The sequence below is a fragment of the Gossypium hirsutum genome, chromosome D12 (genome assembly GCF_007990345.1).
Source record: "Gossypium hirsutum isolate 1008001.06 chromosome D12, Gossypium_hirsutum_v2.1, whole genome shotgun sequence".
Classification (NCBI taxonomy): Eukaryota; Viridiplantae; Streptophyta; class Magnoliopsida; order Malvales; family Malvaceae; genus Gossypium; species Gossypium hirsutum.
In genome coordinates, this window is record NC_053448.1 from 57,563,650 (window position 1) to 57,707,828 (window position 144,179).

Below are 144,179 nucleotides of genomic sequence, written 5' to 3' on the forward strand. Positions count from 1 at the left end.
TGACTCAACTGAAAAAAGAAGAGTCTTGCTGCATGGAACACATCGATGTAAACCCGACGAAGAACGCTCAATCTAGAAGAAATCTTGAGCAAGAAGGAGCAAATCAAGCTTGCAATTAAAGGGGAAGCACTATGGGAAGGAGATAACAAGTGGAGTTTCGCTAGTGCTACTAAGTGCAGCGCCATTGAAGATGAGAGAAAAAAAATTAAGTAAAGTTGTTTTATATTGTGTGGAATGTGGATTCGGCTGCCAATGAAATATTGACAGAATGTAGGATCAGAGCCAGTGATACGAAAGGCGAGAGAATCAATTCGCTGAACCCCACACTAACCAAAGACCAAAGCTTTGTTAGCATACTTTGTTACCATCGATTATGTCTAATTATTTCAAGGATTTTCGTTAATTCGGAGAGTTATTGAAACAATAAAGAAAAATTTCAACATGTAACCAAGCTTTCTTGAGATTTATGTTAAAACGTTTGATCCATAATCGATGCTAATATTAGTAAAATTCGAAAATTAATTGCAGCAATTAGGACATTTTCTATCTTCTGCTGTTTCTTCGTTGTTCGTTGTTCATTGTTCATTGTTCAATGCTACATACGTATATGCAGTTACTGGTGAAAATGATAAGAGCGCGATGTTAAAACTCGAAGGGAAGCAAAATCATAATAAATCATTAATCTATATCTGTGGGTTCAGGTTTGAATGAAAAGTGGGGCATTCTAGGAAATTTCCTGGAAGCTTCGGATGCACTATAGTGTTTCAAATATCTTTTGTGTTAATAATAATATTAACGGACAAGGATCGACATTGCTTAGGCTTGCACTTTATCATTGCCAAGACTGTCGACAAAGGACAATGAAAACGAGACCAGCCTAATGAAACTCTAGCCCCAACTTGACTACATAGGAAACATATAATCTATGGTTTTTTTTTTTCAAAATTTTAGTTTATCATCGGTTTGATTCCGTCTAATCTCATTTAAATAGACTCTAACAATACTTTAGATTAATAAACGTCAATTTATCACTATATTTTAAAAGAAGAGAACTTGAGACCCATGCTTAACCCCCATCTCCTTATAAAATATCCCCTATCACTCGGGTAAAAAGAGATTATAACTTTACTAAAACTTTGTCTACCTATTGAAATCTCTAAATATAATGATTCTCTACAACTTTCACTACGTGAATCGCCTAGTTACTAAGTGTTAGAAGGATGAAACACTTCTCACAATCCAACGCGAAACAAGTTTGAGAAATGAGACCGGAGCAATATGATGGAGGTTTATTACCCCGTTATCTGCAACCTTTCTCTCTTTTGGCCCCCAGTTAGCCATCGAGAAAAACGAGTATTGTTGTGGTCTTCAAGAAAAAGACTCCCAATCAACTATACAATAATACCGAAAGTTGCAAGCACAAAACAAGTTTTTTTTGAGCTCATTGGAGCTATGTTTCACAACTTTCAAGACAACAGCTCACCTCACAAAAGCATTGAGTGGTGTTTGGATAACACCAATGAATTGAATTGGAGTTCAATAGTCCAATAGGGTAAAAGCCCCTCCAGTGGAAATATTTTTCCTCTTTGATTTTTTATTCTACTTTATTACAAATTTAAAATAAAACTACATATGTAATGGAAAGTTATAAAAAAATGGGTTTTGTACAAATTAAACTTATTATATAAATATAAATATAAATATAAATATAAATATAAATATATTATTATATAATGCTTGTAAATTTATAAATACTTGCAAATTATTTTAATTATCAATTTTAAAAAATATAATTGTAATTTATATTTTATTATTGAATATATATATGAATTTTAATTATTTATTATATTATAATAACATTTTAAACTAATGTCTATAATAATCATTTTTATTCTCATCACTTGGGTATAGTCACATTTGAGTCCAAACACAAATCCTATCACTTGTTTTAATTTTACCATTATAACATTCAATTTTTTCGTTATCATTGTTTTTAATTTCACCACTCATCGAAAGGAAACCCTAGAACAACAAAGAACAACCCAAAGAAAAAGAAGAGGGTACGTATTAGAACCAAAGACAGTCCCCTAAGGTAGCAACGCGACATCGACCTAAGAGAGAAGACTTAAATTGTTGCTTTGCTCAGTGGAGAAAAATCAACCGGCGATGGGTATCACAACTATTACCATCCAAAAAAACCTAAAAGGAGTACTGCCACTCAACCCTTCTAAACGCCCCGTAAAGAGAAATTCTTAGTGAGAATAGAAAATGTTGGGTGCTTTGTCATTCATGTGATTTGATCCCAATAAAAGGAAATCCAAGATAGAATATTTGTTTAAAGAATGATTAGTGATATAGATCATATAACTAATGATTACCTTAGTTTAAAGAATGCCATCAAAAAAGTTGTAAGGAAAAGACAATCGAAAAAAATTGTAAAATAGATGTCATACTCCTTGTTAGAAAGAGGCAGACAAAGGAAGAGGGACTTGGCAAAAGACATCCTTAAAAATGTCAAACGCATCAATCTTTATTGAAATTAGGTCTATACAAGACCTCTGCTCTTGGCTTGGAGTTTTGTCCATTCAAGGCTTTGTAGTCATACGAAACTTATTTTGCCATCCTTCAATCGTCGGTGATGACTTTATGGTTGGTTGTGTAATATCTCTAACCCGTATCCATCGTCGGAACAAGGTTACGGAGTATCATAGGACAACGGAATAGTAAATCATTCAAATCATACATTAATACAAACATAATCAAATTGCTTGGACCTTAAGAAACTCAAATACTAACCAAAATATAAAATCAAGATGACATTAATCGGGTCAAAAACACATTAAAACCAACCTAATATGTGCCTAACCAATGCACCCTCATTGGTACTACAATTATATACAATTTAATCTCAAAATACACATTAATTCAATTCATCAACTCATTCAAGCAATACCAAATCAAAATACCTAACAAAGTTACCACAACCACAACAAATCAAATATATCACCTTAAATAAATCAATATAAAAATAAATAATATGTCTTTCAAATTCATTAAATAAATCACCTTATCGAGATTTTTCCATTCGAAGAATAACTTACGAATAATAGTACATCGTCAACAAAAGCTCATAAGAGCTGGTCCTCCCGAATACGCCAACAGAAGCTCGAAAGCTGAACAGAAGCTTGTAAGAGCTTAACAAAAGCTCATAAGAGCTGACCACCCAATCACGCCAAACAAAAAGTAGAACACAAGAGTTTGCAACAAATGCTGAACCCCGGTTTGCTTGGGTAAAATGCCGATATCTCCCTCCAATACTATCTTCACTCCAAACCTCCGTCATACACCAAATCACGAATGTACTCAAATCCCACGTTCAATTCAAACTGAATATCCAATTCAATATTATAATTCAAATAATAATTAATTTCCAACAATAGAATATATGCACAATACCAATCATTAGTTTATACAAATGTTAAATTTTAACCATACATGTAATACCCCCTATCCGTTTTCGTCGTCGAAATAGGATACGAGGCATTACCAGATTTTACTGAATTAATTTTTTTTCTGTTATTACGAGTTTAATTACTATTCATTTATCTAATCATGTCATGACGTCCCTTGGATAGGCCTCCGAAGCCCAAAATATACATCGGGACTAAACTGATATTAAATCGAAGCCATAAGAAATTTTTTGCAAAATCTCAAAGTTATACTTACTCTAGCCATACCAACAGCTAAGTTACAAACATTCATTTCTATGTAATATTGGTATTTAGTCTATACATGCCATTCTTTCAAAATAAGTCATTTTCAAATACCAAAAGATATGGGTTGATAGTGTGATAAAGCTCCGACTAATCTCCAACCTTCGAGCTCCCGAGCACTACAAAATAGGGAAAAAGAGAACAGGGTAAGCACATTGTGCTTAGTAAGTTCATGCAACAAGAATTATACTTACCATATTATACACCTATCATTTAATAACACAAGCACACATCCAATTCACATAAACATATACCTATCACATACAAACTCAACTTTTGCATTAGTTAAGTAAACATCATATAAATTCATTACAAAGACAAATGATTGATGAGCTCATCAATTCCATATTTTCCATTCCCTTGTTATTTTTCCATATTTATCCTGTTAAATTTCTCGGAATTTCGATGGATTTTTAGAGGTACACTTTAGTGTACAAATCCGGGTCCGTCAATTCATATTCATGTGCGCACATTTCCATTTCAGAGAGCACACTCCCGCGAACCTCATCCTTACAGTGGGATTACCAGTCCAGGCTAAATCCCCTGTAATATAAACTCATAGAGTATTGTCGGGATTGCCAGTCCAGGCTAAATCCCCTGCAACGACAATTACTCTAATGAGTTTGGATCTGAATTACCAGTCCAGGCTAAATTCAGACCCTAATTTGGATTACCAGTCCGGGCTAAATCAATTTTCCACATATTTTTCGGGAGGGTTATATCAGGATAGGATCACCCGTCCAGGCTAGATCCTTTTTACCGTCAATTCCTTTTCAGAGATCCATCGAATTTTCCTTTCATTCAACTGAGATTTATTTTCTCTTTTCATCAAGAATATCAATACTTCATCAATTATCATACAATAAACATCTAAATCATATTCAAATCAAGAAAAATATATTTCAAGCATTTAAGAATATAATTCAAGTTACACGAAATTACTTCGATACTTGTTCGTAAACAAAAATCTACTAATCCCGAACTTTTTCTTTTCCTCGATCTAGCTTCATATTTAAATTTTCCGGATCTAAATAAATAAATTTAATCATTAATCTAATACTTTTCATGTTCATATGTAACAGTCTCTATAATTCCATTATTATTTATATTGCATTCAAAGCTGTCTAACTAAGTCATAGTCACTAAATTATTTATATCTTGAGCTACGGAACTCCAAATTAAGATCTGCTAATTTTCCCCGAAACTAAACTCACATATATTCTTACCATAAAATTTTCAGAATTTTTTGTTTATCCAATAAGTACAGTTTATTCTTTAAAGTTTCCCCTGTTTCACTGTTTGATAGTTCCGACCCCTCTTCACTAAAAATTAATTATCTCATTGTACAGGATTTGGATGATGTTTCTGTTTGTTTCTTCTGAAAATAGACTCATTAAGGATTCTAACCATATAAATTATAACTCATAATAATTTTTGTACAAATTTTAATGATTTTACAAAGTAAGAACAGGGGAACCCGAATTCATTCTGACCTTGTCTCACAAAATCTATTATATCTCATGATTTACAATTCCATTGATTAAACCGTTTCTTTTATAAGAAACTAGACTCAATAAGCTTTAATTTCATATTTTATTCATCCTCTAATTCGATCTCTACAATTTTTGGTGATTTTTCAAAGTTAGACTACTGCTGCTGTCCAAAACTGTTTTAGTGCATAATGTTAATTACCATTCTTTCCCTAAGCTTTCAATAAATGATAATTTCATCCCTACTCAATTAACCTCTCAATTGAGCTGATTTTTCTCAACCAACACTTTATTCTATCACTTTAATCTACTTTATAACCTTTGGAAATCAGAATTTTAGCACTAGACTTTAATTCCAAATTTTTTCACAATTAAGTCCTACAAATCAATTTCTATTGAAATTATCTAATAAAATCATCTCATAAACAAATTAAAGCTTCAATTTCATCCTATTTCATCATAAAATTCCAGCACATATTCATAGAAACTTTCAAATTCATTCATAAAATAAAAAACTAATGAATTTAGTAATAGGACCTAGTTGTAAAAGTCTTAGAAACACAAAAATTACAAGAAAAAGGCAATGATTAACTCACTTGGTGAAAAAATTATGAAAAACCAGCTTGAAGAAAACCTTAGGATGTTTTTTGGCTGATGAAAATGCAGAAAAATAAAGAGAATTCTAGATATTCCACTTTAGTCTTAACTTTTAAAGTAAAATTTGCAATATTCCAATTTTACCCTTAATTTTTTAATTCTCCTGATTTTTCTCAGCGTATGCCGCCCAAAATATCTCCTTTTGGGGTTATTTTCAATTTATATCCCTCTTCATTTAACAATTGAGCTATTTAACCCTTCTAGTAACTTTTACACTTTTTTCAATTAGTCCTTTTCACTTAATTGACTACCCAAACGTTAAAATTTTCTAACGAAATTTTAATACCATATTATTGACACTTCATAAATATTTATAAAAATATTTTTGACTCAATTTTACGAGATCGAGGTCTCGATACCTTATTTTTACCCAATTTCTTCAATACTTTCTTTTTCTAACTAACCACTAAATCGGTAAAATTTTTCTATCGATATTTTCATACTATTTTCCTATCATACGAATATTCATGAAAAAATATTAAAATAAATTTCTCTTTAAATCGGATTTGTGGTTACGAAACCACTATTCCGATAACCTTGAATTTGGGCCATTACAATACGAACTTACCTGGACTGAATTATAGTAATTGCAGAAGTTTAGGGACTATTCCACTATTTTTCCTTTTCCACGAGTATTTACAAGATCTTAATCTAAAATATAAAATTACTCATTTATTAGCATATATTTCGTCTCCAATCTATTTTACAATTAATACCCTTTTATTTTTTGAATTTACGCAATTACTTCAAACTTTTACAATTTTTGCAAATTAATCCCTTAATTAGTTAATCTATCAAATTAACTAGTTTTCTCAAATCATTAATCTATCCAAATATTCTAGCCCCTCATACAGCTCCTAATAAACCTAAAATTCACTATCAAACCCAAATATTTTGACATTTTCACAATTTAATCCTAAAACCAATATTTAACAAAAATCACTTTACAAAATCATCACACAACACAATCAAAGCTCCAAATCCATGTTATTCATAAAAAAAACATCTAATATTTATCAATGGCAACTTCCAAAATTTTTAACAGAATCAGAAACGAAGGTACGAGTTAGCTAGACCTAGTTGCAACGATCTCAAAAATATAAAAATAACAAGAAACGGGTAAAAATTGAACTCACATGGAAGCTCCTATGCTTAACCAATTCTCCAATCTATTTCTATGGTGTTTCGGCAGTGACAAAAGAAGAAAATGAAGAAGAAAACCTATTTCTTCTTACTTAATTTTGTTTTAATTTCAACTAAATTACAAGTTTGCCATTATAATTTAATTATTTTGTCCTTATCCATCAATTTGTCGTCCCACTATATTATTTAGGGCTTAATTATCACTTAAGTCCTTCCTCAATTAATAATTACACCATTTCATCACTTAATTGCTATAATTAGCAAGTTTTGCATCTTTTTCAATTTAGTCATTTTTAATTAATTAACTATTGAAACGTTAAAATTTTTCAACGAAACTTTACACCCCATATTTACGGCTTGGTTTATAGAAACAAGGTCCCGATACCTCACTTTCTAAAACCACTTGACCTTAGGGTCTTATCACTTGGACCTAATAAATCGTTATAAAACATAAAGTACTATCAAAAACCTTTTTAAAACTATATTTGACTTATAAATATTAAATAATAATATTTACGGACTTACTCGTCGGATTTGGTGGCCTTGAAACCAATATTTTTGACACCACTGAAAAATCTGGTTGTTATAGGTTGTCCGCCCTACTCTCTCTCTCTCCTTTCCATTTCCCCTTTTAGCCTCTCCTTCTCAATCATCTTTCTGTTCCATTTCATTTTCTTTTCTTGTTTCCTCTACCTTCTCTATCACACCCTCCCACCAAACCCTTTCCCCACCACTAGCGCAATTAACCTCGGAGTTGGTCCTTGGAGGCTCCCTTCCTTTTACCTCTCTTTCTTTTTTCCTTTTTATTTTATTTTTTGAAAAATTAATCTCGTGATTTCTCCCTAGCCCCTAAGGCTTTTGGCCACCTGAATGGAGGAGGAGAGAATCCCAGCCACCTCATGGTCTTTCCATGGTTTTCTTTTGGAGATTTGCTCCTCTACTTTGGTCAAGATTCTCCTCAGCTTGTGTTTCCTTCCGCTTCAACAAGGTCACTACGTTTGGTGGAGTGTCGTCGCTAGTAAGCCTTGATGGCTTGTGCATGGTGATGTCAGTTTGGTTGCACTAAACTTTTGCTGTTCGGTTAATGATGTCGCTCCGAAAGCTTTGAATCTCCCTATGTCAGTGACTTTCGGTGATGTCCATGGTGGCGGCAGTGATCATTCTCCAAGTCGTTGTTCCGGTTTTGACTCCCCCTTGGTGGTGGGTCCGTTAGTTGAGAGTACGACTTCCCCGCTTGATTGGGCTTTTCTAGCCACGCCTCCTCCCTCCCTTTCTATTGGGCTGCTTTGGGATAGGGTTGGGCTTGGTCCCCTTGTCTTTAATGTATTATCTTTCTAGGCTTTGGCCCTTTTGTTCTTACATTGTGGTTAATTTGAATTTTTATTTTATTTTTAAAAGGTTTTGTGTTTTTTAAATTGGATCGGTAGTCAAATCGGTCAGGACATTGTTTCGTCAATCCAATCGATTTAATTAAAAATTATTAAAAAAATTCGATTAAATTGGTTCAACCGTTCAACTCTCAAGTCAATCGACTCGTAACCCCTCTTCGAATTGGCATCCCGAATGATCAGGTTTGATCCAAACAACATTAGTTTTTAGACGTTTTGCTGCTTTGAGAGGAAACAAAGATACCGAAGTATTGATCCTATACGCAAGGAAAAAATGAATAAAAAAGAAAAAAAAACAAGCCCAAAGAGTCAGAATTCAGATGTGTAAAACGTGGAGTTACTTGCTTTTAGACTGTTATAAGATTCCTTGTCAATCAGATTAATGCACACACATATATATATTATTACAACAAAGTATCACATTCCTTTCCTCGAATTTACTTGTTTCAATAACAATTTTTCATATTCTCTGCTCACTCTTTCTTTTCACTTTTGACTTTTTATATATTTCTGTTTGTTTCCTTTTCGTTTGTTTCTCCTTGTGGTTTTATTCTCTTCATATCTTGGCTGCCACTTTTGGCATTAATTTTAGTTAGATTCTCAACAGATTTTGCATAACAAGGAATTTCCAACTTTTTCTTTCTAAATTCCTTACACGTTTCACATTGGCTAATGATTGTTCAGACTTGAACTTCAGGACAAGAGCATGTTCAACATTGATCATTGTTCAATCATATGTTGTAATCGCAGCAGGTCAGAACATTGATTGTTTAATTTTCTTTAACACCATTGGGATCTCTTTAAAAGTGTTTTTTTTTTGTTTTTCTGAGTTGAAACATAAAATTTCAATTAGAGCGCATATGCATAAATCAAATGAGAAATATAGGGAAATAACTATAGACAAAGGTGGTGGAGGAGACAGTGACTCTCCCCATAGAGATGCACCTCAGTTTCCGAAGGTGATGAATAGGCCTATCCATCCGCCCATTGAAACCCATTTCCTCCTCCCTCCTCCTCCACGCAAAGAAGCGGAGAAGCCATCTTCATCGGGACTTAAGTCCGTGCTTTTGTATCCGCTCAAGGTTCGAGATTCATTGAAGAAACTCGGAAAGAGCAAAAGCATGGAAAGGATCCTTGAAGGGACTCATGATCCAAAAGATGAACAAATTGTTCAGTCGTTCCGTGAATTACTTTTCCTTGAGGATCAGTTTCCAGCAAAACACAATGACTATCATACACTTCTACGGTAAAGTGAACGCAATGTTATTATTAAATGTAACAAATATATATATACATATATACGTGTGTATATATTGATCAGTGATGGAGCTCTCCTTGTGCATTTAGGTTTCTAAGAATGAGAGATTTTGATCTGCAAAAAGCAAAAGAAATGTTTCTGAATTATCTTCAATGGCGCAAGGACTATGGAGTTGATGCAATCCAAAAGGCAAGTATAATTCAAACTATATCTTATCCTTTTATACATGAAATTTAAACATAACATTGGTAAGCTAAGGACCTCCTGCATTGTTTGCTCAGATTTCTTGTTGTCTTGTAATGTAAATCTTTGTCATCCAGGAATTTAAGTTTACCGAGCTCGCAGAGGTGAAGAAATGCTACCCTCATGGATTTCATGGTGTCGATCGAAGTGGTAGACCGGTATACATAGAAAGGGTTGGGATGGTAGACCTGAATGCATTACTTCAAGCAACCAGCATAGACAGATTTGTAAAGTATCATGTATCAGAACAAGAGAAAACACTAAATTTGAGATACCCTGCATGCTCAATTGCAGCCAAGAGGCATATAGCATCCACCACAAGTATCTTAGATGTGAAGGGAGTTGTAAGCATCTCTTCCCTTCTTAATTCCTCCACAATTTTGTTCATCATTCAAGGGAGGGACATGAAAATGTTGCTTCTCTAGCTGAAAGAGTTTTCCTTGTCTATAATCTTGTATTGAAGTTGCATCATAGTATGATGCGCATGAATCGAGATCGATGTTTTCCTTTTTTTACTCGCAATCATGACAATATATATATCACCATGTTGGAGAATTCTAGAAAATTTGATCACTTCCTACTAGTAAGCTCTAAATTTATGTGAATGTTATCTTTGGCAAGGGGATGTCTAATTTCTCAAAGCCTGCAAGATATCTTTTCATGGAAATTCAGAAAATTGACAGCAACTACTACCCAGAGGTAAGTTCAATTCCATTTTGTTTTTCACTAAGATTGATAAACTAGGGAGTAGAAGATAGTGGGAATGGTCAATTGTGAAGCCAGGTTACAAGCAATGATATGTTGACTGATTAGCCAAAGTGTCCGATCGGGATGCATGCTGCTTGTGACGGATTGTTAGAACATTATTTGAGGCAACTAGTAGGAGAATCTTTGTTTCATTAGTTTTTATTACAGTAGAAAATTTGTTCAGTATGCAAACATAACTGGTTCTTCCAATCGGACACAAATTTTGGTAAATGACATTTGTTCTTGCAGACTCTAAACCGGCTCTTCATTATCAATGCTGGTTCTGGGTTCCGGATGCTTTGGAAGGTTCTCAAGGCGTTTATGGATGCTCGAACCTTGGCCAAAATTCATGTACAGATTGAAGCATTCAATTTCCTTTATTGCATACGGTGGCATTGAAGTCTATATATATTTATATATCCTTCTCAAACAAGGGAAATGTTTAATTGGGGAAGTGATTATGATGTTTCAGGTGCTGGGATCTAATTACCTTAGCAATCTCACTGAAGTCATTGATCCAAGGTATGGTATAGATATTCATGTATTAAAGTTGGCAGTTGACGTCTATATTTATGCATTTAAGCCGCTAAATATTGCTATCATTCAATTCAACAGTAACTTGCCGGCGTTTCTTGGTGGAAGCTGTACATGTGCTGACTATGGGGGTTGCTTGTTAAGTGATAAAGGACCCTGGAAGAACCCAGAAATTACAGAGATGCTTCAGGTGGACTCCTGCTTAGTAGAAAGGCATTCTCTCTAATTATTAATGTTCCATTTGTAGGAATAAATGTGAACATGGTTTCACAGATTCACTACAAATATTATCCCCCCTTTTTTTTTATCACAGGCAATTTCTGTAACAGAAGATACCAATAATGAAGGAAATGGTGACCTAGCTTCAGGAGATGCTTTGATGCATGATATGGTGAGCATCTCTATGTGTGTGTGTGCGCGTGTGTGTATGTATGTGTATATAGATTGAAGTTGAAGGCTAAATTGGAGTGAAAACAGGAAAATGGTAAAAGCAAAGAAGACATGGGAAAGGAGGAAAGGGGAATGAGTGATAAGTTTGCACCACAAAAAGTAATGGCACTGGAAGCTTCACTTGCAGACACCAATAAAGTAAGTAGTACAGTTTCACCTCTTGTCTCTGACAAAACAAAAAAGATTCAATGGAAATATTTTTTATCATCTTTATGGGACAGAAAATTGATGCACTGGAAGTGGCACTTGAGGATACCAAGATGGTGAGTATAAAAAAACACCTTCCTTGTGCCTGCCACTTTAAATCAGATCATTTTATTAGGAATTTTTTTGACAGGTGTTGAGAGGGCTTGCACAGCATATTAAAGATCTGAATCTTTGAACTTGCTGACAAGTATGATCAAGCTGAAAATATTTAACGATATTTTACTTTGTTTTCACTGGAAATTCCCATGAATTATGATGCCATACGTGTTTGTTCTCTTCTTCTCAGGATTGTTGGATACCAGCAAGCTTGTTACACTGTTAAGCAGAGTTCAAATGGCAAGTCAAAGGCATTTCGTATGCGCTTTGGGAGTGATTGTTGAGGAAAGCCAGTCAGAGTCCCAAACTTGATGGTGCAGATTTCAAACAATATTTCAGTGTATTTTCTAGAACGCCATTGAAGTAGGCCAACGTAGAAATCTGGGATACATTAGGGAACCCAGGAATAATTGCCACCCAAACAGATTAACTAAATATCTAATAGAACTCTCTAACTGTAGTAAATCTAATAGAACTCTCTAACTGTAGTAAAAAATACAACATACCCAAGAAAATACCTTCTTTCTTTCTTTTATTTAAAACTTGCAATTATTAAACTTAATAAACCAGAATATATTCTTGGAACAATTTGTAAAAATAAATCTGAATCAAATGATTTTAACTCAGATTTTTGAACATCTTTCTTTCCTATTCAACCAAGACCGCATGTTTTAACATGCTCAATCTACAGTATTTTCACCCATCCATTATTAAATAGGTAAATTACAATGTTACTAAAATAAATTTCAAAAAGTTATAAGATGATTATTAAACTTGTAATAGTAATTTTGCCCAGGCCCAATGACAAACAAATAAAACCTAAACAAAATAAATAAAATCAAAGCCCAATTCAGACCAGCCCACTATTTAATCAGACCAGTCCAACAAAAACCCTAGTAGCCCACAGCCCAATACAACATAAACATTCAGCAGAAAAAAGAAAAAAAACCCTAGCCTCCCTAACTCTTCAGCCGCCAGCCTCCACGCATGCCCACTGTCACCACCGCTCGCCTATCACCGGCCACCCATGCGTCTGACACCCTCTGACACCACCTGCAAAGAGAAATCAATTGCAAGACGATAAAAAAATAGAGATTAACAGTTCTTCTTCCGTTTTTACGAATATTAAGAAATAAAAAGCAAAACTTAAGGTGAAACTTTGTTCTCTGTTGACGTGTTTATTTAAATTTGTTTTGCATTTTTTTTCTTTTCATATATTCGAAAATAATAATAAAAAGAAAAAAAACTCACCTGGGCTACGGTCTCTTCGCCGGAGTCCCGTTCTCTGTCACCGGAGACGAGTTTAAACAAGGGACGAGGAAGGCTTCTTTTTTTCTTACCTGTTTTGCTGGGCTCGGGCTGAGAAGCCCTTTTGTTCCGCATGACTCCGGCCACCGTCCTCGGTGGCGTTGCGATGGGGATGACGGCGGGGTTCCAATAGCAGAGAAGGGGAAGCCCGTTTTATTTTTTATTCTTTTGTATTCTTTGCAAAAAAATGAAACAGCAGAAAAAAAAGAGTAAAATTTTAGCTTTTATGGTGATTGTAAAACGGCGCCGTTTGAAGAAAGGGATCTGCTCATTCTTGCTCTAATGGGTAATTTTCACATTTGGTCCCTTCACCTTGCGCTGAAGTGCAATCTAACCTTTTTATTTTATTATATTATTATTTTTTTAATTTGGGCTGCGAATTCCGCGTCTGCTTCAATCGGGTCCTTTGACCATGTGTGCCCCTTTGCACTGAAACGCAGCGCACAAGGGGCTTGGCATATTTCTTCCTTCGCTCCCTGATATTTTTAGCACGTTGCAAATCGGTTACTCGTTCCATCTTTTAATTTTTAATTATCCCCTTTAATTTATTTCTGGTTTATATGTATGTTTTTTCCTTTTAAACTGCTTTTGTTTTTATTTTATAGTATTTAAGAGTTCCTCTTATATTATTATTGTAAACTGTTTTAAATTCATCATTATTTATTTCAAGTTTTTTTATATATACGTTATTTATTTTAAATATATACATATATATGCACATTATCTACTTTTGTTTTAAAAAAACATTTCTCTTCCTTTTTTTATGTACTTATTTTAAGCTTTTATATGATATAAATTTTTTAGCTATTTATCTTAAGTACATATATTAGAATGTATTATATACACTAATTATTCTAAAATTATTTTGTACCTTTTCAACCATGCTATTTGTTTTTATGTTTTATTTATAATCCATTTTAAAAGTTTTCTTATTTCACGCTTCTACATGTACATACATATTACTCATTTTAAATATTTTTCATACGTAGTATTTTAAAATTGTTTGGTGTATATATATTTTTTTTAAATATTTCTTTTTTCACATTATTTGTTCAAAATATATTTATTATCTTTTAAAAACTATCCTGCACTTTATTTGTTCTAATTTGTCTTATGCTATTCATGTTGAAATTGTTATATATGTTACTTAATTTATTCGCCTTTAATTATTAATACTAGTATTCAAATAATGTATGTTGAATGGGTATTGTCATTGTGGATGCCATAATTAGTTTACTCGCATTTTCATATTATTGTTATACATTTACGTAATTTTATCCATGTATCATTATTCCATGATTATTATTATATTGTCATTTCACGTCATTGTATTGTAAATTAAACCCCAACATAGTTATCCAATTTAGATTGCTTTATCATTTTTTTAAATAAGATAAAGGCTTACTTCAAATATCTTACTCATTATTATCAAAAGGAAATTTTTAAAAATAAGACAATGTTTTGCGTTTAGAAAATCGAGAAAATATGCCCAACGTGCTGAGTTTCGATTTCTCGTTCGACCAAATGGCCAAATATCCTTTTAGACTCTCAAAATAATAAAGGCAATATTCCGTATTTGGAAATTCAAGAAGTCGTGCCCTAACTTACTACGTTTCATTTTTTTTCTCGCATTGAACCTAAATAACCGAACATCCTTTTAAAATTAAAATAAATGAGGTTTACAGAAAAAAATAAAAGGCAAGCTTACTCTTGAAAATACGAGGTGTCGTGTCCTAACTCACTGGATGTGACATCTTGTTACTTTGAGATAAGGAAGCATTTTCTATTTTTTATTTATTCGAGTAATTTTTAAATAACACAATAAAGAGGGATCGTATTTTTAAATTCTTTTCGAGTTTTTGATCTTCGACATTGAGACATTAATTAATCAACTAGGTACCAATTTTTGGGCATATCGAGGGTGCTAATCCTTCCTCGTACGTAACTGACTCCTGAACCCATTTTTTTTTTAATTTCGTGGACCAAAATTGTTGTTTTAATAAAATCAAACCGTTTATTAAAAATAACATTTTTTTAAGGTGATCCGATCACACATTATCAAAAAAGATTGGTGGCGACTCCCGTTATTTTTATTTTCATTTTCAAAGTCCAAGTCGACCCCGTTTTAACAAAAAAATGGTGTCAACAAAACTGTTCGAAAGTTTTTATTTAAGTCATTGAGCTGTTAAAATTGCTCTTGTATAGCATTTTCTATTTATATCATCTACACTGATCGAAACCTCTCGCTCTTGTTCTTCTCTTCTACAATTCAGTTTTTTTAATTAACAGCTTTAAACATTACGTATCCGTAAATCAAAATCTAAACAACTTTTTTCTTAGATATTCAACACCGATCATCAAATCAACTTGGATCTAATGTATGTTCTACTTCAACTATACCGATCATCGAATTATTGTTTAAAACTTGCTAGCTGAACTTTTTCTTTTTAAAATAACTTAAATCTAATGATTTAAATAAACCATTTGAATAGTCAATAACTTCAATAAAAATTTTCAAATAGTTTAATAATTATTTTATAATTTTTTAAAATATTAAAATAAAATTTTATTAATAATTTAATCACTTTCGTGCTTACTAAATTCGATCAGTTATGACTTTTCTTGGAGTGTATGCTTAACTTGAATCTCTCTCTCTCTCTATATATATTAAAATAATTAGGATAATAAATGAAGATGTGACAGGAAAAAAGTACAATTGTAAAGGAGTTTCTCAATTATCATGCGAAGTTTTTTTTTTATTATATATTCTTGAAGTTAATTTTATTGTTGATATTATTTTAACAATTCAAATATATATATTTTTTGAGAGTAATATATTTTACTATTACACACAATTATTTATTAATATTATTTACCGTAATTATAAAAAAATTGTACATTTCTATCTTGAATATATAATTTCACTATAATTATTGTGAATTTATTTAGAAAGTAAAAGTAATTAAATAATTTTTTTTAAATTCTTAAATTTTAAATTCTAAATTTTAACCTCAATATTAACTTTTTAAATGTTAATATAAATTTTATTTAAACTCTTTTTAAATATGTAGACTTATCATAGCTTTTTCTCTATAAAGTGATGGACTTGTCCTAATTTGATTAAATTATATTATAAATTCAAGAGAAAATTACATATATATTATTTCACATATTTACAAGGATCACACCCTTAAATTTATTTCAAGTGACCACACTGTTTCAACTTAACCTAAGATTTGTGAGAAAAGGTTTAATACATAATTTCAATTTTAAATTTGATATTTTTTAATATGATATTTATGTTAATTTTTAGTTTAATATTATACTTGTTTTTAACAAAATTTATAAATTTTAGTATTTAAAAATAGCATGGTTAAGCTTTTTTATGCTTAATTTAGGTTTTAAAATTAATATGATGAAAATTCATAATTAACTGATAAAATTAAAAATTAAATTTTTTCAAATCGACTTTATAACTCACATTAAATTACATTTATTGAATTGCATTTGAAAAATTAAATATAAAATTAAATTCAAAACCCTAAATCCTAACAAAATAATGAAAAATTCAAACCGAATAATAAATTTTTTTGAAGAAAACTATCTGGATTTTATTAGACAGAAATAACTAAAAAAAACATATAAGTGATAGCCCACAAAACAAACACGAGTAAAAAAAAACGAATCCCATGAAAAAAACACACAAAAAAAACGAAACGCCCCAAGACAATATTAACAAACCTAATTATATGAATAATTAACTTTCATCAAATCAACTTCAAAACTCAAATTAAATACTAAAAATTAACAGAATTACCTTTAAATACCAAAATATATAACTTTTATCAAATATAAATACCATATTAGAAGAAATATCAAACTCCAATACTAAATAATATAATATATTAGGCCAAATAAAGAAGATTCAAAATTTGAAGCCTTACAGAATGCGGAAGATTAGTTATTGTGCTCGCTCCAATAAATACTTTATTATAAAAAAAATTAAAACATAATATTTTAAAGATTATAAAAAGAATCATTAAGAAAAATATCTCTTAATATTTATTTTTTTCAAAATAATAATAATTAAGAAAAAATCAAAAACTAAGGATAGAGATTTAGAGAAAGATATGGGATTCTTTTTCTTTCCTTTTCAGTTCATTTGTTCTTCGACGCACGTTCACTATTTAAAAGAAGCGAAACACATAAATTCTCAGATCAGAAGAAAAAATATTATCTTTCCTTTGAGAAAGATATCCTTTATCAGATCCTTACCAACGCAATTGCATGATCTCATTGCTTTGAAATGAGCACAGGCGAACTTCTTAGCAGCGAGCCTTCTGAGCTCAAGTTTCCTTGTAAGTTCTGTTTTTCTTTCTCGTGTATCTACGGTTTTTGCTTTTATGGAGTTTTGTTGTGATTTATTTCTTCTTTTTGTTGTGTGTGTGTGTGTGTTTGTTTTTTTGGTGAATAGTTGAGCTAAAGAAGCAGATCTCGTTTTCGCTTCAATTGTCGAATAAAACTGATAATTATGTAGCTTTCAAGGTACGCACCTTTATCAGCTTCGAATTAATCGCCTTTCAATGTAGGCAGGCACATGTACTTTTGTAACTTTTGATCTTTGATTTATCATAAGCTTCTTACGTTGAAAAATGCAACGCGAAGGAATTAATCAATATTTTTTCCACCTGAAATTTTTGGCTTTTATTGTTTAAATCTCAAAATGATGTTGTACATTTCCGTTTTGAGTTAATTGATTTTGTTTTCAGGTGAAAACAACAAATCCGAAGAAGTACTGCGTCCGTCCCAACACGGGGGTCGTCTTGCCTCGATCCACATGCGATGTTATAGGTGTTGTAAATCAATTGTATTTTACTTGATACTTTGCGGTTTCTAAAACAATGATTGATTTTGATTTAGTTACAATGCAAGCGCAAAAGGAGGCTCCTCCTGATATGCAATGCCGGGACAAATTCCTCCTTCAAAGTGTAAAAGTGAATGACGGTTTAACGGCAAACGATATAACTGCAGAAATGGTAGTTAACTATTTATATTCATTGTATTATTTACTACTTCGAGATTTGCAAGTATGTGCAGTTTATGATCTATGGGGAATCTTTCATATTATAGTTCAACAAAGAAGCTGGAAATGTGGTTGAAGAGTGCAAGTTGAAAGTGGTTTATATTTCTCCACCTTCAACAGCACAAGAAGGGTCTGAAGAAGGACCTTCACCGGGAGTCTCTTTTTCAGATGGCAAGCATGCAAATGCTGCTGAGTTTGCTTCAGTAAGATCTCGTTGCATGTGTTTTTGTTATTAGTTCTCTTTTTGTCTTCTTTCTTTTGGTAATTTTGCTGAATGCAGGGTGCCAGAGCATTTACGGAAGGGCTTGAAGCTCAAGAAATATCTTCTGAGGTAAAATTTGAATTCTCTATCATGATTTTGCTGTGTGCTTCTGCATGTGCACGATTGATTTTAATTCATCTTAATAATTGTAATTTATTTTGGTAATCTGGAGAGAGTAAGTTCCTTATTTTCAAGGTCATTTCTAATTGAATGATGATTAAGAGGGTGGTTTAGAGTCGAATTATAGTTAGAGAAGTTCATTTCTAATTGTTCAGACCAAAATGTGTTGAGATACTAGACATCTTTGTGAGCTTCTGAGCCCAAAGCAATGTTCAGCAGATTGTAGTAGCACCATGCACCAAGGAGGCACCATCTACACTTTCTACTGAATGCCCCTAGCCAGCTTTTGCAGCATCGGGGCCGGAGTTCTTTTTCTAATTGGCATACATTGCATGTGATGTTGATACAGCAGAATAACATGATACTTTCTATACTTCCAGGAGAAAGCTCTTATGACAAAGCTGACTGAGGAGAAAAATAAGGCAATTCAACAAAGTAACAAGCTTCGCCATGAACTGGTGAGGGAAAATAGACTGACCTTAACCACGTAGATTACACTCAATGTGTAGAGTAGTATTATCCGTTCTATCCCTTCCCATTTGCTTCTCAACTGATGCTTGCATGCATACAGCAAAAAGCTCTTTGCGTTTTGCTTATAAAGTCACTCTGGTATTCTTCTGTGCTTCCCCTGCCCTCTTCTTTTGTCGTAATGACCAAGTTAGTAAAATGTATTCTGTGCTTAGGAGCCTTTAATCAAAACTCCCTTGTTTATTATATTCTTTCGATCTGAGCCATATGTAAACTTCTTACACATAAAAATTTCAAATGTTTTAGGATCTGTTCAAGCGCGAAGGCAGCAAAAGCGGTGGTGGTGTGTCATTCATGTTTGTCATGTTGATCGGCTTGCTCGGCATAATTATGGGATATATCATGAAGAAGTGGTAAGCGACCCTGGTCCTTCTGAATATTTTCCCTCAACTTACCTTCCTCTGGACAAGCATGATGAAGGAAAAGGAAGAGGAATTAGTAGTCGTTGGACTGCTTCACCTTCAATTGGTTGTTACTTGTTAGCTTTGAGCAAATTAGCAGAACTTTTTATGGTTGGTTCCTATTTATAGATACTGAAGTTAGTTTATGAATATTGCATCTAAGAGTAACTTTTATTTGTAGATAAATTTATATTTTCATAAAGAAAAGGTTTTGATTATTGCATTTGTACTTAAAAGCACACTGGGTTGGCCTTCCTCTCAAGTATGTTTTAAGGTTACGCCGGTGGTCAAGAAGTATAATCTTCAGCGGGGGATTTAGCAATTTCCTAGGATTACGGCTGTAGATTCGACTGAGATTGTCATGATAGTGTTCATATGATTTGTCCTAAGAAAATGGGAGTACTTTGCTAGTTGGTGAGTCATGATAGGGATCCTTTTAGATATGAAAATCACTATATCAAAGCTGAGCCCACTAATGGTGCCCTTGTTATTTTTTTTTATTAAAAAAATTCATTGTTTTCAGGTTTATTCATATGCTACATGCTTGATTGAATGAATGTTTACCGCTGGTTAACAAGGAGAATTTGGTTCATTTTTTCCCCTTGATCCACCTCGTTTACGTGTTTTTATCGTAACTAGTAAGTAGCCACCATCCATCTTGACCAAAAAAAGGACACCTGTTGTGTGTCGAGTTGCTTAAGCCAGCTGGTTCCATGCTTAGCCACAAGCTGTTTGGGAAGAACAATTATTATTATTATTATTATTATTATTATTATTACTGGAGCTTTAAAACAAAACTAAGCAAATGTTTTGTTTTTAAATTTTCACTAAAGTTAAAAAAAAAAAGAAAAAAAGAAGAAGGCAGATGCCAATCGTATAAACCTGGATGGATGTCAAACATAAACATCGACGGGATTGTTTTTATAGGATGGTAGACCTTAATGACGTGTCTTCACCAAACAATTGCTCAATCTTCAATTCTGCAATCTCAAGCAACCACGGGATAGCTTTTATCGTATGTTATAGATGTTATACAGTTTTCATCAAAGATAATGATGAATATTTGAAGTATGATTAAAAATGGAATAAGTTTCCAAGGAATTACAGAAGTTATTCGTACAAACAATGCACAGTTTCCAATCAAATTACAATAACATTAAAGAATTCCTTCTTTTTTCTTCTTCTTATTTTATTTTTTCCTTGGTAATGCTTTAGCTCAATCAGCTAATGCTATCTGTTTACAGAAACAAATTAGGCCCAAACACTTGAAGACTCCAAGTAGATGCCAATACTTTCTCTTTTCGGTCTTGGAAAATTCATTTTTCAGTTTCCATCGAAACCCAAAATCTGCCTTTACAACCACTTGTTTATTGCTTACATCCACTATGTACTCTCTCAGCCCTGCAAGTTGAACAACAATTTCCTTTATTCTGAACGTTCCTATCTGTTCCAAACCAATTTATCCACAATTTTTGAGTTGATGAAATCTTCTCAAGAACTCACATTAGCTTTTGAATTTAGAAATGGAGTTTAGCTTTGAAGATTTTTAGACTGGACAATTTAAAGAGATTAGTTTGCTATGATATGAGGTTTACCCATCAAAGTTCCTACCAGTCATTTTAGAAGTAACTTTAGAGACTTTCTCTCTGCATTGAGCGCATCCCATGTTTGCACTCATCACTATAACCTGAAACTGGAGTTTAAGCAATGTGATTTCTAAATTAGTGAATTAAACTCTAAAACAGCAATATTTGCATGTGTGCAATTCACACTGCTGCTGAGTTTGCAGAAGCTTGAAGTTACCCTTTTTTTTCATGTTCATGATGGAACTGTTAGAGGGTCTTTGATAATAAAAAATTCAATATAGAAACATCATATAATCGTGAAGGAAGAACCAAAAGAAGTTAAAGAAATCTGCAGATACTGACCACTCAAGAAAACCAAAAAGTTATATAACACCAAAGGTGTTCCTAAAAGTAGAGAAAAAAGCCAATGATGCAGAACCAATAAGCTAAACCTTGGACAATGATGATCAATGGAAACAAACTTTTATGTAAAGAAAAGAACCCAGAAAACATACCGAAGGGAGCGCCAGATCCTCGAAATGCAAGAGAGTTTTTGTATTCGATGCCATATGCAATAATTAATTCAAGTCTCTGTTCTGCTTCTTCAAACGGATGATGAACTCTCTCTCTTTCTCTAAATCTGGTTTTTTGCAAAATTTATGAAATCTATTAAGCCTCAAACAATCAACTCCTTCACAAGAAGAAACCGTTGTTTCCAATATTATAAAAAGAAAAAAAAAACGAAAGAAGTGAAGCTGCTATTAAGAAAATGAGTTCAACTTCAGTTCCGTCAGCATTATGATTACAGATAATATTTCCTAGAAGTTAACCACCTAACATTCTACTAAATTTCTTGGCAGGACCATACCTTGATAAGATTTGGCATGTTATGTCCACCAAAACCATCCATTGTTTATGACCTTCATGTTCTGTACATATATACAATCATGGTTGATGTTGATTGATTTGTTTTTCTGTCACAGATTAAGAGTTAAACTCAAAACCATATTATATAAAGTTGTTGACATAATCCAACAGTGAAAAAGCTATAATGGGTAATGGACCAAATGATATTTTATTATGTTGGACGGTACAGAACAAGATTACGGTGGGGGAATTCAAAAAGTTTCCTTGACGACTTTGTCTTTAGCTTTGCACCATAAAAACAGGGGAGATGGGGACCAAGGCCTATCTCTCAATTTAAATATATTTAGACTTGAATCTTTATTACAGGACCTAGTCTTGTTGAGAAAGCTTGTTCAACTAACTTCGGGTTATAATTTTACAAAATACATCTTTAAAAATATGTTGGAATTTGCACATGCTTCATCTAAACAAAGTCAAAAAAAAAGAAAGAAATATATTATATCATCCAATCAGGAGCTCAGATTTCATGCATCTTGATGGATGGCATCATGCATGCACAAAGTTCATACGTAATTTCTTGAATTCAAAAACAAAACCTCAATAAGAATATAGCTTTCAAAGCTATTCTCATTGGTTTGCGCAGGTAAGGATGGAATCAAAGATTAAACTATTGATTGAAGTAACAAGTCTAACAAATGATACCATCCACAGTATACAGACATGGAAGTAAATATCAAACAACTAGAGTTGGGAGGATGGAAATCGCCCAACAATTTGCAACTACCCAATCAAGCTAGATTATTTCGACATCCAATTAAAAAAATTGATGAAGAAAAGTTAACTTTCATTCATAAGCATCAAACGTAGCTCTTACAAAATATATTGTGAAATTAAATATGGAGTAAATTTATATGCTGCTCTAACAAATATCAAAAGGCCAGTTAGACCCCAATTTCAAATGACTGCAATTTGAACATTTAGAAAGATGAAACTGCTGAGCTTTAACTTCTGCAAGCTCATTCACCTCCTGGAAAACCTTGTGTCCTTCACAGTCCTATTTGTTTTGTTCTTCTCGATTAACAATGCTCTTTCCCTCTCCTTCTCCCGCCTCTCCCTCTTCAAGCGTTCTTCCCGCAACTCTTCTATAGTCTTCTTCCCAGTTTTCCTTCCCTCATCCTTCCGCACTCTATCTGACCCATCATTGCTACTCCCCTCTTCAACATCCGCATTCCGCCTCTCCAGGTACCATGGCAACTTTACTCCCTTTCCAGCAATCCCATAACCCAATCGATATTTCTCGTCCTCAGGTGCCACAACCTTGGGTGCTGCCTCCTCTTTCTTCAATTTCTTCCTCTTGAACCCATCTTTCTCGGCAGTCTCTTCCTTCCCTGAACTTTTGATGGGATCGAAAATCTTAATCCCTTCAAAGAGATTAATGTGACCAGATTTGGGTTCCGGTTCAACAGCTTCTTCAGGCTCAGTAGCAGCAGCAGCAGGCTCTGAACTTCCAGGTTTATTTAATGGAGCCAAGCCACGAGCAGCCCGAAGCAGCTCAAGACGGAACTCGGCATCCCTTTTCCTTACTTGTTCACGTTTTAGCTGCTCTTCTTTGGCAGCAGCTTCTTCATCTTTCCGGACTTTCTCTCTGTTCTCGTAGTTATAAACATTCCAACGTTTTTGGGGTAAAATATTTAACCCTCCATGACCTCCCATAGCTACTCAATTCTAAAATTCAATGGAAAATCATCAGCATGTATTGTAGTAGGGTATTAGAAAATTGGAATTTGGGGTAAACACAAAACTATTGTCGAATGTAGACCTAATTCGGAAACTGAACATAGGATTAAAATTACTAAACAAGAAAACAAAAGGAAAATTAATGAGAACTGCAATTTCAGTTCGAATGCAATTGGGATTATGAAGCAAACTGAATTCCAATACCAAGAGAAATCAAACTGTAGATAAGGGATTCAATTAACTTATTGGGGCTACAGTTATTACCAAAATTGAATGCCTAGATCCAAGAATAAGATAAAAAGAGTGTGCTTACCTTTTCTGCAACTTAACCCTAATTGAAACAGAGGCTTCCTTGCTTTGCGATTTCAATCGATACAGAGGAACCCAATTCACAGCAAAATAAAAAGAACATTAAGAAAGGTAGAACAAAACAAAACAGAATTTATTGTAGAGGAGTAAATTGGGCAACTGCTGTGAATCGCCTCCTCTGTTAATGAGGCCTGGGCTGCCTTCACCAATGTTGGGGTTGGGTTGGGTTAGATAGATTAAGTCTAAATTGATATGATATGATTATGTTTTATTCATAATAAATAGGTTTTTTTTATAAAATTACTCAATATTTTTTATTATTTACAAAAATGACCTATCTTTTCAATTAAGTACATAAATGACATGAAATAAACCGCGAAAATGAGTAATGTCAATATATTTGACATCACCACCTTACCACGTCAGCCAATGATTGGCTTTGATTGTTTAAAAATTATATTTTTTGGTGATGCCAATGTATTTGACGTCACCAATATAAATACTCCTCCCATACTTGTATAACTTGTATTTCGTGGGGGAGAATAAATTTTGGTGTGGTGCCAGTTTATATGGTGTCGACACTTTTTTTTTTTGGCGTTAGGTTTTTTTTAAGTATTTTATTTTAATTTTTAAAAAAAAAAATTATTTGATGGTGTCATAGAAAATTACCTGACCATGGTTTTTTTTTTTGCTGCCACTTTTTTAAGTGTTTTAGGGGTTTTTAAGTCTAATAACTTCATATTGATAAAATGAAATGACATATATCTCTCAAAACAATTTTCGATAATTCCCAATATTAAATTGAGTTATGAAGTAACTTTTATTTGTTGCCAGGATAAGCATTAATTTAAAATTTATGATACTCTTAACACACAAAAATAATAAATTAATCCAAATTTATTCTCTATTTGAAAAGAAGCTTGAAGAGCAATGTAAAGAAAAATCCAAATACAAAGACTAAAAGGAAAAACCTAACAACACAATTCTATTTTTCTGGCGGGTTGGATTATTGAGTAAAGCTTGATGAACACAATCCAAACGGCGTGATTTGCCGCGTTTTGACGAATAAAAAAAGGCGGGCAAACCAAATAATTTGTCTTTTCAGAAAGAAGATTAAAGCATAAATTAGTTAGATAAATTAATCAGCCGACATGAGATCATCAGCCATTTATATAATAATGCCCTAATGCACAAATTACGAAAATGTCTCTAAACTTCAAACGTTTTATCAAATTAAAAAAAAAAAAAAGAATACATTTAACGTTAAAATGAAATGTTAGTAATTGATTTAGGTAACTAGAATATCATTAAAGTAGGTAATTACTTTATTACATCCAAATCAATTTAAGTTCCATTTTAATATAAATGAGAAATGATATTACAAATATTTTATTCTTATATTTTGTTTGAAATAAAAAAAAAATTATGGATGGATGGGTTGATTCAATTGAATAATAAGTATGATTATCATAGTTATAATTTTTAAATGAAAGTCATAATAATGGTTATAAATAAAATAATTCTGAATGCATATTATTTAATTTAGATTAATACCAAATTCATTGGATCAATAGATTGTTTATACTTGACCATGTCCATGATTCATGATCATAGACTGGTTTTGCCGAAAACCCAATTGTACCCTTAACACCGTTAACTAAGTTATGACTAATCAGTGTACCAAAATAGTGACAGACTCCTTGTCGGGACTCGAGAAAATCAAATGGCAGAGGGTTAACTAAGAATCTGCATCCAGGAGAAATATAGACAAACAAAGGAGAAGATGGGCAAGCTTGGGTGCGGCATCGATGGGGTCCTGAATGAAGCCAAATTCAGTGAACCACTGCCATGGATTGGTGTCTACATAGCGGCAGCATCTCTTGCCTGTGCGCTTGCTATGGCCGCAGATGTTATCCATGGCTTCCGCTATTCGAAACTATGGTTCCCTTGCAAATTATTCACCATCAATGCCACCTCCTTGACTATAATAGCCGTCGCTGTCAAACTATCAGTGGATCTGAACACCCCCATGCCTCGTGGCCAAGATCAGCTTGCAAAACTAAGCAGCGCCGCCTTGATCTGTACGGTAATGGGTAACTCTATGCCTTCTTTAGGAACCATGGAGAATAAAGAAATATTGAGCAACGTTGTAGCTTTGGGGATACTTGTTATTACTGTTGTCGTCAATATCTGTATTCAACTTGGTACCGGTGTAATCTATGTGTTCGTTTTGGAACATGCTATCATAATGTTTCTCATGCTTGTTTTATTACTTGTTTTCAGCTTTTCAGCTTTGACTGTTCCAACTATTAAGCGTTATTTAGAACTTAAATACAAAAAGAAGTATGAAATGGCTCAAAAAGAATGCTCAATGGCAAAAGAAAGTGGCCAGCCATTAGTAGATAAACTTAGAGAAGCTCTAATGAAATATTGGATGATGGCTCATACCTGTAGTCCCCAATTTGTTATGGGAAGATCAGTTACATGTACTGCCTCAGGTGCCTTATGTCTGTTGAGTGCTGCAACATTAGCTGAAGCCATGGTTCGATTTTATGTGATGCGTGGGTCATTTGAGTTCTGCAAAGGGGATTCTGATTATAAATGGTCAATCAATTTAGTGCTACTTACACAGGCTGTTGCTGTTGGAATGGGTACAATTGCCCCTGCAATGAGATGGTTTCTTGCTATCAATTTCAGGTGTCCAACAAGAGGCAGGAAGAAGGGTTGCGGCAGCAACTACAAGCTAGAAGAGTACTGGATAAAGGCATTAGTGGAGATGAAAGAGTGCCCGTTGAGCTACATACCAATACATCATCCGCAATGCAGGAGAATTCTCCATGATGCAAAGATCAAACTTCTCAACTTATGTATTGGAATTCAGGCAGGAATTGTGTTCATGAGCAAAGTGATTCGTTTCATCTCGGTTTACTTTATGGGTACGATTTTGTTATGCTATGACCATGGTAGAGATTGGCTGATGAAATTCACACCTAACAACAGCATTAGAAATGACTCAGGTCCAGAGTCACCCCCAAACTACAAGCAGGATCTCAGCCGTTTTGTTTTGCATCTTGAAGGTGAAGATGCACTGGTTGACCTAATGATGAAGGAAAACCGAGATGCCACCGATTACTGGTGGCGGAAAGCAAAGAAGCGACAGCCAAAACATCTCATGGAACTTTTGGAACTATCAAGACCTTCTGAGGGATTCAAAGGACTTACAGAGTTTGACAGTTTCAAAGTACCCCCTCTAGATACTGAAGAAGCTCCAAATTGTTGGTCTCTTTCTTTGGTGACACTGACAAGCATTGCGTTTGCAGTTCCAAACATCGATGGCTACTCAGTCAAACATCTTATAACTGGAGTAAATGAAGGCTTGGTGTATGTCAGAAGCATAGAGCACATGCACGGGAAGCTGGTAAACAACGGGAAGGCTGCAGATATTGTCTGGCTATCTGTTGAGCTGTATCATAGGTGGCTAAATGTGGACCTTCGTAAACTGTCCCTCCAAGGAAAAAGCACAAAGGAAATACTAGAAGTACTTTCTGATTCGGCAAAGAACATATTCATGGAATTTAAGAAGAACAATGCGAATCTGTGTCTAATGGATAGCCCTTCAAAGTGGCCTATCAAGGTATTGGCTGCTAATTCCATGTACAGGATAAGCCAATCCCTTTTGCTAGACTACAAAGACAAAAATTACGAGACGAGTGAAAGACTATTCGAAGCGATAAGGGTCATGGTTTCTGATATATTGGCCGCTTGTCTCACCAACTTACAATGTTTCATTTCAATCAAGTGTTCGACCAGCGCCATAGAAGAGAGGGAAGAGAGTGTGAGACATGCAGCTCATGTTATGGGGAAAACTGAAAAGGTTCTGAAACTCCTCCATCAAAAATCACTTCCCGGCTTAACTCCGGATCAAATGGCAGTCATGGACGAGTGGCGATCATTGTATAAGCTGAACAGCTCTTTGTGTGACACACCACATTCTGAGTTATCTTCCCCCACTCCCCGTGAAGTGTACCTAATTATTGACTAAATGTTGGGAAACCAGACCCAGGAGTTAGATTATGTCTAATTTTGTGATGCAGAATAGTCCATGTCTTTGTCAAAGGCTAGTCTCAATTTACATTATAGGTTCGTGACCAAGAACAGGAAACTCCATCCTTTGGTTTTCATGGAAACTCAAGTTTTCCTTCATTTGATCCTTTTAGAACAGGAATCCGATCGTTGTTGGTCCAACACTTCCTGGTTACCTCGTTTACAGGCTCTGCTGTTGCATTCAATAGAATAGTATGTGATTCAGCATTTAGATTAAATTTAAAATGTGATACGGAATAGTCCTGAATTTACCACGTAAGATTGAATACAAATATTTTTGTTTTTGAAGCAGAGCATTTTGGTATTTTTGTTTTTTTTACAATAAGAGGATTGGCAGTCCCATGGAACGCTAGGTAACCGTCGTAGGCTCTAACCGACTGAGAACTTCCGCTAGTGACGGCTGAAAATTGTTTTACTTTATTTGTTCTATATTTGCTATTACCTGAATCAATTTTGTTTAATTTGTTTTGTTGCATTTCGGCCTCCGACAAGTGACAACACCCTTATTTGTCAAGCAAGCACCAATAATGATTAATACAGACTAATAAAGACAAGCTTCTTTTATTCCATTTTCCTCAGATCACCCACCTTTTTAGCCCTCTAAAACTTCCTTCTAGGCAAGACTAAAAAACTCTGGCAGCATATACATTTGTCCAATCATAGATCAGGGAAACTGATACACAAATCTTAACAGACAAGACTGTTACCTACGGAATTTGTGGGACAACTTTTGAACAGCATTGCTTCCTATCGATAACCAAACCCAACCCAGCATAAAAGCCTTAAACCTCTCCAATAGTCTTTGCTTTTAGTTGTCCCTTCATTCTGTTAGATTTATAAGCAACTAAAGCCCAGAAGAAACACCAACTAAAAAATATATATACAGACAAAGGGATTGCCATGAGTTTAAAGAAGAGGAGTTTTGGACCCACAATTCTGAAACTATTCCCACACGTGTCAACCTGTTCTTTTGCATGGGATCTCACACACTTTAACCCACCTCCATCTTTAATACTCTCTCTCTCCCACTTCTCCTTTCGCTTCAAAGTTTTCTTATTCTCTTGTTGTGGCTGGCTTTCCTGAACCAGTTCCGTTTTATATTAAAACACCCCATGGCAAAACAAGGTTATGTTTTCCACAACAACCCGGCTTTGCTTTTCCTTCTATTATTGCTTTTTGAAGCAGCAAATGGTGGAAGAGCCACCCGGTTGAACCACTGGGAGTCTGGAATAATCCGACTGCCTTCAGAAAAAGATGATCAGCAACTCGGAACCAGATGGGCTGTTCTCGTGGCTGGTTCATCTGGCTATGGAAATTACAGGCATCAGGTAATAAAAACCATTTATCAACAACTATAATCCCAGTCTTTGCTTAGCCACCATTAGTTTCTAATACTGGTTTGCTTACATGGGAAACACCTGTTTATTTGGGGTGCAAGTGCAGGCAGATGTATGCCACGCTTATCAACTGTTAAGGAAAGGAGGATTGAAGGAAGAGAACATTATTGTGTTTATGTACGATGACATAGCCATGAATGAGCTGAATCCGAGGCCAGGAATCATCATCAACCATCCCCAAGGGGATGATGTTTATGCCGGCGTGCCTAAGGTGATAATTCTCCTTCCACTCAACATGTAATAAATGGGTGGCAACTTGGTCACTGTCCCACCCACTTAATTTTGAGTTCTTAGATTTCGTCAAGTGTACTTCCTTTTTTTTTAAAGGTTTAATTACTTGGGTTAGGATTTAGAAAATTTCTAGTATAAAATAAGATTAATATCTAAGAAGAGAACAGGCAGATAATGTTTGTACAATAATAATAATAAATCTGTGATATAATAATATATGGGTTATAGATTTGTTTAACATAAACAAACCGGTCAAGGTTATAAAAATTGTTTAATCATGATTTGTGGTGTTGGTGAGTTGTTGGTTGCGTTTTATGTTGTTCAACATTGATTTGATAGTGATGGGAAACTTGATTATTATAAAATGGGCCGACCCTTTTGTCATTATTGTTGCTCTGGAAGTATAATTGTAGATTAATAGATGTAATCCTATTACTTAAATTTATAATCTGACGATTGAATTCTTAATTGATATGAGTATTGTTGTCAAATGCAGAAGGACTTGAATTTGAGTACGCTAAAGCGCATCATCTTCTTATTCTTATTTATAGGTTAAAGATGGGCTAAGAGTAATTCTAGATATTGTGTCAAAAATAACAAATATAATTAGAACAAATCTATAATGAGATTATTAAAAAAAAAATTATAATCCGAGCTTCAACATAAGTGATACTTGCTAATCTTACCCTCTCACAAGTGGTTGCATAAAAAGATTTCTTAAAAAAAAAGGCGCTAATTTATTGTCAAATGAACAATGAAAGAAGATATTTCAACCAAAGTAGGTAAGAAATTTTGAGGCTTAAGTCTGCTATTTGTTAATGTATTAAACATAGGACAAACATATGGGCATAAAAATTTAATTGAGAAGCCTGCTAATAATGCCTAATAAATTACTTTGTAGATTCTCATATGTTGTCCTGTCTGTTTTATATTTCTTTTTATTTTTTTTCCTTGCGAGGCATGCACTGCTAACTTAAGGAGAGATGTGAGCTTAACTCACTTGAATTTGCTGTAATATAACCATAATGATCAATACTGATTGGACTGTATTTACTGGTAGGATTACACGGGTGAGCATGTTACTGCTGCAAATTTGTATGCAGTGCTTCTTGGTAACAGAAGTGCATTGAGTGGGGGAAGTGGAAAGGTTGTTGATAGCAAACCCAATGACAGAATATTCCTTTACTACTCCGATCATGGAGGCCCCGGAGTTCTCGGTACGTTGAAGACTTTTGTTAAGCTCCTTTCAGTGTGAAATCTTAAAATTAAGAAAGGTATGCTTCTGGTCTTTACTGATTTGAAATTTTGATTCTAGGGATGCCAAATTTGCCATTTCTGTATGCTATGGATTTTCTTGATGTCTTGAAGAAAAACATGCTGCTGGGAGCTACAGAGAGATGGTAACAGATATTCAAGTTTCAAAATTACTCATCCTTTGCACTTCCATGAATGGCATAATATATTTTTCCTCTCTTATATGATTGAAATACTTGTATGATCTTTTACATTCCATTTCTGATGCCACCAGGTTATATATGTAGAAGCTTGTGAGAGTGGCAGTATCTTTGAAGGCATAATGCCAGAAGATCTCAACATTTATGTAACAACAGCGTCAAATGCGCAAGAGAGTAGTTGGGGTACGTATTGTCCTGGGATGGAACCTTCTCCACCTCCGGAGTTCATCACTTGTTTAGGAGATTTGTATAGTGTGGCCTGGATGGAGGACAGGTATATGCAGTTAATTCTCCTTTGAAACTCCATTAAGACCATATATCAGCTCGACTAACAGCTATCACTAACACAAGTCCAGTCAATTCCGAGTATTTTGGCTCATTAGCTTATTTATATGCTCATGATCTGCAGTGAAACTCACAATCTGAAGAGAGAAACCATAGAGCAACAGTATAAAACAGTAAGCGCATGCAACAAATTTCTGCGAACATTTGTTGTTGTATTTTGGACTTATGGTCGGCTTTACTCTTCAAATGGCAATGCTAATATATTTCCACTATGCAGGTAAGGGAACGAACTTCCAATTTCAACTCATACACATCCGGTGGATCGCATGTGATGGAATACGGTAGCACAAGCATTAAAGCTGAAAAGATTTATTTGTATCAAGGTTTTGATCCTGCTTCCGTAAACTTTCCTCCAAATGAATTAAGCCATGACACGCAAATGGAAGCTATTAACCAAAGAGATGCAGATATTCTCTTTTTATGGCATATGGTGAGCTTGAGCTCTATTCTTTTCATTTCCCCTTCCCCGTATCTTATTTAAATTCTTTAAATTACAAGAGAAAAAAACGATATCGATGTCAGTCATTTCGTTTGTTATACAGTACAAAAATTCGGAAGATGGATCGAAGAAGAAAGAAATACTGAAACAGATTTCTGAGACTATGAGGCATAGAATCCACTTGGATGGCAGCATTGACTTGATTGGAACAGTGTTGTATGGACCAGCAAAAGGCTCTGTCATCCTCAATACCATCAGGGAACCTGGTTTGCCCCTTGTTGATGACTGGCAGTGCTTGAAATCCATGGTATTTATTATATCTTTTCCTCTCAAAATTTTAACTAGTTTTCTTCATTGTTTGATCAAGTTGTAAACCAAATCTTGAATCCAGGTTCGCTTGTTCGAAACACACTGCGGGTCACTAACTCAGTACGGAATGAAACACATGCGTGCATTTGCAAACATTTGCAACAGTGATGTTTCCCAATCCGCAATGGAGGAAGCTTGTGTTGCAGCATGCAGCATGCAGCAGCAGCCATGATCCAACACAATGGCATCCTTCAAATCATGGGTATAGCGCTTGATTGAGGAATCCATGTGCCCAAGGCCATTCACTACCATTAAATCTGAATCGTTTTCAAAGTTAGTTTAGTATGTTAGGTTTTTCTGCTAGATGCACTTTTATCCCACATATACATACAAGGTTGTAGCCACCTAGCAGATGGGTTGTAGATGTTGCGGAAGCGACGATAATATTAATAACAATATTATCAGAAATATTTAGATAATTATTATGCCAACAATTATACTAAGAAAATTCCCAGTTAAATTGGAGGGGTCACAATGGTCCCGCTTAAAACCCAACAACTAGACAGAACTCACTTAGATATTTATAGCAATAATAACTAAATAAATATAACCAACATAAAGCTATTAAATAAAAGCAAACAAATAAGAAATAAAATACCAGAGTTTTAACGAGGTTCGGCCAATTTAGCTTACGTCCTCGGACACTACCAAATTAATATTTCCTCTAGAAATATTACAAAGGAGAAGATTTTGGGATGATACAACCAAAGGGGGAGGGGTTCTATATATAACAAACCAAACCCCCTCCCTTTCTATCTTTTCCTAATGTGGGATATTGCCAATATTCAACAAATCTCCACCTTGGCGATATTCCACATCTTCGAACATCTTCTCATAACACAAACTTCAATAGTGTCTTCAAATTTGCGCCAACGACGCCATATCAAATGTGTCGGACATTGATCAAGTCTAAACAATGTTCAAACTTGGCCCTTGTAACCACCTTAGTCAGCATATCTGCAGGATTCTCCGTAGTGTGAATCTTTTGGAGAAGTATCTCCTCTTCTTCGAGAATTTCCCGCACAAAGTGATAGCGAACGTCTATGTGCTTCGTTCGTGCATGAAAAACTTGATTCTTTGCTAAATGAATAGCACTCTGACTGTCAGAATACACCTTAAGTTGTTTCTGACCAACTTCCAAGTCTTTAAGCAATCCATGAAGCCAAATTGCTTCCTTCACAGCCTCTGTAATTGCCATATACTCTGCCTCTGTTGTAGACAAAGCCACCGTGGACTGTAAGGTAGATTTCCAACTAACTGGCGCTTTCGCTAAAGTAAACAAATAGCCAGTTGTAGACCGTCGCTTATCCAAATCACCTGCATAATTAGAATCACAATATCCAACTATGCATTGACCAAATGATTCATCCTGCTCGAATGCCAATCCGACATCTATGGTATTTTGGAGATACCGCAGAATCCATTTCACAGCTTGCCAATGACCCCTGCCCGGATCATGCATGTACCTGCTAACAACACTAACAGCCTGTGAAATATCTGGTCTCGTACATACCATTGCATACATCAAGCTTCCAACTGCATTTGCATATGGGACTTTTGCCATGTACTCTTGTTCTTCCTTAGTCGTTGGAGATAACTGGTTACTTAGTTTAAAATGAGGAGCAAGTGGGGTACTTACAGGTTTTGTACCTTCAGACATACCGAAACGTTGTAGTACCTTCTCCAAATACTGTTTTTGTGACAGCCAAAGTTTGCCCCTCTTTCTATCCCGAGTTATTTCCATGCCGAGAATCTTCTTAGCTTCCCCTAAATCCTTCATCTCAAACTCTTTACTCAACTGAGCCTTCAGTCTATCAATCTCCATTTGGCTCTTTGCTGCAATCAGCATATCATCAACATACAAGAGTAAGTAGATGTAGGAATTATCTTGAAGCTTGCGCAAATACACACAATGATCGTATTTGCTTCTTTTGTACTTCTGGTCCTTCATGAACCTGTCAAATCGTTTGTACCATTGTCTCGGAGATTGTTTCAATCCGTACAACGATTTGCTAAGTTTACACACCCAATTTTCTTTACCAGCAACCCTGTATCCATCTGGCTGAGTCATATAGATTTCCTCCTTCAAATCACCGTGTAGAAACGCGGTCTTCACATCAAGTTGAGCTAGCTCCAAATTCAACTGCGCTACCAAGGCCAACAAAATTCTAATGGAGGAATGTTTAACAACTGGAGAAAATACCTCATTATAGTCAATTCCCTCCTTCTGAGCGTAGCCTTTAGCCACTAACCTTGCCTTGTAACGAACATCTTCTTTGTCGGGAAATCCTTCTTTCTTTGCAAATACCCATTTGCAACCAATCGCCTTCTTCCCTTTTGGTAGTTGTGCCAACTTCCACGTCTTGTTTTTCTCTAGAGATTGCATTTCCTCTTCCATTGCACCTAACCATCTATTATTCTCTAAACTCTGAATGGCTTCGGTGTAAGTGGATGGAATATTATCAACAACTGGAAGTGCATAAGCTACCATGTCAGTGAAACGAGCTGGTTTCTGAATTTCTCGTCTCTGCCTTCTGACTGCAATTGGCTCTGATTGCTGTTAAGGTTCTTGGGTAGAAACCTCTTCCTCATCTGACTCTGCATCTGCCAATGAAGAATCACTAGTGGTACCTTCTGCTGGAATTACCACACTCTGCTCAAACTCCACCTGCTGCGGAGTACACTCCACCTGCTGCGAAGTACTACTCACTCCTTCTGGATTTACCTTATTCAACATGGCAGATTCATGAAAGGTAACATCCCTACTGATTATCGTCTTCTTTGCCTCTAGACACCACAAACGATATCCCTTAACACCAGCATTGAAGCCCATGAATAGAGCCTTCTTTGCTCTTGGATCTAACTTTGATTCTTTCACATGATAATATGCAATAGAACCAAAAATGCGCAAGGTGTCATAATCAGTAGCAGGTTTTCCATACCATTTCTCCAAAGGAGTCTTGCCATTTATAGCAGATGATGGCAAATGATTGATGAGATGTTGAGCGTACGTCACAGCCTCAGTCCAAAACTTTCTATCTAATCCAGCATTAGATAACATACATCGAACTTTCTCCACAAGCGTTCGATTCATACGCTCTGCCACCCCATTCTGTTGCAGTGTTCCACCTACGGTGAAGTGCCTTACTATGCCACAATCTTGGCATATCTTCAGGAAAGGATCGCTTTTATATTCTCCACCGTTGTCTGATCGGAGAACCTTAATCTTCCTTCCTGTCTGATTTTCAACTTTAGTTTTCCACTTAAGGAAAACTTCAAGCACCTCATCTTTGTTCTTCATAGGGAACACCCAAACTCGTCTGGAAAAATCATCAATAAAGGTGACAAAATAACGTCTTCCTCCAAGTGATGGAGTCTTGGACGGTCCCCATACATCAGAATGCACATAATCCAGAATACCTTTAGTATTGTGAATCCCAGTGCCAAATTTCACCCTTCGTTGTTTTCCCAGAACACAATGCTCGCAAAATTCAAGTTTGCAAGTCTTTGTACCTTTCAATAATCCTTGCTTGGCTAGAGTTTGCAAGGATTTTTCACCAGCATGGCCCAAACGCATATGCCACAGCTGTGTTGCCTCAGCGTCCTTCTTGGTACTCGTAATTGCTGCTGCTGTTGTCCCGACCACTGTACTACCTTGGTAGTAATACAGATTGTTCTTTCTTATGCCTTTCAACATCACCAATGCTCCTGAAGTTGCTTTAAGAACTCCATCTCGTATTGTCACAACTAGGCCTTTAGATTCTAACGACCCCAAAGAGATGAGATTCTTCTTCAACTTTGGGACATATCGTACATCCCGCAAAATTCTAGTAGATCCATCATGACTCCTCAGTTTAATTGAACCTATCCCGGCTATTTTACACGTGTTATCATTACCCATGTAAACAACCCCTTCATCTAGTTTTTGAAATTCAAAGAACCATTCCCGAATGGGACACATATGATAGGAACAACCAGAATCCATGATCCACTCATCTGCATATAATGTTGAAGATGTCATACTAAGAGAAAAGTCTGACTCTGCTTCACTATTGCATTCTGCAACATTTGCATCTTGCGGAGTCTTCCCTTTTTTCTTCAATTTTGGACAATCTTTCTTCCAATGTCCTTTTTCTTTGCAAAAAGAACATTCATCTTTGGCAACAGCTCGACCTTTGGACTTTCTTCTCTTCCCCTTAGACTGACTTTGCTGACGACCTCTTGTTACCAATGCTTCCACTGCTGCTTCACCTGAACCTTTCAACTTATCCTTTCGGCGTAGTTCATAGCTATACAATGCAGCAGTTACTTCATTGAAAGTTACTTCCGATTTTCCATGAAGTAGAGTAGTTTCAAGGTACTCAAACTCCTCAGGAAGCGATCCCAACAACATTAACGCCAAGTCTTCGTCTTCAAAAGTCACATCCAAATTCAACAAATCAGCCACCAGCTGATTAAAATTGGTAATGTGCTCGTTCATCGTGGTACCGGGAACATAACTGAAACGAAACAGTCTTTTCTTCATATGTAACTTATTTTGACTGTTCTTCTTCAGAAATTTCTCCTCCAATGCTTTCCACAATTTACTTGCAGAAGTCTCTTTACTGAATGTATACTTCTGCTCTCTGGAAAGACATGATCGAATTGTACCACATGCCAATCGGTTGATGGTCTTCCATTCTTTATCATCAACCCCTTCTGGTTTTTCTTCCTCAATGGCAATATCTAGACCCTGTTGAAAGAGGGCATCTAGAAGCTCACTTTGCCACATGCCGAAATGACCTGTTCCATCAAAAATTTCCACTACAAATCTCGTATTTGCAGTTCCAATCCTCGGCAAAATGTACGAAGTGGAAGTTGTTGATATGGATGGTTTTTCTTCTGTCATTTTTGCCATAGCTTCTACTTAATAGCCACCAAATGCAGAATACCCACAAGCTTTAGGAAATGTTTCTGATGTGTAAGATCAGACTAAGCTGCAAACACAGAGCATACTACAAAACCTTGGCTCTGATACCAATTGTTGCGGAAGCGACGATAATATTAATAACAATATTATCAGAAATATTTAGATAATTATTATGCCAACAATTATACTAAGAAAATTCCCAGTTAAATTGGAGGGGTCACAATGGTCCCGCTTAAAACCCAACAACTAGACAGAACTCACTTAGATATTTATAGCAATAATAACTAAATAAATATAACCAACATAAAGCTATTAAATAAAAGCAAACAAATAAGAAATAAAATACCAGAGTTTTAACGAGGTTCGGCCAATTTAGCTTACGTCCTCGGACACTACCAAATTAATATTTCCTCTAGAAATATTACAAAGGAGAAGATTTTGGGATGATACAACCAAAGGGGGAGGGGTTCTATATATAACAAACCAAACCCCCTCCCTTTCTATCTTTTCCTAATGTGGGATATTGCCAATATTCAACAGTAGACACATACATATTAAATAGCTTAAGGTAAACAGAGATATGTTGTTATCTTAATAGAGGATTAATATTACAGGTATACCAAATACAAAATAATAGTTGTTTGAAGACATAGTCTTATGCTAAGATCTATAGAGGAGCTGTTGAAGTATGTAATTTATATTTTGGTCCTCTACTATAAAAAAAACAACTATGATTGGAAATTGTACTATTGTAGTCTTTGAGCCTTTCTTTGATTGTTGACCTATACATAGGCATGTTCTTCCCCACTTACAAATGATTTTTTTCAGCTTATTATTGAGAATCAAATTATTTTTAGAGAAATAAAATATAACAACATATGTTCCAAAAACCTTTTTATTTATTTCATTAATTAAATAACTTGCAATCATATTAAATATTGATTTAAAAAAGAAGAATGGCATCAAAGGACAAAGTCCGACTCCGAATATAATTTTCCAAAGATACCAATCTATTTAATTAGGAATGACAGGTTAAATGGTCGGCAACTGGGATTTTTGGGATCCTCTTTTGAGATTTTTGACCCAGTAATTTTTACCAAATAAAAGTTAGAAAAAAGAAGAAAACTAGGATTATAATCAAACCTGATAAAACTCCCACAAGAGCCTAATTATTAAGCAAATGTGGATCTGTCAGATCGGTTCCTAATTATTTTTATGTCCCATCAGTGTGTTGCTCTTGTTGTACATACTAATCTAACAATTATTCCTTTTTTGCTGTTTAATTTAGCAAAGTCAAGCTTGCACATGGGTGTTGGGTTTTCGACGTGACGAAGTAAAAACTTGTTGTACTGTATGGTGTTAGGTTTTATAAATTTCAAAAGAATGCTTTTTATGGAACATATAGTCGTGGCTGAGGAGATTCTCATGTATCTCAACTAAGTAATGAAGTTTTGAAAAAGTCGGAACAAGGTTCAATGAGAAAAGTAAAAGATAGGTTAAAAAAAGAAAATGTATTGTTTTTTTGCATGAATAAATTAGTAAGATACGTATGGATCTTTAGTAGCCATTTATATTTAATGATGTCAAAACTAGGGATCGATGGTTTCGTTTTAAGTTTGTATAAATGTTGAGAATATTCATGTTCGTCAATGTTATTTACATTCGGTTCGTTTAAGTAAAAATATAAGCCTGAAAAATGAGTCTAGACAAAAAAATAATGCCTGTTTAAAAAATAGGTCAAGTCTCAAGTAAGGTATTTTTTGTTCTGGCTCGGCTCAACCCAAATTCACAAAAAGACAAAAAAAAATCTACTATTTTTTGTTGTTTTAATATTATTTTCTTGTTTTCTCCCTGTTTTAGTACCATTTTAATATTACGTTACTACTATTTTGTTGTTATTGTTTAGATATTGTATAACACTTGTTTGATTGTTAATTTTGTTATTATTTTAGAGGTATTTGTTTGTTAAATTGCATCTATCTTAATGTTATTTAAGTATACATATTTTTTAAAATTTATTTTCAATTTGTTGGGAAATATTTATTTTAATATTTTTAGTATTTTTGATGTATTATATATTTATTTTTAAAAATAATATAAAAATTTTAGTACGGGCGAGTCGAGTCCAGGTTTTAGCATTTTTATCTTGGTTGGGCTTGGACAAAATTTTAGGCCTATTTTTAGAACCGAGCCTAGACCTAGCAAACGAGCCTAAATTTTTTGTTGAACCCAACCCAGCCCATGAACACCTACTATAGCTTGTTCTACCTATTTTTTCATTAATAATTTCTTGAATGTAATACTATCAAATTATATATTTATAAATAAATATAACATATTCACATATTAATGATTTTGTATATATTATATATAATAAAAATATAAAATATGCATAGAATGTTTGTAAGAGGCAAAATAGTAATTTTAAAAGTTGGGTGGGATGGAGCAAAACAAGCATTTAAAACAGTTGCTCACTCCACTTTAGAGCTGCACATGGATCGGCCCCTCTCGCTAAAAAAATTTGTTTTACTATTTAAAAATTAATAAAATAATTTTTATTATCTAAATTGAAATGGGGTAGGGTTAACCAAGTATACAAAGATCTTTATTTAAGCCCGCCCCAAGTTGAATTGAGTAGATTATTCAACTCTTAGATAGGTTTACTCTATTGTGAGTGTACAAGCCCAAATATGCCCGGGCCCAAACCCAATAAACTAAACCTAAGCCCAAACTAAAACTATCCCAAAAAAACAAAAATAACAGAAGCCCTAAGCAGAAAAAAACCACCAGCCGCCGCCCTCAATAGCAGCCACGTTCGTCGCCGCCCTTTGCGCGCCTTCCGCACACGTTCTCCGCCAATTGGCTCCTGCAACAAACAACAAATAGCCACAAAACAAGAAAATAATAGGAAAATACGGGGGAATAACAGAAAATATATAGATTCGATTTTTGATTGTTTTCCTCTCTGATTTTCGGCTATATAAAGGCACTTTTAATATGTAAAAAAAGGGGATATATGTATGCAAAGAAATACACAGAGAATACAAAAGATTTTTAAAATCAAAAGGTGATTGTGATTCTTTTGTTTTATTTTTTTATGCTTATTTTGTTTTCTTTTTTTTTTTGTAAAAAATAGCAGTATAGGAGGAAGGGTTTCTTACCTGCGGGGACTCGCCGTCGACGATCCAGGCCTACTTCGTTTGGAATCAGAGTTGGAGGGCTGGGATTTGGATCGGCCGTAGGCCGAGAGCGACGATGGAAAAGGGTTTGAAACCCTAGCAGAGAAATCACTGCTTTTGTTTTACTGCTACAATTAGGTTTTTTTAGAAAACCTGTTTTAAATAAGTGAAGCAAAAACGGTGCCGTCTGGAAGGGGTGGGATCCGCGTGTTGACCCGACTCGGGTCCAGGATCCGCGCCTATTCCTCTCAATGGTCCAATTGCACATTTAGGCCCTCCTTCTTGTGTTACGTTTCAATTTAACCCATTTTGTCTTTTAAAATTTAGTCGCATATTTTATTTCGGTTTCAATTTGGCCCGTGTCAATGTACAGCATTTTGGAAGGCGGATTATTGCTAAACAGGCCCTCCATGTCATTCGCTTGTTGCATTTTCGTCCCCATTTTCTTTTATATGCTTATATTATTTTATAATATATATATTCTTTATACTTTCAGTTCTAATATAAATTTTCTTTTTATAAATATTTACATTTTGTACAAAACCTATATTTTGTGTCTTTCATTTTCGAAAACGTTTTTTAAAATACATACACCTACGCATTTTTTTCATATAATATATAGGTGCATATTTTTAATATATGTATATATTTTTAAGCCTTTATAAATACATGCATATATTTATACATACGTTTTTCCTTAATTTCATTTTATTTTCTTAACTTGCATATACTTTATATTATATATATATACTTATACATTTTTTTATTTTGTAAATATATACACATATACATACTTTTTCTATTTTTATTTTATTTTCACGATCTTCAAATACATATACATGCATTTTTATTAGTTTTTTTATTGGTATATTTCATTCCTTCTTTTTATATGTATACTTGTATATGTGTGTTAAATATATGCACACACATATTTTCAAACTTACTGGTATGTTGTGCTTGAATTTATATATTTTGTAAATATATATACACAGTTTAAATTAAAATATTTGTTTCATACTGTACATTAACTTTTTAGTATACCCTTTAGGAAATATAATTTGGCTTTGACTAAACATCAAAATCGTTTTCTCTTGATTCAACGTTTTTTGAATAAAAGCAATATTCAAGGTCTGGGATTTTCAAGGAAATTGAGCCCTAACGTATTAGGTTCCGATTTTCTTTGTTAATCCTAAATAACCGAGAATATTCTTTATTCAAAATGCATGAGCATAAAAATCATTTTTGGGAACTTAACTTGTCGTGCCCTAACGTATTGGGTGTGACATGTTACTTTCTCGAAATGAAGATTTTCGCATAAAATAAAAGTGATATTCAAAGTTCGGGAATTATGAGAAATTGTACCCTAACGTATTGGGACTCGATTTCTTTACATGACTTGAACAATTGATTATCCTTTTGCAAATTTTATCATCTGAGCTGATTTTAAAATATTTTTAACCTTCGACACTAAGACATTAAATGATCAATTTGGTACCGATTTTGGGCGTTACGAGGGTGCTAACCCTTCCTCGTGCGTAACTGACTCCCGGACTCATTTTCTCAAAATTCGTAGACCAAAATAGGGTGAGCCGATCACACCTTAATAAAGGATCGGTGGCGACTCCAGTTTAATTTTTAAAGTCGACAACTGAAAATTTTGTTTTTCAAAAAATGGTTTCGACAGCTTGACGACTCCACTGGGGACACTAGAGAGTCGAGCCATAAATTGATTATGTTTTGTCTTTTTGTCGAAAATCAAAAGTTTTTTAATTACGATTTCCTTTCGCATTTATTCATCATCATTATGATATGTTTGCATGATTGGACCAAGTCAAATAATCTGCATTTGCATTTTGCATTACATGGTCAGTTTTACCCTTTAAGTGTGAGTGAGAAACTAGTCCTTCGTGAGGTTTTCACCTCCGTACAGGGTAGTGGACCGCTTCCGGGATACATCCGTACCTATGTCTTCGTGAGATTTTCATCTCCATGCAGCCATAGGGAAATGTATCCCCTTGAACTGAACTCGATCCATATGAGCCTATAATGGGTGAGGATCGAGAAATCTGCTGCTTCGGGTACCCTTACTCTAGAAACTAAGCTTCATATAGTGAGCTATACCAAACCCTAGGTAGAGCTATACCAAACCCTAGTGGATTCCTGAATAAATGTTCTTGCTATTTCATATTTGTATTGGATTATATCTTTTTGGTGTGGTGCTGACTTGGGTTTATTTTGTTTTGGTTGCATGACATAATGATTGCATTGCATTTGCATCTTAGAAAAGAGATGTTGATTTGAGTTTGATTACTAAATTAGAAAGCTTGTTATGGAATACGTGTTTCTTGATAAGGTGGAAGATAATATGGTGGTCCGAAGAAAACATGGCACGAAAAGCCTAACAAGAGGAGTATACGACTTTGCTGCATGACCTCAGGATCCAAATTGTCAAAGTTTATTCAAAAGTCATCAAAGGTCCCAATCTCAAAAAGAAGCTAAGGAACGTGAATGAGTAAGGATTTACGATCTAGATCAAACAAAAAGGAGATCAAATTCGTGAGATGTATCTTAATATCTGAAGGGTCGATGTCTTCACTTGGAGTATGAGGGTAAAGCCGTATATATATGTCCGCTTTATGTAAAGAGATTTGTTTTCTAGTAAAGCTTTCTAGCAAAAAAATTGAACATAAATCAACGTTTCTTTTCGCATTCATTTCATGCATTTGCATTTCATTACATCATATGCATTAGACACCGTTAAATGATCCTAATTAATAAAAATCATTGCTCAGTTAACCTGGAAACCAACCAACCAACCAAGCACCGTTACGACACTCGAGCAAAGATTAAGGACATGGATCAGAGATTGGAAAAACTCGAACAGTGTCAGAAGGAGATGCAAGACCGACTTCAGCTACAAGTGCAGGAGCGATTAGATAAGATGCAACAAGATATGTCTGAGAAGATGCGAGAATCCCAAGATGATATTATGGCGAAGCTAACCAAACTGTTGACTGGAGCAGGTGATAAGGGGAAGGGTCCCATGACTGATGTCGAAGAGGGTAATGAACCACTCTATCCTTCAGGCTTTACTCCTCCACATGTTCGAACTCAAGCTGAATATCCGCACAAACCCACTGTCACAATCAGGCCTCAGCAGTCCCAGGCCAGTGCTTCGAAATTTCAAGCTAGATTGGGCTCTAACCCTGAAAACTACCCTGTTAACTCTGCCATTCCTGACTTCGATGAAATGGCTGAAAAGGAAATAATAAATGAGGGGTTACCAAAGCAGCTAGAGGAAATGTGCAAATGGCTCGAGGAGAAATTCAGGGCGATGGAAGTCACCGAAAACTGTCGTGGGATTGACGCTAAAGAGCTGAGCTTAGTTCCTGATTTGGTACTCCCTCATAAGTTTAAGATGCCAGAATTTGAGAAGTACAATGGGACGACTTGCCCAGAGGCTCATATCACTATTTTCTGCAAGCGAATGGCTGGATACGTTAATAATGACCAGTTATTAGTACACTGTTTCCAAGATAGCCTAGCAGGAATAGCATCTAAATGGTACAATCAGCTGAGCCGTACCACAATTGGTTCATGGAGGGACTTGGCACAAGCGTTCATGAAACAGTATAGTCATGTGACAGACATGGTTCCTGACAGAATCACCCTTCAAAATATGGAGAAGAAGTCGAACGAAAGTTTTAGGCAGTATGTACAAAGGTGGAGGGAGGTCGCAATCCAAGTTCAGCCACCGCTCTTGGAGAAAGAGATGACCATGCTATTCATTAACACGCTGAAAGCACCGTTCATTACACATATGTTAGGGAGTGCCACTAAAAGATTCCCTGACATAGTCATGAATGGCGAAATGATCGAAAATGCTATAAGAAACGGGAAAATCGATGCAGAAGAGAGTAACAAGTGGACAACCTCAAGGAGAAGAGAAAATGAAGTGAACAACACAAGTTACTCTAAATCAGTTACTGTAAGTCATCTAGGAAAGGGGGTTGCTAGTCAACAAAGTTCATTGAGACAGGAATCTGGAGTGAAACCAGGTACTGAGAAGCTCCAGTTCACACCAATTTCGATGTCGTATAAGGAGCTGTACCAAAGCTTATTCGATGCACATGTTGTTGTTCCTCATTACTTAAAACCTCCACAACCTCCGTATCCTAAGTGGTATGATGCGAACGCGCAATATGACTACCACACGGGAATTACGGGGCATTCAATAGAGAATTGCATTACCTTCAAAAAGCTAGTTGAAAAACTTATCAATATGGGTGTTGTCAAGCTTGATGACTCATCAAGTGCAAAAAATCTGCTTCCCAATCATGATTGACAATAGGGTGGATGTAATATATGAAGAGGTGTTGGGGGTGTTCACATCAATGACATATACGAATAAACAACTGAAGAAGGGACCTTGTCAGATATTCGCCATTGTAAACCTGAGAGTGTTCTAAATAATTGGATCGCAGAAGAAACCCTGTAGTATTTAGAGTTTGTTAGAGTAATGTTCAGAACACACTTGTTGCTTTTAGCCTAGAAGCAATGAGAACTTCTTTGTGAAATAGGCTCACGTTTGAACATTATTATTTTAATGAAATACATTATTGCAATCATCTTTGAGCAAATGTTCTTTCATTCTTTACGATTCTTTCATTCTTTTAGATTTTTTTCCTCCTGCCAAATTATTCATTCGTTCATTCATATAAATTTATACATCTTTTTGTATATTCTTTGGCACCTACAATAGGTCCCTGGATATCAATGACATGATTGACACTATTACAGACTCTGAATCACCTTTTGAGTGAGACATGTGTTTAAAGATATTCTATGACTTTGAAAATGACATGGATTGTAACCTATTTCTACACTTATTAAGGATGGTAGAGCAGGAAGGAAATTTTACCTCATGAGGAGACAATAGAGACCGTGACCTTGAGGGAACATGCGTGACTGAAAAAATAAAGCAAGACATTGTTGAGTTACTTCAAGCATTCAAAGAAGCTTTCGCACGGTCATACCAGGATGTGCCCGGTTTAAGCACAATTATTGCAATCTGAACAACAGCACGATATCAAAAATGTGCAGTATGTTAAAGGTGAATATCATGAATGGTGCAGTGAAAACTCTACCGGGGCAATACCACTCTTTTCAGTTTATCACGATTTTTTTCATTGAAGTTGAAGTTCTTTCTCTTCGAGTTTTGATTGAGCTGAAGTAGGATGAAGATCCAATCCCGATACGATTAGTTGAACCTAATTGAAGAAAAAGGCTAGAAACTATTCATCATGGTCAGATGTACCAAGAAATGAATGATGCGAGCCAATAGCAAAAGGTTTGTCCCAGAGAATTCCACGATGCCAAATTGGGAAGAACCTTATGTTATAAAGAAGGACTTTTCCAAAGGAGCTTTGATTTTGAGTGAGATGATAAGCCTGCAACGTCCTGTAAACTCAGGTTCAGTCAGGAAATACTCCGCTTAAAGAAGGAGATGACCAAGGTAAAAACCCGAAAAGGACACTTTGAGTCGTAAAAAATGATGAAATAAAAATGAAAAAGTGAAAATAAGAAATAAAAATGGAAAAAGAAAAGAAAAGGAGAGGCCAAGGCGAAAACCCGCAAATCGCGCTTTAGACCAAAGGGGATTTGAGTTGAAAACCCAAAAAGGGCGACTCAAATATTGATCAGAATGGGGCATGAGATTATCGAAGCAGCTCAAATACTAATCAGAATAGGCCATGCAGTGGTATTGCTATACCTAAATCAACAGGAAAGGGTAGGCGACATCTTGGGGCATCGACAAGGAACTATAGATTTCCTAAACACATGTTAAACTCAGAGTGGTCTTCAGAAAGTCTTTACAGAGAAGTTCAAGCTGCGATATCTGGGGCACCTAATCCTTATATTATTTTTTTTGTTTTTCTTGGAACACTTCATTCATTTCCAAGATTTGCATTCCTAAATCAATTTCTTTGTTATCCATTTTTATTATCTTTGACAACTTATTCATTTCGAGCTATGCTCAGAGCCAAATTTATTCTTATCCATGATCTTTTTGCAAGCATGTTGCATTAGAATAATGATTAATGGACTAACAAAACTTTCACAAGGGAATTTTCGCATATTACTCTAGAAGTTTCTGAATAATATAGGAACCTCAAACAGGACTATTTTTTAGAATGCACCAGGTTGGAAATCTGATAAAGATGAGTCTAAATTAAGACTATCCCTTTGAATTTTCTTGTCTAAATTGAATAAAATGCCAAGATGTCATGTTGGTGACAAAGCTTTAATGAACAAGCAAGCAATGATCACCGAATAATAAGAAGAAGTTGTTCTTGGAGAAGATTTTTTCATTTGTGCATGAGCATTTAGTACAACACCCTAGGAATGGTGTAAGAGACCAAACAGTTTCACATCCTGTATCCTTGAATTTTGATAGCAGAGGATTGAGAAAAGGCCAAATCTTTTACTCTTGGGTTAAAGTGGGAGAAAGATGGCACAATTTTTGCATCCTATTGGATCAAACTTGGAGGTTTACAGTGGGGGCAATTTGACTAAGTGTTTCTTTGGAGACGTCAGCTGAGCAAGAATGTGTTATAACACATTAGTGATGAGACCTAAATAAGCTTGGAGTAATAATAACTCAAGAGTTAAAATATCATTTGCATGACATTCTGTATTCATTCAAATGTCATTCATACATGTCTAGTTAGGAGTATTTGATTCATTCTGATCATGACATCCTAATCACTAGGCATAATTAGGTTCATAAAGTGAATTATACAGGTCATGTTCCCTAGAGAACAGATCGAAGAAATCATAAAGCTTTATCTCCCTGAGCAACAGCGGAGCAGGTTGACAAGCAGTAGATCTTGTCTTCCCATACTGGTGGCGAAGTAGATCGAAGAAAAAAGATCTTGTCTTCATGTATTGGCGCGAAGTAGATCGAAGAAAGCATATCTTGTCTCCCCATACTGGTGGTGGAGTAGATCAAAGAAAACAGATCTTGTCTTCATGTATTGGCGTGAAGTAGATTGAAGAAAGCTGATATTGTCTTCATGTACTGGCGTGAAGTAGATCAAAGATACCAGATCTTATCTTCCCATACTAGTGGCGAAGTAGATCGAAGAAAACAGATCTTGTCTTCATGTACTGGCGTGAAGTAGATCAAAGAAACAGATCTTGTCTCCCCATACTGGTGGTGGAGTAGATTGAAGAAAATAGATCTTATCTTCATGTACTGGCGTGAAGTAGATCAAAGATAGCAGGTCCTGTCTCCCTATATCGGTAGCGAAGGGGATCGAATATACATATTTTATCTTCCCATACTGGTGGCGAAAGAGATTGAGGAAAACAAATCTTATCTCCCTAAGCAGTAGTGGAGCAGATCAAAAATGGCAGATTTTACCTCCCTGAGGTTGCAGTGGAGTATATTGAAGCCAGTAATTCTACTTCCCTGGGCAGCAGTGGAATAGATTAAAGATTTCAGATCTTGTCTCCCCAAGCAGTAGTGGAGCAGATCAAAGATGGTGAATTTTACCTCCCTGTGGTTACAGTGGAATACATTGAAGCCAGTAATTCTAATTCCCCGGGCAGCAGTGGAATAGATTAAAGATTTCAAATCTTGCCTTCCTGCATAGACAGTGAAGCAGATCGAAGATGGTGAATTTTACCTCCCTGTGGTTACAGTGGAGTACATTAAAGCCAGTAATTCTATCTCCCTGGGCAACAGTGGAATAGATTGAAGAGTACAGATCTTATCTCCCTAAGCAGTAGTGGAGCAGATCGAAGATGGTGGATTTTACCTCCCTGAGGTTACAGTGGAGTACATTGAAGCCAGTAATTCTATCTCCCTGGGCAGCAGTGGAATAGATTGAAAATTACAGATCTTATCTCCCTAAGCAGTAGTGGAGTAGATCGAAGATGACAGATTTTACCTCCCTGAGGTTACAGTGGAGTACATTGAAGCTAATCCTATCTCCTTGAAGTTGCAATAGAGTGGATTAAAACCACAGATCTCATCTCTCTGAAATTGCAGTAGAGCAGATCGCATCTGATTTATCTTTAAGTCGTAGCAGAACAAGTTGAAGTTATAAGTCTTATCTCCCTGAAGATGCAGTGAAGTAGATTAAAGATAGCAAATTTTATTCTTTCGAGAAACTACAACATATGAATCCTATCTCCCCGACATTGCAATGGGGTAGATCGAAGCACCAGTTCCTATACCTCTGAAGATGCAGTAGGAAGGAATGAGGCTACTAGAAGAGAAGCACTGAAGAAGTTGAGGCTTAGTAAGACCGGGCACAATTGGGCTTTTAGTCTTTGCTCTGTTCCCGTTACACGACAACAAGCAAAGAGGGGCAGCTGTACAAGCCCAAATATGCCCGGGCCCAAACCCAATAAACTAAACCTAAGCCCAAACTAAAACTATCCCAAAAAAACAAAAATAACAGAAGCCCTAAGCAGAAAAAAACCACCAGTCGCCGCCCTCAATAGCAGCCACGTTCGTCGCCGCCCTTTGCGCGCCTTCCGCACACGTTCTCCGCCAGTTGGCTCCTGCAACAAACAACAAATAGCCACGAAACAAGAAAATAATAGGAAAATACGGGAGAATAACAGAAAAGATATAGATTCAATTTTTGATTGTTTTCCTCTCTGATTTTCGGCTATATAAAGGCACTTTTAATATGTAAAAAGGGGGGATATATGTATGCAAAGAAATACACAGAGAATACAAAATATTTTTAAAATCAAAAGGTGATTGCGATTCTTTTGTTTTCTTTTTTTATGCTTATTTTGTTTTCTTTTTTTTTTGTAAAAAATAGCAGTATAGGAGGAAGGGTTTCTTACTTGCGGGGACTCGCCGTCGACGATCCAGGCCTACTTCGTTTGGAATCAGAGTTGGAGGGTTGGGATTTGGATCGGCCGTAGGCCGAGAGCGACGATGGAAAAGGGTTTGAAACCCTAGCAGAGAAATCACTGCTTTTGTTTTACTGCTACAATTAGGTTTTTTTAGAAAACCTGTTTTAAATAAGTGAAGCAAAAACAGTGCCGTCTGGAAGGGGTGGGATCCGCGTGTTGACCCGACTCGGGTCCGGGATCCGCGCCTATTCCTCTCAATGGTCCAATTGCACATTTAGGCCCTCCTTCTTGTGTTACGTTTCAATTTAACCCATTTTGTCTTTTAAAATTTAGTCGCATATTTTATTTCGGTTTCAATTTGGCCCGTGTCAATGTACAACGTTTTGGAAGGCGGATTATTGCTAAACAGGCCCTCCATGTCATTCGCTTGTTGCATTTTCGTCCCCATTTTCTTTTATATGCTTATATTATTTTATAATATATATATTCTTTATACTTTCAGTTCTAATATAAATTTTCTTTTTATAAATATTTACATTTTGTACAAAACCTATATTTTGTGTCTTTCATTTTCGAAAACGTTTTTTAAAATACATACACCTACGCATTTTTTTCATATAATATATAGGTGCATATTTTTAATATATGTATATATTTTAAAGCCTTTATAAATACATGCATATATTTATACATACGTTTTTCCTTAATTTCATTTTATTTTCTTAACTTTCATATACTTTATATTATATATATATACTTATACATTTTTTTTATTTTGTAAATATATACACATATACATACTTTTTCTATTTTTATTTTATTTTCACGATCTTCAAATACATATACATGCATTTTTTATTAGTTTTTTTATTGGTATATTTCATTCCTTCTTTTATATGTATACTTGTATATGTGTGTTAAATATATGCACACACATATTTTCAAACTTACTGGTATGTTGTGCTTGAATTTATATATTTTGTAAATATATATACACAGTTTAAATTAAAATATTTGTTTCATACTGTACATTAACTTTTTAATATACCCTTTAGGAAATATAATTTGGCTTTGACTAAACATCAAAATCGTTTTCTCTTGATTCAACGTTTTTTGAATAAAAGCAATATTCAAGGTTTGGGATTTTCAAGGAAATTGAGCCCTAACGTATTGGGTTCCGATTTTCTTTGTTAATCCTAAATAACCGAGAATATTCTTTATTCAAAATGCATGAGCATAAAAATTATTTTTGGGAACTTAACTTGTCGTGCCCTAACGTATTGGATGTGACATGTTACTTTCTCGAAATGAAGATTTTCGCATAAAATAAAAGTGATATTCAAAGTTCGGGAATTATGAGAAATTGTACCCTAACGTATTGGGACTCGATTTCTTTACATGACTTGAACAATTGATTATCCTTTTGCAAATTTTATCATCTGAGCTGATTTTAAAATCTTTTTAACCTTCGACACTAAGACATTAAATGATCAATTTGGTACCGATTTTGGGCGTTACGAGGGTGTTAACCCTTCCTCGTGCGTAACTGACTCCCGGACTCATTTTCTCAAAATTCGTAGACCAAAATAGGGTGAGCCGATCACACCTTAATAAAGGATCGGTGGCGACTCCAGTTTAATTTTTAAAGTCGACAACTGAAAATTTTATTTTTCAAAAAACGGTTTCGACAGTGAGTATTCATATTTAAAAAAAATTCTCTCCATTCCAAATAAATTGAAATCGATGAAGTGACTTGAATTTTGTTATTCTTAATCAAAATACAATTAAATGAATATTTAATACTTTATTAATAGTTATATAATAAATATTTAATTTAAAAACTAATTATATTACCTAATTTAAAGGTAACTCAAACTAAAAAGAGGGAATAAATAAAGAAAAAGGAGACCGTAATACGGAATAAGTCAATAAATTAATGCTTATCCATTCTTTTAATATTTAAACTTTTCTTTTACTGTAAAAAAACATTAACACCTTCCTGTATTTACAAAAAAAAAAAAGCGAAATCAATCTTTTACCCGCCATTAAAGTTAGGGGGACATATCAATAAAAATAACGACGATGTTGTTTCCGTCGACAATGATCCCAATCGGCAATTCTCATCTTAACCTTCTCGAACTCCGAAATCCCACATGGTAACGTGATCCCACCCGATTGATTGAACCCGTAAACCATCTCCGCTTCCTTCAACAGCTCCCCAAATAGCGGGTGATTGAAATAAATCACAGGCACTACCACCCTCCTCATGTTACCGTCTGATTCCCCCACGGACACTGCAAGGTGCCCCTTCGGCACTCCTACCCGCTTCACTCCCTTTTCACCCAATTGAATGTAACCCGGATCCGAGTCCGAATTACACAGCCTTTTGGTCCCCTGTCGAAGAAACGTCGCGAAAGAGCAGAGTCTTGATAAAGGGTTGTAGCTTCGAGTCGGATGCCTCAAGAAACCATTCCGGTAGTTTCTTCTTCTAGGTGGGATTATCCATTTGAACACCTTCACTAGCTTGCGCCCAAGCTTGAACCCTCTAATTTTCTTCATAATCTTTACGTCAAAGAAAGAAAAATAATCAAATGGGTAATGCAAGAATCTAAATCTGAGAAATGGGTTATTTTCGGATTTGCTAATGATGTTCGTTTTCAGACATGGGTCTCAGACTCTCATAACAATGCTTCTTATTCTGTCCTTTTTTTCTATTTCCTCCTTTTTGAAGGAAAAAATGGTGACTTTGGTGGCTTTGGGGCAGTAGCAGCGATGCTTTGGTTCGAGTATTCAAGCATGAGAAGAAGAGATTAAGGGTTCGTTTATTTTGAGAAGATTGAGAGATGCTTATATAGAGGATTTTTTTTTTAAGGTTGTCAGATTTAGTTTTACTATGATGTAAAAAAAGAACAGAGATGCCGAAAAGATGTGGTAATGGTCAGCACTCAGCACAAGGCACGCTGTAATTACTTGGAAGAGAGGGACAAAAATGGATATTTTTTTTCTTGTTTTGACATGTTACCATGTTTGTTAGTATTGCATATAATTACTTAAAAAGGATACTGAGAATTGAGTAATAAAGATAATAAGTATTATATGAAAAAATACATCTTAATTTCAATAATTTCAATAGGGGTAAACTTCAAAAATAGTCAGATTATATTTTAGTCACTTATGTTTAAAATGTTACATTTTAGTCACTTACATTATTGTTTTGTTACGAAGTGATCACTCTACCATTAAAACTTTGTTACCTCCCTAGGGGAGTCCAAATAAGTTTTAAATATCAACTTGGATGTCCAATTATTGAGATGAAAATAGGTTTTTAATTAAATAAATTTAATTTGGATTGTCACATAAGGCAGCAAAGTTGGCATTTAAATCCATTTGGACTGTTATGTAGGACCGCCGTTAGGGAGGTAACAGAAGTTAACGGTAGAGTGACCACTTCGTAACAAAACGATAACGTAAGTGACTAAAACGTAACATTTCAAACATAAATGACTAAAATATAATTTGAGACAAACAAAAATGACTATTTTAACAATTTACCCTTTCAATATCAATCATTTAAACATAACATGGGTTTTCAAATTAGGCATATGCAATCCATCTATGAGATCTCCAAGTATTTCTTACTTTCTATTAAATATTTATTTTTAATTTGAGCTTCATTAATTCTTTAAAGTCATAATTTTTTATCCAAAATTTCCTAATTTATCTTATAGCGATCAATATTACTGAGCATATTCTAGCTAACCAGTGAATTGCATGATTTTTTTAAAATAACAAAAAATTTAATGAATGCTAAGTAGTTTATTTTATTTACATGTAAAAAATATATTAAAGGAATTAAAAAAATCAATTAAAGGTTATGTGAAAGGGGGGAGGACAAAGCGTCGGGGGAGTGAACCATAACTTGGGATGGAGTATTTCTTAAATAGAAGAAGTCTAAGTAGTCGGCACAATATATTGAATTTTATATATTCAAAGTCAATATTAAAATCATAATTTGATTTAACTGAGACAAATACAAATTTGATCAAGATTTTGGTTTTGATATGCTAACGTAGAAAATGTTTTAATTTTACAACCAAATTAGAAAAATGATGATATATTTCAAAGTAACCTTATTTTTAAAGATTTACAATTACAAATAATAAATTTGTATAACTATAATCAAAAGTAATTAATACATCACATAAAAAAATTACAAGACACTAAACTCTGGTGCTTCTTTCATTTTGGGTGGAAGGTTAACAAATGCATGCAGCTTCCAGAGTTCGTTCGGAAGCAGTTTCGTACGATGATGGACTTTATTTCGCATTAATAAAATTACATTTATATTTAAACTTAAATTAAAATAAATCTGTACATAACATTAATAAATAATTACTGTAAACTATTTATAGCTCTAACATAGTTAATTTTACATTAAAAATGGACAGTTTCGCAGTTTCATTTGAGCTAGTTTCCACTAGTACTTTATCTGGCATGGACATAGATCCTTCTACTTCCATGTAATAGAACAGTACGATTAATTAATGTTATGCCCGACAGTTGGATTGGATTCTTGGTGTTTCGGAAAATCAGGCGGTACCTCGAATAGGGGTGTGAATGCCACCAATAGAATCCTTTATACGTGTCGAATTTGATGTTGGTTTTTTATAGGGGTTGGTGCGGCGGGTGCTGGGGTTGTTGGGGCGGCCTGTTTTTGGAAATCACATGTTCCAACTCCACTTGAGGTCGAGGCTTGGGCTTGTGTCTTGAAGTAATTAGGTTTGCGATGGAGATAGGTTTTCGGAGGGTTGAATTCGAAGGTGATTCTCTACTTGTAATTACAAAAATAAAGTCTACCATCACTGATAGATCTGACATCAACATGTTAATTTGGGAAGCCAAAATGTTAGTCACCGAGTTTACAGCATGCCATTTCTAGCATATTCATCGCCTTGGGAACAAAGTTGCTCACCTTATGACAAAGGACGGCTTTCACCGATAGTGTGATTCTTGGTGGGTCTAGGATGGTCCCGTCACCATCCACGGTGTGGTGCACGCAGAGTCGTTACATGCTGGATGGGTGATTTCTCCACAATCATGACGGTGGAGGGGACTGATACTTTAGATCTGGGCGATTGGCAACGGCATGACTAAGAGCCGAGGTTGGTATTTTGGTGGATGAGTTGCTTAGTTTGGGTGGGCCGTTGCTAGAGACGTGGACCTTTATCTAGTCTGCTGTCGGGAGGGACGACAGGGTTTTTCTTCCTCTGGAGCTAGGCAATTCAACGATTTCTTTGAATTTTCGAGATTGAGGTTTCACAGAGGTGGCTAAGTTTTTCTTTCATTTTTACTTTGGTTGTAGGTAGGAGGTAATAGCTGTTATCTTTTTCTTGTTTCGGGCTTTCCTTAATTTTTTTAATTACAATTTGTCTATATCTTTATGTGATACCATTTTCAATAATATATAAACCCAGTTTTATTTTTAAAAAAAAAGGAAAACAAACAGTTCAGACTTCAGACATCAATTCTTTAAACTGGTTTAAAGAAAACAATTAAAAAAAATACTAAGATATTATATTTTGATTTTTTTTTGCTTTCTTTTTATTGGAAGTCTTTTTATCACATTGAATGTACGAGAATAGTGGATTACACGCAAATAGTTGAGAGGAACCTTGGACGTCCATCTCTCAAGAGAACCATACATTTGTCCTAATTTGATTGAAGCTCCCCGACCAAATCGTTCCATGTTTGGATTACTTTGTTAATATTTGACTGAGTTTGATTGATTCAAAGTCTAAAACAGAAAGTTTTGGTCTCGTAAATTAACATCGACCACGTGATGTCTAATTAATCATCCATACGAGTATTTGGCATGTAATTTTTTTTTATAATTTAATACGTGTTTTGATATATAAATTTTGAAATTTTGTGTAATTATATATATAATTTTTATTTGAGTTCAATTTTCACAAAAATATATATATGAAAATAATTGGATTATATTATTTTATAAATGTAAATAATTAAATTAAAATTAAAATTTCATGATATAGATATTGAATTAAATTTGTTACATAATTTTCATACTTATCCCTTATTATAGTAGTCTTAGGAAGAGTGTTATTACTTTTGTTATTCCTAGTAAGGTCCAGCAAAAGAACAAATAGTGATTCTATTGCATTTCCGACCATAATGAAATCATGTCATGAGAACAATTTTTTGGTAATTTTGAAATATTATTATTATTTTATCTAGTGAAATGCCAAAAATTTGCTACCAAAACCAGGAAAATACATGTGAAAGAGAAAACAGAAAGACATGAAAGGCGTGAAATCGGGCCTTTGTAGTGTCATTTTTGGTACAACTCACTAATGGCCATGGCAGCGTGTAATTACTAAATTTCATTAGTGCTAAAAAATGATAAAAACAAAATATCCGGATGGGATAAGTTACTGATTAATTTACCAGATTTTATTTTATTAGCGGACGAAATTTGAGTAGGATCCCACGAAAAAGCAATACACAAAAATGGGCAAGGGAGTCAATCTCTTAACCATCAAAAATGTCGATTAGGTATAGAATACGACCATTTTGGACTATATCTACAAACAGATCAAAAGTTACACAATTGCCAAATCCTTTAATGTGTAATTATCTTAGTTTTTGAATTTCAAAAACATGATTAACGATTAAAATTAAAATAAGATGAAATAGAAAACAGTATAAAAATTTTCGAATCTGTATAGCACATAATTACAAAATAAATAAATAAAAACAGCATGAACATGGTGACGAAAAAGTAACCTATTCTTTTATTGTATGACACAATGATGGAACACGAATTCTGTCTGCTCTCTTACATTAAACTACTTCGATTGCAAAGCTTAAAGGCGACATATTACTTGTACAAATTGCATACACGGGTGGACAAAATGGGTATCTCCCGGTTTGCCAGCTTGTGGGGTTTTTTTTTTTTAAGATAAATAACTTTAAAATTTTAAAATATTATGAAAATGACTCGAGTATTAAATTATTTAGAAAAATAACTTAGGCTTCCTTTGGATGACCAGTTAGCTCCATTTCAGTGTGTTTGAACCACATTTTTAGTTCAATCTCACTAATGAGGTGTTTGGATAATACCTGCAGTTACCCACTGAACTGATTCTCACTGTGCTGCACCTCCAGTTGCTCACTAATGCTTTTTGCTTCAGTGCACTCAACGCAGGCCTTTTTTCTAATTTTACCCATCGCCCTTTCTATTTTTTTAACCTTTTCTTTCTCTTTTAATATTTGAAAAGCCCAAGCAATTTATCTCTAGATTAGGTTGGATAAATACTCATATTATATAATAAATTACTAAATATTATAATTTATAGGATAATAAGTAAATAACAATTAAGGTGTTTTAAGGTTATAACTATCATTTAAATAAATACAAATATGATAATTTATAGGATAATAAATAAAATATCAAAAGATACATTTTAATAATTTATTAAATGAATTTATAAATTCACATACTTTAATAATTTTATAAAAGTAAATAATTTAAAAAACTTTTGATATAAAACAATTCTAATTTGATGTCCTTAAAAGTCATTTTCTATTCTCACTTCACCGCCACAGCTGCATTTGAATCCAAACACATACTCCACCGCTATTTTTAATCTTACCGCTACAGTATCCAATCTCACTACTACAATAACTAATCTCACCGCCACCGCTGTTTTTAATCTCACCGGAGCTAAACACACCGCCCATCCAAACTAAGCCTTAGGGTGAGTTTGGATGGGCGGTGCGTTTACCTGCCGTTAGTGTAAAAACAGCGGTAGTGGTGAGAGTAGATACTGTAGCGATACTGTAGCGTGAGACAAAAAGTAAGCTAAACGACCGCACCGCACTCAATCGCCCATCTACATCCACCCTTAGTTTTTACCATATTAATGGGTGCCTCCACTTCCTACGGCGGTATTACCCCAAAAAGTAACTCAATCATTGTTTTATGATTACAAAAATGATAGAATGAAAAAAAATTGGTGTCGCCACTTCTCAATGCAGCACCCGTATAAATTTTTGTATTTTCATACATATTTCCATAGTTAATGAAAAAAATAAAATATTTGTTATTATTTTTGGTGCCACCTCTTTTAATGGAGGCACCAAATTGGATTAAAAAATTATTTTCAGGTGAGGCCTTCTATGGAGTGACCAATATCTGTAGAAAAATAAATTTCCCCCGATGGTTCTAGTACTAGATTATTTAGAAAAAATAATTAAAATATTATTAAAAATCATCCTATTATTTTTATAATTATAAAACATATCAGGTTACTTTTTTGGGTGGTGCCGCTGTGGGAAGTGGAGGCACCCATTAATCCTATAGAAATTAGATCATTTTTCTAATAATCTACTACTAGAGTTATTTTCATAATATTTTAATTTTTTGGGGTTATTTATCTAAAAAAAAACCTAGTTTGTTGTCCTTCGTACAAGGACCTCAACATTTCCTGTGATTAATTTTTGGAGCCACCTATTGCTAAATATTTTATTATAAGAATTGGTTTAAAATAGGGTAAAAGTCTATGGGAGTATATTTCCTATAAGGTTGGATTAAATCATTATTATTTTAAATAAATTAGTTTAGTTTATATATTATTAAAAAAATTAAATAAGACTAAATTGGAATAGAGTTAATTTTTATTGTTTAAAATATTATATGAATATTTTATTTACATTTCAACTTTGAATAAAATATTTCATCTACAAAATCATAAAAAACTTTCAAATTAAATATAATTCTATTAGAGAATAAATGATGTTTTTTAAATGGTAAACATTAACTCTATCCAAATTTGGTTTTATTTTATTATTTTTAATAATACAGAGACTAAATTGTTTTATTTAATAGTAGAGTGATCAATTTGATCCAATATTTTAATAGGGAGACCTACCAAGTATATCCACCTTCATATTAGTCTTTTTACTATTAAATTAACGAATTTAATCTTTATGGAAGTAAGTAGAATATTTTGAGGTAACTATTTGATTGGGTTTTTGCATTATATTAGGGCATTCTTTGCAAAATGCACTTAATAGTAAGATCAACCATTTATACAACAACCATTCTATATAGTAATATTTCATTAAAACAGTTTATTGTAGAATTACTTTCTATAACAACTTTTCATCTATAATAACAATAACCATAAATGATGTACAACACTCTTTACTAAATTAGTTCTTGATAACAACCACATTTGTGTCTTTATCTTTTAAGAGTTATTTGCTCCGATACCTAATAAAGGTAGTCCCATTTGGGCCTGATAAACGACATAATAGTCTTTTTAATTGATTTTTTCAATTTCGGTTAGATTATATATACTAATATAAGTTGTCTTCTTGCATTATGATCTAACCGTATAATGCAACATAATATTAGTTAAACATTAGATAATCTGTGAGCTAATATTTGCTTACATTTTTCATTGTGTGCAAAAATTGTTGAGGGCATTATACAAAAAATATTAATATGGATCATAAAATTTTATTAAACCAATTTGTTAAAAAATTACAAGTACATTTGACAATATCACTATACTACAAACACTAGAACCTAACAAATTAGTCACAACATTTAAGCACACATCTGTGACCTATTGGCCTTCATGATCCCAAATCGTCAAACCATCTTTGCTACTCACACAACTTGCATAGTATCCCTTAACTCATTCACCAAATATCCAAAGCCGATAGATATGTTCTAAACAATTCACAAATACAAATCAAGCAAATAAATCCCTAAAGAAAAGAGAGAGAGACTTAAAGGAATTGAAGAGGCAAAAGAACTACTTATCTTTAATGCGGATTTAAAAATCTGAACGATAGAGAGGCATATTAAGATGAGGTGGAGCCATTGTCGAAGTTGTATAACGATATGATGGTCAAATATTTTGATTGGAGCCTAAGAAATTCAAGATATTATATGAAGTTTAATGGTTTTGTAGCTCGTTTGTAAAGAAATTTAAAGAGAGAACAAGCTATTGTATGATGGTGCCCAATCGGAGCTTCGATGACTATAAATGGTGGTGGTGCAGGGGAGATTTTGGAAGGACAACTTGAAAAGTGATATTAGGGTAGAAGGAGAGGGTGAATTTTTTTAGGGATAAAACAACATTTAACTTCCAAACTTGTCACTTTTCCTTACACGATCTTTGAAGTTTTTGTCCATATTAATCCTGAAATGTGATAACTTTGTCAAATTCCATCCTTGAACTCAGATTCTTTCAAGAGTGTTGACATGGCACTTTGAGTGCCACCTCATCACATGATAAAATTTTAAATGTTATATAAAATAAAAAAACACATAAAGAAACTTAAAATTTTTCAAGTGATGACATGGCACAATATTAAATTGTCACATCATCATATCCTAACAAAAGTCAAGTTCAGGGATCAAATCGAAAAAGCTACCAAATTCCAAGATTAATATGGACCAAAAGAAAATTTTAAATACCAATGTGAGAACAATTTCAAGTTTAGGGACTACATATTACTTTATCCAAAATTTTTAGATATTTGTTTTAGAAGAATAGAGGAAATGGACGGTTAAGAGAAAAAGAAAAGAAAAGAAAGGTCTAGACCTTTTGACCTAATTAGGAGAATAAGTGGATCATACCCGACACGTATGGAAGCCCGGTTCAGCAAGGATAGCAGGCCCTCACATTATATTCGGCTCATAAATTACCCGGCCCAATCCAGTCCAACAAAATCAGACCAGCAGCCTACTTTAACCCAAATCTTTGGGTTTTAGGTCTAACTTCTTTACATGTTCATAGCCCATTTCGGTTTAAATGGTTGTGAAATCGTGAAAAGTCTTAGTTTTATTATATGTTAACATATGTTGTTTTTCTAATATATACGCATATATGAGTTTACTATGCTTTAGTGTTAGTGTTGGTACGTTGATATGGTGATGATCCATTTATCAAGATTTGATTTTAATATCCTCTTAACATTTGAATATGTATATGTGATATTTTCATGATCAAGTTTGATCCTGCTCAATAAATAATTCTAATTTTTCATCCAAGTCTAGCTCAATAAAACTTTTTTTTTATCCAAGTCATATTTAAATTTTTTAATTTACTTTTTTTTTATATAAAAATAAGTTTAAAAAACAATACATTGATTAGATAATGTAAATTTTGGGTTGGTTTGTTTTGACTTTGAATAATGACTAACTATTTTTGGGTTAATGGTTGGTTCAGTATGCCTCAGCATATATAATTAATATAATATAATCAAGTCGGGTTACATCGAGTTTAGGCGAATTTTTTTTGTTCAAACCTATTTTTAGGTCTCATATTTTTGTTTAAATCCTTTCATTTTTGAAACAAGCCTTCAAACTTGAACGGATATCCGACCTATAAACAACTTTGTGTATGTGTTATGATATTTTGGAATTCATGACCAATTTTCTTGTATTTGAGGTTAATTTAAGCTTATTTGATTTGATTTGATTTTATTGTTGCATTCATGAAATGATATTAAACAATCTTCATGTGTATAAGGTAATTTTCCAGTTTAATGTATGGTCGTGAATCCTTCACTCATTTCCATTAAATTAATGCATTTCTTGAAATGAGTAAATCAATCTTATTTATTTTTAAAAAATAAAATCCGATGGTTTTGTATTAATAAACAGTATGAGAAATATTTTCATTTTAGATAAAAAAATATGATTTATTGAAAAGAATTAATAAATAAATTTGTTTCATGAGATCACATTTAACTATTAAATTTTTTTAACAAATTAATTACGATAATAGTGGGATTGATTACAGTTGCTGTGAGATTAAAATCAAAGACTGAATATGTGTTTGTATTCAAACACAACGGTGATGATAAGGTGGATTCTTGTAAAAATGCAAAAATATCATTGTGGACATTAAGATTTTTAATATAATTGTACTTATAACTTATTTAAAAATATAAATTATTAAATTATTAAATGATTTACCTAATTAGTATATAAATATGTTATTACATAAAATGGAAATTTTTAACATTTTTAAATCAAAATAATTAAAAATTAAAGTAAATAATCTAAAAGTAGTTAATCCAAGAAATGGTAAACTAAAAGTACTTTTGATAATAACGTGTATTAGTTTATTCTAAAATAATGGGAAAAATTGTTTATTATTTTAAATTAATAAAAAATTCTAACAATTGAAAATACAAAATTGTTGAAGTAGAAGGTAAAATGAAGAAAGGGACAAAAAAGTACAATGGAGAAAAAGATAAATTAAAGGTGTAAAAGGAAAAATGACCACCAATGGGTGGGGTGAGCGTTTGATCCAATCAAATAAAAAAGTTCGAGTTAATTGAGTTGACGAGTCATATTTTATCATTCTAACTCGATTTTCAAATTTTCTCGAATCGAGTCGAGCAAAATGATATTCGAGTCGAGTTGAATCGGATCAAACCGAGTGAAATTATTCAAGTTAAATTAAAAAAATTTAAAATCTTGTTACAATATAACTAAGTCCATATTAGAGCACATAAATTTGAAAACTTTTTCAAAGAAAATTAAGAAAAAAAATAAGATACTTTAGTATGATAAACTTAAATTGTTAATTAATTTATTTAGGTCCTAAAATTATTATTTTAGAAAATTTTAAAATTTTTAACTTTTTTATATATTCTTTAGATTTTTTTAAAAATTTTGATAAATTTTCAAGAAATATAAATTTTAGAAATTTTATAAATATTTAGAATTTTTTTTATTTTTGTTAAGAGACCAATTTGCTCATTTTTAAAATTGACAGGGACCAAAAGAGTATTTACATCAATTTGTTAACCATTTGAGTTATTTGAATTGTAAAATTCAACTCGACTCAAACTCAAAACTCCAATTACTTATACAAGTTGACTCGAAAAAATTGAATAACTCAATTTGATTAAATTTTTTTTTCAAACCGAATCAAGTTTTGCTCACCCTATCAATAGAATGTTTGTCTATTGAAGCATTCAAAGATTTGAAAGTTTAAGATCATCCAACAGCAGCATTACAATGCAACTAAATTCGATTTAGTAATGGGTAATTTATCAACCAGTAGGTTAACTAATTTTCATTAATTTAGTGAAAATAAATTCTTATATATAATTATGACTTGGTTGATAAAAATGAAGAAAGACAATTATAATACTGTTTAAAGAAATTGTAAAGGGATGTTGATTTTCGAGAAATAGTAAAGTGTAGATGCAATTCTTTTAGAGAAATTTGGTTGATTAAAAGAGCTTTAGTACCATATATTTTAAGTGTTTAGTAAGAGTAATAAAATTTCAATGATAAATATCATATCAGTTCTTTTTGACGCAATGTTTAGAACTATTCGAAGAATGCGCTTTAACGCACTCGAACTCATGTTCTCATGCATTGACAACAATATTCATACTAATCAATTGATATAGATTAGAATTGTATTTAACTAAAAAAATATAAAAAGTTATTTGAATAAGCTGTAAATTAGCCAAACCTAAAAGTGTGTGTGTGTATATATATTATCCTAGATTGCAATGCTGGAGTTATCTTAGGGGAGGGGGAAGCCCCACGGAAATAAAGGAAAAAAGAGGTATCTTGTGTATATAGACGACATAATAATAATAAATATTGAATAGGAAATTTCTGAATACGTACGTAGGAATACTGCTTGTTGTCCAAATGCTAATTATTGCCACAAAATATATTTATTTTAAGGAATTCTTAAATTCGCATCCAACACTATATGTTCCTCCTCTTAAGCAAAAATATTGCTTCAATTACAAGAAAATGATCTTTGGTTTAACTTTTTATAAACTTAATGAGATTTGATAATGGCCTTTCTAAAGCTTTGCTTATGTTTCCACAAAATATATTAACAGAAAGGTCCCCCGCTGTTATGATTGGATCAGCATATCTCAGTTGACTCTTTTGGTCCCCCGCTCTTGTTTACTGGAGACCAAATTTGCCGTGGTCTGACCCCATTTTGTTGCAATGTCTTATTTTCATTTCCCTCCTTCCAGGAAAATGCAGTTGCAATGAGAATCAAACAAAACAACTACGCAAAAGGAGCACTCAGTTATTCTTAATTAGGATTAAATTCACTAATCTAATTAATTAAAATTCCTGGATAGTCGGGGAGTATAGGCGAAGGTAAAGATTCCAAATTCCACTTTCTTACCCTTTATTTGTTCTCATTTCTTAATCTATAATTATCGCCATAATTGGTATTATTATTATGAGGGGGACATATAAACCAAAATGTAATCATGATTTCTGTTGTTAGATATTTTCATTTTCTATTGTTTATTGTAAACATCGCAAGTGTTTGGTAATTTTTATGAAAACAACATTTTGAAACATATATTGTGCCATTTTTAAAATTTTAATTCCAAATAGTCCAAAAAAGTTTTAATCAGTCATTCATTTATTTTCATTTTCATTTGGGGGATCATTACTCCTAGAATGAGCCACAAACAAACACAAAGCATTGAGAAAAAAAAAAGGCATTAATTATTATTCATCACACCAGTGAATGATGCCACTATGTGCATGTGTTTCTGTGCCCAAATGGTTGACCTTTATTAGTCCATAGTCAACTCTTCTTTGCGCATGAATATATAAATCGGTTAAATTACTTGTCGGGTTTTGTATTTAAACTTTTTTTTTATTATTATAAAAACAAGTAATTTAAATTTTACATAGTTAATTTTAAAATATATAAGTAAAATTGTAAATGGTGATAATGTTGAATATTTTAAAAACTTCGTGATGAAAAAAAAGAAAATTTATTGTATTGTCGTATTCTTAAAATATTAAATTTTTCATGTCATTCTAAAATATTTTTAATGTTTAAAAGTTTGTTGGTTGAGTCTTAACTCGATTTGCATCGATATTATAGTCAGTGTAAAAAAATATAAGTTTGAGTGCGCTGAAGCACGTTATTCTCTAATTTGAAAGTGATATTGTATCATCAAAGGGCAGATATGATAAATAGTTTATTTGTTTTGCAAAGAAGATCAATATAGATTTTTTGTTAGTTTTAATCAAGCTTAGTAGATTCTAACTCTCCTGTCTAAGTTTTAAGGTTGCCCCTTGTTTAGGATGTTAGAGCTAATGACAAAAAATAGGAGATCCATTTTTTTTCCATTCTCTATTCCTTTTCATCTTCCCTTGTTTTCTCACTAATTTTCTATTTCATTGTTGCCACTCGAACATGGAATCAGAGTCTACGACTTCACAGCTTTTGGGGTAGTTCATGATTTCTTTCTGGGTTTCTGGTTCGTTTGTGTAATTCTTTTATCAATTTAGAAAAAGGTTCATGGAGACACAATTAGGTGCGGAGCCACCGGGATCAAATTTTGTTCGAATCCAATTATAGTGGATCAATAAATTCCTCAGTCTGGTAAGGTTTCGTCATCTTCTCAACGTTGAATTCATTCATACTACCTGCCAAGATCCAGCAATTTCCCAAACATGAAATAGCCAAATTGGCTGAAAATATGCAAGCTCTTTAAAGCTAATTGTTTGAAACCTAGCCAAGTTTTCTATTACAATGGCGTATAAATGGTTATGAAAACTTAGGGAAGTGAGATGGGCCTAGATATCAAGTTCATGCAAGCTAATGAAGGTAAGGTAGAGGCATTGAAACTTGTGCTCCAAGATGCTTAAATTAATCCAAATGCTTTGTAATTGAGAAATCAAGAAAAATAAGATTATAAAGGAAAAAAATAGAAGAGCAACAAGAGAAGTCCTTCAAGGTAACTCCGGCGGCGGCTATCCTCATTTATTTTTACTCTTCAAACAGGTAACATAAATAATAATCTAGCATAACATTACTGATACCAATTGTCAAAATTTTGGTCATTGTTAATTTGATTACTACTCATTTGAATAAGCCAGATGAAGTACAAGTTCTATGCTTGGGTATTTTGGGTAGTTGGGTTAATTCTGCAGCTTCTACTTGACAGTCAATTCTATTATAGTCAACATACAAATTGTCGTCAACCTTTCCATGATTAAATCAGTGTTGATCAGTCATAGCACATGAGTTAAGTTTCCAAAGGCAATATCAGTAGGAAAATGACTAGGAATTATTTAATCCAACACCCCTTTGATTGCTGAACTAATATAAACAGTTTCCCTTTCAATTGTTGACATGCTTAAACATCATGTATTTTGAATTTATTAAAGTGCATAGTAAAATTTCAAATTTTTAATGAAATTATAAATATAAACAACACATTTATATATAATCAATCACAAACAAAATGAAAAATACAATCAAAATCAAACAATCAGATTAGTAATTAGAACCCTGACACATAATCCTAATCAAATTACAATTAAGCATAGAGTCAAGAGATAGTTAAGCCGACCAAGGGGGGTGCCCCTAAAGAAAATAAAATTCTTATACACTTGTAGCATTTCTAAATTAGGCAGGTTACCAATAGGAAGTGAGAAAAGCAAAAGTAGAAGTGAATGGTGATCAAATTTAACAAAGAAAGACCTTACATGATGACAAATGGAGAATGGAGAAGGGGGTTGCTAACCTTGTGAAGATATTTGTTTATTTAATTAGGCCTTTTCGGAGGAGTTGGCCATTCCCTTGGTTAAACGTGGGGAACCAAAACAATAATGGGTTTACATCAACAATGATTTAAAACAGACCCCACCATTAGTTGGGATTCAGCTCACCCCACTGCCATTCATTACTAAACAAAACCTTACATTCCATTTATTTGCAACACAACAAAGTCGCTTAACGAGTACAATGTGGGTTAGGGCAGTGGAAATGTTGTTACCAATAATTTTGAAAATACTTCATTACATTGTACGAGGTCCAAACCAAAGTGCATTCTTTTAATAATAATCTTGTACATTCGAAAATGTCTATGTTATATCAAATCAACATGCTTAAGAAGTGAGAACCATTGTTTTTTTCCCTTTCAATTGTGAGTGGTTGTCTTGTTTGCTTTTGTCATGATTAAAGTTTCACTAACAAGAGTTTTTGAGCTATGTTATCCATTCTTAATCTCTAATTAATAAATAAATTAAAACCCAACCATTTTAGTATTCTAACCCTAACACCAATCATTTATTTCATTATCCAAAAATAGTAAAATTCCTTTTGTAAAAACAAAATCATTGAAACCTAGCCTTTTATATGAAGCAATCTTGGAAATTATCCATATAATATTTTTGTTTATCACAATGTGTAGCAATTTCATGTGCAATCTTATTTTCTGGCTTATTTATCATTGTTTGAAGAATGTTCACTTATTTTTTTCTTAAGCTTGAACTCCTATAAACTTGACATACTTAGTAAGCAAATTTTAAATAAAAGATAATTATTTTTTTTATTTTTTATTTTTTATCTCTGTATTTTCTAATTCCCATTGTTTTATTTACAAAATAATGAAAAAAACTACGTACTCAAGTGCTATAAAATATTAAGTATATTGGCTTCAACTAAAATTAAATATTTTGATTTTATATTTAATTCATATATATATTTAACTCGAGATAGATTTATTAAATTATTTTTATGTAAAACTAATTAATTACCATTATTTAGAAAGTTTTAATGGAAAATATTGATTAAAATATAAATTAAAAATAAAAAAATAAACTCATCTCAAAGTTAATATTATGTATAAATTAAAATTTTAAATATTTAACATGAATTTGTACACAAATTATTAAAAAGAATCAAAATTAAAATATAATTATCATTTTATAATATTTTTAAAAAATAAACTCACAACTAATTTGGTTTTAACTTAATGATAAAATTAAGTCACTGATGTCTCCATCACATCCGAAATGTATTTTTTGTAATTGCACTAGGTGTAATTTAATTTAATAATAATTAAAATATTATTGTAACTTATTAGATTTATATTATTTTTAATCAAAAGATATTTTTATTTAAAAATAATAATAAATTGATGATAAATGAAAAAGCGAGTGAGGGTCGAATAGCGCAATGACAAGCAAACAATGGTGGGGCCAAGATGACAGTTGGATAACGTTTGAGACTTTTGCTTCACTTCTATTCTATATGTACTTTGTTGCAACAAAAATAAAATAACTGTTACTAAATTTCAATGCTATCCCTCAACCCTAGGCGATGCCCCGGACAGTGGCAATACCACACATTTATATTTTAATATCGTCATCAATTAACGCTTTTTACTTATCCGCAATCACAAGCACTAATAATAAATAAATAAATAAGAGAGAAGCCAACGGGAAAAGTGGGGTCCAGTCCAAGTGGGATAACGGGGATGGGCCCACTTGAAAGAGCCAGCGGTGAGCCTAATGATTGTGGGCTGGTCCACGCCGGACCATTAGCCGCCACGTCCCTCAGCCCCGACATTTCAATTCTCTGCTCTGGGCTCCACTCTCCACTGTTTGTATTTCCTTTTTCTAAATATATATTTTTCTCCAAAGGATGACTCATTATTGTATACAAAATAGACTTAAAATTCAATTCGAAAAAGGGTGAAATGAAGTTTTAAATTTTGAGTTAATTGAATCGAATTATTCGAGTCAGTTCAAATAAACAATTCGAGTTTCGAATCAAATTTTATAATTCGAATAACAGATCGGTGTAAATACCTCTTTAGCTCCTGTCAATTTTGAAAATGAACAAATTGTGTTCTCTCAACAAAAATTACAAAAAAAATCATAAATAATTTTCAAAAATTTAAAATAATTTTTAAATTTATAAAAATTTCAAAATTTATATATTTTTAAAAGAATTATAATAAATTTAAAAAATTCCAATGAATATGTAAAGAAAGTTAAAATTTTTCTAAAACAATGATTTTATGACCTAAATAAGTTAATTCATGATTCAAGTTTATTATACTAAAGTATTTTTTTATTTTGCTTTGAAAAAAATATATATATATGGTTTCAAATTTATGTGCTCCAACATGGAATTAATTATACTGTAACAATATTTTAATTTGACATGTTTAATTTTTTTCATTTAATTCGAATAATTTCACTCAATTCGATTTGACTCGAATTTCGTTTTACTCGACTCAATTCGAAAAAATTCAAATCGAGTTAAGATGATAAAATATGACTCATCAACTCAAAATATTTTCACTCGATTCAATTGAACGTTCACCCGTAGATAACATTGCTAAGAGAGACAACCATGAATTTTAAAAAGATTAAGTTTTCAAATATCATAAAATGAACATGAAAAATACCCTCACCATAAAAAAAAGAAAGAAAGATATAATATGTACTATATTACAAGATTGTTAAGTTTTAATGCAAGAATTTGTGAAGGGAAAAATTCCAACATAAACCCCTTCACTTTTTTTACACATATTTTTAATGGTGTTTTTGCAAGTTATATTTTTATAATAAACACTTATAATTAACAATCTATTATTATAATATTTATAATTTTTAAAATAATTTCAAAATATTATTTATTTAAATTCAGTTAAATATCAATTACTATGTTTTTAATAAATCAAATTTATATAGTATATTTTAATTTCGTAACTGTATTAACAAAATTTATGAAAATTAAAAAAATAATTAAATGTAATTTAATCAATATGGAAAAAAATGTACATATATTTTTATCATGTCAGTTGCATATCTTTTATATCCAAATCTTTCGAATTTAGCTTGTGAATTCAAATTATTTATTTTCCTAAAATTTAACATCAAATTAAAATACAAAAATTTGTGACTAAAATGACTGAATTGATGAAATTAAAATACAAAATTTAGCACCACATGAGATTTTGGGTCGTAATTTTGTTGGTAAAATTGGAAGATTTTTTTAGGATTTTTGAAAAGATGAAATCTATTTTTAGATGCAATAATAAGGACCCTAGAGTCTACTTTCATCTCGGCTCATTGGCTTGGAGGTGGGAGATTAGCCGAGTGAAGTTTGGATATTATTTTAAAATATTAATTTGGAGAAGTGTCGTATAGGGTGGGTCGGTGGGGTCAAGTCATTGAAATATAATTCATTATTAACGTTATGAGATGAACTAAATAAATGAATAACTGCTGATCAACCAAACGGGGGAGGCTCGCACGGCGTCGCGTGCAATGGCTGGTGTGTGACTGTGACTACTTTTTAATTGCGAACCTTAAAAAAGGCTTTTCTCATTTCTATTAATTTCACGTCATTAAAATATTTGCACTTTTCCTTTTGAATTATATTGGTTTGTGGCTTTGTGCTTTTGGTCGTTTTAGAATTTAGAAGTAATGACTTATATTTCTCGGTATTCTTTTTTTATATATATTAAGAGGAGAATTCAGACAACAACACTGAACTTTAGAAAATATGGTTAATAGTGTGTCTGAAAATCTAGGGTGATAAAATATGGGCTAACACATTCCTTCTATCTCCAACAGCATTCAAAGGTGTTTGCCATTTTTTTTTATAATGTGATGGTATTCTTCATTTAATATAAGTTTAAAAGTAATTGTGTGTAGTACATGCAAAGTAATATACTTTGTGCAACGTTAAGCGTATTAATCACCCAAAAATAATTATAGGATTTTTTTTATTCTTTTGAGATAAATTTTCAAAGTATTATTCTGTTAGGAATTGATAAATCTTTTAGTACTATTGATATTGTCTCAAATTATAATTGTTTTTTGATTTTGTTGAGAGCTAAAGTACTTGACGAGTTGAACTTACTACCTCTTTAAATAGGACGAAATCCGAATACAAAACTTTACTGAAAGTAGAAAAGAGAAAAAAGAAAACCCAACAAATGAGCATGTTAATCTACAAATATTCTAGACGGGATAATATTCCGGTTATTATTACTATGATTTATCAACTTTGGTAGTGTACATCACGCTGTTAACAAAAAAGAAAATAAAATAGAAAAGGAAAAGAAAATTTCTGACATAATATTATTTTTTCCATAACTCTATTTTATCCGTAATTCAAATGTTTTGATCTTATGTTTTCATTTAATTCATTAATATAGTATAAATTTAAATATTACCAGTGCATCAGTTAATTATTACAAATTTTATTTTTTATATCTTTTTTCTCTTTTAGGTTTAATATATAGATTGACCCCTAAATTTAATATTTTTTTCTCAAATTGGTCCTTAAACTTTTTTCTGGATCATATTGGTCCCTTAGATTCGCATATGTTATATAGATTGGTCTCTACATTAACACTGTTTTTTTTTTAAAAAATTGTTGATGTTGATAAGCATTGGGCATGTCATAAAAAAAAAGTTTAGGGGTTAATTTGAGAAAAGTTGTCAAGTTCAAGGGCCAATCTATATATTAAGCCTTTAAAAAAATTAAGAACCAATTTGAGAAAAATTACCAAGCTTAGAGGTGAATCTATATGAATAGCATCAGCATATTGAGGGAAATCATAAAACTTAAATATAAAAAATAATGTAAAGGTTGCTAATGATCATATCTCTCAATTAAAAGAAAAACAAAAGGCCGTTTTTTTTTCTCTTATTGGCCCTTGAAAGCTTTTTTGAGCTGCCCATCTAATATTTGCCGTCAGATTATAATCTTATGCAATTTCATTCTCTTTTGTATGAAAAAGAAAAGAGAAGAAAATAAAACTAATAAAACACTCTTGTGGTCTTAATCAGTAGCTGGTGGGTGGCATTGAAGGTTACCGTCTCTCTCTCTCTCTTTCTCTTTGTAATTGTAATATTACATCTCTGTCAATGGCTCTCGCTCTCAATCTTCCTTGAACCATTATCCGCCTCCCTTTTTTCCCGCAAAGCTTTTCCAGTAATCAAGCTCTAATCCCACTTTATATATATATATATGATGGAGAAAGAGAATATTTGAGAAGGATGGATTATTAGGTCATGTGTGTGCTTCTTCTTATTTAACCCTATCTCCTCCCTCTTTTCCTATTCTCTTCATTGTCCTTTTATTGTTTTTTTTCTCTCTTTTCCTTCTGGTCTCCCTCTTCCCCTTTCCGACAACTAGTGGACAAAGTTCTTGACTCTACAAAAAAGAGTTGGGGAGGGGGGGTCGAGGGGTTTCACTTCAATTCCCGAGGGTTACAACTTTTTCATTACATACCCACCTTAATTTTAGTTCTCTTTGCTTTTCTTTCTGTGTTCTTTGTCTGGTTCAATAAAAAGTTTAAAGAAAAAGAGAGAGTGAACAAAAAGTTATAGCTTTTTTAAGTTGATTTGGTGCAACAGATATATATGTGTCTGGTTTTGAGTCAGATCTCTGAGGTTTAACCAGTTTTGAGTTAGACACAGTGTTGGGTCTCTACACACCATTTTCAAGCTTGGTGTTATCGTGAGCTTCTCTTCCTTGTTGTTTCCTTTGTGCATTTCTTTTTGTTGAATGTTTTGTTGGAAGTGATCATTTCCCGAAGGTCACAAAAACGAAGTGAGGCATGCTTTTGGTATACGCTAAGCAATGAAATTATGGAACTATATAAAAGATATGATATACAATGTCTTTTAACTGTTTCATCAGTGCTTAGATTTTGCTCTTTCTTTCTTTTCTTTTTTTTTTTTTTTGAGCTCAAAGATGGCTTCAACTTGATCTGGGATATGCCTTATTTCTCAATAGCTATACTTGTTTCAATGGATTCCAATCAGTCTCTTGTTGATACTTTGTGCAAGGGTGTAAGGTGTTTGTTTGTTTTGGCTTCATTGCATTTATTAGGTTTTTCATGTTTTCTAGCTACATTATATTTTGTTTTTTCTTTTCTTTCTGAATTATAATATTTTTCGTGCGGATCACAACTAGCTAGAGGGATTAATCTTGTTTATATATAGATCACATGTTCATTTTTCTTTTCTTTTCTTTTTAGTTTTGGAAATGGCTGTGGTTTAAGTTTATTGTTATGATCAACTTACCGTCAGTTGTATCCCTAATTTTTCTTTATTCCTTTTGAGTTTATTTCTACTCTGATCTAATATATTTATCAAAATATTCAACACCCTAAATTTTAAATCTGGAGCATGAGGAATTTGTAGCCAACTTCTAGATATGGAGCTATAAAAGCCTAAAACATACTACACATTTGTGTAATAGCAAGGTTAAGCATCAGAAATTTTACTTCTTTCCATCTGAGAAAACTTGTCTTAGAAGTACATATCCAAATTAATCATTATTAGATATAATGAATGATTTCCATTTGTTGTGTTTTCTCTTGTTAACTGGTGAAAACCAAAAAATAAATAAAATATTTTGTTAATTTGGGTATTAATAAACTTCATTAGGATAAACCAAATCCCAACAATATATATTTTTAAAGAATCAAAACAATTTTTGGATAATGTTTTCATATATGCCAAAGAAAAGAGGGTTTAGACATCAATTGTTAGTGCTTTTATTTACTTCAAATGTGAAGACATTTAACCTTATCTTTTGTTGGCCAAGTTCTCAAACTGAAACGACATAATAATGTTTAGTTTGTCTCCATGTATCAACTTTTGTTTCATGGTTCATTTAACATTAATTATATTGCATTTTGTCTTTACTTTGTTATCAAAGTTGTGTAATTGTTCATCGGCATTTATGAGCTCATCGACATATTAATGCAGGTTTTGATTGGCGAAGAATATGAATAACTTTACAAACGTTCCGCCAGGCTTTAGGTTCCATCCCACAGATGAAGAACTCGTTGATTACTACCTAAGAAAAAAATTTGCTTCAAAAAGGATAGATCTGGATGTCATCAAAGATGTTGATCTTTATAGAATTGAACCATGGGATCTGCAAGGTATAGCAATAACTGCATTATCTTACATAAGCAAATTTGTAGATTACTTTGATCAACCATTGATGATTAAATTTTGTTTTGTGTGGGGGGGGGGGGATCACAGAATTGTGCAGAATAGGAGCTGAGGAACAAAATGAATGGTACTTCTTTAGCCACAAAGATAAGAAGTATCCAACAGGTACTCGTACTAATAGAGCAACAAAAGCAGGGTTTTGGAAAGCTACGGGGAGAGATAAGGCTATTTACTGCAGGCATTGCCTTATTGGCATGAGAAAAACCCTAGTCTTTTACAAAGGACGAGCACCCAATGGACAAAAATCTGATTGGATCATGCATGAATATCGACTAGAAACTAATGAAAATGGAACCCCTCAAGTAAGTGTATACATATGTATATATATATCTTCCATTTTTATTATTTGAGACGTAATATTGAAATGGTTAATTTACATAATATTGGAATGTGTTATTACACCAGGAAGAAGGATGGGTGGTATGTAGGGTATTCAAGAAGCGAATGACAACAGTGCAGAAAGTGGGTGAATATGACTCTTCATGTTGGTACGACGAGCAGGTCTCATTCATGCAGGACTTTGAATCCCCAAGGCGAATTCCTCAGCCATATGCATCATACCCTTACCATTATCCCTGCAAGCAAGAGCTTCAATTGCAACACAGTTTCCCCCATGACCCTTTCCTTCAGCTCCCTCAATTGGAAAGTCCCAAACTTCCACAATCAGTCGCAAGTGTAAGCTGCAACTCGGTTGTTCCTTACGGAAGCACTTTGCAGTCTTCGAGCCTCTCGCAGGAAGAACACATGCAGCAAGGGCATCATCAGCAAAATCTGAATTCGCTTTACAACAACGGTGAGCAAGCAGTGGACCAAGTGACTGATTGGCGAGTTCTTGACAAATTTGTTGCCTCTCAGCTCAGCCATGAGGAAGCTTCCAAGGAAAACAACTATTCCAATGCAGCCGCTAGCTTTCATGTGGGTGAACAAATGGATTTACTAGGCAATGAATCTAAAAGGCCAGGAGTTGCTCATCAAGAATATACCTCTACGTCCAATTCGAGCTGTCAAATTGACCTGTGGAAGTGAAAGTATATTCAAGCAATTAGAGCATATATATACTAATTATAGGAAGCAAAATTTATAAGAAAAAGATGTTTTTAATCCAGGTTTTCTGTACATAATAAAACTATATATATAATATATGGTACTGCATTAGCTATGGAAGTCCTGGTGCCCTTAATTTGTACCAGGCATGTAGTTATTGCTAAATGGACATTATGCGAAGTAAAAATAAATTAGTACGTACTTTTTCCTGTGGCCGACAGCTCTTTGGGACTGAATAGGCCTAATATTGAATGTATTTTCAGCTTGAAATACATATGATGGTTTCTTTATTGTGATCTTTGTCCGTCTTCGACCATTTATGTTTTTCTTTAACTATTTAATCTTTCCCTTTCAAAAATTTATAAATCCTTTAATTTAGTTCATAATTATGCTGTAAAAGTGAATTAATTCAATCCTTTTGTCCAAAAAAGCTTCATACTAATACCTTTATCCTCATATGCAATCATGAGACAATTTTACATTGAAAGAAAGCATTTAGGTGTGAATGTTGGCAACATGATTATTTTTTTAAGCTTTTATCATGCATTTGGAGGCCATATTCTTATATCCGTGATATATTCACTACAGTGTGGGTTCAAAGATCCAGGGAAAACATCAATATGAAATCTGGCAAACATTTTGTGAAGAAATGACAATTATTGGATCTATAGAATTCTAAATTTCTAATATATGTATATATATAGTCCGGTCATTCAAAGTTTAAATGCTTTGTACTTTTAGGCCAATCATGCAGGAGATATGATATAAAATAAATGCTACATTAAGAAGAGTCCTTCTGCATCTCAAGCTTAAGGGAACCTTACTGTAATTAAGTGTAATATTCCTTTAACACTGAACTATCAAATGAAGATAAGGTAAACGGCAGCAGCTCAGAAATATAATAAAATTGAAAAGAATAATATATCTTACTACCCTTAATATTATATTCCTCTGGCAGTGCATGTGGTTGAAGATAAGTTAAAACTGGTGCATGCCATAATGTAAGTAAAGTACAAAGCAGATAGATCTTTGACATGAAAAATGCATGTCATTAAAACTATTTGCATTTCAGTGGGGGAGAACATGTTTTTTCTAGTTCCAGAACTCAGGACAAAGAATTTAGATGCTAAATATTGCTAATATATACCACTCATTGCCTGTTCACAGAACATATGCACCTATGCTTTAGCTACATACCTGCCGAAGAAGATGAATTAAGATGGGTGTTAGATCCTGAAGGCTCCAGCACTATCAAATTTAGACTGGAAATACCATTAAACTGCAGGCTGCTCTGGCCTTGAAGGAGGTTAGGGGTAGCACTGCTGAAAGAATAGTGAGGGAGAGGGGTGGCGGCAGTTCACAATGCGAAGTTGGGTTTGAAAATACTTTTATTTTGCCAGCTTGGTTTAAATAGGAGGAGGAAGGGAAACAAAGTGCAGGAGTTACAGTAATAATGGAGGATTATAGGATTAGCAGGCAAGAAAAGCAGTATGGTTCAATGGTTGTTACTGGGTGAGAGAACATCCTTTTTACTTGGGTTGAAGCCAAGCATGACAATGTATCCCTTGAAAGCAATGAAAAATAATTTTCCAAGCGACATAATCATTGAGCGTGCTCTCATCGACTCCTAATGAGACAAATTCTAACTTGAATAAACCCATGCTTGAACTTGGATCATTAAAACAAAAAACACCAAAGCTTTAGAAAGGGCTTCTTGCTGACCATGTTTAACGTTAAGTTTTAGGGTTTTATTTGCACTAATCTTTGTACAAATGGCTTCCTCTCTGGTTTTGTTCACTTGTGGTAAAACAAACCTGAAGAGTGTAAGCATATAATATCCATTAGCTCTGAACCAAGCCTCGTTTAGCCCCCATAGCAAGCAGTCTCCATGCGCACATTGATGCAAGTGGGTGTGACTGAAGAATTATGGTTCATTAAAAATGTTGTTTGCAGACTAAGATTAACATCATTTGAAAAACAAAAGCTCCTCCATGTGAGGCATCATTATCAGTGCTATTTCATTAGTTTCCCAATCCCTAGACCTCCACACTTCCCGACCACCTTGTACTTTTAAAACCCTCTTTTTTTTTTAGGTCTCAATTAGCCATTGTCTATGCAGAATTGCTGATATAATATGAGAATAAACAATGTTTAAAAGGGTCTAAGCAGTTAAAATTTTTTTTAATTTATCTCTTGGATCAAGCAAGCAAGCCATTAGCTGTAAAATGACTGCCTTCAGAATATTAGACAGGCAATAATTGTTCCAATTTTTTTTTTTTTTTGAATGTAGATAACTTCTTTTCAACCATCTGTCGTTTAATTTTTTTGGCATTGAAGTTTTATTTTTAATATATTATAAAATCGTACAAATTGCGGTGGCTAGGCAAAGCAATAAATGAAGAAAATACAAAATACTAGTAATTAAGGAAATAATATGTTGTGGCTGGGGTGTAGTCCTCAAATCTCGAGGCCTGATGGCGGGCCAATATGGGCCTAAAGTTAGAGCTTTTAAGTAGGCCCGTACTGACATCTGGAGATGCAGTGTGGAGTCGCCTAGTTATTGGGCAATTACACAAACATGCACCCACAGAATTTAAAAATAAACAAAATAACGTACATCTCCCACTTATCCCTTCCAATTCAGCTGGACTTGGACTTGGGCTCCATAAGTATATATAAATATTAGCTAGAAATTGGGCACCAGGTGAAAAGTAATATAAATTTATTAAAAATATATATAAGTTGAATTTTTAAAAAAATATATATATAGTAGATGAGGAGTTATTTTAGTGATTAAAAAATTAAAATTATTTTTTGTAAATACTTTTTTTTAACCTCTTGATCAGATCACCTGCTTAACTTTTTTTTTTTTTACTGATACCTATATTTACAGCAGTGCAAGAGTCGTATTATAAAATTGTCTCAATTATTTCTTTAGAATAAAATATAACCTTTTGATAAAACATTTATCAGATACACATATTTTCATGCATGTCAAAACTGTAACCTTAGTCCTCTATATTTCAAATTTTTTAAATTTAATCCTTCTATTTGTCTAATAATTTAAGATTTAAAATCCAATTAATAACAAAATTTATAATTTTTTGTTAAAACAAAGTTTATATTTGATATAAATTCACACTGTCAGTGAATTATATTCAAACACATTATCAACAAATTAATGAATATTTTAAAATTATTTCAAAATAATTATAATTATTTTATTTTTAATAAGTGGGGTTTTGTGATTTTTTAGATATTTTTTTGTTTGTTTTAGGGTTAATATTTGAAATTCATAGTTGTTCCTCTTAATAATATTATATTCAAGTTTCGAACATGTGTTCTGCCATTAAAAATATAATATACCTTACCACTACGTTAATATATACTTGTTGGTAGCGCCTTATGATCAACTGATAGTGTATGAAATTATATACTATCATGCATCAATAAAAATCTATTAGGTTATTAATATCAACAATTTTAGATTATTAAAATTTCATACAATGGAATTAAAATTTATTATTAAATTATTAAAACTCCGTTAACAATACCATAGTAAAAAAATTTTAAAGCATACAAGAAGTACCGACAAAAATAGACCTTTTCATGCATCATCTCTAATTCTATCTATATAAGCTAATGTGAAGTAGATAATGATGGTCCTCCCGCAAAAATGAGTGAAAGGGAAAGAAGAAAAAAAGCATGGTTTTCATAATTTTCATGCGTAAAAGAAAGTAGGAAAAACAAGTTGGAAAGGTGAAAGGAGATGAGGCGTGAAGGAAAAAAGCAAGGTGGTTCCTTTTATCTGTTGAACAAAAAAATATTGAATGAATGGTTAGATTAAAAAGGAGGACAAAAACCTGTTGTGTGGTTGACAGCAGCTAAATGGTTCCCTCCAAATCCAACCGATCCAGTGGTACTTAGTGAAATGAGGGGCTGAATCTGAACTCTGAAGTCGATGTGCAGCTGCATACCTGCCTGCCTGCCAGCTTATTGTGTGGCTCAGAAACAACAAGAATTTCCAATTGCCCCATGCACCTGGAAAAGCATGTGGAGGTAGTAACAATAATGTATCCACTCTTGTCCCACCCATCACATAACCTATGTTTTTCTGATCACTTGGAATGAATGTTGATTTTGAGTATATATTTGTCCAATACAAAGCATAATATTAAATATTTTATGTTTAAAAAAGATCACAAATCAGTAGCAAACATAGGTGCATAATCAGCTGAGCTGGTGGATTGAACTCGTTGGTGCGTTACTTTGAGAGCACAGGCAGGGTGGTGAATAGGGGGAGAAAGGCACGAAAATATCAGACGCACCAAATCCAATATCAACTTTATCGATTTCTACCCAACAGAGGCACTAGCAGGAAAGGAAGAGAGAGAAAGGGGAGATAGTCATTCCCCCCACAAACACAAACAGCAACAAATAGCTTCTGCAGGCTTTATACAGGGAGACTTGCTTTTCTATATTTGGTACATGTAGTTAGATATTAGGAGGTCCTGTTGCTTTTCAATCCTTTTCATCTTCAACTCAACACCTAATTTTGAATTTTAAAATTTTCAGCTCTGATTATTTTAGGTTTTTTTCTTGTTTTAACTTATGGATTTATGAGTTTGAGGATTGTGTTTTTAGGTCAAATCATCTTAGTTCAGTCATTTTTGGTAAGTGTGAGTTTTCTTTTTTATCAGTTTGGACAAATCTGGTTTATTCACTTCTTCAAACCTTTTTCTTTCTTCTTGTGATAAATCAGGTTAGAAATAGGTTTAAATTCGGGTTACTGGAGTTAATTAAATTTTGTGTTTGGGTCAAAAGTGTCCTACCCACATACATGGATAATATGTATTTTAATAATATTCATGTATTTTGTGGTATCATATTTTTTTAGATAAATTTTGATACAAAAATAAAAGAGAGGAATTCGGTGATTTTATATTTTTTCTGTAATTTTTTTAGAGAATTAATATTTTAGCAATCAATTTATTATATTTAATGCTAATTAATGTACATAATGCATGTCAAATTTATCATAAATTAAAATTTATTAACTATTTGCTTTATTTATAAAAAATTCAACCATTAAATATATATTAATATAAATATTATTCTAAATTCATGTGGGAGAGATATCAAATCGATTAAAAATTTATAAGCATGATAAGTACAAATATCTTGATAAATCCAATGGTTACATTATTGAAATAATAATAATATCAAAAGTTATGGTACGATATAAAATCACTTAAGTTCTGTTTTGGTGTAGGTGAATCCATCCCCTTAATAGATTTTGAGATGATTTCAAGTATTGAACTGCGCACAACATCTTTTCATAGATTAAAATATACTCTAAATTGACATACAAACTAAAATATGTTTTAACCTTTTACGTAATATTTTAAAAATTTAAATTCGAGTCTCACTATTTATAACTGCGATGTGTGAATCTCGCTCTTACTAGTGAAAACTGGAACCAATCAATTGTTACTGGATGAATTTTTTCTATACAATTATAGTGTTAGCATCATTATATTTAAAGGGAGATGGCTTACGTTGCCCCTAGAAACTCAAATCCCTGTAAATTCTAACTAGTTGAATGAATGAAAGTTTACAATGGGTACTTTGATTTTGGTGGTGCGGTGGAAAATGTTGGTGTCATGTTAGGGTTGTTTTGCACCTTCTTCTGAACTGCTACTGTCTTCTTTTGCTTTTGTTAGAGGAGGAGCTTTGGGGTTTGTCTCCTTGTTTCGTAATGCTTAGCTAAAGTACATGGACTGTTCTTGTATTATAGAGAATTCATCAAATTAATTTCGTTTTTATACTATTAAAAAAATTAAACAAATTTAAATTATAATATCAATAACATTTATTATATAAAAAATATCTTAAAAATTATTACAATTCCATTCTAAACAAAGTATTTCGTTTATAGAGTTATAAAAATTTTAAAAATATTAACTATATATTAATTTTATTCTAATTTTATCTTATTTTTAATAGTAGTAAAATGACTAATTTGATCTTCTCAAATACATTCATAAAAAAATACATATTCATTTGTTAATTCGTTTATTTAATTAGAAAAGGCTATTTTTTGAAGGGAATATTCTGATTTTTTTTTTCAATTGCGATCATCACCTCAATCAATTTGGTGTTCACAATCTCTTACACTGTGGTGAAAACAATGTCTCTTGAACTTGGTCTCGTATGGCTCAGACATCAATGCAGCTGAAATGGTTCAATTAAGGTGTTATTAAAATAATTTTACAAATATTAAAATTTGAATTCATGCCACCATCATGAAACTTCATTTTATCACTTTAAACAAACCTTAATTTTAATTGTTTTATACATTTGCAAATGGTTTCACCCACATTAATTTTTAATATTACAATTCAACTGATTTATTATATATATTTATTATTAATTATTATTAAGCATATTTATGTTATATTTGATCTCTAAAGTTTAACGAAATATTTTTAATAGTTGATATTATTATTATTATTATTTTATGTTTAATACTGGATTTAAATTTCTTTTATAAATTTATATTTATGCATCCACAGAATATAAATTGACGCCACGATTCAAAATATAATCATTATATATATTTAAATCACTCAATTATTTATTCATAATATGTCTTAATATAAAAAGGACAATATATAATTTTCCTCATCTTTAATACATCTAATATAAACCCTCCCTTTTGTTGCTTTTTGGTGTAGAAATAACCCAAGGAAAAAACACTACCACACCATTGAAATCAAATTATTAAGCCCTGCTAAAAAAGGGTAAACTTCTTCGATGGTCATCCAACTTTTGAGTAGGTTCTATTTTGATCACCCAATTTTAAAAACTTTCAATTTTATCATCAATATTTTTAAATTTTCGTCACCCATCGTTAAGTACTTAATGAAAAACTGAGGTGGATTTTTTTTATGACCTAATAATAAATTTAAGCCAAAAATATTAATATATTTTATCAAATTTATCCTAAATCTAAAAATTTAACAAACTTTGATTTCATTCTAAAAAAAATTGTCTTTTAGTTTAATTCTAAAAAAAATCAATAAACTTAACCCTAAACATTTACAAAAATTATTAATTTAATTATAATTCTAAAAGTAAAAACAAATAGTTAAAATATTTTGGTTTTTTTAACTATTTTGGTTCTACTTTTGTGACCTTGCGATTCAGGTCACCCTGAACCAAGCGATTCAAACTCATCGGCTTGTCTCTACCATGGACTTGACTTCTTTCAATGAATGAGTCAAATTGGCTTGGAACGATTGCTTGGAGCTCTACCAGGACACCATCTTAACCGATGAAAGAGCACTAACAATCAATTAGATGCTCAAACCTGGTTAAGTGCTGCAATTGCCAACCATAAAACCTGCCAAAATGGCTTCACTGACTTCAACTTGGTCGCTCGTTTACAAACCTTAACACCCATGTTAGCCAACTTTTCCAAGTTGATTAGTAATTCCCTGGCCATAAATAAGCCTACTGTTACCGCTAAACGATTTGGTAATGAAACACCGATAACCCTTATTCGTCGCCAAAACAAGGTTATAAAGCATTACCGAGCTTTACAGAATACATACGAATATTTTATAACATTTAATAAACATATCAGAAACCAATCATAAATTACTCATATTGTCCTTTGAATGAGCCCTCGAGGCCCAATATACACCTTAGGAGTGAATCGAGACTAAATCGGATACTCAGAAATTTTTTTCCAAAATCTCAAAAATTTTCTTAAAAATAGGGGACACACGCCCGTGTGCCCGGCTGTGCAAGCCCGTGTCTTAGGCCATGTGGACATTCGATGTGAGGCACACGACCGTGTCCCAACTTGGGTCACACGGCTAACCACACGCCCGTGTGCTAGGCCGTGTGTAGGGTGCAAGGGTCACACGGTCAAGCCACACGCCCGTGTGCTAGGCTATGTGCAAAAGCTTGGGCATTCTGTTTCGAAATTTTAAAATGCAGGGGACACATGGCCAGACCACATGCCCATGTGCTAGGCCGTGTGTCACACACGGCTGAGACACACGCCCGTGTCTCTGCTCGTGTGGACAAAAATAGGCCACTTTATGGCCTCTTTTCTCACCCATTATTGACTTCAACTTACACACCTTAAATTTCATACATATGTCACTTACCAACCTTGTCAAATTGGAGAACGTCTTATGGATATGAGTACATTGTATACAAAAGCTCGAAGGCTACACAAAATCACATAAGTGCTAAACAGAAACCCATAAGCGTTGAACGGAAGCTCGTAAGAGCTGAATGAAAACCTATAAGGGTTAAGCTGAAGCTCAAAAAAGCTGAACGAAAACCAATTATGGTTAAAAGAAAACTCATATGAGTTAACTGAAGCTCATGAGAACTAAACGGAAAGTAAACACTAAAGTTCACAACAAATGTTGTACCCCGATTTACTTGGGCAATTTGCCATCAATTCCTCCTTTACACTGAACGACTGTACTCATTCCCGCGTTCCGTTCGTTTCGAACATTCAAACCAATGTCATAACTTTAACAATAATTTTATTTTCAACAAATGATATGAATAAATACATAATACCATTCATCAATTTAGCATATAACATTAAAGTTTAACCATACGAACTTACCTATGTTAAATTGTGAAATTTGTAGCAGTTCAGGGACTATTCTACTAATTTCCCTTTGTCGCGATTATCTACGAAATCTTGATATGAAAAACTAGCTTTAAGAGCTCTCCTATGGTGTTTTTGGCTGAAGATTCTTGAAGAAATGTTTAGAAATTCAATTTGGTCTTTCTTTTAATTTTTACCTTAATTTTCCAAATGACCATTTTGCCCCTAAATCACCTAATTTCAAGATTTTTCTTTGCTTATGCCACCCAAGCCTTCTAATAGGTGTCTAATTGCCTTTTTGATCCTTCTTTATTTACCACTTCAGCTACTTAATCATTATTTCTTTAATTAGCAAGTTTTGCACCTTTTTCAATTTAGTTCTTTTTATTTAATTAACTATCAAAACGTTAAAATTTTCTAACGAAACTTTAATACTAACTTAATGACACTCCGTAAATATTTATTAAAATATTTACGGCTCGGTTTATGGAATCAAGGTCTCGATACCTCATTTTCGAAACCAATTAACTTAATACTTTATTCTAAAACACAAATCACTATTTCAAAAGTCTTCCTAAAATCACATTTAACTCGTAAATACTAATTTATAAAATTTTTGAACCCACTCGTCGAATTTAGTGGTCTCGAACCACTGTTTCTAACACAACTAAAATTTAGGCTGTTATAGGTAATAGACGACTACTTGCCCATGAATTCCCTGCTTGGCTTTCCGATGCCGATTGGAAGCTCTTGCAAAAAACAAGTGCACCATTAAACACTGACATCGTGGTGGCTCAAGACGGTTTCGGCTACTTCAAGATCATATCCGAGGTGGTGGCCATGGTTAGTGGTGGCAAAAGAACTATCATACACATAAAAGCTGGAGTTGACAATGAAATTGTTGATATTCAAAGATCAGCTAAAAATATTATGTTAATCGGATATGGAATTGGTGCCACAATTATGATTGTTACTGGTAATAAGAATGCTGAAACTACGACAACTTTTTTGGTGGCTTGTAAACATGTTTAACTATGTTTAAAAATTTTAAAAAGCATAAATAAATTTACTCAATGTTTTGGTTCTTTATTTATGTTTGTTTATATTTTAAAATCATTTTTATAATATGTTAGTTGTTACCTAAAAATTTAATTTTTAAAGTAATTTTCTTCTTTTTTAAAACATTTAGAATTAGAATTAAATTGAATTTTTTTTGCAAATGTTCAAGGTTAAATTTATTAATTTTTTTTAGGATTTAGAACTAAATAAAAATTTTGTAAATATTGAGGGTTAAATTTGCTGAATTTTTAGATTTAGAATCAAATTGATAAGACGTGTAAACATTGGAAGGCTAAAATTATTATTAGGCCAATAAAAAAGACCCATGTCAGCTTTACCTTAAATATTTAATGGTGGTGAGTGATTAAAATTATAAAATTTGAAACAGATGGTGATGAAACTGAAAATTTTTTAAGTTGGATGACTAAAATAGAATCTATCCAAAAATTAAGTGACCATCAAAATAATTTACCCAAAACAAATGAGTAAGTCGGTTGATACAAGACTTAAGAATTTAAGAAGAGTTTTTTTTTTGGAAAGTGGGGAGCCGTATGATCAAAATGTTTCGGAAGTATGGTAAAAAAGAGGAGAAGCTTAGCTTCTTAGAGAAGGAGATGAGATTTCCATGAAGTCCCTCAAAGATGGGATTTTCCGTGAAAAAAAGAATGGGAAAAAGTGGTAGAGAGTCCCCTATTATTATCTTTAAAAGTTTTGAAAGAACATTCGGTTAGGGGTGAGCAAAACTCAATTCGACTCGAAAAAAAATTCGAATTTCGAGTTAAACAAATCGAATTATTCGAGTTAATCGAGTTATTCGAATCAACTCGATTTTTTTTCTTCGAATTTCGAGTTCGAATCGAGTTGAGTTTTCGAATTCGAAATACTCGAATAATTTGAATAATTCGAATATCAAATTATAATATTTTACATTTTTACCCCAAACTTCCAAACCTTTTTACTTTTCCCTCAAGACTTTTACTCCTTCCCACTTTCCCCCAAAACTTTTACTCCTCTCCCCTCCCAACCCCCCAATCTACCCAAAATCTATTTCCCACCAAAATTTTACTCTCCCATTTATTTTTTCTCAAAATTTTACTCTCAAAAACCTTTAAAACCTTTTATTTTTCCCCAAAATTTTTACTCCCTCCCACTTTTTCCCTAAAACTTTTATTCCCTTCCCATCCCACCTCCAATCTATCCCAAACCCTCCCCCTCCAATTTTTTTTTAATATTTTCCTTCCAAAATTTTACTGTTCCTATTTACTTTCCCTCAAACTTTTATTTTCCAAAACTTTTAATTTTCCCCTAAACTTTTACTTCTCACCCTTTACTCTGAAATAAAAAATCAAAATTATCCAAAAAAAATCACTAAACATAAATAGTAATAATTTTATTTATATCTACTATTTATATTATTAAATTAAATTTCACATTTTATATTATTTATATTATTGAATTGTTAGTCATATTGAATATTTATATTAAAATTGAATTATTAATTATGCCATAAAATATTCGTGTTAAAATTTTATATTGGTATCAATTTCACATTTTATTTTTAAAATAACTTTTATTAAAAAATCATATTTTTACATTTAATATATTTTTTAATTCTAAAATACATAGTGACAAGAATCTGAAGATAATTGAAACAACTAAGCTAGCAAAGAAGCTAACCAGTATATAAAAAATTAATAAATAAATTATGAAGTGATGAAAGTTAATAAGAAATTTGATTAAGGTGGATAAATTTTATTACGATGGGTGACAATGGTTATAAAGACCCAAAATTATTATTAAAAATTTAACTCGAACAAATATATTCGATTCGATTCGAATTTCATCTCACTCGACTCGATTCGAGAAAACTTCAAATAAAGTTAGATGATAAAATGAGATTCGAAAACTCGATTAACTCGAAAATTTTCGATTCAATTCGATTCAATTCGATCGAATGCTCACCCCTACATTCGGTAATAGGACACGCATAATGATATCGTATTATTTGTAAGCTGATGATAAGGTAAGATTGATGTGATTGGGTCCCTTCCCCCAAAGTTAGCAACAGCCAACAGTGGGATTACATTGGGGTTACTTAAACCAGATTTTTTGATACGTAGGACAATGTAAAAGAGTAAAGTAAGAGCTCGAGGCTGGTGCCGGAGCAGATGAAGAGCGCTAATTGTTAGCAGTTCTGTGTGTTGCGTCAGACCCTGGGTCTACACTGCCCTCTACAAATATATATTTATTCAGGGGAATGGAGATCGTTCAAGCTCCCAGGCCTAGGGTTTGATCTATACCATCCTCTCACTACTCTTTCTACATGAGTTGGTCCTTAAACACCAATCCACGTATTTAAGGGTTTGAAAGCTACATGAATAATAATAAAAATGGTATAAAACATAATAAAAGATCAAATAGAAATATTAATCTTTCGACTTAAAGGTTTGAAAGACATATGAATAATAACAAAAATTGTATAAAAAATAATAAAGAATCAAATAGAAACACTAGCTAGCCTTTCTATTTAAGGGTTTAAAAGGTACACGAAGAATAGAAACAATGGTATAAAAAATAATAAAGGACTAAATAGCATTATATAATTATTAAATTTATCCATAAATTTTTATTTAGTATGTAATTTGATATATGAATTTTAATTTATTGTAATTATACACACAAAATTCGAATTGCAGTTCATATGTATACATGAAGCGTATTGTCCTCCTATTTATGGGTAGTTCCAGGCATTGTGTCAAAAAGAACAGATATGATCAAAACCTATAATGAGATTGTTAAAGAAATGAATAAATAAATTTATGTTCATATTAGATTAATATGATTGTTTGCGTTTGCAATATATGAAAGTATAAATGGTGCTAATTTTGATAATTTTATCAGTAATTTGTGAATATTGAACCTAATCAAAATTTCATGAATAAAATTACACAAAATCAAAATTAATATATAATTTTGATATTTATCCAAATAGCATATCTTCAAAAGTTAACAAAAATATACTATTAAACCTAAATTTACACACTAGCTATAGAACTAACTAAACAAGAACAACAAGAGGGATTTGTTAATTTTTAACTTGGAGATGGTAGAGAGAGATAGAGAGCCTGGAAAGCAGAGATTGTGAAAATAGTAAGACTCCCAACTCCACACTGTCTAAACAAGCATAGCATCAGTCAGCTCAGATTTATTTATATATATTCTTTGCTGTTGTACTCATTGTGTGTAGCCTTTTACAATGGAAGATCAGTGTATTTGTGTTACTTTTCCAGCAAAGGAAAGTGGTTTAATTAGTCACAAGGCATGCGCCTCACAGTTTTCCTTTGCTAGCCGCTAAACTTTCATCCAACAAAAGAAAAAATAAAAACCTTTTGGGGTTCAAAAGAATCGATTTTTTTTTTATAAAATCAGGCATCATTGTTGGTTTTACGGTTTGAGTCTAGTTTTGTTTAGGTTGTGATTGTATTCAGGTAAAATTCTCCTAACAATAATAACTACAGTGATAAGATAAGACAGGATATTACACTTTTAAGAGAGAGCACACATTTGAACCTTACACCTTAGAGGCAGTTTTGATGGAAAGAAGAGTCAACAGAAAATACTCAAAGAAAGAAAAAGAAAAATTTATATGTATTTTAATGACATCAATGCAGGAGTTTATAAGAGAATAAAAAAACACAGTGAAACATTTTATAAGTGAAATTAGAAGACTAAGAATAATCCAGAATAAATAAAAAAGATTAACTAATAAATTGCGAGATAATGATAACCTTTTAATTTCAAAGGAAAGTTGTTGTTAATATTTTAATTATTAAGAGTGCATGTATTCAATCGTATTTAAACACATCTTTTACATCAAAAAAAGAAAAAGTACGTACCAAAGCTATGAACCTAAAAACGAAATTCTATTAGTTGCACTTTTTACCATGGCCTCAGGCGAATAGCCTTTCGTCTCTCTTTTCAAAATTGACTTTTGAGCAAAAAGATCATCACTCATTTAAGTGTGCGAGTCAGATTTTCAGGCTCACTTCCCTTTCAGCATGCTAATGTATATGTGTATGGTCCTCTTCGAGAATTTCAATTCTCAGTTGTTACATTCAATTTTGATTATATTAAATCGAATTAAAATTTTAAGATATTATTTGAAAAACACTGTAGACCTCACTAAATTATGTGTAATTGGAGCATTCAATTACACTTTCTAATTCTTAAAGGGAGGGTGAGAATTAGAATAATTACACGGGTAATTAAACCAAATCCGATTACCTTGTAATTTTTTTTCAAATACTCATACATGATTTAACTTTAAAAAAGTATTTTTTATACAATTTTAAGTGATAAAATTATATTATAAGCATGAACATGTATGAGTGTTTAGAATGATTACGGAAAAAAATAATTATATTATATATACTAAAAAATTATATTATAAAAAATAAATTATGTGTATTTTATAAAATTATAACAAAAATTATATTAATTAAATCCTAAAAATTTTCTGAAGAATGTGTTATAAAAGTGTTATAATATACTTAATTAAAAAATATATGGCCAAAAAGTATGGACATAACTTATTTACATATCCATGTTATATATTATAAAAATAATATACTTATATTCATAAAGAAAAATTTGTTATAGTTTTTTCCGTAACTTATTTATAAAAAAATAAATTTCTAAAGCTATGAAAAAATTATATTATTTATAAAAAATGTTATAAAAGTTATTAGACACTTTATAATTTTTTATAGAGGTTATATGTTATAAATTTTATATTATTTTAACCAATTTTACATGTTATAAAAAGGATTACAACCTAATAGAAGTCTTTTTCCAAATTAAGTTTATATAAGTTTTTACAATCAAATATATATATTGTTTACACTGTAAACCCAAATATTGATTTGTAGATGCTAGTTATGCACATATAAAAGATTTTCTTGCACTATATCTATGATACCATTTGAGAGAATGAAGCTAGACACAAACAATAAAGATGGCTCACAAACTCTTTAATTTGAAACATTCAAAGCTTCCAAATGTGGTTGAGAAAATATTTTTTGTTCTAAAAAGCAATTTCCATATCAAGAACATCACCTCAATATAGCATGAAAAAAACAAGAATAGATTTTACTAACATGTTGCATATTTCATAACTTCATTCGTAAGTAACATTGGAATGATCCATATTTTAAAGAGTACATGAAAAAAAATATTGATAATCTTAATGATACTTATTTAGATTCAGATGATAAAGAACTCGGTCAACAACCAATTGATGTTTATAATAAAAAGTATATGTTAAATGTTAAAGAGGGAATAACCCAACAAATATAAAATGCTTGAGCAATTAGGTGAAATTGCATATGATGTTTATTTTTCTTTTTCTTTTTACTAGTATCATATTGTTGACTACTTGCTTGGACTAACGTATTACATATGATGATTTGATTTTAATTTTTGTTACTTGTTTAGAAATGAATTGCATAATTGTGTAATTACAATTTTTACTACTAAATATGAGATCAAAAATTATGATGTGATTCCACTCTATCAACCAAATACGTTTAAAAAATTACAATTTTTTGTAATTACAAGATAATATAATTACTACCCTAAAAATTATACTTTGAACCCGCTACTACCTTAAATAGAAATATTCTTTTAAAAGTATTTATTCATCTACTAAATTTGAAATTGAAAATTTATTTAATCAGGCTGCTCCTTTCCACTTAACAAAGATGGGTAATTTGAGTATCTCCTTTAATGGCCAAGAAACTTCACAATTTCTTTTCTTGGTTTCAATTGTACAGGTAGCATTCAATGTGTTGAATATGTATGAGTTAACAAAGCCCCCCCCCCCAACATTCGCTTAACTCAATGAATTTAAATCTTCCTTAATTGTTGTATCCCGATGTGAAGGGTACAAAGAAAGAGAAAATAACTCCATGAGAATGAAATATGGAAAAAAGAATATTCAAAAGAGAATTGGATGGTGAAATTATATATATATATGTACTTTCGCTTGCATTCAATAAAATAGTGAATTAAACTAAAACATTTTTAAAAATAAATAATTGAACAATGCTATGAAATAAGCAAAGTAAGGATGTGTAGATTAAACCCTAGAGATGTTTTGGGGAGAAAAGAAGTATGAAAGGGATTCTAACCAAATAAACAAAGATGAGAAATATAGGAAAGGACAAAGGTTGAAACAGGGGGAGCAAAGTCTGTGACCACTGCCAAATGGGTTTCAACTGACATAAATACGCTTCTGTCTGCATGTAAAACGAGAGAGATTGAGTGGTCATTTCAGCAAAAGTAACCTTTCAGCTCTAAATATTAAAAAAATACACATAACGTTAAATTCTGGTAATTTTTTTAACTCTTTTTTATACTTGATATTATAAAAAGCATGTGGCGTTCGATGATTGTGCCATGATGAACTGATGATACATGTTATGGATGGTGATGGTGATGGTGATGGTGATGGTGATGGGGGGGGATACGAATAAGAGATCCCTTAGGAGGCGGAACCAGGCAGCTGTAGGCGAGTGCCTTGTTACTTATTACCCGGGAGGTACGGAGGAGGGTTAGGGTTTTGGGGAGCCGATTCGGAATTTGAGGCAATAAAAAATATAAATTTTAAAACAGGGTTTTATAAGCAAAAAAGAAGCAAAACCACTATGCCTACACAGCCTCTTAAATGCTGCGATGGATGACGTTGCTTATGCAGTAAGAGATGATTTCTTCGGCGTTTTCACCACTGAAAGCAGCAACTGTGAATATGTGAATCACTTCTACCAATTAAACCAGTTCCCATAAGCTCATTGATTTGTTTCTACTAGTTTTAGAGGTTTGTATTCAGAATTTGTGATTATTTCATTTAATAAAGATATTTTTAAAATTCAAACTCTGGGTTCTACAACGTCTCTTTCAATTGGAACTGATTGTTGAAAATGTGAGTAAACCCAAAGTTGAGGGGTTGTAAAGCTGTTCAAAACTTTAATCATATATATAATATATTGAAGCAGAATCATTTATTATGGAGCTAAAAAGGAAGAGGGCAATGTCACCCCATGCACACGTCCCTTTCTTGCTCCTCTCCCCCACATATGCCGCCTTAGCCCTCTCACTCACACTGCCTTGGGAATGCCAACCACACATATCATAGATTTATGATATGCTTGATGTATGTATGGATGTATACATGATGATACTATGCATGTCTGACTGCACAATACATGTCACGAAAGCCTTTGTGTTTTTGCCGTCTTTATATCTAATAAACCAAGAAAATCATCCATCTTCTCTCTCTATTTCTATCTATCTATCCATCTTTCTTTCTTTTTCTTTTTCCTGTTTCTCTCTCACTCTTTTCTCTCACAACTCATAATCAAAAGAAAAGCAGATCCAAGGTGGTGGTTAAGCTGTCACTCTATCAATCAATCAATCCCACCGAGGAGATAGCAATCATCAATCAATTTTAAAAGAGAAAGGAAAGGGGGAATCAAAGAAGATGTCATCCTCTTCTACCTTGTCTTTGGACCACCTCCCTCCCTCCGAGCAGCTCTGTTACGTTCATTGCAACATCTGCGACACTGTCCTTGCGGTATTCTTACCAATTTCTTTGCCTTATCTTCCCTTTCACTTTTCATGGTTTTAGCCTTTTGCTTTTACCAATTTCGTCTCACTCACCCACTTAGGGTTAATATATTTTCCTCCTAATTAGGTCTTTATTTTATGTGTGTCTCCTTTACTATAAGGATGATGTTTTTCATTATTATATAATAGGTTAGTGTTCCTTGCACAAGTTTATTCAAGACTGTGACGGTTCGATGTGGCCACTGCACCAATCTTTTGCCAGTGAACATGCGTGGGTTGCTTATGCCCTCTGCTAATCAGTTTCATTTGCCTCACAATTTTTTCACTCCTTCCCATAATCTTCTGGTATGATGTTTTAAGCAATTAGAGGACTGTATTGGGTTCTTATTGCTGCTGACAAATTTGACGCCTTTATTATTATTATTAATATTATTATTCCAGGAAGAGATCTCAAATCCTTCTCCCAACATTTTGCTGAATCAAGGCAACACCAGTGACATCACCTTACCCACTCGTGGAGTAGCTGATGAGCTTCCAAGGCCTCCTGTTATCAACAGACGTGAGTTTGTAGCACCCTTATTTTTTCTATATTGTTGTGTTTGAAACTGTTTTTGTCAAACCCACTGTGCATTTTTTTTTCTAAGATTCTAAATTCTTGCACATCATATGTCTGCTTAACATACAGTGTGTTTTTACTGTCATAAAGAAGAAAAAAAAAACATGGAGAGGCAGAAAATGATGATAGCACTTGCAAAAGAAGGCGATGAAAATCAGGCCATTTCCGATTTATTTCTACTGTTTGTTGCAACCCTGGAGCTCATGTCATTTCGCAAGGTGTTAGACAACAAAGCAAAAGAAACCCTTCTTTTTATCACCATATGTTAAGAAAAGAAACCCTTTCATTGCCTGCCATTTCAGCCTTCTGTTTCAATATCAGACCTCCCTGATTTAGACAAGAAAAAAAAAATATCATTTCACTATAATTTGACAGTCCAAAAAGAAAAAAAGGTTTCTTTAATAGTTGCCAACCTGCCCACATTCCCTTATATCACCATGACCCAGAAAACCAAAATCATGACATCATAGCCTGGCACTGCTAAATTTCTTTTTCACCTTGAAAACCTTGTTCCCTTGTTATAATTGGTAACAAAAGGTAGCCCCAAGTTTTGAAGTTACGAAAACGTCACTTGACAATTTGGGCACCCTTTCTTTCATCCCCCGGAAATGTAGATAGGCGTAGCATAGAAATTGAATCTTATTAAAAACAAAAATTGACAGTCCAGAAAAAAATTTCCAGTAAAAGTCAGGATATGATTTTTGATATTTGTGTTTGTCCATGTTTTAGCTCCGGAGAAACGACAGAGAGTCCCCTCAGCGTACAACCGATTCATCAAGTAAGCAATCATTTACTAAGGCAGTTTCATTTTTATTGTCAAATGTATTTTTCCATGAACACATGCATGTGCATATCTTTTCTGCTGAATGGGAAATGAATCCGTGGTGAAGGGACGAGATCCAACGCATCAAGGCAGGAAACCCTGATATAACTCACAGAGAAGCCTTCAGTGCAGCTGCAAAGAATGTAAGATCCAAGACCCCAGACTAATATGATTTTTTGCTTTCTTTACCAAATTAAGATAGGGTTTTGTTATTAGACAGAGAAAAACAACAGTTAGGGTTTCATTTAATTTCTCATCCTTTTTCTTTTGGAGGTTCTCTATTCTCCTACACAGTCTTTTGATGGGATCCTTTGTCTGATCCTTTTTTGTTTTGGTGTTGACAGTGGGCTCACTTCCCACATATTCACTTCGGCCTAATGCCTGATCAGCCTGCCAAGAGGACTAACGTGCGCCAGCAAGTCACTTTTCCACCTCTTTCTTCTCACTCTCACCACCAAAACAATTATATAACGACCTAATTTACTAATCGAAGTTCTATACATTTCCCTTTAGGAAGGCGAGGACGTTCTCATGAAAGATGGGTTTTTTGCTTCAGCTAACGTCGGCGTCACTCCGTACTAATCAGTGAGCTAAGCCATGGGGGCTTCCATTCATTGTCTTTTTCTCCATGTTTCCACCATTAAGTCTCTCTCTCTTACTCCTTTTCTTCTTCTTCTTCTTCTTCTTCTTCTTCTTCTTCTTCTTTCTCTCAGTGCAGCAATTAGGCAAAGCTTGTGATTAGCAGTTGATGGAGAGCTAAGAACTGAGAAAAACTCGCTGCTCAAGTTTGGCTACTCTGTTGTTGTTATTAATTATTATAACCCATTGGCTACTGCTGAACCGGTTTTTATATTTTCATGGTTGGATATCAAGCTAGTAATATTTAAGAATGCATGTAATTTTAGTCTTAGATAATATCCTGTGTCTACCTTCTCCTTGGATTTGAAAAACTAAAACTTGCTCCTTTAATCAACTACTATTAGTTTAAGCTCTATTATCTCTTTCATAATTTTGATTTATCATTTCACCGCTCTCCATAGATTTGGGTGCAGTTACACCTGACAAACGGGTGGGTTCGTATGGGGTTTACTTTGGGTCTCGATTTTTTTCGGGCTCAAATATGTTATGAGCTTGAATTTTCTTGGGCTTGAGTTCTTTGGGACTCGAATTAAGTCGGGCGAATTTTTACATATTTACATAATCTTGAATTTTAAAGTTATAAATATTTTAATTTTAAATGTAATGATTCATTTAACATTTATACAATGACAATGAATTGAAATTTGCTTTATAAAAAGCATAAATTATATACATTTTATAAAGTTATTTTATATAAAATAATAAAATTGATTATTGTATGTAAAATTTATTATTTTGTAATATTATATAAATTAATAAAAATATCTTTTATTGTTTTTATTTTATTGATAATTGAATAACTTTGTATCTTTCTTATTAAATTCATAACCCTAATATTAATATTCTAAAATATTATTCCAAAACTCAAATATATATTACTAAGTTCAAACTCAAATAATATATTTATTATTACCCAAAGGCAAAATAAACTAATTATAACCTGAATCTTAAGTCCAAAATATAAGGAAATTGAACCCAATACCTAAATAAAAATTCTAAAAGTTCAAGTTGAATTCAAAATCTAATTTAAAAATAATATTTTATTAAGATATTGAACTTTTAATAATATTTTATGTATTGTTTGTTTTAGTTATAAACATGTATTTCAATATACTAAATTACACATAACCATTGATGCTATATCTTTTATTATAATCTATAATATAATAATATTAATACTGATAAAATATAGTATTCCATTAATACTATATCACATACTATAATAGTAGAGTAATACATAATTTATTAATTATTATCATATATTATTGTTTATTATATTGGTTGAAATATGCTCTAAGTCCCTATATTTTTCCTGTATTTTAAAGTTAATCCTCCTACTATATTATATAGTGTTATATCATATCATATTATATACTAGATAATATATTAATAGTTTATATATATGCATCAACGATTAAACATTATAATATCATGTAATACTGTATATTTTATTATATTATATAATATAATAGTAGTACATTATATATTAATTATTATCATATATTATTATTTAATATTATACTGGTTGAAATATGTTCCAAGTCTCTATACTTTTCTTACATTTGAAAGTTAACCCTCCTACTATAATGTTATATCATATCGTATAGTATATAATATATTATCAGTTTTTATATATGTGTATCAATGATTAAAAATTATAATATCATGTAATACTATATCTTTTATTATAATCTATATTATAATAATAGTTATATATGTATTAATAATTATATATTATAATATTATTTTATGTATTAATAATATACTAATCTAGTATATTGATTTAAGGTCAAGTTAGGTAGTCAATTTTGATTTCAGTAATAGTTATATAATACATTATTATATTATCATTAAAGTTTAATTTTATATATTTTAATAATTAATAATTATATATTTATTATACATATTATAATTATATAATTATAGTATCAAAATATTTTTTATTAAATTAATGTTTTTAAAAATTTTATGTCACTTTATAATTTAACATAGAAAATTATATTAATAAAATTTTAATATAATATACAATGCTTATGAATACATTTAAAAAAAAAGAATTATCATTTATTTATATTTTAAGTAATATCATAAAATTATATTAATTATTGATGTTTGTTCAATTGTAAAGTCAAGCTATGAGTCGGAGTTATCTTGAGCTCGAGCTCTGTCAGCCTCAGGCTTTTCGAGCTCAAAATTTCTCGGGCTTGGATCTTCTATGGACTTGGACTTGGACTTCCTTGAATTCAGAATGTTACAGGCTCAGATCGACACGGACGGGCTTTTGGTTTCAGACCTATATTATCCGCTTTAGGTGTAATTACTTGTAATTTTATATGTTTCATTTCTTATTCGACTAAGGAATTATGCACAATAATTAGCCATGATTAATTTCAAATATTGTATAATTATAATTTTTATTATTTAATAGTGAAACAGGGTTAATTAATTAGAATTTGAAAGTAATTACTACCTATTAAATAACCTTTCCTTGAATGACTCTATTGCTATAGCTAGAATTCAAACACTAAAATAGTAACTTGAGAGTTTGCAAGTGCTAATCAACCACATCATTTATTTAATTAATACATCACATTGACTCTATTTTAATCTCAATTATTGCCTTTATAATTGAGAGAAAAATGTACAAGGAAATGAAATATTGTAGTTCTTGAATGTCGGTACAACAAGTGAAGTCCTTATCACCGGAAACTAATTGCCTAATATTGTATAAAGAAAATATGAGTCTTGTGCGTTTGACTTGTTAGATCCATTGGTCAATTGTGTTTACTCTCGTACAAACATTATAGGTGTGTAGATTGTATTAAAAAATTTGATATTGCGAGGTTTAATATTTATTTTAATTGTAATTGTAATTTTAAGGGGTCATAAGTAAACATTAAAAGTCTGAATTCATATTTTTGAAGTTGGAAGCAATATGTAATTAATAAGGTATCAAATTTTAAATGTTACAAGGGTCCTATAATCGATTCTCGAACCTAAACATATTTTACTTTGATTTTTAAATACAAATCTAATAATTGTTATGATTTTATCAATATCTGATCACAGCTACCAAAAAAATTTAATGGATAAAAAATAAAATTAAAAGAAAAGAGAAAAGAACCATATACCATTAAAATTAATTTATAAGTTGTCAACCCAAATGAATTGCTTAAAGTGAAATTATGGGAAAGCATGGAAGCCATCCTTGTAAAGATTGTGTTGTTACATAATCTTATTTAATAACCGATGTGATTGGAAAATTTTATTTAATAATGTAACTTTAAAACTTATTAAAAGAGTCTTTAAATTATATTTTAAGCAATAAAAGTAATTAGAAAACACACGAAAACTTTCTATCTCTTTTGGATTTTTCTAATTCCACTAATAGTGAATCTTATAATAATTCATATTATTTATTATTTAAATGTCTTTTTTTTTAATTATAAAAAGAGAGTAAAATCTTAACAGCAACACGATTTGAACCCAAATTACACTTAAAACAATAAACACTTTGCTTATCAAACCAATACGGGTTCATGTAATTATTATTTTAATATCCTTTATGGAGGTAAAAAATTACCACCAATATATTAAATAACCATCCTTCATTAATTTCCTCATTACATCATTAATAATTACTAATTGAAATAGATATTCGACATGATGAATTCTTTTTGGCACTTTAAATCAAGCAAACTAATTTTTGCCTTGACATTTAAAAATCATAATAAACTAATAATAAATCTCTAGATTTTATCATTTTATTATACTAAAATTTTATGGCATAAAATCTCTTAAGTTTTTATTTATATATGTTAAGGATATAGTTAGTCTGTTAGGGAGGTAGTTAGTGTTTAGCTAAGATTGTTAGCTAGCTGTTAAGAGAAGTAGTTATTTCTAAGGACTATATATATACTATCTTTGTATTGTATGCGGCAGATTAAGAAGTCTAACTTCAGAATTAAAAGAGAGTTTTCAAATTAGTTTTAGTTCTTTCATTACCTATATTTCTTTATGGTATCAATCACTCGGTGATCCTTGGTCATGGCAACCACGAATTCTGCTGCTTCCGATTCTGTCGAATCGCATGGATCTGTGTTTATTGTAGATCGAATCATCAATTCGTTTCCTAGTCATGAGGTAGTAAAGCTTGATGAGGGAACCTTTGTTCAATGGAAACAATAGGTTCTTTTCATTGTGGCTGGTTACGATTTGTTAGGTTTTCTTGATGGTACTCTTTCGGCTCCGACGAGGTTCGTGCAAGCACCTGACGGTGCTTTTGTGTTTAATCCGGCCGCTTCGACTTTTCAACAGTAGGATAATCTTTTAACGTCGTGGTTACTCTCCACGGTTAGCTCGTCCATTTTATCTTCCTTCGTGGACGTGCAATCGGCTTCTAATGTGTGGACGACGGCGAATGCGCTTTTTGTAGTTGATACTGATGCGAAGCAATCCCAATTGCGTCACGAGTTACATTCCCTCAAGAAAGGGAATCTTTCAATTCGAGATTATGTTGCGAAATTGAAAGGTTTGTGTGCTCTCTTGGAAGTGTCTGGATCTTCAATTTCAGTGACAGAGCGAATGGCAGTGTTGCTTGCGGGTCTGCCTTCTGAGTTTGACGTCGTGGTGTCTTCCGCCTCTTTGTCTCTAACTCCTTTGCCTTTTCATCGCCTAGTTGATGCTCTTGTCGAATGAGAAACTCGTCAGGCGTGGACAGTTCAAGAGATCGTTTTTGCTGCAAATCTGGTAGAAGGCTCTTCGACGCCGACTGTGGATGGATCTACTCGTGGTGGCTGTTCGTTCTTGCGTGGTCGTGGGAGGAGTTTTCGGCCTCGCCTCTAGTGCCAGATTTGCTCGCGGTTTGGCCATGTCGTGCAGTGATGTTATTACCGATATCATCCCGATGACTTTTCTTCTGTAGTGTTTTTGACTTCGACTCACGATGATCTTGGTTTCCATAGGTGGTCTTCTCAGCAGTATACCCGACCTAAGTTTAATAACCTTGGTCAAAATAGTTGTGGTGATGGTCAAAATTGTTATGGTGCTGGTCAAAATTGTTATGATGATGGTCAAAAGTGAGGTTATTATGGTCGACCGAATATTGGGGTGTCCAATTGTTATGGGCCGCATGTGTCTAGGCCTCAAAATAATGAGCCGCTTCAGTTTGGCCACAATAGTGGGCTGCATGGTTTTGGATTCAATAGTTGGCCACGTGGTGATTTTGGGCCTCTTCATGTGACTACTAGGCCGACTGCTCCTCAAATGGCTACTGAGCTTGTTTCTAATAATGTTGAGTTTGATTCTTCTCTTGCTTTCAGGCCGCATGGTGGACCATCGGGTGGTGTAGTGGTTCTGTGGCATACTAAACCCCGAGCTCGTGTATACTCTGGGTCTGATCCGTGCACCGGGCTTCCTCGAATTGGTGATATTCATGCGTTTGATTACTCTGACACTTCCGGCTCTCATATCAACACCACGCAATGTGGGGCTAGTGGTGATGGCACTAACTCACCTATCCCTGTGCTGATTGGCACTACATCTTGGTACCTTGATTCTGGTGCTAGTAATCATGTCTGTCGGAATTCCTCAGTGTTGCATGATGCTGCCCCGTATTCAGGTACGTCTTCTCTTTTAATAGGTGATGGAACGCCTGCTATGATTTCGTCAATCGGTCAGGGTGTTTTACCTATGCATTCTAGGTTGCTTCGGTATCTAATGTTTTGTGCGTCTCTGCTATACTGAACAATTTATTGTTGGTGTCTCAATTTACAACTGACAATGATTTATTTTTTAAATTTTAGCCCACATATTATGCTATTAAGGACAACATAACACATGAAATCTTGCTGACAGGGCATATTCGTAATGGGCTGTATCATTTTTTTCTACCGGGAGCATCTATTCAGAATACCATAGATCCGTTTGCTGGTCAGGTTAGACTTCAGAATCGGGCTGATGACGGTGAGATTTTTTTGTTATGGCACAAACGCCTTAGCCATCTGTCTACTTCTGTTGTCAAGACTGTTCTCAATAAGTGTCATATCTGATATGCAAGGATCTGGTTGTGTGTCGGCCACTATACCAACGTGTGTTCCTCTGGTTAAGACTGTCTCTTCTCGATATGTGGGCTTAACATCTGTACCTGCTTATCGAGGTTCCTCTAGTAGGTCTGCAATTCCTTAAGATAGAGTGGCTATTGATCCGTCACCTATCAAGCCCGCACACCGCTGATGTTGTTGATTCATCGTCCACTACACCTGCTGATGCTCAATCCACTACGCCCACTATTGAAGTTCAATATGCACCTGTAGGAACGGAGATTTCTTTGCCTGCAACAAATTCTCGTCTAATGATTACTCGGTCAAAGGCTGGTGTTTTTAAGCCAAAAGCCATGACTATTGCAGCTATGGAACCATCTACAATTGAGGAGGAATTTGCTAGTTCTGAGTGGCGTGCTGCAGTTCAGGCTAAGTACGATGCTTTTATTCGTAATTCTACCTGGGAACTTATTCCACTACCACCGAATCGCAAGGTTATCGGGAGTAAATGGTTGTTCAAGGTCAAGAAAAATCCATATGGCACTATCGGTCGTCGTAAAGCGTAATTAGTCGCAAAAGGTTGTTTTCAGATTCCGGGCTGTGATTTTCAGGAAACATTTAGTCTGGTGGTGAAACCTACCACTATCCGGGTCATTTTATCTATTGTGGTCTTGAGAGGTTGGCCACTTCGTCAAGTCGATGTGAACAATGCTTTCTTAAACGATGATATTGATAGTGAAGTGTTCATGCAACAACCTCCGGGATATGTACAGTATGATCCTAATGGAAAACCCCTGGTGTGTCGTCTAAAGAAAGCTCTGTATGATCTTCGTCAGGCTTGTAATGACCTAAATTCAAGGTTATCCGAATAGTAGTTTCGTAACTACAAATCTGATTTAAAGAGAAATTTATTTTAATATTTTTGCATGAATATTGATATGATAGGAAAATTGTATGAAAATATCGATAGAAAAATTTTACCGATTTAGTGGTTAGTTAGAAAGAGAAATTATTGAAGAAATTGGGTAAAAACAAGGTATCGAGACCTTGATCTCATAAAACCGAGTCAAAAATATTTTTTATAAACATTTATGAAGTGTTAGTAATATGATATTAAAATTTCATTAGAAAATTTCTACGTTTGGGTAGTTAATTAAGTGAAAATGACTAAATTGAAAAGGGTGTAAAAGTTACTAGAAGGATTAAATAGCTCAATTGTTAAATGAGGAGGGACATAAATTGCAAATAAGCCCAAAAGAAGATATTTTGGGCGGCATAAGCTGAGAAAAATTAGGAGAATTGGTGAAATAAGGGCAAAATGGAAAAATAATAAAATTTACTAAAATAAAAATGGGACCAACTTGTAATATCTAGAATTCTCTTCATATTTTCTTCATTGTCATCGGCCAAAAATGTCCTAAGAGTTTATTCAAGCTGGTATTTCATAATTTTTGCACCAAGTGAGTTAATCATTGCCTTTTTCTTGTAATTTTTGCGCCAACTGGTGTTTCTAAGAGTTGAATAGAAAGTGAATGTTTGAGACCTAATTGAAAAAGAGTTTGAAGTTAAGGTTTTATGTGGAAATTTTGAATATCAATAATTGTGAAATAACTTATAATTTCTAGGTAAAGTATTAATTGAGAAAAATTAGCTTAATTGAGGGGTTAATTGAGCAAGGACTGAATTGTATGAACTGTGAAATTTGGGGTAAAATGGAAATCAACACTTGGCACTAAAATAGTTTTGGACAGCAGCAGTAGTCTAACTTTGAAAAATAACCAAAAATTGTAGAGATCGAATTATAGGATGAATAAAAAATGAAATTAAATATTATTGAGTCTAGTTTCTTATAGATGAAACGGTCTAAGCAATGAAATTGTAAATCATGAGATATAATAGGTTTTGTGAGACAAGGTCAAAATGATTACGGGTTCCCCTGTTCGGACTTTGGAAAATCATCAAAAATTGGAAAAAAATAATTAAGGGCTTAAATTTATATTTTTAAAATATTTAATGAGTCTATTTTCAAAAGAAACAAACGAGAACATCATCTGAATCCTGTACGAGGAGATAATTAATTTTTAGTGAAGAAGAGTCAAAACTATCAGACAGCAAAATGGGGATGACTTTAAAGAATAAACTGTACTTATTGGCTAAACCAAAAATTCTGAAAATTTTATGGTAAGAAGATGTGTGAGTCTAGTTTCGAGAAAAATTATCGGATCTTAATTTGGAGTTCCGTAGCTCAAGATATAAATAATTTAGTGACTATGACCCAAGAAGACAACTCTGAATGAACTATAAATAATAATGAGATTATAGAGAATGTTACATATGAACATGAAATGTATTAAATTAATGATTAAATTTATTTATTAAAATCCATAAAATTCAAATACGAAGCTAGATCGAGGACAAGAAAAAGTTCGGTATTAGTAGATTTTTGCATACGAGCAAGTATTGAGGTAAGTTTGTGTAACTTGAATTATATTCTTAAATGCTTGAAATGTTTGTTATTGATGTGAATATGATTTGAATGTTCATTGTATGAAAATTGATGAAACATTGATATATTTGATAAAAATGGGAAGAAATCCTGGTTGAATGGAAGGAAACTTTGATGGATCTTTGAAAATGAATTGACGATAAAAAGGATCTAGCCCGGACGGGTGATCCAATCCTGATATAGCCCTCCCAAAGAATATGTGGAAAATGGATTTAGCCCGGACGAGTAATCCAAATTAGGGTCTGAATTTAGCATGGACTGGTAATTCAAATCCAAGCTCATTAGAGTAATTGTCATTGCAGGGGATTTAGCTTGTAACGGTAATCCCGACAATACTCTATGAGTTTATATTACAGGGGATTTAGCTTGGACTGGTAATCCCGCTGTAAAGATGAGGTTCGCGGGAGTGTGCTCTCTGAAATGGAAATGTGCGCACATGAATATAAATTGACGGACCCGGATTTGTACACTTAGGTGTACCCCTGAAAATCCATTGAAATTTCAAGTAGTTCAATGTGATAAATATGGAAAAATAATAAGGGAATGGAAATCATGGTATTGATGAGCTCATCAATCATGGTATATATATGATTGATACATGGAAATTATTGAACTAACTTGAATGTTGAGTTTGTGCATGTTAAGGGAATAATGCATTGAATGGATGTATGAATCTTTATTGCATTGTATTGAAAATATTAGGTAAGTATAATTCTTGTTACATGAGCTTACTAAACACAAAGTGCTTACCTTGTTTCCTTTTCCCCTGTTTTGTAGTGTTAAGAGCTTGGAGGTCAGATTTGGTCGGAGACGTATCACACTATCAACCTCAAGATCTCGGTATATAAAGAAACTTTATTTTGGAAATCAATGGCATGTATAAGCTAGTAAAGTAAATGTCAATGTGAAATGAATTTATGGTTAGCCATTGGTATGGCTAACAAATTTTGGTTTTGGTATGTGATGAAGTTATCTTATGAATATGTTAAATCTATCTTGAAAATATGTTGAAATGGATTGGTTGTGTTGGATTGGTCTTGGTTTAAAATTGCAGGGAGGATTAGATAATTATAAAGGTGTTATATTGAGTTCATTTAAAAAAAACTTTGGGATTTTGCGAAAAAATTCTTATGGTTTCGATTTAATCCCAGTTTGTTCCCGATGTATGTTTTGGGCTTTAGAGGCCCATCCAAGGGACGTCATGACATGTTTCGATAAGTGAATAGTATTTAACTCGTAATAACGAAAAATTTATTCGGTAAAATCTGGTAATGCCTCATACCCTATTTCGGCGACGAATACGAGTAGGGGGTATTACAAGGCTCCTCGGGCCTAGTTTGAAAAGCTGAAGCAATTTCTTGTGTTGGTTGGCTTCGTTTGTTCAAAATCTGATGCCTCCTTATTTGTCCGTGTATGGCCTAATTCCACACTCTATGTTCTTGTGTATGTAGATGATATTATCGTAACTGGAAATCCACCAAGCTCCATTAACTGGTTTGTTAAATTATTAAATGATGAGTTCTCATTAAAGGATATGGGTGATCTTCATTACTTCATTGGGATTGATCGTTCTACTTCCGGGTGTCTTCATCTTTGTCAAAAGAAGTATATGCGTGATCTTCATGAATGAAGTTCTATGTCTACAGCGAAAAGTGTTCATACGCCAATGATTAGCTCATCGACTCTTTCTAAGAATGACGGCGATCCTTTGACAGATCCGACTGAGTATAGAAGTCTTGTCGGAGAGTTACAGTATGTTGTTCTTACTAGGCCTGATATTGCGTATGCGGTAAACCAAATTTGTCAGTTCATGCATAGTCCTACCACTATTCATCTGGTTACGCTCAAACAGATTTTACGGTACCTATGTGCCACACTTGACTATGGGGTTGTTTTTCGCCCATCTGATTGGTTGTCTCTGGTTGAGTATGCTGATGCCAACTGGGGATTGCATTTTGACGATCGGAGATCCACATCAGGATACTGTGTATATTTTGGTTCAACTCCGATATCGTGGTCTTCCAAGAAACAACAGGTGGTTTCTAGGTCCACAGCTGAAGCTGAATATTGGAGTCTTGCTGCAGCCACCAGCGATGTCACGTGGTTATGATCGTTACTTAAAGAACTAAACGTTAAGTCTGATGATACTCCTAATATTTGGTGTGATAGTTCCAGTGTGGTAGCTGTTGCTGCCAATCCTGTGTTACACTCCAAGTTCAAACATGTGGAGCTGGATCTATTTTTTGTTCGCGAAAAGGTTGCCGATGGCTCAGTTCTAGTTGGTAAAGTTCCTGTGTGTGACTATGTAACACCCCTTACTCGTATTTGACACCTGAATAGGGTACGAGGCATTACCAGAACACATACACTTGTAAACGTATTGAACCGAGTTATAAAATTTCATCTAAATTAAAACTTTCAAATTATTAACATGCTTTTATAATTCTTCACAATATGTCCTCAAAATATTATATTCATAATAAATAGGGCCTACGAGACCCGATACATACTAATGCAATTCAATGCTTCATTTCTTTTTATTCAATTCACAATTTCTCATGCTCACAATTCAAATCCTATCACTAGCAATTTTCATTTAATTCACATACAACTCAATATTAGTAAGTTCAATACTAATACGTATTTACCATTTAACTCAACGTTTATCGATTATACCATTCATTAATACATTTATGAAATTCTCAATTTTACAATTGAAATATCACTTTAGCTTAAATAACATCAATTAAACTCATCATCCCCTTTTTCGTCATTTTTCACTTCAAATATGAACTTACTATTTCATTATCTTTCCACACCCGTTTCCTATGCATATCACACAATACATAAACATATCATTCAACCATAGTCGCAAGTTAATGCATTTAAACATAATTCTTTTTGGAACTAACCACGTGATAAACCATTTCACTAGAGATTACATAATTTAAACCTTACCACCTCTCTCATGATCACAAGCATATTTCCAGTTAGGCACTTACCATCTGAATGCATAACTTATAAGTTTAACGTGGCACAATCCAACCACAACTTGGCCAAAGCCTAAGCATGTACACCAAATATGTTAACCAAATAAACATATAGCATAAGCATTATAAGCATAGATGAGCACAACATTTGTTCATGCATCAAACTTACCAACATGTGTTAATTCATAAACCATTCATAACATTACTTCAAGCCATATCATATTCCAAATATACCATACACACATACTATGAAACTTTATTTTTCCACATGAGCTTAAACCATGACCAATCATGCGCAAATATAAGCATCCTTTCTATTTCATCGTTTATCAATCATAATCGAGCATATGACCAATTATACACAAAACATTCATATATCTCCAAATTTTCCTCCTCCTCTCAATTCCACATCCTTAATGTGTATAACACACTTAAATAACATTAATCATACTTTCACTATTTTCTTGTATGTTAATTCAAACTATCTGTCTGAGTCAGAGTCACTAATTTATTTATATCTCGAGCTACTGAGCTCCAAATTAAGATCTGTTAATTTTACCCAAAACTAGACTCACATATCTTCTTAACATAAAATTTTAAAAATTTTTGGCTTAGCTAATAAGTACAGTTTATTCTTTAAAGTTTCCCCTGTTTCACTGCTCGACAGTTCTGCCCTTCTTCACTAAAACTTAATTATTTCATAGTACAGAATTCAGATAATGTTATCTTTTATTTATTTTGAAAATAGACTCATTCAAAATTCTAAACATATAAATTTTATCTCATAATTATTTTTTTACAATTTTAATGATTTTCCAAATTCAGAACAGGGAATTTCGAAATCATTTTAGCCCTATCTCACTAAAATTCAAATATCTCATAATATAAAACTCTTTTTCTTACTCTGTCTCTTTTATGTGAAAATATACTCATTCCGATTTAATTTCATATATTATTCAGTCTCTAATTCAATTTCCACCATTTTTGGTGATTTTTCAAAATCACACAACTGTTGCTGTCTAAATTGTTTTATTGCTAAATGTACTTTTTCATAATTTCACTTTTTCTCACTTTTCTTTTTCACTGATCAAAGTCAATTTCTCATCTTTCTTGATTTATAATAACACATTTAACTTGTTTAGCACTCAATTTAGTCTAAAAATCAAACTTTGGTTAAATTATATTTTTGCCCCTAAAGTTTTATAAAATTCTGATTGTCCCTAGGCTCGTAAAATAATTTTTATTCAATTTCCTTTCATTTTAGGCCTAGCCAAACCATTTTCATAATTATAATAGTCCACAATTCTCACTTATTCACACACTTGTGACATATTTTATAACTTTTACAAATTACATATTTTTATCGAAAATCACCTAGTAAAAATCGATTATCACACTCCAAACATTCATATTCTTCCATAAAACATCAAAATACATGCATATCATCTATGGGTAAATTTTTAAACACAAACCCTAGCTCAAAATAACGATAAAAATAGGTAAACCGAGCTACGAGGATTTCAAAAATGTAAAGAACATTAAAAAATGGGCAAAGACTCCATGAAGCTTGAAAGCTTGAACCAAACCCTAGCCATGGCTTCCATGACATATTCGGCCAACCCCCATGAGAAGATGATGATTTTTTTGCCTATTATGTCTTTTTAATTCAATTTAATTACCAAATTACCAAAATGCCCCTAACTTAAAATTTTCCTATTTCACTTATCTCATGCCCATTTTTGTCCACAAATTTAACCAATGGTTTAATTACCATTTAAGGGCCTCCGATTTAAAATTTCATGACAATTAAAAACTTATAACATGTAGAACTCAACTTTTTCACTTTTTACAATTTAGTCCTTTTTACTAAATTGAGTGCCCAAACGTCAAAATTTTCGAATGAAATTTTCACGAAATCATTTTGTGAAATTTTAGACCATAAAAATATAATAAATAAATAAATATTTCCTTGTCGGATTTTTGGTCCTAAAACTACTATTTCGACTAGGCCCAAAATTGGGCTGTTATAGACCAAGTCGCTGATGTGCTTACCAAGCCACTCTCAGGTTCTTATTTCACTCGATTTCGAAATTTTCTTCAGGTCTTTCTTGTGGGGAAGATGGATGAATGTTAACGATATAGTTAGTCTGTTACGGAGGTAGTGTTTAGCTAAGATTGTTAGCTAGTTGTTAAGAGAAGCAGTTATTTCTAAGGACTATATATATACTATCTTTGTATTGTATGCGACAGATTAAGAAGTCTAAATTCAGAATTAAAAGAGAGTTTTCAAATTAGTTTTAGTTCTTCCATTTGTATTTCTTCAATATATAAACAAAATTTTAATTTAATATTTGTTACACTAAGTTTATATAATTCTATACTTCATTAGTGAATTAGATAAGAAGTATTAAAAATAAATAATTTTTATGATACATTATCATCTCATTCATTTAGTACATGCATTTATATATTATTAATGTATGTATCAAATATCTATGTTATCATATTTAAGAGATTTATTGACTTTGTATCATTCCAATTTAATAAACTAATTACCGAAAATATTTTTTTTATAAAATAATAAACACTTAATGAATATTTTTATTATTTTAGATCATGTAAAATCTAAAAAAATGAGCTTGATGTAATATTTAATATTTTATCATTTAAACTAAATTTACATTTAATCTTTAAATATTTTTTTATAAATATTTTTTTCACCCGAATCTACAATAATCTAGCAAATCCTGAATTTGTTTACTTATGATTTATAAACAAATAAAATGTTTTTGAGGCCCAGAGAATGATTGATAATTTGATTAGGCTTTTTAGGTTTAACATCCAACTACGACTGACCCATTAACTTGGTCCAGCTAAGTGGGGTTCAATGGGTGGACTGTGATGTCAGTTGTTCAAAAACACAATACCAGATATGTTGAGTTTCAACTATGTTCAAAAACTATTAACATGTAATATATATATATAATATTTTAAATTCGGTTTAGCATAAAAGTAAGAAACCATGAATACAACATAAAAAGTATGAATGTTTGGGTTCCATATAAAAAACATAGCAATCCAAAGAGGATGATCTGCTTCGTCCAATACTGGGGAACACAATTATACTCACAAACAGTGTGGGTGGTGTGAAATATTCATGATTGTACTTATGTTTGCAGGCCCACTCTGCATCCATCCATGGTTATTCCATAAAAGACTTGAAAGAATTCATAACTGAGTGGTGCAATAAACGTATGGTATATCCAGTAAAATAAAGTTCCAAGAGATGTCTATGATATGAAACCTGTAAAAAGACTGTAAGGGGGTGTAAAAGGGATAAATAATTCCAGTTTCTCCCCCCCCCCCAAATCAGAGTTATTATTTCACCCAGAAAAAGAAATCTTGTGGGGTCAGCTTAAATTTTGATTGAATAGCATAAACAGAAAAAAAACTGAACATTTTTGTCCATGGAAAGAGTCAGCTCAAAACACATTATAAGGCTGTATGGTTGACAAAACTGGAAGTTGTTTACAGCATAAGATGCGGGGATCCAAGGAAGAAAATCAACCCAAATTTTGACATTTATGGTTCTGAAAACTGAATAAAAAGTAAATATTGCAACAATGCATAGGATTCGGTCCTTATGAGGAAGAAGAAGAGGAGTTTCCCCCCACAGTCTTAAGACATGATGACAACAGTGTGCATGCAGTTAATGGAGAAGAGGGTATGGAAAGTGAAGTCCACCATCACCACCCCAGTCTCAAAGTCTACTTGGTAAAAAAAAAAGAGATTTGGTTTCAAGCTGCTTCTTCCCACTTGCCATACAAAAAGCAGAAATGAAATGCGTGAAATAATGCAGCCTTTTCATTTCCAACATAGCCCCCTGTAGGTCACTACTTTCCATTTTCAGCTTTTCATAAAGCATCTACTCTGCATTGGATGTCACTGACTGGAGCTTATAAAAAGAAAACTCAAATTCTAACATACTAGAAGGAATAAAACTATAAATTTTTTTATGGGGCGGAGAATATCCAAATTTTGAACTCAAGTCTAGGTGACAATTACTTGTTTTAATTAAGACAAAGTTGTTTGATACTACAATGATTGTAAACCCTTAATTATATCAGTGTTGCCTGATTGCCAAGGGTAAATTGGTGGTAGTAGTTATGGATTATAACAGGTGGAGTTATTCGTTTAAACCTGAAAGTTTATTCAAAATTTAAGAGGGATTGAATAAAAATATTAGATCCGAAAAATAAATTTATGTAAAAAATTAAGTTCATTTAAAATATTGGTTGGATTCAGGGTTAGAATATTTGAAGCTTGAGCTTGGTCCGACCCGTATTTTTAAGTTTGTAATATTTTATATTATGTTATTTTTGTATATTATGTCATCTATAATACGTAAAAATTAAATCTATACTAGTTTTTAATATTATTATAATGTAAACATTAAAAAAAAGTTAAAATGACTATATAAAACTTTCATAAATAAAAAAATAAAACTATTAAATATTAAAATAAAAATAATATAAATATATAGTTAATTATTTACAAATATGGATGGAATTGAATAAAATTTTAAACTCATATTTCAAATCGAATTAAAATTTAACTTAAGCAAACATGAAGCGTATTAATATTATGTTAGATGCTGGACCAAACTCATTCATGAAGACATAACCATTGCTTTTATGACAAAATAATTAATTGATGAAAACTATAAGGGTCTCGTCTGGTATGGAACAGCTTTTGGCGTGAATTTTTATTGGTGAAAATAAAAGAGTCTCATCCACACTTGCATTGATTACAGCTATCTTGGAAGCCAAACCATGCCTGCTTTCCCATTCCCAAATCTATCGGTAAAAAGGAAAACACAATGCCGAGCCTTGTGTATGATTTGATGCTTCAATTTTTACAGAAAATTGTTATCTTCCCAAGACTTGTTATCTTCTTTTACAACAGATGGGCCAAAAAAGGGGACCAGCACTTAACCTTTTTCTATCTTCTCTAACTTGTTTGTGTCACCCTCAAGTTTTAACCCTGAGTAACTACTTTCAACTACTACACCGGTCGGTCATTATTTATGTTCTTGTACAACACATTTTTTATCATAGGTTCTTCTGCCATTGTGACCTCAATAAAAAAGGCCCATTAAATGTACAAATTCATAACGGATTTAGACACGAAGTTAAATTGTATTGAAATTTGATGAATTGTCATTCAGGACATAAATTATAGGTATTGAAAGAATGATATCCCCACTGAACATTAAACAAGGAACCCCGGGAGCATTATCAACTTTGTGGAACCAAAAAAAAAAAATACATGTCAAAATCATCCAAGATTCATATCAACAAGACTAACACTTACACACCTAAATTAAGACACAGCCCCAAACCTTACGTGGGAAGCAGCTAGGATCTACACCGACACCCCCAAAGGAAAAAAACCTAGTGGAAAAGTAGTGCAGAGGCAACCATTAGCACCGCGAGGAACAGTTTCGAGCTACTGGTTGTGATTGATGTGGCGAAAGAGATATCCTGTGGCCTGAAAAAGAAACCAAGCAGAGTTAGAACTAGCCATTATTAGTTTTTACGGCCATCTTTCGAAGATAACCATTCACATAAAAACAACTCTTTTTTGCATACTTCTGCCTTTTGCTGAGGGCACCACAATAGAGGACATTGTCTGGCATAGGCAATTCGGTTTTGTTCGTAACCTCCGGATTCACGACCCTGATATATGTTTCTTGGCCAAGATACCATGAGTCTAGGTTTTCTGTCCTAAGGTTCCAGACTCCAACATTGTCAAGCGATATCAAGATTGCTGTCCAAGCCCCGGGATAAACCTACATGACAGACAAGTCACTTATCTTGTGAGTTTCATTTCATACAAATGATCTGAGTAAGCATTGTTGGTGGCAAGTCCAAGACTAGTTATATGTGCCTACCTGTGTTGTAGAGCGGGCAATGCCATCCCACTTGTTATATGTTCCCCTGCTATTTTCTGACCACTCACCATAATCCATTCTGCAACAATTTAATTGAAGAGTTAGTGTTAAAATCATTCTGCACAGCCGTATGCTTATACATGATTTGCAGAGGAAACAAATTCCTACCCGACAACAAAAAATGCATATCCGCTCAGGTGATAGGTCTGCACCTTGGTGTCATTGTTCTGTAGGATGACTTCCATAAATCCCCTAAATGTTCCATTGATTAACGATGTCTCCATTTTAGGTGGCCCTGTAAGTGGTCTACTTGGAAAATCAAGCTTATATACTCCCTTAACCTTGAACTGGTCAGCAAGCCGGATAGGTGTAGCAGGATTGACAAACGATATCCCACTGAGAGTTGTTCGTCTTTTCCCATCAATAGTTACCGGTGGCTTGTTTTTTAGCACAAAAATTTCAGTCACATTGATTGAACCATATCTAAATGATCCCTGTGGGTTAGGGCGAGCACCACTGGCAGATACATTCCATCTGCATGATTCAAGCACAGAAAGTAAGGAGGCATATAACCAACTAAAGTATTTCAGATAATACTTTTCAACATTTGAAGCTAACCAACAACTGAAATAATACTAAAACTAATATTTTTGACAGTAGCTCACCGGATTTACAAGTTTTATGCTTTATTACTAAGTGAAGATGAAATTATTAAACAGAGAACTCAAAGGTTAATACTTCACATGTCCTGAACTAATCACATTGTTTGGAGTCTCAATGACCATTACCATGGTGAGAATTAATGTACTAGTGAACTTGAACCACGATGAAAACCAACCTGATAGATCTTGCTTGGTTCATTGAAAAGGTTTTGTCATATTCATCCTGCGGCGGATCAGGGAGGGGACCAGCTGCCTTTCCTTTGGAATTAGAATAACGCAAAATGGCAACACCGGTAACACGTTTCCACTGTGATTCATTCACAAACCTTGCACTTGCTACAATGTAGTAATCGCTACTAGCATTCTGATCTGTGGTTAGCAGAAAAGAATACGACTGCCCTACGTGTATGTCTAAGCTAGTGTAATTTTGCTGCACCGTATATGATCCCTCGGTTTCCGCAAGAAGCAAATTATGGCTCTGAATCCTGAAATTCAAGGAGGTTGATATTCCCACATTGTGCACACGAAGGCGGTAAGTCTTCCCTGTTCAACATTATAATTAATGTTATAAGGAGCTTGAAAAGCTCACCAAAAGCATACAGGTAACAACTAATTCAAGTTAGTTACATGTATATGTATTTAACTGCCATTTCACTTCAGAATTAATTCTATTTTTCAGTCACTAAAAAAACCCATAATTACACAAGCAGTTGAACATATATATTTAGAAATGAGTAGCAATTAGCAAATCATAAGCAAACAATGCCTTGCATTGCATGAATATTCACCTGGATGGACGTCAATCGTTTCATAATCAATGCCATCAGGTACAAGAGTGTCATTATATTGGTAAGGGCCTTTGCCGTTTATAAGAACTCCATCCGGCATCCCAAGATCTTTTCCAGCATCAAGTGCCTTTCTCAAAGCCTAGAATCAAAAGGAAGGTTTCATCACTGAACACATTATATATCCTACCCTGAAAAGTAAAACATGGCCATAAATCCAGTAACTCAACAAAGTTCTAACCGTGTGGTTGCGTGTGTACCAATCACCAATCAAAATTGTAATGTCTCCATCAGGGGAGCCAAACGGAATAGGTATAATATCTCTATTGTTTATGATAAAGCCGCCAAAACCACCAGCCGCACGCTGGAAGTGCAGTGATGGGAAGTAGAAGAAACTCCCAATTTGGTCCTTAACTTGAAACTGGTAAGTCCAGTTCCACTTTGGGGGAATAGGACAATTAGTGCCTGGTAACCCATCTTGCCATGAACTACGCCTCTGTTGAATCCCAGACCTGAAAACCAAACAGTCAGTCACGTTATCTATTTTGCACTTTGGTTTTACTTAACAAAGATTATGGCAAAGTAAAGATCCCACCAATGTAGGAGTAAACTTTCGTCCAATTTGTTTCGAACATTGATGACGACGTTGTTGTTAGTAGTTGAATTGATAGTTGGGCCAGGAAACTTGTTATTTATAGCAATAACCTACAAAGTAATGCAGATACAGAAACCATTATAGAACTCAAACAGCTCAAACAACATTACTCCAAAGCTCACTTAAATCCCAAACACTGAGCAAGTAAAAAAGAGCTACATTTTATTGTAGATCTGAAGTTAAAAATTGAAACTTTAAGCAATATTAAAGCAACCAATTTCTAGTCATGAAAGTTCAGCAGAACCACATGAAGAAAAAAAAAAGGTAGAGAAAATAGTTGCAAGATGAAGTTGATAGTAGCAATAAATGTACAAACAGAAGAAAGAGAAGTAATAAAAAGAGCATACCTGTTGAGGAACACCCAAAGGAGAAGCAGTGATGTAAGAGACCTCAAAATCATAGAAGACAAACGGATCTGCAGCAAAACAGGAGCTCGAAAGCAGAGCAATGTGGATAAGAAACAGACCCAAGAACTTACTCAAAGCCATTTTTCAAAGAAAAAAGGAATCTTTTGGGCTTGTATTACAAAATTTTTAGAGGGAAAACTCAGCTACAACTTTACTGAGCTTTACATGATCTGATAGGCAAAAGATAGAGGAGAAGAAGAAAGCAGGTCCAGATTCTCTAAAGATAGAAACGGCTATAAGATGTTGGTTTAGTAGGGAAAAGAACAACAGTATGAAGGATTATGATGAATCAGTGAGAGGCCAGTACATATTGTCGGTCACCAGTCATCGGTCATCATTCATAAGAGGAAGAGAGAGAGAGAAAAGCGTAGAGTTTTGCTGTACGGTGAGAGAAAGAGAGGGTGACAGGCAGTTGCCAGTTCACAAATACACAAAAAGTGACCAATGTGTGTGAGGAGAGGGGTTTGGTTTTGTACATGGGGGAAGAATTGTAACGTCCACATGATTGCCAGCACATGATCTGGGATGTGGAGTGTGGACCCCCCGCCATGAAATTAATGCCCTTTTGTTTTTGTTTTTGGTTATAAATTGCAGCAGCAGCTGCTAAGCTATTCTCTAATTTAGGTTTTTACTTGTAGTAATATTTTAATCTCATGCATTGCCACATGTTCTTTTTATAAATTTTCATTAATGAAGCAACCAATTGACAGAAAAGAGGACCAAAGAGTGGTCTTATAATTTAACAGTTACTCCTCGAGATGCCAAATACTAAGAAGAAGAGTTGGTTACTAAGACAGAGTGACTGACAGTTGACTGTAGTTGTTTTCTCTTTTGCCAATTACCATAATAAAATCCTTATATTTAGAGACAATTTACCAAAGTAAAATTCAATACTTGCTGCTTTTTTAATACAGAGGGATGAGGATTATCATTTAAGAAGATGACAATGAGACTTTTTGGTCGTTTCTTGTATCCATTCCACATCATAGATATTGTCAGGGTTTTGCATGCAAAGGGATAAATTTCCAAGTAATAATAATAAATTTGTTTGTCATTATTTAGGGATTTTTATCAATATAGATTTAATATTGTGTTATAAAGTAATATATATTTATATTTTTTATTAATATGATATTTCAATCAAAATATAAATTAATTTATTATAACTCAATATTAATATTTTCATATATAAAACACGTTTTTAAGTAATTTGAATGTAGAAATTATATTTTAGATACTTAATCATATTACAAATTCAACAAATTTGAAATAACAGTAAACACACCTTTAATGTTGTTCAGGTTCAGTTGAGAAAATACATAAAGGAGCATCCACTGGTTTCTATATAAAAAAAAAAGTTATTAGCATAATTGTTACTAAATTATAGCTGACCTGCAATTATATGTGGAAAAATTAATGTAAAAACTATATTTATAAAAATATAGGTCAATATTTAATTTAAGTTTAAGTTTTATCATGTGGGTTTTTTTTATAAGGATTTTTTCGATTTAATTTGATTGTATAGATGATAATACCCTCTTGCTCATATTAAGTTATTGTCTTGTTAATATATAACCCAAACTGTTGCAGCTAATTAAGGTATGGGAAATGGTGGTACCCCAAATTCTTTGTCTCACTTCTTTAGTTTAAATCTTTTGAATTAGGTAGTAATCAATTTGACTGGTGATTTTGGTGGTAATGATGCTCATGAGAAATGTTTGTTGTCTTGTGCTGGTTGTTGCAGAAAAGTAAGAATAATTTTATATTTCAGCAAATAGAAAATAGGCCTGAAGAGATTGTTTGCAGGCTAAATTGATTTGTTTCTAATATCCGCAAGTCAAAAATGAATTCAGGGACATTGGGAGTGATTCAAGGTGTGAGAGTAAAATGGCGTCCGTTGAGTCCTGAAAGGGTTAAGATGAATGTTGATGGGTCTTCAAACGTGAATGGACACTGGTTGATGGTTGGTTGAGTGGTGTGAGATTCGGCAGGGAACTAGATGGAAGGTTTCAGAAAATATATCGAGAGGGGCTCTACCCTTAAGTCTGAGTTATGGGCTATTTTAAGCGGACTGGAAGTGGCTCGATTAAGGAATTATAGTAAGATTATTGTTGAAAGTGACTGTATGGATGTTGTTGAGATAATAGTAGAAAGTTTTGTGGATACTCTTTCGATGGCCCTTGTATGAAGGATTAATGAGGTTAGTAGACGATTACAATAAGTTAAGTACTTCCAATCTGTTCCAAGAGAGGGTTATATGGTAGCATATTAGTTTTCTAAACTAAGCTCGATTGATGATATTAAACTTATTATTTTCGAGTTTCGTGACTTTCTTGTTAGGAAATTGTTGTTAGAATATAAATTCGGGGCGTCACATGTAAGAGTTATTTGATTTAATGGCAATTGGTTGCCTTCTTTCATTATAAAAATAAATAAATATAAATGACATGAACTCATTCAAAAACTTAAATAATAATATAAACACTAAAAATAAATAATTTTGTAATTTAAAAAATACATAAATATGCCAATGAAACTTTTGCTTAATAATAAGATTGAGAATCTATGAATTTTGAGGTGTAAGTTTATATTAGGGAAAACAAATGTGTTAATAAAGAATTTGTTAGTTGTTAGTTACGGTTAGTTGTAAATCAGTTACGTAACAGTTGTTGGAGTTACTTTAAATACATACAGTCTGTATGAGAAGAGAACGGGAATGAAATAATTCTTTTTCACCATCTTTACTGTTATCTTAGCAGTTTAAACATATGGTACGATTTTTTTTTGTCCAAGGTTTGATTATGCTTAATAATGGTTGTTTTTAGGTATAAATATTTATATATGTATTATTAGTACTTACAGTTATTATTGTAGTTGTAACTTAAAAAAAACTTAAATAATCAAGGATTTATGTTCTAACTCTTGATATAATATTTAGTATTTAAACTTTATATTTTTTAAATTTGGTACCTAATTTTTTTGTTCAATTTAATATTTAAATTTGACATTTTTTTTCTAATTTGGTACCTAAGCTTTTAGATTTAATTTGATAACTAAATTTATTATATGTTATACAAATTATGCAAAACACTAACAATGTTAATTTATTTTTTATGCTACAAAAATATTATTAGTATTAAAGGAAATTCATGTTAAGAAAAACAGGTATTGAGACTTAACGAATTAATATTAAACAAGAAAAGTTTTTTTAAAACCCCAAATTAAAAGAAATTCATTATATTCAATTAATAAAATAAATAAAACTAAAAGTAATTGAACATATAAAATTTTAAAAAAATCATATCATTTGTCACATTTTGATCATTCATTGATTATTTTTGCTACCTAATAAAAAATAACATTGTTAGTCTACTGGAGTAATTTGTAAAACGTTTAACAAGTATTAAATCGAACAAAGAAAAATGTATCAAATTAGAAAAAAGAGTCAAGTTTAGGTACCAAATTAAGAAAAATTGTCAAATTTGGGTACCAAATTGGACCAAAAAAAGTTTAGGTACCAAATTAAGAAAAAGTGTCAAGTTCAAGTACCGAATATTATATTAAACCAACTCTTAATATTCTCAATTTCAAAAGACAAATTTTGTATATTCGGAATTTAATCTCTTTTATTTGTCATATTTTAAAACTTAGGCCTAATTGTTAATACAATTAAAATTATTTTGTTAAATTTAGGTTGATCCCAATGTAATTTTTTTAAGTGAGTATTTTATTATTATTTCATTTAACAAAAAATTAATAGGGTTAACCATTGAACTTAAAATTTAAAATCCGGAAAATAGAGGAACTAAATATGTGAAAAAATGAGATAAAAGAAAGAAATGGAAAATGGTTTAGGTGTGCTCCCAAAATCTAATACCATAAACTTGGGAAAATCTCCAACGGACAAGAAACTTCTTGTGGTCATATAATCAAAGAAAGAAAAAGAAAAGGTTTGGGTGTCCGATTGATTTATTTATGGGGTGAGATGTAAGGAAGAAGTCTCGTGGTGACAAAGCAAGCTTCCATAATTCCAGCAGCGATTGGCTCCACCATCACATTCAATGCTATGATTTAAATATAAATAAAGCAATCCCGCCTCTTTCTAGATCTTTTAAAGCTTAATGTATTCTGACGCCCAATCAAACATTTTAATTTAAGTATATATAAGGTTTTTCTTTTTGTAGAATTGAGATTGTCTCCTTCTTTAAATCTTAAAAATTTTAGTCTAATCATTATCTGATAGTTTCTGTCAAAATTTATTAATTTAACATGTTTTTTTTGTCAACCATATACCGCAGTATATAAGGACAACCTAATAAAAATTTAAATTAATAAATTTTGATAGAAAATACTTACAATTTTAATGACTAGACTAGACTAAGATTTTAAATAAAAAATAGTACTTAAGTTTTAACATTTTTAAGTATAGGGATTAAATCTAAAAATATTGTCAAAGTACAAGGGCTAACCAAATATTTTAACCTAATATCTTTATAATTTTATAATTTTTTTCTTGTATTTTTTAGATTACATCATCGGTTTTGAAATGGGATTAGTGGTCGAACCAGTCAAACCATTATTCTTAATCCAACTGGTGGTCTGATTTTAATTAAATAAATTATTAAAATTTTCCTAAAATTTAAAATTTAATATATATATAAAACGATAAAACCCGAATAATCATTGGCTCAATTAATTTTTTATCTCGATTCATACTAATTTGTGGGTGATGTGTTAAAGTTTTAGGCGATAAAATGGTAAAATCTCAAAGTTATATTATTAGCGGTTCAAAATGAAGTAAAAGTTATTGGTTAATGGACAAAACAAATTAACAACAATGTTGAGAAAAATTACAAAATTTAGGGACATTTTTATGACTATATCTCTAAATAATACGAGTATATTTCGCTTATTTTTAATTTTTCCAATATTATCTAGAAATATGAAAGCTTTTAACTCCATCATCATTAGATCAATACTTTTCCTGTGAAAGAGAAGGCTAATAATTTTTCAAAACAGGAAATTCTTGGTAGAAAAAGGTAGTAGATATCATTCAAGAGTTTGATGCATTTTCTCCCCACAACAGTCAGATAAGAAAATAAGTATCAGTTGACTAGAGTTGAAAGGAAAAGATTGCTCCCTATCAATAATAGAGCTAGACATGTTTTTCTATTCCTTTCTTCTTTGTTTTCTTCACGACCTTAGTTTGCATTTTATGCTAGTTCAATGGCTTCTCTGAGAAAATTCGATTGTTGTTGGTATTACGTAAACAACGAACAAATTTAAGTCCATTTCAAAATGTCCAAAGTTCAGCTTATCACACTAGAAATGTGTGTATATAACCCGATGATCCTATTTACTTCATGGTCCTGAATGATTGCTCTGCTCCCGCTCGTCCGAATTACCCATAGATGATCAATCTGCATTGAGTTTTATAGAACCCGTTCTTGCTCTCTTCCCCAAATAGGTGTTAACGGGACTATCCTTGGCGGTACAGAGAGGGCATAAAATTGTGTTTAACAACACTCTAGCCTTTATATTATTCGAATCTGCCAAAAACCGTTGGATCCAGATTTCCCAGAGAATATGGTGACCCGAGGGATTTTGGCATATGCGCTGTTAAAATTGTATCGAAGCTAGACTTCCCAGTTAGCATTGGATTCATTCAGGTTTGGAGAGCCATTTCTCAACTTCGTCCACCAATGTTTAGCAAAGGTACATTCTCTTAGAAGGTTAATCTTCCAGGGGAGTGAGTACCTGCTATAAATGGACCCAGAATAATGCCATCGGCTGGATCTCCCACCTAAATGGCTCTCAATTCTCAGCCCAATCAAGGCTCCATATACTTGGATGCTTTGCAGGCTAGGCTTACATGACATGCATGTATGGTCACCCTACACAAATCGGACATATATTTAGACCTGTTCTAGCTTCTTCTTCTTTTTTTTTAAATGTTTTTTCATATTTTATACCTAATTTAATTTTTTTTATCTTGCTTGTGCCACGATCAAATTTGTTAAGACATATTGCAAATATATCTTTTAATATAGACTTTGGTGACTCCCAGCTCTATCCATCCTTCTTTTTCGCGGTTGTCTCTCTACTAAAGGGGTTCTTGCTCCTCTGAAGTACTCGGTTTAACTCTTCGATTTCTAATAAATTTTTTATTGGCCTAGTAAAAAGCCGAAAAGAATAACTAGTACAAAAAACAATAAACTTCATTTTCCTTTGAATAGCAGGAGGTACAATAATTAATTAATCAATGGTGACTTTTGGATTAACTTCTATTGGGTCCTATTGGGACTCCTTATTGTTTGGATAAGGTCGAATGAAAGCAGAGTTCATTTGCCAGATCCTAAGTGAGGCACTGACACTGGCCTCAGTAGCATTGTTGAATAAGAACAGCTTAGCAGCTCCATAGATTGCTTTTGTCGGATAAACCCGAGATGTGATGACTGTCCGTCCACCTTGAGCAAAGCTTTCAACGATCGAATGATCCACCTGCAAACCAAAATACCATTTTTATGTTTTATTGATTATTCTCATAGATAGTGATGCATTTTATACATGTAGTAGTAGGAGAGCATGGAACCGAGTTTAAACTCACCAAGACTCTGAGGGATAATTTTTCGCCCTCCAGTACTGGAACCAGGTTCCCATAAATTCGTTTATTAACATCAGATGCCACAGATGATCTGAAAAATACAACATGGTAAGTCCAAGGCCGAGATATCTGGTAAGTGAAGAACAGCTTAGGGTTTATGCATACCGAGATTGATCATTGCAGAAGAAAGTCTTGAGTTTGCCATCGGATCCTTTGGCGATGTAGAAGTATACAGGTGTCTGTTCACTGAGGCTGTCATCCGCAAGCACCAACAGACCAAATGGTCCCAATGCCCCACGTTCTATAGTTCCACCACTGCTGCTGCAGCTGAATGTTACGTTGGACCCTGTTGTTTTCTCTAAAGCCTCTTTATCTATCTCAAACTCCGCTATGATATCCAACTGTAACATGACCAGAATCTTCTTGTCAACTAACAGGATCTCGGTCGAGAACGTATCGGTGATACACATAAATACATGACAAAAAGACGAACCTGTGTGGCTGGACCAACATCTAGAGGAACAACTGATCCGGCCTGGACTTTCACCTGGTTAAATTCGTAGCTCTTCAACCTCAAACTTTCTATTTCTTCCACTGGCCACTGAAGCAAATGAGTACCAATCTTCTTGTCAAACAAAATCGTCCTCGGGATGCTCTGTAAGACAGCACATTAGAAACAAGTTAAACGGTTAAAGGAACTGAAGAAATGCGGTTTTCTAGTTAATGCTTATGGTGGATACCTGAACAGATGCCCATCCTTTCTGCATATCAGCAGCTTCGCTATCGGATTCTCCAATCCAACCCCACAAAACTCTTCTGTTTTTGTTCTGATCGTAGAAAGTCTTGGCAGCATAGTATATACCATAATCATACCTTAGTCCAATGCCAACATCAATCTTAGGTTCATCAGGAATCCATGTACCATTCTTCTCATGATAAGTCCCAATAGAATAGTAATCATGTCTGTCATCATCCAGGCTGGCCTTCACCACATGCTTCACACTCGGTCCATTAACCGAAGTGTCCAAGCCATTTTCCTCCGTTTTTGAAACAGGGAAGAAGTCCACACACTCCCACATGCCAGTTCCGGGCACAGCATGAAGTACCCCATCTAACAACTCATAGTTTATGAAGTCCTTAGTATCATACACCAAAGCTATGCCGGTTTTATTGATCTTGGACCCTATGGTAATGCGCCATTTCCCTTCGGAGGTCAACCAGGCGGTAGTAGGGTCGCGGAAATCCTTGTCAAGGATGCCCGGGGGAGGAACTAAAACGGGGTTCCCAGAATACTTGACCCAATTGATAAGAAGAGGGTCAGAGTGGTCAGCAGGATAAGCAAGGTTTTGAACTTGAACATTCTCGGTGGTGGATCCTGTATATAGCATAACAACTTTGCCGTCAGGGAGGATCGTGGCGGAACCGGTCCAGACGCCATTTTTATCGTACCACTGGTCAGCAACCATTGCCAGTGGGAGGTGAAGCCAATGGATCAAGTCCTTGGATACCGCATGACCCCAAACTATGTCACCCCACACAGCAGCATGGGGATTGTACTGGTAGAAGAAATGATACCATCCCTTGTAGAACAATGGACCTGTAACGATTAACAGCCCAAATTTCAGCCAATCATAAACAAAACATGTCGTTTAGAAAAAGAATTCTGACATTTTTTTATGGAACTGATTGCCATGAAATTACTTCAAATCATACAGAAGTAATTGCCATTACATTTTCGTTGTTCATGCATTCAAATACATGAATCTTAGTTGTCAAAAGCCAATTACGCCTATGCTGTAATATGCGGACAAGCAACCTCGGTTTTCTGCCCTGCCAATTATGCCTATCGAGCTTTTTCAAACATTCAAGTTCTTACTTTTTTATCATTTTAATAGCAACTTTTAAGCCAGTCAGTCACGTGCACTTTCTTTCTTTTTTTTTAAAAAAAGAAGAAGCTATAATTGAACAGTTAATCATGTTCACGTTACAGACTTACAGCCCAAGTTCATAATGCTAGAAATTTTAGGTTGGATTTTACAAATGAATGAAAGAAAATACCAAAACAATCAATTTTCCTCATTTCATGAGCTGTCTACGTCAAAAGAGGAAAAAAAATAATGTCTAATTTAATTTAATGAATGTTATATTTTAAAAATAATTGAATAAAATTTCAATGATATGTACTTTCATAACAGTGTATGGTTAAATAATAATGAATGTAAAATTAATAGAAATGGTGGGCTCCAACTTTTCGACAAAGTAGGAATTATTGAGTTTGCAATTAGTTGTCTATTCAATCAGATACTGCAGTTAATCAAGGGGGGCAAAAAGTTATTTTGTGGATTGCGTGTGCCCCCCCAAAAGCCCTTTTCTTTTTTAACCTCAAAAAAAATAAGAGGTCATAAAGGTTTCACTTTTATACAAGCTTGGGTATACAAAATTATACAGGGCCTTACCATTAGGATCTGAAGCAGAACGAACCAGATTCCCATGTCAGAGCAACAACGTATGAACAAGCACCCAGCCAAACAAACAAACAAAAAACCCAAAATGTCAGAGATATGTGATAAAAAAAAACAGCATATTTAAGAAGAAAGGAAAAACCCAGATCTAATCACTCCTCATTTTCTTCCATGAAATAAGGAACTGTTGGAAATTTGAATCCACCCGAAATTAATCAAGTATATGCTACTTCATTTTCATGGTGTTTTTATAAAGAAAAAAATATATAATTGTTAAGATTCAACTAAGTATGTATTTCATCTTTCAGCTTTCGACCATTGATAATATGATTGAAATGCAGTGGAAATTATTAATAAACTTTTTTATCTAGTATAATATTCAAAAAGTACGGGCACTTTTTAAATAATTTCAAAGGAAGTGGGAAAAAGGAACCTCTTTTTTCTCTTACCATTCATCCAATTCTTTTCAGGTTGAAAGTGAAAAGCTGTTCTTTGCCATGACAGCATGCTATTATTCCATGGATACGCCAGCTGATTCTCGTTATCTTTGGCAAAAAACCTGTTCGATTTCTCTGACACTCCGACAGCCGGTCCACGTGACACCGGCCGCAACTGTTTCTCGGAGGAGGGCGAAGCCAATGAGCCATGTTCGTTTTCTTTGACGAAACCATTATCTGATCCATTGTTACTAGTCAACAAAGCCGCAAAAAATCCGACCGTCAACAACACAAAAAAGATTGAAAGCTGCAATTTCATGGGTTTCCGGCGATTTTCCGAAGGCCCCGTTGGATCGGAGCCGGCATGGCTAGAAACCGGAAGGAATGGCCTTGTATCCACCATTGTGGATAACTTGGTTAAAAAATGGAGATGGAAAAAATGTGAGTTAGAAAGGGATGAGCGATGGCTGAGTATGTTTGAAGAGTTGGGGTCTGACTATTATATAAGGACTGTGCTTCGCTTGGCCAATAAGTTGGGCGGTTTCCAGGATTGACATTTGACGGGGGCAAAGAAAGTGACCAAAACCAACACTAATTTTACCTTTTATTTTTATTTTTATTTTCATTTTTCAGGAAGTTAATTAGAGAACAACTTGGTTGAGGTATTATTAAAATATTATTTTATTTATATTTATATTAAGATTTTAAACAAGTTAATATCATGAGTAAATTAAACATTAATTCAATTAAAATAGTATAAAATTATCCTCTTATATGCAAGGAAACAAAAATTAATATGAATGGTTTTTTTTGTGTAAAATAAAGTACATAAAACTAAATGAAACTAGCTTCTTTAAAGGAGAGTCTCCATATAGTTTTAAACTCGTTTTTTTTTGTCTCGTACCAATTTAACAAGACTATCTGTAATTAAATTATCTTTTCGAGGGATATATTAAAATCTTTTAATATTTTATCCTTTTTAAAAGCTGATGAATTTTTTTAATTTAAGTCACTAAACCTAAACCTAGTTGATGAATGTTAACGGCTTTGAGACAATCAGATTTAATAGGCAGAGAAAACTAAACCTAGTTGATTTGAAATGAAATTTTAGATCATACACTTGCAATGAAATCTAAAAGCGTAACACATTCTACTTGAATTGTGGGAAACTAGGGAACTGCCACTGGCACATGTATTAGCTGTTATTACAGTAAAATAAGAAAAGAGCATAGGATCCAATCATGTTATCCATTCAATAACCGCAGACAAGTCTCGTGTATGTTGTTTTCAGAGGGTAAGAGGTGTGCTTTCACAGACCATACATTTAGTTTTAGTTTTATATTAGCAGCCGGTTGGGTGGGGGTGGGAAAATTACAAAATATTGGCTTTATACCAATAATTGCTTATTTGCAGTTATGGAAGTATATTAATTATGTAGAAAACAAGGATTTTTATGGAACTTTTTATCTGGCTACTTAATAATGACAGCAAGGCTCATTTAACACTTCCTTTTATTTCTATAGAACTTGCGAAAGGAAATTAAATTTTAGCAGTGATATATCAGTAAAGAATAGGCAGACAAAGAAAGAGGAATACAACTGAAGGAGAAGACTGTGGGTATTTTAAAAAATCTCTAACTTGGTAGCTTTAAATATTACAAGGAAAAACTTGAGTGCACGTAGGTCCGGCAATTATTCAGTTAAAAACCAGGATGAATGAGTAAGTGCTGATTAGGATTCGAAAAGAAATGGTCCATCCACAGCCACCACATAAATTATTGGATCATGTGGAGCTCCTATCCACATGCAGAAGATAATTGATTATTCTGCTCAATGTTACATTCAAATGAATGAACATCTTCAACTACATTTTAAAACTTACTTGCCCACATCAATTTAAACAACAGCTGTTAATGTTTTATTTTTAAAGAAATTATTGTTATTAATAGAAATCAAAATAATAATAACACAAATGACAGTAATTGCAATACTGGAATAAGTCTTCAACAAAATAAACATGTATCAATTTAATTAAATCACTGATTTGCAACCTAACCTCACCATCATCAAATCAATCACCAGTCAACTAAGAAAAAACTGTCAAAAGCCTCATCACATAAGTGATGTACAAAAGGTCAAGTCTCAGATAGCTTTTCATCCGTCTCATCATTTCAAATTTGTCACAATTGCTACGATTTATCATGATAAAATCCTTCGAGACCAATTCTTAATAGATCTAATGACGCCATTATATATATGTCAGAACATGACTAAAAATTAAAATTAAAACTGCATGTAACTTTTAAAAAAGATAGAGTTGACAAAATAAGAGCACAAAACCAAACTAATGATGAAGATTAAAATTAAAAAAATATATTGAAATTAAAAGTTGGTGTCACGAATGGCAAAACAAAATTTTAATTTGAGAAAATTTAATTTCTTAGAATTTTTCGATAGTAATATATTGATGTGGCCCATTTTTTGGGTACCTTTAAAAGTTGTAGGTTAAATTCATGATATTATCATTATCCTCCTCTAATTTTTGACACGTAAAAAAAAGGATCAATTGTTATAATTATTATAAACAGTATATCAATATCAATGAATGTCCTAAACACACTCAAAATCCTTAAATAAAAACAAAAGCAATCAATACAAAAGGTGACCTCATATTGCATGTTCCTCTTTTGTTTTAATGTCTTGCCTGTCCTGCATGTTTCCACATGCAAATTTTGGGGGGGGGGGATTATTGTTTAAACTTTTAATTAAATTGAAAAATTTTAGATCACCGATTTTCTGTCGTCAAATGAGATATGTGGACCAATCAGGAACAGTGTATAGTTCAAAACGTACATGATTTTGCTACAATAATTATACCATATAATGCAGAATATGGTTGGTGAAGGTTGAGGTGGAGACTGGGGTGGGCTCCTAAGGATTTTGGCTATTAGTACATGTACTCAGGTCGCATGGTATTTCCAGTTATATTTCTCCATCATCTGATTTAAGCCTTTAAAATTATTTTCTCCTATGTCCGATTTAAATGCCTATGGTTTAATTTAGTGGTTATTATTGATTCCCCCAAAAATTGTCATGTCACAACTTCAATTGAACAATTGATTAAAAAAAAACTCTTCACCTAACACAACTTCGTTGTATGAACTAAATTGAATGTAAAATTGTCTAATAAAATAATATATAATTAGAAACTTGTAAAGGCTAGAACATTCAGTTCTAAAGTTGTAAACATAAACGGTTTACTTTCTATTGCGTTCACAAAATACATTCTTCTACGAATAATAAATTGCTATCTATACTCTCACACGAAACTTATACAAGTATCTCAATAAATAGACGTTTTAAAAGCTTGTTAACATACTAAAGATCAATTACAAGCTAACCCCTTAAAATAGTAACTACAAAATGGCAAAAGGAAAAGATCTTTTAAGGAGCATTTGTAGGCAAAGATATTTCCGAATCAACTACAAAGCACCTTATGTCAAAGCTAAAATTACGACGAGCTAAAACGATGATATCACATGTGTCATAATTATTTTTCTCTAATTAATTTAAATTAATTAAGAGGTAAATAATCAAAATTATCCAAGTTGTGACCTATTGGCTGAATGTTTATCTTTCCCAAGAATAGCCTGAGTTCAAATCACTGTAGTACAAAAAACAATTAAGTGATAATATTAAATACTTATTTTATCTCTAATTAATTAAATTAATGTGAGATAAATTAGATGCATGTGGATCACTTAAATGAAGAGTTTATATTTTACAAGAACTCTCTTTTACCCAAATGACTAATACTATAAAAGAGGATCTCTTTTAAGCTATTCTACATATTTACAAGTTCAGAAATCCAAAAAATCTTCGAAAAACTAATTTTGAGAATTCTAAATCCTCTCCAAAATTTCAAGAAATTTTTAAAGAATTTATACAACTTGAAAAAATTTCTTGAAGAATACCATATTGGTTTTGAAGACAGTTGTCTTATGATCTTGTTCAATCGAAAAAAGAAGTCCACACACTAATTTCGTGTTAAAAATAAGGCATGAAAAATAATAAATTAAATAATTTTATTTATTAATTATGAGTTACAATCTTTAGATAAATTCTTTGATTATCTTGGATAGATGTAGGTCGCTTCAAGAATTGTTGAGATTTGAATTTGAAGTGAGGCTTAAGGAGTTGATTCCTTGAGAATTTAATTTGTGTTGGACTTAAGGATCTTTGAGACTCGATCTTGAATCAATGTAATCTGCTTAAAGGGTTGTTGAAATTTAATTTTAAAGACGAGTGATGAAGATTTGATCCAAGGGTCTTGTAGACCTAATCTTGAATAGATGATTATGCTTTGATTTCTTAACTTTTAGATATCTAGACTTGTGGATGTGTAGAATGGCTTGTTCATTTGATTGTTCCACAAATATTTATACTCATTTATTTATCTTGAATTAATTTAATAAATTAGAGATAAAATAAGTGATGGTTGTCGATTCCACCAATATAATCCTACACCTAATTTGTAAATTTGAGTAGTATAAGGAGTATGGTCGATCCCTCAGAGACTGGGTTTACTGAAAATTGTTTCTCTTTCGACCAAATTTATGTCTGGGCAGTTGTCGTGCCCAAGAAGTTTGGGGGGGATAAAATATGAAACCTGAAACAAATAGAGGAAAAATGTGTAAAAAGTAAAAACTGAAGACAATTAAATAAGAAAAACAGATAAGTAAATTTGAAGAAAAATTAATTAAATTTAGCTCAGCTTCAGGCATGGGTTTTTCCGTCTTTGAACCGATCCTCGAAATTAAATGACCTTCTCTTTTCCAATAAGCTAGTTATAGCTACCAAGGACGCCTCGGACACCAACTCTTCCTTGTGTAAATTAGTTATGGAACGTCCTATAACTAACCCTTGCTGGTCGAACAACCTACGAAACGTTCGTGATTTAAAACTCCGGCAGCTTTACGTTCTAGAAGTGCCTAGCTCGAACCAATGCCCTTAACCGCGTGGGACATTTAAATTCGGTTACTACTTCTCTTGATGGAACCAAACAACAATCCCCACTTGGCACACCAATGTGTTCACAGAAAATCGATTAGACAATCGATCCTTTCGGAATTCCAACTGTACGTCTAACCACACTGACTCAAACGACGTCCTTTTTGACTTAGTGTTGATTTGACTTTGTGAGTTGATGAAGTCATACTCTTAATCCGAAGAAATAATAAATACTGAAAATTAGGAGTTAAATTGCTTGGGTTCGTAACTCACAGGTCTTTGACGAGGTTAACACTGTCCGAAAGCTGAAAGTGGTTTAGTTGACTAAAGTTTGGGGCATGTTGGAGTTCGATATATTTGAAATGAAAAGGGGATTCGAAAAAGAAAACATAAGTGGTGGGTGTAGGTTGGTGACGCAGGGGTTTGGCTACTAGTGCAATGTTTCCAAAGCTGGAAATTAACAAATAAAAAAAAACCAATGACAACAAATAAATTTGCAAGAAGGAATGAGAGATTATATTTCAGAAGATGAAAGCTTGATTATGAATTGAACATAATACCACCTATTTATACTAGTGGCTTGAGCAAATTTTCCTAATTAAAAGCCACTATACATAGAAAGTGCATAAAATCAGGAAAAAATATCCCCATGATCAAAATAAATCCCTACATAATCTCTTACGAAGTCAATCAGAAAATTTCAGCAAATTACATCTTTTCAAAATTCCATTTCGACCCCCTTCTTTTGCTTCTTCCTTCAATCTAGTGCAATTGTTTCCTTTTTTTCTATTTAGCCCCAAATTGCACCCATGTATAAAATTCAATATAAACATGAAAAAATTAGTGGTGCATTCTCATAAATTAACCAATTTAATTACATAAAATAAGTAACTTCAGCATTTAATCCATAAGCATTTAATATCATCACTTACTTAAATTAATTTAATTAATGATAATATAAATTTTTATCATTTATTTCTTAATTAATTTAAATTAATTAGAGAAAAATACTAACAAACCAGTAAGTGATGTCATCGTTTTAAAACCTAATAATTTTGGCTTGACATGTGGTGCTTTGCAATTGGTCTGAAAGTTTCTTCATCTATAGGAAGGTCAAAACATATTCTGAATAAAGCTGTTGTTCGATCTTGTTAACCTAAAGAAAGGAGATTCAAACATATTTTAAGAGCAAGTCATCATAACACTTGAAGCAAATCACATTCTTCCAAGATCAAGTTTAGACTACCCTTCAATCGAAGTTCCACCAAAGAAAAGAATCAAATGAAATTTCTTTGTATATAAGAAACCTAGAGATCATAACTGTAACAACTCGATTTTCAGTGGTATCGGAAACAGTGGTTCGAGGCCACCAAATCCAGCGAGTAAGCTCGTAAATTTTATTATTTAATATTTACGAGTCAAATGTGGTTTTTTAAAAAAATTGAATTAGTAATTTATGTCTTATAATGAATTATTTGGTTCGAGTGATAAAACCCTAGTTCAAGTGGTTTTAGAAAATGAGGTATCAGGACCTCATTTCTATAAACCGAGCCGTAAGTATTTTTATAAATATTTACAGAGTGTCATTAAGGTAGTATTAATGTTTTGTTAAAAAATTTTAGCGTTTCGATAGTTAATTAATTAAAAAGAACTAAATAGAAAAATGTGCAAAACTTACTAATTATAATAAAGTGATTAAATGGCTTGATTAATAAGTAAGGAGAGAATAAAGTGATAAATATGCCTAAACTAATGGATGAGGCGGCATATTAATAAAAAATTAAAAAAATAAATAGAAACAATAGCAAAATTGTAATTATATTGAAATTAAATAAGACAAATTGAAATTTAAAAGCATTCTAGGCTTTTCTTCTCCAATTTTCGGTTTAAAACTGATAAGGAGAGAGCTCAAGCTGATTTTTAATATTTTTTCCTCATGTGAGTTCAATTCTTACCCGTTTCTTGTAATTTTTATATTTTTGAGATTGTTGCAATTAGGTATAACTAAATCTTACTTTAGTTTTTGATTTTGTTAAAGATTTTGGATGTTTCCATTGATGAATCTAAATGATTTTTTATGCTAAATGATGAATTTGAGATATTAGTTGTTATTTAAAATTATTTTTTAAGTGATTTTGATGAATTTTTCGATTAAGGATTAATTTCTTAAATTAGTAAAAATACAAGGATTGTTGTGAAATTATTGCAAAAATAGGTTGTATTAAATGCCTTGAAAATTCGGCTAGCTTGGATTTGTATTAAAAATGGTTAATTTGCATGTTTTGGGTTTAGGGGCCAAATTGAATAAAAATAAAACTTTAGGGGCAATTTTATAAAAATGTCAAAAATAACCAAATTACATGAAATGATTTTTTTATTGTCTAAATTAATATTTTGAATGACATTATTAATTTAGATCAGGATCGGGTGAAAAATCGAGGAAAATAGATAATTACCAAAATGCCCCTGAATCTTAGTATTTCTACAATTTAGCCAGGTAAGTTCGTGTAACTAAATTGTATGTTTATATGTTTATATTGAATGTTATGCTTGTGAAATGTATAATTGTCATGTATAAGTATTGATCACGTATCTGAAGATATCTGACAAGTACCAAGTCCCGTTTAAACCTAAGAAATTCAATGGATACAAATGACGTTGTCATTAAGGATTCCCGATTGGTTGTGGTCCTGCATGTGTTGCAGACTCACCACATCTCTTATGAGCATCTTAATATAGGACTCCCTTGAGCTTTCTGTTATTTGGCTCTCACGAGCTTCTCGATAATTGGCCCTCATGAGCTTCCCGATTAATGGCTCTCCGGAGCTTCTTGATATATGGCTCGCAAGAGCTTCCCAATATACGGCTCGAATGAGCTTCCCGTTATTCAACTCACATGAGTTTCCCCTTATATGGCTCGGAAGAGCTTCCCGTTTACATGTTTGTATAAACATACAAGTACATGAATTGATGGATTACAGAATTGTACACTTCGTGTGTACTACTCATATATCCAACGATATTCTAATGGTTCAACGGACAATGTTCTGTTACGATATGAAATGAGTTCGATACGAATTAATATTGGTATATACATTAAATACATGGAAATAATAGTATATGATATATTGATATATTGAAAGGGATGATATATGTATATGAAGAAACGGAAAAAGAATGATATGTATCATGACATGTACATATGTGAATATTTTTGATATGTTTATACATGAAAATTATGTTAGTTGAGATGAGTAATAAACTTAAGTGTGACATGTTGAGAAAATAAGTTTATCAATGTTGAATTTATATGAAATATATTCAAGTACACTAATAAGTGTTGTTGTTTGATGCTTAGGCAAGTGCCAAGCTATTGGTTGAATGGTAAGATGTTTATTTATATGATGCATTGGAAGCGTAAGTACTCAAATGAAAATATGATAGTGCTCATGAAAGAGTGGTAAGGTTTAAGTTAAACAATTTCTTATGAAATGACTTATCATGTGATTAATTCGAAAAAGGCTATGTTTAAATACACTAGCTTGTGGTTATGGTTGAATGATATGCTTATGACTTGTGTGTTATGCATATGGAATGAGCGTGGAAAGTAAAGAAATGCAAATAAAAATAAAGAAATTTGAAAGTGTAATGACCCAAAATTCACGGGCATCGGAAAAGTACATTATCGGGCCTCCGTCTTAGTAAATTGAGTTTGAAAATAATTATTAGAAATATTTACGAGACTAGTTGTGTGTTTAATTAGGTTTTAGATAGGTGGATTTAGCTAAATTAAGAGTAGTTAGTAGAAAGGACTAAATTGAATAAGAGGTAAAAGTTAAATTATAGATTAAAAGAAAATATAAAGGACCAAAATAGCAATTATGCCATTTATCCTAATTGAGGCGTCTTAGATTTTTATAATGATTTAATTTAAAAAATATATAAATTAATTATAAAGTATATTATTAAATTAATTATATTATAAATATTATATTAAGAAATAAATGAGAAAAGAAAAAAGGAAGAAGACAATTGTATGGTGATAAAATAATAAATGTGAAATTAGAATATGTATACAATTGTAGTTTATAGATTTAAATTGCTTATTAATTAAGCATAAGATATTTTATTATTTATTATTATTAAATTAAAAGATATTTAATAATTAAATAATTAGTATAAGATTTTTGGTCAATAATAAATTATGATTTTGCCAAGTGTATGGTAAAAAATAATAATAATAATAAAATACAAGTCTATTATATTTATTTATTTACTTGAAAATTTAGTAAAAGATAATTATTAATTAAATAATTATATTATGAGATTTTTATTTGATAGACAAATTAAGTAGTGACAATTGTATGGTATTGATGGTGTACAAATGTGAATATATGATTAAATATTTAATAGATATTTAGAATAATAAAATAATAAAATAAATTAAGCTAACAAATAAAATAAAGTAAATGAATTATAAAAGAAATAAAGAACAAAAGATAGAAAGAAGAAACAGAGACCATTCGAAACAGGATAAGGAAAAAGAAAGAAAGAATAGAAAAAGGAAACAGAGACCAATACACCCCTAATCGGTGGGCCCCACATAATACTTCTCTAATCCGCCGTTTGGTTCAGCGTATTGCTAATACGCGTGTATCCCGTTACTTTCCTAATCGGTGAAAAGCACCGATTTCTATTCCCCCCTTCTGCCCAGATTAGGAACGGCTTCAGCAAACCCTCTCTGTTTTACCCTCCCCCGATCCCCTGTGTTCCTCTTCCGTTCCTTCAAGCTTGCTCCCCTCGTTTCATTTCTTTTCTTTTTCGGCCGATTTGCTCTCTGTCGATTTGCGTCATCGGTTAGTTTTCCTCTGTGTCGAATTCGAGGTCAACCTTTTCTATTGTTTTTATCTAATCGGTTTCCCTTTTTCTCATTACAGGTTCTTCTTCATTGTGCCCCGATTTGCTGATTAACAGGTTAGTTTTCCATAGTTTTTTTGTTTGGATGGACGGGTGCGATTGAAATGTAGGAACATTTGTTGGTTAGGCTACCCGAAATGCATATTGTTTTTTGTTGATATTGTTATTATGGATATTGTAGGGAAAATTATGCATGTATGTCTTTATTCATCAGCATAGGACCGACAATCCTTTGAAAACAATAGTCGAATTTTTTGTTCTCTCTTCTCTGCTAATCTTGGATTTTTGTTTGTTCTGTTGTAATTTTCGAGTCCTTTTTTGATCTCCAATACCAGTAGGAGTATTCTCTTTGAAGGTAACTTTTGTTTTTGGCTAGTTTTTTGGGTTATAACTCGTTTGGATCTCCATTTTGTCGTGTTTGATTTCATGTTTATTGATCTGGGTATGCTTGATTTTGTTAGTTTTAATGGGTTTTGTTTATTTTTTTTGCTTAATTCTTGTTTTGATCTAATTGCCTGATGGGAATGTCAATTTTTGTTTCTTTATTCTCCAATTTCTATTTTATCTTTAATCTGGTAGATCATGATGGTTCTATCTGCTTGTTAAATCTTTATTCTCCTATTTTAAGTGCAAGGGAATTTAAGAATTTAATTTGTTATTGGTAACTAAGCATTAGAGCTTAAAAGATCTTAGCTCTGAGCAAATTTTCTGAATGGTTGTTGAGTTCGTCTTATTCTATTTTTTCTTGCTTTCCGGTCGCGTGATTGATTATGTTAATTTCTGCCTGGATTGCTTATCAATGGCAGTAATGCTCAAAATAATGTTCAAACTTGCAATCTTCTGATTAATTGTGTTAATTGTTGATTTTGATTTTTCTACGGATGACAAGATTCGAACATAGTGTTTAGGGTATTCTCCTAAGAGCGTGAAACAACTGAAAGCATGTGTTTGGAATTTTGTGTGAGTGTGTGTAATAAGTGGTCTTTTGTTATAATATAATCAAAATGATGGATGATTGGTTTAAAGAATGGCCGTTTCTCTTGTTAAAATTCAGTATCATGTGAAGTTGGCAAATCTGTGTCTATATGGAAATGTAACTATTTTTTGTTAGAGGAAGAATGCTGGTTGGTAAGTATGTATATTTGGTTTTGTACTTGATTCCTTTTGAGTGATATAATGCATGGTTTTAGGTGAAATGCAATTTATGAATTTGTAAGTTTTAGGCCAAAATTCATATGTTAATCGATAACTTGTATGTATAGTTCAATAAATTGCTATTCAAGTTGTACATGTTTGGTGCAACAGTGGCTTAAGTTAATTAAGGTATTGATATGAGATCATTCGGTATTTGGGAATATAGTATTTAATAAATAGGAAAATTTGAACATACTTGTTTAGAAGATGTATGGGACTATGTGATTTGGATTGGTGTTTATATTTCATAAGCATGTACTCTGTCTTAATAGATAAAATGGTAAAATCGGCTAAAGCATGAATTACTAATGACACATATATATAAGTATATGTTTTGGTGAATATCATGAAAACACATATTTACTATGGTTTGAGAGTTTTATAATGACCGTATATGTATAAATTTACTTGGATTATGGATTGAGAAATGGAAAGTGGCACACATTTATATGTGTATGTGCACAAGTTAGTAAATAAATAAAAGGTATAATTTTTGGTTCTTTGAAAAGTTCAATATTGTATATGTTATTTTGATCTTAGTTATTTGGTTGTGGGTTATGACTAGTTTTAAAAAGTTATTAATAAGGGTTAAGGGTGTTACATTTTTGCTGAGAGAGTGACCAATTTATACATTTTCAATACTGACAGGGACGAAAAGAGCATTTATTCCAATTTGTTATTCGAATTATTTGAATTGTAAAATTTTAATTTGACTTGAAATCAAAGCTCAAACAGTTTATTTGAGTTAACTTGAAATTTTTGAATAACTTGATTTGATGAAAATCTAATTTTGAATTATCTTTTTCGAATGGAATCAGATTTTGCTCGATCTTAAAATCTTGACAAAGTACAATGATATCTTTACTCAAACAACTTTTCAAGAAATCAGTACATGTTGCAATTAGTGTCTTGTTTGATAAATTTATTTGAAAGTGGAGCTTCCATATTTAAGTTATAATTGTTGATTAAATTATTTATACATTTCTTAACAAATTTATGAATCATAAATTATAATAATAAAAGTTATTTTGAGAGTGGAAGTTAAAATTCTAATATAATCGATAAAATGTAACATTATTTATAGCTAATGGGATCTTGTAACTTGGAAAATAAAATTCAAAAAAAAAAATTAAACATTCATTGATAAAATGTATATTTTAAAATAAGTTGTATTCTATAATAATTTTTAGTTGAGTCATTTGATTTTAAAAATTACATCAATAATTAAAATAAGGACTTTAATATTTTATTAAAATAAGGACTAATCAATAATTAAAATAAGGACTTTAATATTTTATTAAAATAAGGACTAATCAATAATTAAAATAAGGACTTTAATATTTTATTAAAAATCACGAAATTTAATATTTTAATAACTTCAATTTAAATTTAAAATGTTATAAAAGTTTTAAAACAAGAGAAAGAAGATCATTAAAGCAAATCCTCATACAATCCAAAAAAATAATGTTGCTTAGAAAATCTTTTCACATTTTAACCTTCTAATTATTTAGTAATACAATTTATTAATAATTAGGATTTTTTTTTAAAAAATGTGGCCAACCAAAATATCTAACTTTGTTGCAACGATATCATTTAGTAGATACTATTTTGCTTCGTGTGTTCTAAATTTGTATTGTTTATTTTTATTTGATAATGTGTAATTGCAACTTCAATTCATTGATAGTGTGTTCTAATTTTAATATGTTCTAATTTTAATATGTTGCAGTAATGGCTCGTCTGCCTTTAATTGCACAAAGTGTGAGGCGTAGAAGAATTGGTCTTACATTGACAATATGGTTGGAAATCTGTAGAATTGCGATTTGGTTCTTGTTTAGAATGGGTGCCAGCCTTAGCCTACAGACTTATAGACCAAGGATTAGGTCCTATACCTTAGATTTTTATGCAAAACGGGATTATGTGAAGAGACTTGTATATGCTAGTGACGAGACTTGTATTGAACAAGTTAGGATGAATAGAACTGCCTTTTTTAAACTATGTGAGATGTTAGAATCGATAGGGGGATTGAAGTCGTCAAGGTTCATGCTTGTTGATGAGCAAGTAGCAATGTTTTTACATATCATCTCCCATCACCTGAAAAATCGAGTTATCAAGCATCACTTTAGAAGGTCCGGGGAAACTGTAAGCAGAGCATTTCATAGTGTTTTAAATGCTGTCATAAGCTTACAAGATGTCTTATTTAAAAAGCCGGAGCCAATTACAGCCGATTCTTCTGACACAAGGTGGAAATGGTTTAAGGTAGTAGACTGAGTTTTATATATAGCTTGTACAACATTTAGTTGACTTAGGTTTAAATTAGTATTCTAACACAAGGTTTTATATCATGTGATATAGAATTGCTTAGGTGCTCTTGATGGAACCCACATAAAGATTAGGGTGCCAACAGTTGATAAACCTAGATATCGAACCCGAAAAGGTGACATAACAACAAATATACTAGATGTTTATACACCTGAGATGCAATTTGTTTATGTTCTTCCTGGTTGGGAAGGTTCAGTTACCGATGGACGGGTGCTTCGAGATGCCATTAGTAGAAGACATGGACTAAAAGTTCCTCATGGTACAGTGTATACTTAGAGGAATTTGAATTATTCATTAAGATCAAACTTTGTTTGCTGAATTAATCATTTTTTAGCCAATTTATTTTATAGGTTGTTATTATCTAGTTGATGCTGGATACACAAATTGTGAGGGATTTCTTGCACCATTTAGAGGATAGCGATATCATCTGAACGAGTGGCGTCAGGGTTATCAGCCAAGTTCTCCGCAAGAGTTTTTTAATATGAAACATGCCTCAGCGCGTAATGTCATTGAAAGATGCTTTGGCTTATTAAAACTTAGATGGGGAATACTTAGGAGTCCATCGTTTTATCCTGTAAGGGTGCACAATATAATTATTATTGTATGTTGTTTGCTCCATAATTTTATTCGAACCCATATAAGTATTGATCCCATTGAAGCGGAGGTGGGAAAAGGATTACCTACTAATGTGGTGGATGACGATGAACCGAATATCACAAATATTCATCCATCGGATGCTTGGGCAACTTGGAGGATGGAACTAGCCAACCAAATATTCGATGAATGGCAAGCATCTAGAAATTAGTTAGATTTAGGGGCAAATTCAGTTTGAATTGATTTGTTAATGTTATTTTATGTATCTACTTTATGAAACTTTGGTGGTCTTTGATTAAAATTCTGTATTGTACTAAACTTTGTTGAATTATAATGTAATTATCTTTTCATTATGCATGTGTTATAAATTTAAATTTAGTATTGAACTACCGATATAATATTATAAACTGTTCACCCAACAATTAAATGATATTCAAAATAGTAAATAATGTTAATTTGTTTTTTTTCTTAAGAACAATATGTCAGGTGTTCCACCAACGGGTGCTTCTTCTCAAGCTTCTCGAGGAAGCAAAAGAAAATGGGTTACAGAGGAGGATGCAGCCTTGGTTTCTTGCATGGTGGATTTGCACAATGTAGGAACATTTAATGCTGATACCGGGTTCAAAGCCGGTTATTTGAACGAGCTAGAGAAAATGCTAGAAAAGGCTTTACCAAGAGCAATGTTGAAGGCGAAACCAAATATTGAATCTCGGATTAGGTGCCTAAAAAGGGAATGGTCAGTCATCTACGACATGCTTAATGGCCAAAACAACAGTGGTTTTGGTTGGGATGAGCATAGGCAGCTCGTTGTTGCTAAAGATGCAGTTTGGGAATCCTATGTAAAGGTAAAATGTATTTCAAGTATTTATTTGTTTTTTTACAAAACTTATAACTAATATGATTTCCTCATTTTTTTTAGAGTCACAAAGAAGCCTCTCAGTCCAGACATCGTTCTTTCCCTTACTACAACCAGCTTACTGCGATATACGCAAGAGATCGGGCGACTGGGAAATACGCTCAAACAGCTGCTGATGTTCTTGAAGAAATACATGCTGAGGATGAACGTACTACAGTTATGAATGAAGAGAGAAACACATTCTATGACTGCGAAGCTGACGTCTCTTTAGACAACATGGATGTTTCTGGTACAGATCCGCGAGGAGATAGAGACCAAGGGGGTTCCTCATCTTCAAACAAGAGAAAGAAGAAATCTGATGCTTGTGATAATGTGTATTCTTCATTTGAGGAGGCTGCCACTTTGTTGGGGGAAAAAATCCAGGCCGTTGGCGATCAAATCAGTAGGACTATGGCCTCCGAGGTGGTAGTTCAGCAGAAGTCAGAGGAAAAGATGGAAGAGAAAGCTTCAAATTTATATTCAGCCTTATGGTCAATTGAAGGTTTAACCGACGATCAGCGGTATGATGCTTTGAGTAAAATTCCCGATCATCCAACTCAAATGATCGTTTTCTTTAGTTTACCTTCTGTTGCCCGATTGGAATGGGTCAGAAGATTTCTTTCTCACCATTAAATATCAATGTTCAAACTTTTTGATGTTGTAAAACTATATAACATATGGATTATGATGTACAATTTCATTTTCATCTAACCTTTTCTTAATATAAGTTAATTATGATTATGCAGAATATAATTCTCAAGTTATATATTGATTTTAGTAAATTCATATAAGAACATTTTATTATTAAGAATTTTATGAAATTATATATCACTGTTAAATTATATTTAATATTAATTATTTTAAATTGTATAAATTCATATAAGAAAATTTATTATCAAGAATTTTATGAAATTTAATATTAATTATTAAATTATATATAATTATTATTATTTTAAATTATACAAATTCATAAAATATAATTTATTAGTTATAATTATTTTAAATTTTATTAAATCATATATTTTAAATAAAATAGATTTAATATTAATTATTTCAAATTTTCATTTATAGTATCATATATTATGATTTGAGTAAATTCATATAAGAATATTAATTATTAAGAATTTTATTAAATTATATATTTTAATTATAATATATTTAATAATAATTATGTTAATTTATATTTTACAGTATCATATATTATGATTTGAGTAAATTCATATAAGAATATTAATTATTAAGAATTTTATTAAATTATATATTTTAATTATAATATATTTAATAATAATTATGTTAATTTATATTTTACAGTATCATATATTATGATTTGAGTAAATTCATATAAGAATATTAATTATTAAGAATTTTATTAAATTATATATTTTAATTATAATATATTTAATAATTATTATGTTAATTTATATTTTACAGTATCATATATTATGATTTTAGTAAATTCATATAAGAATATTAATTATTAAGAATTTTATTAAATTATATATTTTAATTATAATATATTTAATAATAATTATGTTTAAAAATGATTAAATTATTTATTATTGATATTAATAATCTTATTAAAATTTAAATAACAATAACAATAATTACCAAAACAAATTTCTGCTAATTATTAAGAATTTTATGAAATTATATATTTTAATAAAATGGGTTTAATAATAATTATGTTTAAATATGATTAAAATATTTATTATTGATAATAATAATCTTATTAAAATTTAAATAACAATAACAATAATCATTTACCAAAACAAATTTATGCTAAGGGTATTTTAGTTATTTTAGTTTTTTCCATTATGCTATTACACCTCTATTCCATTCAACCAAACACAAGATTACTATTACGCCTCTATTCCATTACATTCAACCAAACAGTTGATTTGCTATTACACCTCTAATCCAATACACCTCTAATCCAATACAGCGAACCAAACGCACTGTAAAGGTTTAAGGTTTAAGGTTTAAAGCTTTGATTGGTAAGTCAATTAAGCCCTTTTTATTTAGTTTTGATGATTTAGAAGCTTTAAAACAAAGTTTTGTTGAAAATAAGTTGAGGTTTTGGAAGTTTATAGGTTTTTAAGCATGGTTCATGTTGAATAAATTGTTGAATTAGGGATTTAATTGAATGAATTTTAAGTTAGAATTGATAAAGGGATTAAATTGTAAAAGAAACTATAAGTTTTATGTTTTAGGGACTAAATTGAGAGAAATTCGAAATTAGGAAAACATGCTGAAATTTTAATAGTTAAATTTGAGTTTGGATGAAATTTGAATAGAAATAGAGTGTGAATTGAATTAGGAAAGTAAGTGAACTTAGTTAGGATCAAATTGAGAATAAAGAAAAAATTGAATAGAAATTCAATTATTTATCATAATTAGTGCTGTAATTAATAGTGTAAATTATTATTATTTTCGTAGCTAACAAAGAACCCGAGGCATCGGCATCAAAAGGAAAGGAGAAAGCTATCGAGGACAAAAACGGGAGATTTACGGTTTGTATTACTATAATTTGAATTTATTTATTTTCAATTGTTAAATTTCAATTAAAATACTTGGTAAGTGAAATTGAGGTGAGTATTAAAATATTGCATTGAATAAAAGTGAATGAAATGAATTGAATCGAAGCGAAATCATTTGAACTGTATATTGATTAAAAAGTGGAAAGTGAAATTGAATTGAATTGTGATTGAATCGAAAGTGAATTTGAAATAGAAAAATGATTTGAATACCCTATTAACTAGTCGAGCTGAGTCGGATATAGTTGGCATGCCATAGGATTAGAAGAGTTCAGGGATACTTCGACCTCGAGTTGGTGAGACACTGGGTGTCACTATATTTCTTCGGATAGATTCGATGAGGTACTGGGTACCAACTTACTTCGGCTTGGCCGATGAGACACTGTGTGCCAACTTTGCTTGGAACTATCCGATGAGGCACTAGGTGCCATTCTGGTGTGTTTGGTTGGATCCGTGTATCCGCCAAAGTCCGAATCTTGTTAATAGGGGCAAAAAATGGAATAACAAAACTCAAATGAAAATGATCGACTTTATTCATGAAGTGAAAAGTGAATTGAAATTGAGAAATGTGAATGAAAAGAATGAATCAATGACTCATGAAGATATTTATGTTCAAATGAAATGTTATATGATATTAAATTGATGAATAGCCAAATTGAGTTGTTATTGTTGAGAAATGAAAGTTAAGAATAAATTAGTTTATTTATGAATTAATTGTTATATAATTTGGCATGTTTATTTTTTATTTTACTTAAATAATTTAAATTATAGTAATACCACTGAGTATGAAATACTCAGCGTACGGTTGTTTCCGTGCGAAGGTCATTAGGGTTCAAGGTCCAGTTCAGCATCCAAAAAGATCCCGACTCCATCAAGAAAATTTTGGTGATGTATTTCTTTCTTTTGTTTAAGTGGCATGTACTAGGTGATTGAACACGAGTTGTATATATATGAAGCCAATTAGCATAAATTTATATGAATTTATAATCATTTTATAATATGTTTGTTATTTATTTATGAATTAATTGTAAATTGTTTGATATGTCTAGTAATGCCTCGTAAACCTGTTCCGGCGACGTTTTGGGGTTAGGGGGTGTTACAGAGAGTTAAAGTTGTTTAAAATTCTACTATGCTAGGAATAATATGTATAAGTGATGCTGTGGATTTATTCACCTTGTGAGTTGTTGAATATAACTTCACGAGTATTGCGGTATTAATATTGAATTATTCTTGATGTGCATAAATTTCATATTTGAAATGAATTAATATAATTAAAGTTTATACGAGCTTACTAAGCATTTATTGCTTACGTAATTGTTTTCCTTTATTTTTTAGATTATCAGAAGCTCGATTGGGTTGGAAGCTTGTCGGAGCTATATCACACTATCCATTGATTCTATCGGTACTTTTGGATGTTTTGATTTTGGTTATAATGGCATGTATAGGTTATTTCGGATAAATGTTGGCCTATATGTGTTTTGTTGATATTAACCACTCATTTGGCTTGTGTTTTGGTATTTTGATATATGTATAATTTGCCTTCAAATATTGATGTATGGAATGATTTGTGGTTGAATGATGAAAGGTAAAATAGTAGTTGAAAATGCAAATGAGGTATGTTCTATAACTTGGTGTGATTGGGTACCATGCTATAGTAAGTGTATATGTATTTGATGTTATTGAATAAGTGGTACAATTGGTACCAAATGGTAAGTTTTAGTAAATGATTTACATGTTGTGTATTAATATGATTAGACATAAAAGTTGATGGATTACTTGGTTACATGGATTATATGGTTAAACATATTTGTAATTGTCATTTAAGATGCCTAAGGGTATATTGGTTGTATGTGAATAACACTACATGTTTAGGGATTGATTTTACTTGTTTTGGATGTCATAATATGACTTGTTTATATGCACAATGTTAACTGAAGGTACATGCCTTGTTGGGTGAGAAAAATGGCTTTTAAAATAGCCTATTTTCGTTCACTCGGGCAAAGACACGGGCGTGTGTATCAGTCGTGCGTGACAACGGCCAGGTGACAAGCTGTGTGCCCCCTGTATCTTTTAAAAGAATGCAAGTCAGTGAATTACACGACCTTAGATATGATCGTTTCTCTTGATCGTGTGAGTCACACGACCTGATCAGATGGCCGTGTGACCCCTGCAATGTTGAAAATATTAAATGTTCCCGAAATTTTTTTGAGTTTCTGGTTTAGTTTCGATTTGTTTCTAATGTGTATTTTGGGCCTCGAGGGCTCGTATAAGGGACAATATGTATGATTTTGATTGGTTTTTAACATGAATGCTATATGTTATGAAATGTTTGTATTTTCTATCTATTTGATTTATAAACTTCGGTAATGCTCCGTAACTCTGTTTCGGCGATGGATTCAGGTTAAAGGTGTTACAATAACTTTTTTTTAAGTTGATAAGTAAAATTTGTCTTCAAATTTACAAAGTCAGTTTTCAGCTCAAACTTTGTATATGCACTAACCCTAAATAGGGTTTAAGGTTTACAATAAATCCTATTTACAATTAGTTTAGAGGATTTTTCCTTATCCAATAAATGCTTCAACACTTGCGAAAGAATATGGTCACAAAACATCAAAATAAAAAAAATTAAAAAACCGAGATTTCTTTTAGTTGAAGTTGGAATTGATTTAAAATTCTCGACTGAGGCAAATAAAAATTACTAAACTAAAGAAATCTTATTTGCCATTGCTATAGAGTTTGAATAAATAGGAGGAAAATAGTTTGGTAGTTGATGATTCACTTTCGAGTTTAGGGTTAATAAGATTAAGGAGGTAAAGTTTTGAATTACTGTGGTTCAATGAAAAGGTTGAGTTTGAGTGTATTTATGAGCCAACTGTTAAAGATTTAGGTTATTTTCTTTGCATGTAATGGGAAAAGTCTAAAAAAGAAGAAGCTTGACCTCTTCACCTAGAAATGTCAAAGTTAGATCAAGTAAATATTAAACTCTAAATAGAAAATTATAAATTTCAAACAATTCATTGAACTCGATACCCATTAATGTTGAGGTTAAACTACAAACTTAAAGCCCATAACATTATAGCTATAACCCAAACCCTACACCATAAACCTATCATCCCAAACAACAATAATTTTTAGCATGTATTGTTGAACCAACTGCGAGAGTTGTCCCCTTCATCATATAAAATTGTTTTATGGTCACAAATGATATTTTGAAGATAAGAATCAAGATGCATTTTAATTTTTATTCAAGTTAGCTTAATTTTTTAAATTTCTTCACATATTCATATTGTAAGAGAGATAATGGTAACATATAAAATATTAAACATATTAGAAATACCAACATTTCTAATATTTATGTAAAATTGTAAAAGTTTATAATATAATTGAAGTAGTAAGACAAAGTCGTAATTTTTCAACGACTTACTCAACATTCATTGATTCCAAAG

General features: G+C 32.6%; 11 protein-coding genes and 5 long non-coding RNA genes across 24 annotated transcripts; 6 read left to right on the top strand and 10 right to left on the bottom strand.

Moving 5' to 3' along the window:
• Positions 1-3,049: 3,049 nt before the first annotated feature.
• Positions 3,050-5,947, bottom strand: LOC121224314 (uncharacterized). The gene is made up of 3 exons (XR_005921934.1): positions 5,860-5,947; positions 3,828-3,892; positions 3,050-3,386 (listed from the first exon to the last, which is right to left on the bottom strand). It is a non-coding gene; the product is annotated as an uncharacterized lncRNA (long non-coding RNA).
• A 3,238-nt stretch (positions 5,948-9,185) lies between these two features.
• Positions 9,186-12,496, top strand: LOC121224315 (phosphatidylinositol/phosphatidylcholine transfer protein SFH11). 2 transcript variants are annotated; one of them, XM_041107387.1, is made up of 12 exons: positions 9,186-9,697; positions 9,799-9,898; positions 10,030-10,296; positions 10,574-10,651; positions 10,949-11,050; positions 11,172-11,221; positions 11,315-11,423; positions 11,547-11,624; positions 11,711-11,821; positions 11,905-11,946; positions 12,021-12,077; positions 12,177-12,496. In XM_041107387.1, the coding sequence occupies exons 1-11, from the start codon at positions 9,312-9,314 to the stop codon at positions 12,063-12,065; spliced, it is 1,368 nt and encodes a 455-aa protein (XP_040963321.1). In that variant the 5' UTR covers positions 9,186-9,311; the 3' UTR covers positions 12,066-12,077; positions 12,177-12,496. The 2 variants fall into 2 exon arrangements, with proteins under 2 accessions (XP_040963321.1, XP_040963322.1); XM_041107388.1 differs by lacking the exon at positions 11,905-11,946.
• A 234-nt stretch (positions 12,497-12,730) lies between these two features.
• LOC121224316 (uncharacterized) lies at positions 12,731-13,560 on the bottom strand. Its single transcript, XR_005921935.1, has 2 exons — positions 13,238-13,560; positions 12,731-13,039 (listed from the first exon to the last, which is right to left on the bottom strand). It is a non-coding gene; the product is annotated as an uncharacterized lncRNA (long non-coding RNA).
• A 3,869-nt stretch (positions 13,561-17,429) lies between these two features.
• LOC121224317 (vesicle-associated protein 1-2) lies at positions 17,430-19,906 on the top strand. Of its 2 annotated transcripts, XM_041107389.1 has the most exons (8): positions 17,430-17,652; positions 17,769-17,839; positions 18,064-18,145; positions 18,215-18,330; positions 18,425-18,580; positions 18,658-18,708; positions 19,140-19,217; positions 19,534-19,906. In XM_041107389.1, exons 1-8 carry the CDS (start codon positions 17,601-17,603, stop codon positions 19,642-19,644), a joined length of 717 nt encoding a protein of 238 aa, XP_040963323.1. In that variant the 5' UTR covers positions 17,430-17,600; the 3' UTR covers positions 19,645-19,906. The 2 variants fall into 2 exon arrangements, with proteins under 2 accessions (XP_040963323.1, XP_040963324.1); XM_041107390.1 differs by lacking the exon at positions 19,140-19,217 and having other exon boundaries at positions 17,431-17,652.
• An 832-nt stretch (positions 19,907-20,738) lies between these two features.
• On the bottom strand, positions 20,739-22,234 carry LOC121224318 (uncharacterized). Of its 2 annotated transcripts, none has more exons than XM_041107391.1 (3): positions 22,122-22,234; positions 21,769-21,893; positions 20,739-21,089 (listed from the first exon to the last, which is right to left on the bottom strand). In XM_041107391.1, the coding sequence occupies exons 1-3, from the start codon at positions 22,157-22,159 to the stop codon at positions 20,905-20,907; spliced, it is 348 nt and encodes a 115-aa protein (XP_040963325.1). In that variant the 5' UTR covers positions 22,160-22,234; the 3' UTR covers positions 20,739-20,904. The 2 variants fall into 2 exon arrangements, with proteins under 2 accessions (XP_040963325.1, XP_040963326.1); XM_041107392.1 differs by lacking the exon at positions 22,122-22,234 and adding an exon at positions 21,300-21,381 and having other exon boundaries at positions 21,769-22,045.
• A 713-nt stretch (positions 22,235-22,947) lies between these two features.
• LOC107886084 (leukocyte receptor cluster member 1 homolog) lies at positions 22,948-24,420 on the bottom strand. The gene is made up of 2 exons (XM_016809909.2): positions 24,171-24,420; positions 22,948-23,845 (listed from the first exon to the last, which is right to left on the bottom strand). Exon 2 carries the CDS (start codon positions 23,831-23,833, stop codon positions 23,141-23,143), a length of 693 nt encoding a protein of 230 aa, XP_016665398.2. The 5' UTR covers positions 23,834-23,845; positions 24,171-24,420; the 3' UTR covers positions 22,948-23,140.
• Positions 24,421-25,949: 1,529 nt separating this feature from the next.
• On the top strand, positions 25,950-28,208 carry LOC121224576 (uncharacterized). Its single transcript, XM_041108039.1, has one exon. It carries the CDS (start codon positions 25,950-25,952, stop codon positions 28,206-28,208), a length of 2,259 nt encoding a protein of 752 aa, XP_040963973.1.
• Positions 28,209-29,190: 982 nt separating this feature from the next.
• On the top strand, positions 29,191-32,924 carry LOC107886086 (vacuolar-processing enzyme-like). Its single transcript, XM_016809911.2, is given in 10 exon segments — positions 29,191-29,598; positions 29,714-29,878; positions 30,959-31,115; positions 31,214-31,264; positions 31,267-31,298; positions 31,427-31,626; positions 31,762-31,810; positions 31,915-32,127; positions 32,240-32,443; positions 32,528-32,924. Coding segments are annotated over 10 exon segments (1,437 nt in total). The 5' UTR covers positions 29,191-29,382; the 3' UTR covers positions 32,678-32,924.
• A 7,002-nt stretch (positions 32,925-39,926) lies between these two features.
• On the bottom strand, positions 39,927-40,705 carry LOC121224319 (uncharacterized). Its single transcript, XR_005921936.1, has 2 exons — positions 40,576-40,705; positions 39,927-40,280 (listed from the first exon to the last, which is right to left on the bottom strand). It is a non-coding gene; the product is annotated as an uncharacterized lncRNA (long non-coding RNA).
• Positions 40,706-51,387: 10,682 nt separating this feature from the next.
• Positions 51,388-52,493, bottom strand: LOC107886087 (auxin-responsive protein SAUR36). Its single transcript, XM_016809912.2, has one exon. It carries the CDS (start codon positions 52,030-52,032, stop codon positions 51,538-51,540), a length of 495 nt encoding a protein of 164 aa, XP_016665401.2. The 5' UTR covers positions 52,033-52,493; the 3' UTR covers positions 51,388-51,537.
• A 1,361-nt stretch (positions 52,494-53,854) lies between these two features.
• LOC121224320 (uncharacterized) lies at positions 53,855-55,059 on the bottom strand. The gene is made up of 2 exons (XR_005921937.1): positions 54,446-55,059; positions 53,855-54,344 (listed from the first exon to the last, which is right to left on the bottom strand). It is a non-coding gene; the product is annotated as an uncharacterized lncRNA (long non-coding RNA).
• A 16,145-nt stretch (positions 55,060-71,204) lies between these two features.
• LOC107886088 (NAC domain-containing protein 7) lies at positions 71,205-74,658 on the top strand. 2 transcript variants are annotated; one of them, XM_016809913.2, is made up of 4 exons: positions 71,205-71,813; positions 73,073-73,251; positions 73,355-73,626; positions 73,730-74,658. In XM_016809913.2, exons 2-4 carry the CDS (start codon positions 73,092-73,094, stop codon positions 74,348-74,350), a joined length of 1,053 nt encoding a protein of 350 aa, XP_016665402.2. In that variant the 5' UTR covers positions 71,205-71,813; positions 73,073-73,091; the 3' UTR covers positions 74,351-74,658. The 2 variants fall into 2 exon arrangements, with proteins under 2 accessions (XP_016665402.2, XP_040963328.1); XM_041107394.1 differs by lacking the exon at positions 71,205-71,813 and adding an exon at positions 71,995-72,153.
• LOC121224321 (uncharacterized) lies at positions 73,628-75,997 on the bottom strand. Its single transcript, XR_005921938.1, has 2 exons — positions 75,566-75,997; positions 73,628-74,338 (listed from the first exon to the last, which is right to left on the bottom strand). It is a non-coding gene; the product is annotated as an uncharacterized lncRNA (long non-coding RNA).
• A 15,153-nt stretch (positions 75,998-91,150) lies between these two features.
• LOC107886089 (axial regulator YABBY 1) lies at positions 91,151-94,124 on the top strand. 5 transcript variants are annotated; one of them, XM_016809914.2, is made up of 8 exons: positions 91,151-91,698; positions 91,881-92,036; positions 92,133-92,250; positions 93,037-93,085; positions 93,198-93,273; positions 93,475-93,549; positions 93,644-93,715; positions 93,844-94,124. In XM_016809914.2, exons 1-7 carry the CDS (start codon positions 91,606-91,608, stop codon positions 93,710-93,712), a joined length of 636 nt encoding a protein of 211 aa, XP_016665403.2. In that variant the 5' UTR covers positions 91,151-91,605; the 3' UTR covers positions 93,713-93,715; positions 93,844-94,124. The 5 variants fall into 5 exon arrangements, 4 of the variants coding, with proteins under 4 accessions (XP_016665403.2, XP_040963330.1, XP_016665404.2 ...); XR_001680638.2 differs by having other exon boundaries at positions 91,297-91,698; positions 93,475-93,545; XM_016809915.2 differs by having other exon boundaries at positions 91,297-91,698; positions 93,475-93,537.
• A 16,360-nt stretch (positions 94,125-110,484) lies between these two features.
• Positions 110,485-114,209, bottom strand: LOC107886091 (monocopper oxidase-like protein SKU5). Its single transcript, XM_041107398.1, has 9 exons — positions 113,709-114,209; positions 113,302-113,411; positions 112,948-113,218; positions 112,710-112,848; positions 112,098-112,464; positions 111,428-111,793; positions 111,260-111,338; positions 110,958-111,157; positions 110,485-110,856 (listed from the first exon to the last, which is right to left on the bottom strand). Exons 1-9 carry the CDS (start codon positions 113,847-113,849, stop codon positions 110,760-110,762), a joined length of 1,770 nt encoding a protein of 589 aa, XP_040963332.1. The 5' UTR covers positions 113,850-114,209; the 3' UTR covers positions 110,485-110,759.
• A 5,759-nt stretch (positions 114,210-119,968) lies between these two features.
• On the bottom strand, positions 119,969-123,832 carry LOC107886092 (acid beta-fructofuranosidase). Its single transcript, XM_041107399.1, has 7 exons — positions 123,284-123,832; positions 122,829-122,837; positions 121,113-121,969; positions 120,866-121,027; positions 120,538-120,773; positions 120,376-120,463; positions 119,969-120,269 (listed from the first exon to the last, which is right to left on the bottom strand). The coding sequence occupies exons 1-7, from the start codon at positions 123,672-123,674 to the stop codon at positions 120,063-120,065; spliced, it is 1,950 nt and encodes a 649-aa protein (XP_040963333.1). The 5' UTR covers positions 123,675-123,832; the 3' UTR covers positions 119,969-120,062.
• Positions 123,833-144,179: the final 20,347 nt, after the last annotated feature.

Bases quoted from the DNA above. Each gene is read 5' to 3' on its own strand.
- LOC121224315 (XM_041107387.1), top strand. From the start codon at position 9,312: ATGCATAAATCAAATGAGAAATATAGGGAAATAACTATAGACAAAGGT. The intron at 11,625-11,710 runs GTGAGCATCTCT...GAGTGAAAACAG, and splicing joins ATGCTTTGATGCATGATATG to GAAAATGGTAAAAGCAAAGA. The intron at 11,947-12,020 runs GTGAGTATAAAA...TTTTTTTGACAG, and splicing joins CACTTGAGGATACCAAGATG to GTGTTGAGAGGGCTTGCACA.
- LOC121224317 (XM_041107389.1), top strand. From the start codon at position 17,601: ATGAGCACAGGCGAACTTCTTAGCAGCGAGCCTTCTGAGCTCAAGTTT. The intron at 17,653-17,768 runs GTAAGTTCTGTT...TTTGGTGAATAG, and splicing joins TTCTGAGCTCAAGTTTCCTT to TTGAGCTAAAGAAGCAGATC. The intron at 17,840-18,063 runs GTACGCACCTTT...TTTTGTTTTCAG, and splicing joins ATAATTATGTAGCTTTCAAG to GTGAAAACAACAAATCCGAA.
- LOC121224318 (XM_041107391.1), bottom strand. From the start codon at position 22,159: ATGGTTTTGGTGGACATAACATGCCAAATCTTATCAAG. The intron at 21,894-22,121 runs GTATGGTCCTGC...GCAAAAAACCAG, and splicing joins ACATGCCAAATCTTATCAAG to ATTTAGAGAAAGAGAGAGAG. The intron at 21,090-21,768 runs GTATGTTTTCTG...TTCAACTTGCAG, and splicing joins AGGATCTGGCGCTCCCTTCG to GGCTGAGAGAGTACATAGTG.
- LOC107886084 (XM_016809909.2), bottom strand. From the start codon at position 23,833: ATGGGAGGTCATGGAGGGTTAAATATTTTACCCCAAAAACGTTGGAAT.
- LOC121224576 (XM_041108039.1), top strand. From the start codon at position 25,950: ATGGGCAAGCTTGGGTGCGGCATCGATGGGGTCCTGAATGAAGCCAAA.
- LOC107886087 (XM_016809912.2), bottom strand. From the start codon at position 52,032: ATGAAGAAAATTAGAGGGTTCAAGCTTGGGCGCAAGCTAGTGAAGGTG.
- LOC107886088 (XM_016809913.2), top strand. From the start codon at position 73,092: ATGAATAACTTTACAAACGTTCCGCCAGGCTTTAGGTTCCATCCCACA. The intron at 73,252-73,354 runs GTATAGCAATAA...GGGGGATCACAG, and splicing joins TGAACCATGGGATCTGCAAG to AATTGTGCAGAATAGGAGCT. The intron at 73,627-73,729 runs GTAAGTGTATAC...TTATTACACCAG, and splicing joins ATGAAAATGGAACCCCTCAA to GAAGAAGGATGGGTGGTATG.
- LOC107886089 (XM_016809914.2), top strand. From the start codon at position 91,606: ATGTCATCCTCTTCTACCTTGTCTTTGGACCACCTCCCTCCCTCCGAG. The intron at 91,699-91,880 runs GTATTCTTACCA...ATTATATAATAG, and splicing joins TCTGCGACACTGTCCTTGCG to GTTAGTGTTCCTTGCACAAG. The intron at 92,037-92,132 runs GTATGATGTTTT...TTATTATTCCAG, and splicing joins CTCCTTCCCATAATCTTCTG to GAAGAGATCTCAAATCCTTC.
- LOC107886091 (XM_041107398.1), bottom strand. From the start codon at position 113,849: ATGGCTTTGAGTAAGTTCTTGGGTCTGTTTCTTATCCACATTGCTCTG. The intron at 112,849-112,947 runs GTTAGAACTTTG...TTTTGATTCTAG, and splicing joins GGTACACACGCAACCACACG to GCTTTGAGAAAGGCACTTGA. The intron at 111,794-112,097 runs GTTGGTTTTCAT...TGAATCATGCAG, and splicing joins AACCAAGCAAGATCTATCAG to ATGGAATGTATCTGCCAGTG.
- LOC107886092 (XM_041107399.1), bottom strand. From the start codon at position 123,674: ATGGTGGATACAAGGCCATTCCTTCCGGTTTCTAGCCATGCCGGCTCC. The intron at 120,774-120,865 runs GTTCGTCTTTTT...GTCATGTTACAG, and splicing joins ATGTTGGTCCAGCCACACAG to TTGGATATCATAGCGGAGTT. The intron at 120,270-120,375 runs GTGAGTTTAAAC...TTTGGTTTGCAG, and splicing joins AATTATCCCTCAGAGTCTTG to GTGGATCATTCGATCGTTGA.